This window comes from Erythrolamprus reginae, chromosome 4, assembly GCF_031021105.1.
Source record: "Erythrolamprus reginae isolate rEryReg1 chromosome 4, rEryReg1.hap1, whole genome shotgun sequence".
Taxonomy (NCBI): Eukaryota; Metazoa; Chordata; class Lepidosauria; order Squamata; family Dipsadidae; genus Erythrolamprus; species Erythrolamprus reginae.
The window spans coordinates 41639806-41783984 of record NC_091953.1 but is presented as its reverse complement, the minus strand read 5'-3'; the positions used below and the strand labels follow the sequence as shown (position 1 = coordinate 41783984).

General features: G+C 37.9%; 2 protein-coding genes across 9 annotated transcripts; both read right to left on the bottom strand.

The window, feature by feature from the left end:
• Window positions 1-7226: 7226 nt before the first annotated feature.
• ABHD10 (abhydrolase domain containing 10, depalmitoylase) lies at window positions 7227-18017 on the bottom strand. Its single transcript, XM_070750154.1, has 5 exons — window positions 17841-18017; window positions 15644-15827; window positions 10280-10391; window positions 8767-8904; window positions 7227-7822 (listed from the first exon to the last, which is right to left on the bottom strand). The coding sequence occupies exons 1-5, from the start codon at window positions 17938-17940 to the stop codon at window positions 7487-7489; spliced, it is 870 nt and encodes a 289-aa protein (XP_070606255.1). The 5' UTR covers window positions 17941-18017; the 3' UTR covers window positions 7227-7486.
• Window positions 18018-23736: 5719 nt separating this feature from the next.
• Window positions 23737-93677, bottom strand: PHLDB2 (pleckstrin homology like domain family B member 2). Of its 8 annotated transcripts, none has more exons than XM_070750139.1 (20): window positions 93324-93677; window positions 85083-85195; window positions 81146-82482; window positions 70627-71007; window positions 68076-68219; window positions 66706-66843; window positions 51258-51386; window positions 49627-49782; window positions 47124-47234; window positions 46112-46201; window positions 44757-44900; window positions 44030-44203; window positions 41508-41642; window positions 40694-40793; window positions 34400-34607; window positions 33695-33785; window positions 31941-32087; window positions 31198-31417; window positions 29710-29795; window positions 23737-27719 (listed from the first exon to the last, which is right to left on the bottom strand). In XM_070750139.1, the coding sequence occupies exons 2-20, from the start codon at window positions 85126-85128 to the stop codon at window positions 27579-27581; spliced, it is 3978 nt and encodes a 1325-aa protein (XP_070606240.1). In that variant the 5' UTR covers window positions 85129-85195; window positions 93324-93677; the 3' UTR covers window positions 23737-27578. The 8 variants fall into 8 exon arrangements, with proteins under 8 accessions (XP_070606240.1, XP_070606238.1, XP_070606242.1 ...); XM_070750137.1 differs by lacking the exon at window positions 93324-93677 and adding an exon at window positions 92555-92692; XM_070750141.1 differs by lacking the exons at window positions 44030-44203; window positions 93324-93677 and adding an exon at window positions 92555-92752.
• Between the last annotated feature and the right edge of the window lie 50502 nt (window positions 93678-144179).

Genomic DNA, 144179 nt, shown 5'->3' with positions numbered 1-144179 from the left:
TTCTAAGTATTTTTATTTGGTTATTATATTTATATACCACCTATCTCACCATCCAAAGCAGTAATTTACATAGTAGATTGTGTGTGGGGGGGGGGGTATTCAAGGTAGCAGCTGACATGATGGACAAGCTAATGGACTTTGGTTTCTACCTGCTTTAGTGAACAGTGAATAGATTAGTGCACATGCACTGGGAAAAAATCATAAAATTCATTAGAGAGCAGAAATAAATTGATTCAAAAAATAAATACTTTAACAAAGTAAAATAAGGTTATAATACACAATATAGTAATTAGCAAGCTATATATTAAATCCATGTAAGCTGGATGGCTAATAAATTCAAATACAAAAATACCAACTTATTAAGCGATGTTATGGTATACAGTGTTCCCTCGATTTTCGCGGTTTCGAACTTCGCGAAAAGTCTATACCACGGTTTTTCAAAAATATTAAGATATACTTCGCTGTTTTTTCCCCTATACCACGTTTTTTTCTGCCCAATGATGTCATATGTCATCACCAAACATTCGTCCACCTTTAATAAATATTTTTTTAAATAAACTTTAATAAATAAACATGGTGAGTAATAATCTAAATGGTTGTTAAGGGAATGGGAAATCGCAATTTAGGGGTTTAAAGTGTTAAGGGAAGGTTTGTGATACTGTTCATAGCCAAAAATAGTGTATTTACTTCCGCATCTCTACTTCGCGGAAATTCAACTTTCACGGGCGGTCTCGGAACACATCCCCCGCGAAAAGTGAGGGAACACTGTATTATAATGTAATTCCATGCCAATATATGCAGCATCTTACCATTTTAGAATTCAGCTGTTGAGGAGAAAGTGGTTGTTATATTTTATCCATGATTACCCCTTTCAACTTTAAGGTTGGTAGCTTTTATATGTGAACTTAGAAGATTCTTGTGCTTAAGGAAATCTACTATAAAAATAGTTGTCGTTATTCTTGCAAAGATAATGGTGGAAAAGCTCCTTGAAGCATTATAACAGAAGAATGTTTGAACAGTTGACTTGAGCCTGTTTGATGCTTCCATAGTGTTATAACCGCATCATCTAGCAGTGACATAAACATGGATGAATTCTTTGTTTTCTGATAACCCTTGATGACAGATCAAAAGACCTCCATTTTCCACTGAGCATGTTAGAAAATAGTGTTTGCCTTGATAAATGCAAAATATCATATTCAGAAGTCCAAACAAATTCTCTTTGACGGGATTTTTGTATATCAGTCTTGATTGAATTTGGGCAGCTGATGGTGATTGTGAACTTCACAAAGAAAAAATTGTTTTGAATCAAATTGTTTACCAGTCATATTTGGGGAATTTCTAATCTGCTGGGGAATTCTAGGTATACCTGGTGGATCTCTGTGAGATTAAATAGGCAAAGGTGCTAGTAGAAGCCAGTTTCTTTCTAGCCTCAGATTTAGGATACCCAGAAGAGTTTTGGCAGATAAATCAACATAATAAATACCTATTTATCAATGACTGAATGGGATCACAAGTACAAACTCAGATGTGAATGTACACTGTGATATGGATGGTGAAGCTCAGTAGTTCCCCGTTATTATTAAAACTATGCAATATTGAATTGTGGCACGATTTAAGGTGATCCACTCATTGATGGGGAATGGACAGCAAGTGCATGCAATTTTTATACGAATTTATACTGCATGAGCAAGTTTACAACAGGTTTTGTAGATAAATGTGTTCATATGGATAAATTTGTTCATAGTCACTTAGAACTAGACACACTGTATAAGCAGGCACTAATGGGAAACATGGGCCAACTTCTTGCATATGGGACTGTGAGACTTTCAAATTTGACAAGCGAACAGTAAGCACCTAATAGTAATAATCAGGGGTGGTTCTAGTTTTCTTCACTGCCGGTGTTGTGCGTGAATGCACAGAAACAAAAAAACCAAGATGGCATTGCCTATGGTGCTGTCAAGAGCCAGTTCGGGGCGTGGCAAGCTTGGGTCACTGCCAGTTCCAGCAACCCAGGCTGCCAAGTTACTACCAGTTCCATAGAACTGGTCCGACTTGGGAGGAACCCACTTCTGGTAATATATACAGGGGTGCTGTTCTGCCGGGCTCTCTGGTAGGAGCCTCCCGAAAATTCAAGGGTACAAATTTCAGACACACACGTTTGAAAATTCAAAACAATGTTCTTTATCACAAAATTCAAAATAAACTAAGCACTCTTTTTGTATTGCAAAGAGCACTCGTCCCAAAACAACCGGGTAGTCTGTACAATTTCCCTTAAGCAGTCATTAAGTACTCAGCTAGCAGCTGTGAAGAAACTTCACACCCCTTCTTCTTCCAACAAAGTGAGACACACACACACACATTGCTCTGCTTTGGTTTCAAAGGCGTGAAAAATCAACAAAGTCCAGAAAACAGCAACACATGATTCCTGAAGAACTGCGATCAGATACTCTTTCACAACGGCCAAACCCATACGCTGATATTTATAGCAGCAGCCCTAATTACTGGAGCCCCACCCAACATCTCATTTTCTCTTGTAATAATCCTTCAGTTGTTGTCTCCTATGCATCACTCTATGCATGCGTGGATGTGTCATTAATTCTTGTTCAGAATCCAAGGATGATACAGATGATTGATCTCCTCCTGGGCTGTCTGCCAAACTCCCCTCTTCCCTGTCACTCATGCTTCCTTGGTCAGAGGAGGCTTCATCGGCAGATTCCATCGGGAGCCAAACAGGCCTGTGGCATGTGGATGTCTCCCCCACATCCACCTGCACATTCCTTGGGGCAGGACCTGGGCCAGAGCTAACCACAACAAGTGAGCTCTGCCTTAACTCGCTGCCGGTTTAGCACTCGCATGCATGGTGCTAAGCAACCAACTTCTGCGCATGTGCAAAGTGAAAAACAAGTGGCAACACCTATGATGCTGCAGATAGAGCCAGTTAGGGGGCGTGTCCAGCTAGCCATCGCTGCTGGTTCAGCAAGCGGGGGAAATTCTTGCTACTGGTTCTATAGAACTTGTCTGAATCGACAGTAACCCACCTCTGAATATATAGTATGAGTTCATAATAATATGAGCTCAGTCTCCTAAGGGTTGGGTTCCTCTTCCTCCAGGTTTCTTTCAGCTGCCAATGAGGAGACAATTTTGTGTTCCACTTGAGTTGGAGTTTGAAAATTCCAAAAAATGCAACTGATTCTAAATGCAGCTACTTGCTAATGAGCAAAAATAATTCATCAGAAAACATACTGTATATTGCAGGTGATCCATTTATTGCAGTAAGTTTTAAGTACAATTCAAGGTATCAATAAATCAATCTATTAAATCTTTATAATGTTAATAGACCAGCATAAGAAAAACAAAACACAATTAAGAATTTCAAGTTAAAAAAATATAAAGTACATGTGGTTAAAACTTTTTAAAAGCTAAAAATAAAACAAAACTATAAAAGGAGTTAAAGAAATTATTGACAGGAAAGCACAAAAGTTTGTATATAGCTAATTAACTTATAATGCAAACATTCTTAATAAGTTAAATACTCATTAAGGCTGGTTTGAAGTACAAATCACCATTTGACTGGGATTTTGCATTCCTGTGTAAAGACTGTTCAATCTGGTGAAGACTGAGACTCTACCAGGATTTCAGTGGAAAGATTCTTAAATATGATTGCTATGATTTAAAGTGCAACTTTTTTCATCCTAGAATACCCTTTATTACTGATATAATTCTACATTTTAAAAAGTGTCTTTCAAAGTCTATAATTGGAGAGGTATGAGATTCGTTAAATAAGCAAATACTGTAAATGCCCCTAGCCACTTTTATACATCTTTTATACATCTTAGCATTGAGATGTACAGTGGTCCCTCGATCTCAATCTTCGCGAAACGCTGTACCGCGATTTTTCAAAAAATAATAAATTAAAAATACGTCCGCGGTTTTCTCTCTTCCTTCCACTCTTCTCTCTCTCTCTCTCTTTCCTTCTCCCCCCCCCTCCACTTGCCCACGAGAAGAAAAAAAGCAACCTCTGCCGGGCAGCTCCCCTTGTGTCCTCGCTTTGTGCCTGCCTCTTGTCCCTCTCTTTTGGGGATTTTTTTTTCTTTTCTTTTTTCGCCTTTGGTCTCCCATTACTGTAAACCTGCCGCTTGGCCGCCGCCGAGGAGAATGCGAGGCATGCGAGGTCCCTGCAGAGCAGAGGGGGTGGGTGAGGTGGCGGAGGCGTAGCGGCGGCGGCGGCAGGCGAGCTTGGAGCCTTGCTTCAATGGGGTCAGACGCAGCCTCGGCGAGCCGAAGGTTTCCGCGGCTCTGACCCAGAGCAGGAAGGGCTGGTGGGGGCAGCGAATCCACCTCCCCAGCCACCGGCTCCACCATCTGCGCATGCGCAGCCATGGGGAAAAAAGGGCACGCATGCGCAGATGGTGTTTCCACTATATCGCGAAAAATCGATTATCGCGAGAGGTCTTGGAACGTAACCCTCGCGATAATCGAGAGATCACTGTACACAAAATAATTACAGCCATTTATTCAGTTGTAACTATGAATGCAACAAGATTTCAAAGGCCAACTCTCTGGTTCACTCAGCTGAAAGTAACATCCTTGGCCTTCAGGCATGTTTGCCTTATATGAGTGTGTGCGCTCGTCTATCAAAAAGAAAGACATCACTTGCTCTAGATTCTGCTTTCAAATTTACTGCTCAACAGCCAAGATAGAACCAACGTCAGAATACTGAAGTACAGCGGTACCTCTGCTTAAGAACGCCTCTACTTAAGAACTTTTCTAGATAAGAACCGGGTTTCAAGATTTTTTTTGCCTCTTCTTAAGAACCATTTTCTACTTAAGAACCTCAGCCCGGAAAAATTTCCCAGCATATTTGAGAGCAGCACGAAGGCCCAGCCAGTTTCCTGCCACTCCTTTAATGCTGGCCATCTCAGGCTTTTCTGGGCTGCCGGGGGAGCCTTTCGGCTGCAGCCAAACCGAGGAGTCATCAGAGTGAAAGAAATGCACCAGTTACAAAGCGAGTGAGCAAGAAAAGAGGGGAACCCTTCAGCATGGGAAGGAAGAGGAAGCAGGTAGCAGCAGCCTTTTGATCAAAGGAGCGGGAGGTTCCCCCCTCGCCCGCCTGGGTTTCTCTCTCTGGCGCAATGTATGGGAGGCAGCCTCGCACCGGGTGTATGGGTGTGTATGGGTGTGTGCTCTTCCTTGCCACCTCAGAGTCCCTCTTTTTTTTTTAAGCCTTAAAGTTTTGGATTTTTTTTTATTCCTCTTACCTCACCTTCTTCCTTTGGTAGTGACTGTCCTCCTCTTCTTTCTCCTCCTCCCCCCACCCAAATTCCAAACTCTTATTTCTTTCCTAATGGGTTTGCACGCATTATTTGCTTTTACATTGATTCCTATGGAAAAATTGCTTCTACTTACAAACTTTTCTACTTAAGAATCTGGTCATGGAACAAATTAAGTTCTTAAGTAGAGCTACCACTATAATTAGATCTATATAACATTAGTTTTATATTGCCCTCATTTCCTGCTAATGTTTGATTTCTGGAAAACAGGCTATTGGGACTTTTGTTTTAAGCTAGAAATTTTCTTTTTATAACAAATTTGAGCCTGAAAGCCATCCCAGACCTATTTCTCCTGCAAATACATCATGATGAATTACTCATGATGAATTTAGGCCCACTGCTTTCAAACTAGCGCCTAATTTTGATGATTCAGAACATTTTACAACATGTAAAATACACCCCCATCTGCATTTCATACACTGATCAAAGTCCTTTAAAATATGTGTGCTTAGGTAATTCTATTTGCAATAGGTAGCAACAAGATATCTACAGGCTGCCATGCATTTAGCTACTGAATATTTGAATCTTTAATTTCACGATCCATGTCACCTCAGTTTTGCAGCCAAAATAGATTCAATGTTTATCTTGCAACATACAAAGTCAGCCATTAACAGCAGGATGTTACTAAACTCCTGTTGTTATGATTGACTTTTAATGGTATCTGAATTTATTTTCTGCTCAACTAAGGAAAAACAATCCTACATACACATAGCTTTTGTAAGAAATACAACTTGGATAGCACTGCATCAGCTTGAACAATGTTTCCTAGAGATGATCAGGTAAAGTTAAAGTATTATGTGGGCCAAATGGTTTTATACAAACTAACTTTATTCTGATAGAATGACTGTTTATTGGCAAGCCCAAAGATCCTTAACACTTACAAATAATAGAATTGTAGCTCAATGTATGAAATACTTAACAATTTGTATTACAAACTTTAAAATTACCAGATGAAGTAATCCAAAACAGAGTTTGACCATTTACAAATAAGGCATGTGTAAACATTAGCATTACTCTCTATTCCAGCAGACCCTAACTTGTGCGAGTGGCAGGTCAGCGTCCATGCACATCCTTGCACAAGCTGAGCTATATGTACATGTGCACATTTGCTGATCTGATGCTTTGGCGGCACGGTCCTGAATAGCCCAGAGCCCAGTAATGAGCCACAGCCTGGGGGTTGGTGACCCCTGTTCTATATGACTTAGAATTCAATTTCTTACAAGAAATGCATTCTTGGCAATGACCAATCTCATCCATCAAAGGGCATTCCAGTCCAAATTGGGACCATATCATACAGGAAAGTAAATCTTAAAATCTTCTGTAACCTTAAATAATAGTAAATAACCAACAAATACTAATAGTAAGATCATCAATGTGACCCTTTTCTCTTTTTCTTGTTTATAATAAGCAACAATATGATGTTTTTGCAACTGATTTAGTGCAACATTTCCAACACTATTTAGAAGAAAGCCTCACTGAAATCTATACAAATAATTCTGTTTAGGATGTAATGTTTGCAAAGGAATTTTATGTTATTGAAAGATACTTCTTTAACACAAATTGTAAACAAACTTTCATAAATTTCTATTTCCAGAAAAGAACCAGTATTTCAAAGCAATATGTCCTGAGTACAGGTAGAAATAGGAACATAGAAATAAAAATTAATAACTTATTTAAATAAATTCAGTGGAGAGCATACTTACCCCTAGTTTTTAATATTCCCCAATGCTACAAAATACCCAATTGTATGTGTATACACATAAACACACATAACAAATGATTTTAGCTAAAATTCTAACATGCACAGAGAACTTATATTTTACACATCAGTGGGAAGAATATGCTGATTTGTATTTAAGGTATAAAAAGGAAAATAAGTCATGCTACACCCAAAGATAAAAACCATATTATTTATTGACATTAATATACCAGAGTACAAAATATTAGAAATGCATATTGCATAGTGATGATCTGTAAGTGGTAAATGTGTTTAACAGTAGCATTTTTTCACATTTTATTACTTGTGCAAATGCAGCATAAAGAAATGACTGTATTTACAAGGGGGGGGAGAGAATATTTTAAAGCTCCAGCTTTTGATATTATTTTCTTTTTCTCTTCTAGAACCATATATAAACTTAGATACAACACGATTCATGTTAAGTACTTAGCTGCTCAATTAAATCTTCCACAGTATACACAATAACTTTGATATCATCTTTCTCTATCATCCGATGTTGGCCAGATTTGCGGAGAATAATATCCACATCTCCACTGACAATATTCTCTGCAAGTTTCATAGAAATCTGCCATGGTATATCTTCATCCTTTAAGCCATGGATAAGCCTTACAGGACACTTAATAGGTAGTGGACCACTCAACACACAGTGATTTTCTGCTTCCTGAATGAGTTCATAAGGCACATAGTAAAATCCTTCTTCAGTATGTTTGGTTGGGATTTTCCATTCACCTTTTTCTTCTATTTCTTTTTTTGCCTAAGATGTTAAACATGTTTAAGGTTGATAAATTGGAAAGAAAGGCAAAAAATGTAGAAATGGCACTCTATAAAGGATGGACGGTAACATTTTATAAATTAGTGTTTTGAGACTTAGAAGCCAACTTCCTGAGCAACCATTTTACAAAAGTACCCACAAAATATTCTTAAAATTATTATATCTTGGTTGAAAATATACATTATCATTAGTATATACTGAAGTTCCAAACAATATTTGAAACACACTCATGTACAATGCATGAAAATACTTCAGTCTGAATACTTCTTAGCATGAATAACTGATCAATTTCTAAGTCTGAAAGAAGATTCTGATTCACATAAAAGTATTATTCAACATAAATTCTAGACCTATTGGACCTATCACAAACCTTTCTATAAGCAGTATGATCTCCCAGGAACTAAAGACTTATTTATATATATATATTTGGCTGCTTATTTATTCCTCAATGTTTACAGCAAGAAAAACACAATAAAAATATAACAGCCAATGAAAACACATGCAAAGAAGGAAATAAACCAATAACCGATTATTTCCCAAAGGCCTCCAGAGTAGCTGTTTTTAAAAACATTTTCCGGAAAGCTAACAATGACAGTTCTAATTTAATCTAGAGAGGATGCATGTACAGTACATAAGAGGAAGAATGAATGAAAAAAAATTGCAAAAGTCACCTTCCTTTCACATATTTGCATTAGGTTATACTGTTGGGAACATTAATAACCACCGCCTATGTCTACGCGCCTTAGAGAGAACATTGCTCTCTACCTCCTCCTCGCTGCCGCCAGATGAAAGACTATTATTCTTTCTGATCTTCCAGTAATACCCATGTTTCCAGCTGACATATAATTTATCCCAGATCCTTAACTAGTATTCAACTATATTCAAGAAACACGAGGCTACTTGCATTTGAATATATTGGTACATACCTCTAAAGGAAGTTGTTGAAAAGTTGATACAATATAGTCTGCAGCTACAGATATCCCAACTAGTGCAGCTATTTTTTCTGGACGGGCAATTGCAGCATGAACCATCAACCATCCACCCAAACTGGAACCAACTAAAATCTTAACATAAAAATATTAAAATAACTTTTGTTACATAAATAGCTCACAGACATACCCCGTTTCCTCCAAAATAACACATCTCCTGATAATCTGCCCAATCGGGCTTTTGAGTGCATATGCTCCTTTTAGGGTTCAAAAAAATATAAGACAGGATCGTATTTTCGGGAAAACATGGTACATCAGTATACTTAATAAGATAAACAATAGAACTTCCTATTAAATATGTTATTGAACATGGAACTCTATTGATTCACAGTATTTTACTGTGATCTTATTAAAAACAAGATCTCTTGTTTTTAATGTCAATATACAGTAGGCCTATTCACAGCAACATATAATTTTAAATTATGTTTCAATAACCTTACTTATTTTGATATTGTGAGCTAGTTTAAGAAAATTCTGATTATCAAATCGTTTTTGACTCCTAGTGACATACAAAAGAAATGTAATGGAAAAAAATAAAATTAAACTCAAGATTCCAATATTTCTTCACATAAGCAAAAATTGCATAGTACCATGATATTCATTTATATGTACTTGGCTCATTTGTAGATAAACAATAGCACAGTAGTTAAACTGAAACTTGTATACTCAAGGCTCTTATTTAGCATAGTTTCAAAAATTTCTTACTGTGTTCTTAAAGCAGTTTGATTTAAAAGGCAATTTTGCTGAGACAATAAGCAACAATATTCGGAGAGGGGTGGCATACAAATATTATTATTATTATTATTATTATTATTATTATTATTATTATTAACAACAACAACAACAACACAGTAACCATCATCTATCAAAAGTTAATTTTATCAAAATATATTACAAATCAAGACTAAATATTTGCCAGGATGGTTCAAGGGAAATAGCCAGGTTCAACGGAAATAGCCATTTGGATTGTACAAAAGTACCTACATTCCACTGTCAGCAATTCCTTAAAGAATATGTCTCTCTTCTTAGGCTTATGTAAAAGCATTATTTGATTTGAAGGAATGCCAAAAAGAGCCATGAGTAAGCTTAGGCAAGTTCTGAACCATCTTTTCTCTTTTAAGCATGTATAGTTGAACAGTCTTTATACCAGCTTCTCTAAAACAATAACAATAAAAACAACAACAACAGAGTTGGAAGGGACCTTGGAGGTGTTCAAGTACAAGTCTCTGCTGAAGTAGGAAACCCTACACTACTTCAGACAAATGTTTATCCAAAAACCGTATGAATATATTCATCTATTTTCAAAAGAAAGAGGTTGGCAGGCAGGCGTAGGGAGGGAAGGAGGGAAGGAAGGAGGCAGGGAGGGAAGGAAGAAGGAAGGAGGAAGGAAGGAAGGAAGGAAGGAAGGAAGGAAGGAAGGTAGGTTTTAGTAAACAGTATGCTAGGCAACCTGTGGTCCTTCTGTGAGTTCATCCAGTACTGAAAGCACATCTTTCTTCCACTTTCCTACAGTACACTCTTTTACATTGCCTTCTGAACTCCCACAGCCTCTATAATCAAACCTGTGAATTAAAAAAAAGTCCAAATAAAAGTCAGGGTTTTACAAGCAGCACTCAATGCAGCTACAAAGTTATCAAAATAAAGATGTTATAATTTCTGTTCACACACAGAGTTGTAACAGAAATATTCTTGACAATCCTGATGTTGGTACACACAGTCCTTACAACTGAAATGCATGTCTGATTATTCTTTTACCACTATATCAATACTATCAACCATATTGTCTCTTGGAACGTATGGTTGATACGGTGTATATGTTGTTATGCAAGTCCCAGTCCTAACTGGCCGAATATTTTCTTACAGTGGAAATCGATGGCTTGACCTTTGGGTTGATTTTGTCAGGGCCCTAGTTTGGACCTATGATTTATATTATGTATATTGGAGATGATTTGACATGTAAATGCTGGATTGTTTTAATATGCAAATGGCATCTAAACTTTGCACTTCTTTTACTAATGTTAAAGACGCCATAGAATCCTAAGCCACTGAAGGACTAAATATAGATGAAGGACTAAATGCAGGTAAATGTCAGTTCTGTCAAAACACAAACAGTTCTGACAAGCAGATGAAGATATTTACAAAGAATATAACTCTTGCTCTGGAATAGTGTTTCTGAAATTTCTTGGAATAGTCATAGATCCAGTACTAGAAGATTACATTTCATCAGTGACCAGGAATGCTTTATATAGCTTGTCATATAATAGATCTTTTGGGAGATAATTACAATAATTTATGCCTTTATAATTTTTATTTGGATTACTGTGATGTGCTTCATGTTATATTTTTGCTTTGATACAGGGTGTGTTCCAAAAGTAATGCAATTTAATTTCCCGCGCCGCTCCTATTGGTCGGAATGGGACTGAAGCGAAGCGGCTGGACGTCAGTTATTGTAAACCTCTGCACACCGACCGTGTCACGAAAAGACCAACCAAGCGGAAATTTCAAGTGAACTTTTGCAATGTATAGAAATCCAACCTGATTATTTGGACGTCATGACTAGTGATGAAACCTGGGTTTTTTAATACGACCCAGAAACAAAAGGCCAAAGTTCTGAGTGGCACACCGACCAGTCCCCCAAGCCCCAAAAGGCAAGAATGAGCAAATCAAAAGTGAAAACCATGCTCGTTGTCTTTTTTAACAGTAAAGGAGTGGTCCATAAGGAGTTTGTTCCTCAAGGACAGTTAACGCTGCCTACTAGGTGGATGTGCTGGAAAGACTCCAAAAAAGGGTCATCAGGACAAGAAAAGACATCTCTGCTGCCTGGCAACTCCATCACGACAATGCGCCTTGCCACAACGCCCTACGAGTCCGTGAGTTCCTGGCCAAATACCAGCTGCCCCACCACCACTATAGTCCTGACATTGCCCCAGCAGACTTCTTTTTGTTCCCTCAGATTAAGGGAGCCCTGAAAGGAACCTTTTTTTCATCCATAGAAAAGATCCAATCAGCCATGAGGAAGACGTTGCGAAAGGTCCCCGAAGACGCCTTCCAAGGTGCATACCAGTCATGGCAGAGTTGCTGGAAAAAATGTGTAGAGGCCCAAGGACAGTGCTTTGAAGAATTTGAAGTGTTTGTGCAAATGTTTTCAATAAATTACTTTTTTAAAAAAATTGCATTACTTTTGGAACGCACCCTATATTTTTATTACATTCCATGATTCTATTATTTTTCTTTTCATTAATAATTATAGCTTCTCACATCAACAGACTCTGGGTATCTCATAAAATCTAAAAAATAAGTTACAATAATAAAAGCGGCCAAAACAAAAAATAGCTTGGATTAAGCTCTGCGGTTGGCTACTAGCTGGAACGCTAAATTGCATTAGCCGCCATGTGGGGCCAGTGCGATTTTGCTTCTGCACTTGTGGAGGTAGCAAAATAGCGCACGGAGCCGCAGGTGCGCCCATGTTTCGGAATGTGTGGAAGCAAAAAAAACTTGCCGAAACACGGGTGTACTTGCGGCTCCGTGCATAATTTTGCTACCGTGTTTCCCCGATAGTAAGGCAGTGTCTTACTTTCTTTTTACCCCCAAAAGCCCCCCTATGTCTTACTTTCGGGGTATGTCTTATATTGGAAAAAATAAGACACACCCCGCCAACCCACCTACCCGAACCCGCAACACCCGTGTCCGGTAAAAAGTAGTAGCACCCTCCCCCCCCCCACACAAACACACGGAGACACATCCGCATCCCCGCCTACCCGCCCCGTCCGGAGCTGCCGGAAAGGAGGCGGGCGAAGGAGGGCGCAGCTCCGGCCGCTCGCCTCGCCCACCCACCCGGCGTCTCCGAAGCTTACCGGTCTCTGGCGGGCGCCTTTCGGCAGGAGAAGCCTTCGCCGGGCTGCTTCGCTGCTTGTTGCTGTTCCTGATGCTCCCGCCGTGTTGCCCGTCCCGGCCAGTAAGCTTCGGAGACGCCGGGTGGGCGGGCGAGGTGAGCAGCCGGAGCTGCGCCCTCCTTCGCCCGCCTCCTTTCCGGCAGCTCCCCGCGCGCCCTTCGCCTCGCCGCGGCGAGGCGAAGGGGATGGGCGCGTGGGGAGCTGCCAGAAAGGAGGCGGGCGAAGCGGCGGCCCTGGACGAAGCGGCGGAGCAGTTCGCGGTGCTGGCGAGGGAGCTGCGCGCCCAGGAGAATCTCCCTTACGCAGCCTGGTGCCAGCTGGTGGTGGTGTGCTGCGTAAGGGAGACTCCTGGGCGCTCAGCTCCCTCGCCAGTGCCGCGAACTGCTCCGCCGCTTCAGCCAGGGCCGCCGCTTCGCCCACCTCCTTTCCGGCAGCTCCCCACGCGCCCATCCCCTTTGCCTCGCCGCGGCGAGGCGAAGGGCGCGCGGGGAGCTGCCGGAAAGGAGGCGGGCGAAGGAGGGCGCAACTCCAGCCGAACAAAGTGCAGCCGAGCAAAGTGCAGCAGGTCAAGCAGGCCACCAGGACAGGCCACTGCCAGCCGCTCGGAGCTTTCCACAAGGCTCGGCGTGCGCGCGGCTGCTCCTCCGAAGCCGGCTCGGGGGTTTCCATGAAGAGGCGGCGCCTGCGCCACGGAGGCAGCTGGGCTTGGGCCAAAGAGCCCGAGTGGCCGTCGGCCGCAACGGCTTGAACTGAGGGGAAAAGTCTTGCGGCGGCCGCTGCGGCCCGAGTGGATGAACGCCGTGCGGGGAATGCATGCTGCTGCTGATGGGGACTGCGTGGCTGTTGGCAACGTCTCCGCCCGGCGACCTGCCCTTCAGGCAGCGGCGCCCCCGGGAGGTGCCGTTCGACCTGTTCTAAAGAGCCGCCCCGCCCCGCCATTCTGCCCACCACCCCCGTGGAGCTGGAGACGACCGGGCCGGCCTAGCGGTAGCCCTGCCCCTCTACGCTCAACCCACCCCGCTCCCTCCTGCGCGCATCTCCGACGGAGCTTTCCCTCATTTGCTCCACCGCCAGCTTGGGCCACCCGGCGGGCGAGGCGGCGGCCCTGGCCGAAGCGGCGGAGCAGTTCGCGGTGCTGGCGAGGGAGCTGCACGCCCAGGAGAGTCTCCCTTACGCAGCGCGCCACCGCCAGCTGGCACCAGGCTGCCTAAGGGAGATTCTCCTGGGTGCGCAGCTCCCTCGCCAGCGCCGCGAACTCTTTGCAAAATGAAGGACGGTGCTGGGGCCGCGGGAACCGCCGCCAGGGCTGCTGCCGCGCTGCCTGGGTCTTCCCGAAGTCATCGGGCTCCCCCCCGCAATACCCCCCGTGTTTCCCCGAAAGTAAGACATATGTCTTACTTTCGGGGTATGGCTTATATTAGCCAACCCCCCTGAAAACCCCCATATGTCTTACAATCGGGGGGGGTCTTACTATCGGGGAAACACGGTATCTCCACAGGTGCAGAAGCAAAATCACGCTGGCCCTGCAAGCACTTATGAGCCGCGGCGGTGAGCGCAATTTAGCGTTCCGGCTAATAGTCCACTGCTAATTAAGCTATTGAAATACATTGTGACAGCCCTTCTCTGCTGCCAAACACATCTGACCACAAAGCCAGGTTTTAAGGGCTTTTCAGCACTTCTGAAGAGTGGATGCTATCTATATATCTGTGGAACTCCTATTCCAGAAGATGGGAGCAATAACAAAGAGGGCAAGCTTCCTATGTTCCACAAAATGCAGCAGACAAAGGATTCGGATTTTGCTCATTCTGTCTGAATATATCAAATGACAGAAACAATGGGAGATGATCCCTTGGATAACCAGGTCCTTGTTGATCCTACCTTTATACTTCACTGGCCTCATCTCTAGAGCCTATTATATGCCACACTTTACATAGAGGATAGGTTTGGATAAAAACACACACATAAAAGAAAATAAAAGTTATCAGTTCTACTTTAGAAGGTTGTAATATTCTATATTAGTTTTTGCCAATTTAAGAATGCTTGTGTTTTAGCAGTACAGTGTTCCTTCGATTTTCGTGGGTTCGAACTTGGCGAATAGTCTATACCACGGTTTTAAAAAAAATATTAATTAAAAAATAGTTCGTGTTTTTTTTCCTATACCACGGTTTTTCTCACCTGATGATGTCATACATCATGGCCAAACTAATAATTTTTGCAAATAAATAACAAAAAAATAATAATTATTGTTAATAAATAATTATGTTTATAAATATCAGGACCACTAAGTGTCTTATTCAAAGGTAAGTACCAGTAATAATGGTGAGTAAATGGTTGTTAAGAGAATGGGAAATGATAATTTAGGGGTTTAAAGTGTTAAGGGAAGGCTTGTGATACTGTCCATAGCCAAAAATGGTGTATTTACTTCCGCATCTCTACTTCACGGAAATTAAACTTTCGCGGGCGGTCTCGGAACGTATCCGCCGCAAAAATCGAGAGAACACTGTATTGTTAATTTAGAATAGAATTCTTTATTGGCCAAGTGTGATTGGACACACAAGGAATTTGTCTTGGTGCATATGCTCTCAGTGTACATAAAAGAAAATATACATTTGTCAAGAATCATGAGATGGGACACTTAATGATTGTCATCAGGTTCAAATACGAATGAAGAAGCAATCAATATTAATAAAAATCTTAAGGATACAAGCAACAAGTTACAGTCATACGTGGGAGGAGATGGGTGATAGGAATGATGGGAAAAAACTAGTAGTAATAGTAGTAATTTATGTATAACGTTTAGATACCCGACAAGCAGCAATTGGGATTTATAAATTTAACAAAAAAACAACACTTTAGAAAGTTGTGTATAAACTAGTTAATTATATATCACCAAACAACAGTAAGGTTTTAAAAAAATATACCTTACAAAAGAATGACCAACTGATTTGCAGAAATCTTCTAATGCAAGTGCCTTTACACCATTCATATTTGAAAAAATACCGGGCAGGAAGACAACCCCTGGATTTCTGCCTTTCAACTTATTATAAGCTAGTTTGGGTTGATCAGACCGGTTAAGCAAACTGTGTGATGATTTCTGTTTACAACCTAAACAAACAAACAAACAAAAAAAGCACACCATTCATATTTTGGTGACAATATTAATTTTCATGCAAATAAAATGAAATTGACACTGATTAAATCCATATATTAAGGCTGAAATTCACAACTTTTAGATATGGAGTCACTAACATAAAATTTTGTTTTGGAATCCCAAACACTTTGAAATGACATGGTTTCATGGAATCTAGGAAATTTGAGAAAATGGTTATGATGTATAATCTTTTATTAATTTTATATGGTGTTCAACTCCTAATTTTACAATTTCTTCCTATTTTACTCTTTCACAAATCTCCACATAGTGTATTTTTGGGAAGAAATTCATATGCTAATGTCTGACTTGAAACTATGTATACTTATGTTTATAAATATTTCTTAAGAATCTTTAAAAGGTTTGGACGGAGTTAAAACTACTTAACCAGCACTTCCCACTCATCACAGAAAGACAAAGGTCAGAGCTGTTTTGCTACACAGTCTAACACAGTGTTTTTCAACCAGTGTGCCGTGGCACACTAGTGTGCCGCGAGACATAGTCAGGTGTGCCGCGAAGCTCAGAGAGAGAAAGAAAGCAAGAGAGAGAGAAAAAGAAAGAAAGAGAGAGAGAGAGCAAGAGAGAGAGAGCAAGAGAGAGAGAGAAAGAGAGAGAGAAAGAGAGGGAGGGAAGGAGAGAGAGAGAAAGACATAGAGGGAGGTAAGGAGGAAGAGAAAGAGAGCAAAATCGAGAGGAAGGAAGGAAGAGAAAGAAAGAGGGATAGAGAGAGAGAAAGAAAGAGGAAGGAAGGGAGAGAGAGAGAATATTTTTGTCCAAACTTTTTTTAGCCCTCCCCCCCCGCCTCGCTCAATGTGCCCCAGGGTTTCGTAAATGTAAAAAATGTGCCGCGGCTCAAAAAAGGTTGAAAATCACTGGTCTAACAAGTCACAAAATTAATCAAGTGTAGAATCTACCAAACAACACTACATAATAGATTTGTGAATAATCTTTTGTCATAAAGCTAACCAGCTCACAATAATAAAGAATTCCTTAATATGTGAACCTGAATTACAAATTTACTAGTCTACCTAAAAACAGACATAATTCACACACTTAAAAGTTTATTTATTTCAATGGTTGAGGCAAAAGCAGGGATTTTAAAAAATATTTTTATGAAACCACAATTTAATTTTTTTAACACTTAACATGCAAAGGATGGCATTATACTGTAATTTCAGATGAAAAAATAAATATTTTATAAATTTTACAATGTGCTTGTAAACTATTTTCCAAGGTTGCAGGGTGTTCACAGGGGAAGGGATACAGGGTGACTTATGATAACTCTTGCCAACTTTTTTCTTCCCTTCTGGAAATACAATCATCTTAATCACTTTCAGCAAGCGTGACCATACTATCACTAGCTATTCCGAATATTGCAGCCCTTCATTCAATAAACAATAAAATATTACATCACTCAAATATGTATTGATATTTTTTTTTGTTGTTAACAATAAAAAATAGCCTAGGTAGCGCAGGAAGACTCAGACTTACAATAACTGCACAACGCGATTCAGCATTATACATGTCTCTCGGAAGCATGTCTATATAATACTAATAATATACAATACTTTGCACCCCCAAAAATGGCCCTCTTATTTAATCTTGAATCTCAACATGTTCAATCTTGAAAATTCCACGCAATGAAAGGAGATTTAGACTCGATTGATAGGACTTAGTAAAAACGAAGCTCAATGTTTGGAGGGGGAAAAAATCTGTTTGTGATTTTTTATTTTGGAGAAGCCATTATTGACAGAAGAAAAAGTAGCATATATTCTTTTTCATTGATGTGTTAAAGACACGTGCATTTTCGTTCAGGTGCTACTCTGGCATCCATTGTATCCCGATCTTAATTATACAAATTAGCGCAAGTGGAGGCGTCTCCTCGATCGCTGCCCTTTTCCTCTATTCGGCCAGCGGGACGAAGTAGAGTCTCCAGGACAGGCCACTCGCCTCACCCACTCCGCACTTACCCAGCAACTGAGGGAAGCCTAAGCCTGTCCTATGAGCGAGAGGGGAACCCCATTTCTGCTTCCCCCGCGAAAATACTCTCGTAACGCCCGCCACTGCCATGTCCCTCCTGCCCGACGTCGGAACTGGCACCACGCCTTTTCCTTCGGCTGCTTTGCCAGCGAGAGCATGCGCAGGAGAGAGGTGAAGCATTAATGAGGTACGCGCATGCGCCAATCGGGTACCGCTCTTGCTGTAGAACAACGAAAATTGCTTTTGTCTCTATGATGGAGAATCTCTGAGATACAATAGAGCCGCAGACCTGGTTTCTCTATGGTAGATCTTCCAAGGTTTATACATTTACACTGACAAGTCTGTTCTTTGCGAATTTTACTGATGGATTAGTTGTTTGCTTTAGATTTTTATTTATTTATTTATTTTAAATAAAAGTGACAGCTGAACACCAAGGACTTCCTCATTTATGCATTCATCTGATAAAGCCTGCTTTGAGAACTGGATTTAAAAACTAGTCTGAGACTGTTATCTATCTTAGACTGATGCTTTGAAAACGTAAATAAAGCAACATTATATCAAATGTGTTATTAATACATACATTATTATCTTGCTGTGCTAGTCTATAAGGGAGGAGGATCAGAAGTAGTCTGATAACCCTGTTTCAACCAGCAAATTGTTATAGCATTTTAGTAGTCCAAGACATTCCAATTAGTGACTGGTTTTGAATAAGAGGTTTTGTAAATCACATGCATCCGTTGATTTATGCAATTCCAAAAAAATTCAACAAACAGTGGATTATTTAAAAAAAACACCACTGCAATTTTGGATAAGGTAGTTGTAACATGTCTCACTTGTAATCTGCATACCTATCTTATCAAGCCACTCAATACATTTAATGAACTGCAATTTCATACTAACTTAGTTGGAAAATATGCTATCTGACTCCTGTTACATGGTTATTTATAAGAATAATGTTTATTATATACCTACCTACCTATCTATCTCTAGTTAATCTATCTATCTCCTCAGACTCAGGGCGGCAATACAATATCTAGAAATCTAAAACTAAAAACATCCTAAAAACCCTTTTCTTAAAAACCCAATTTCATTAAAAACCAATCACTCATATTCATCCAGTCATGCATATCAATTCATTCATCGGCCAGGGCTAGATGTTAACATTAATGTCCCCAAGTCTGTCGGCAGAGGTGGGTCTTTAAAGGAGGGAGTTGGTTCCATAGGGCTGGGGACGCCACAGAAAAGGCCCTGCCAGGCGACATTGCCTAGCTGACAGGACCTGGAGATGGCCGACTCTGTGGGACCTAACCAGCCTCTGGGATACATGAAGCAGCAGGCGGTCCTGTAAGTATGTATGTATGTATGTATGTATGTATGTATGTATGTATGTATGTATGTGTTTGCCTGCCTGCCTGCCTGCCTGCCTGCCTGCCTGCCTGCCTGCCTGCCTGCCTGCCTGCCTGCCTGCCTGCCTGCCTGCCTGCCTGCCTGCCTGCCTGCCTGCCTGCCTGCCTGCCTGCCTGCCTGCCTGCCTGCCTGCCTGCCTGCCTGCCTGCCTGCCTGCCTGCCTATCTATCTATCTATCTATCTATCTATCTATCTATCTATCTATCTATCTATCTATCTATCTATCTATCTAGACTCCTATGCCACCCAATCCCGAAGGACTCAGGGTGGTAATCATGTTCAAAGGGCTTTATTAATATTATTATTTATTAGACTTGTATGCCACCCTTCTTCGAAGACTCGGGGCAGCTATAGGTCATAACCAACACTTTGGATTGTGTTCGAAGACCAATCGGCAGCCAATGCAGCTCGCAGAGTTCTTGAGAATCATGGGTGTATCTCAGAAGGCCCATGACTGCTCACGCAGCTGCATTTTGCACCACCTGAAGTCTCCGAATGTCCTTCAAAGGTAGCTCCATGTAGAGAGCATTGCAGTAGTCGAACCTTGAGTTAATAAGGGCATGAGTGACTGTGAGAAGAGACTCCCAGTCCAAATAGGGCTGCAACTGGTGCACCAGGCGAACCTAGGCGAACGTCCCCCTCGCCAAAGCTGAGAGATGGTGTTCTAGGTTCAGCTGTGCATCAAGGACACTCAAGTTGCGGTTATTCAGAACAGTGTTTCTTAAATTGCCAGAGATACAGATGTTACATTATATGATGTCCCTATTTGCCTGGCGTTTAACACCCCATCTTCCTCTGCTTATAGAGGGAATTTCTCTATTTTTACCCACTGCATATCCTATGTGAGAGCCAATAAGGTAGCAAGAAAGAAACTGCAAGAGTGGTTAGAATATAGTACCACAGGGCTCACTGCTCACTCGTTCAATTCTGACTAGCTCAAGGTTGACTCAGCCTTCCATCCTTCCAAGGTCCTTAAAATGAGGATCCAGATTGTTGGCGACAATATGCTGATTCTATAAACCGTTTAGAGAGGGTTGTAAAGCATTATGTATGTTGTGGTTGACTCTGGGCCAGCTCCTACAACAGGGAATTTGGACGTTAGTTTAGGAGAATCCTCAGGTTCCCAGAGACTTGTCTTATTGCCAGTGTCTTCTTATAGTGAAGATTCATTGCCAAGGTCAGACGCTGGGGGAGTGGAATCGGACAGAGGTGGATGCAGCCAGCCCATTAGGTAATGACCCCATTAGTGAGTCATCAGACTCGGAAAAGGATTGGTTGATAGATGCTCGTATGCGCAGGCTCATAGCTAGAAGGGACCAACTGCACAGGTATCATAGAAGATAAGGGAGAACACATATGGCTGAGGCAATTAGGTTAATGGGGTTGCTGATAAATTACAGGCGTTGCGGAGTGCGCATGTGGGCATTTATCCGTTTGGAGAAAGACTATTGTTTTGGTTTGAACTGTTCCAGGACTTTCACAGACTTTTTGGATATTTCACAGTTAACTACATCTTGTTAATCATTGCAGGGGGGTGGCTGTGACGCTTTCACAGCTGCCTTTATCTGCTCTGTTTGTTTTTGCCTCTCGCAGCATTCCAGGATTGTAAACTGCATGGGAGAAATATTGACTCTGTTTAAAGTGCGTGCGTTCAGCACTGTTTTTGGATAAACAGATTTTCTTTTTGCTCTGAAACAGTGTGTGTTTGAATTTACATTCCTAACTCATTAGGGGGGCTCTTAGTGAAGGGTCTGGCATAACAATGTATATACATCTAAGGGCTTCTATTTTGAAAGTGGTGCAGTGGCCTAGTGAGCTATTGCCTTACAATAAGGAGGGTGTGAGTTCGATCCTAGGTTTGATCTCTCTCTGGGCATGAGAATGTATCTGCTGAACAAAACTTTGCATTGGTGACAGGATGGGCATCCATCCAGTAAACACTCGGCTCCATTCAGTTGCCCAGATTCCATCCTGCAAGAGATTATGGGGTTGTTAAAAGAAGAAGAAGAAGATGATGATAAGTTTAACTATTATTGCTTATATATCTCAGGTCCCAGTTGGGTGAAACCTGGACCAGTCACTTTCATCCCTGGGAAGGAAGCAATGGCAAACCACTTCTGAAAAACTTTGCTGAATAAACAGAAGGACTTGTCCGGGTAGACTCTAAGAATTGGACATGATTGAAGGAGGGGAAAAAAATCTGATGTAATGTTGACCAGCAACAGAGTCATTTCATCTATTACTGAGATTTCAGTCACAGTCAGCAAGATTTTATTCTGTGGGCTCAAACATTCTGGCTTGAATTAAACTCATAGACCTCTACAATTTAGACAACATATACAGTACATTAAGTTTCAGAGATTTTTAAATCTTGCTACTCACAAAGGATCGTTTTTTTCCTAATTAGAAAAAAATATTGAATTTAAGGAATGTAATCAAGGTATCAGTTTGTATCTGTAAAGTCTCTATTCTTTAAAAATGAGATGACATATTAGATTGTTAAATAATTCACATTTAATGATAAATTTAACAATTTTCTAGACATTTTTAAATTTATCATGTGGATTTTCATATTTTGTTTTTTTATTGTATTACTGTATACTATTCAATGTATGTATTTTATATTTTATTATTTTAACAGTAAACATTTTTAGGAAGAAGCCTATTCTAATATGGTGCACGGAGTTCTTTAAACAATGTTTTATTAAAGTATGTCCTTTTTTGTAACAATGCGTGCTCTCTGGAATGAGCTTCCTCCAAGATTCAAACAACCTGCACCCTACTGGTATTTAGAGGGGTCCTGAAAGCTGTTTTCAAACCCCTTTTCTTCTTTTCCTTTGTCCCTATTATAAATTTTACGCCATCTTCATTATTTTGTTTTGTGGTTATTGGTTTTTTTCTTGTTGTTTTTAAAGAAATTTGAGTCACTCAGAGTTGGGCAGCATAAAAAATTAATGTTATTACTATATATAATAAAATATAGTCTTCGGAGAGGGACGTCATACAAATCTAATAAATTATTATTATTATTATTTAATAAGTTTAATAACAACTTTGAAATGAAAGTAGATGGCAGCATACCTTTAACTAACCTAGTGATTCAATTGCTTCCATTATCGTAGATATTTAGGACTGACCTGCTCATTATGTACCGTATATACTCGAGTATAAGCCGAGGCACCAGTTTTTGCCACAAAAACTGGGAAAACTTATTGACCCGAATATAAGCCGAGGTTAGAAAATGCAGTGGCTACTGGTAACTTATAAAAATGGAAACCAATAAAATTACATTAATTGAGACATCAGTAGATTAAATGTTTTAGAATATTTATTTTAAAGAAAACCAGTAAATTAGCTTTGTAAATTTAAAAGAGGATAAACAAAAGCAATCTGGTAATAATAATAAATTAAAAAGTAAAAAAGTAGCTCAATCAGCAACCAAGCTAAAACCTATTTCTAAACCTAACCCTGGGGTCTTTAAACTTGACAAGTTTTAAGACTAGTGGACTTCAACTCCCAGAATTCCTGCACCAGCCATGCTACTTCGGGAGTAGGAGTTGAAGTCCACAAGCCTTAATCTTTCCAGGTTTGAAGACTCTTGCATTTTTAACCCTAACCCATGGGTCTTTAAACTTGAGTTTTTAGAAGCCTGGAGAGAGTTAATGCCGTTTCCCCCCCCCCCCCTTTAGCTTGCTGGCTGGCTTGTTGGCTGGATCTCCCACCCCTGATCCCCCCCTCCTCCTCGTCTCCCTTTATTGCCCCATGTGTTGTGCAGGGAAGCAGATTTGCTAAAGAGATCCACTTGGGACAGCAGCAGGGAAAGGAGGAGGAGGAGAGCCAGAATAGCCCACAGCCACGGGGGAGGAGGAGGAAAGAGCTGTCTTCCTCCTCCTTCTCCCCCTGCTGCCGTACCAAGTGGATCTCTTTAACAAATCTGCTTCTCTCTCCGGCTGGAGGCTTCTAAAGCCTGGAGAGAGTTCATGCTTGTCCGGTTCCCCCCCCCCCCCTTTAGCTTGCTGGCTCTCTCCTCCGTCTCCCTTTATTGCCCCATGTGTTGTGCAGGGAAGCAGATTTGCTAAAGAGATCCACTTGGGACGGCAGCAGGGAAATGAGAAGGAGGAGAGCCAGAATAGCCCACAGCCACGGAGGAGGAAAGAGCTGTCCTCCTCCTTCTTTCCCTGCTGCCGTACCAAGTGGATCTCTGTAACAAATCTGCTTCTCTCTCCGGCTGGAGGCTTCTAAAGCCTGGAGAGAGTTCATGCCGTCCCCGTCCCACTTTAGCTTGCTGGCGGGGCGCCATGTTGTGGTGACTCGAGTATAAGCCGAGGTCGGGTTTTTCAGCCCATTTTTGGGGCTGAAAAACTCGGCTTATACTTGAGTATATACGGTAACTACTTTAACAGCTACAGAGAATCTCAAATTTCTAGCACTTTATACCGATTAGGTTTTTAGCAAATTATTGAGAAATCAGACACAGGATTTGAAAAATGGTTTAAACATTTATTTAAATGTTGCCATTACAACATGCAAGATACAAAAAATAGAAAACCTGTAAAATTTATATAGAAGTAAAATTAAAATATTCATTAGAAACAGGGAAACCAGTGGCATTAATTTATGGAATTTAGCTTCTAAAATTGGTGCAGCTAAATGTTCAAACTCTCTTTCCTTCAAAAGACACAAATTAAGTTTTTCATTTTTTAATTTTTTTAAATAGTGGAATGAATCTACATGAATTGTGTCTAGAACAAAATTCTGGAAGTAATCCAAAATTCTGGAAGTAATCCAAGTTTGTAATACAAACTTAATTTTGATAAATTTCAATGGGCTTATTTTAATATGATGAAGTCTGAATTAAACTTAATGCCTTTTCCTCTGGTGAACGAAAACATGAGTAAATACCGGTAAGTTAAATAACATATATTACAGTGTATATACAATTAAAGTTTAATACTTCTTTATCTGTGTTGAATAAAAAGAAAACAACTTTAAGCCCTGATTCAACAATTTAAATGCAAGATTCTGTGTGACTTTTCATATAAATGCATCTGAAGATACGTGGCATCGACCATGGTATCCTTCTGCACCGGCTGGAGGGGTTGGGAGTGGGAGGCACTGTCCTTCAGTGGTTCTCCTCCTACCTCTCTGGCCGGTCGCAGTCGGTGTTAGTGGGGGGTCAGAGGTCGACTCCTAGGTTTCTCCCTTGTGGGGTGCCTCAGGGGTCGGTCCTCTCCCCCCTGCTATTCAACATCTACATGAAACCGCTGGGCGAGATCATCCAAGGACATGGGGTGAGGTATCATCAATATGCGGATGATACCCAGCTTTACATCTCCACCCCATGCCCAGTCAACGAAGCGGTGGAAGTGATGTGCCGGTGCCTGGAGGCTGTTGGGGCCTGGATGGGTGTCAACAGACTCAAGCTCAACCCGGATAAGACGGAGTGGCTGTGGGTTCTGCCTCCCAAGGACAATCCCATCTGTCCGTCCATCACCCTGGGGGGGGAATTATTGACCCCCTCAGAGAGGGTCCGCAACTTGGGCGTCCTCCTCGATCCACAGCTCACATTAGAACAACATCTTTCAGCTGTGGCGAGAGGGGCGTTTGCCCAGGTTCGCCTGGTGCACCAGTTGCGGCCCTATCTGGACCGGGACTCATTGCTCACAGTCACTCATGCCCTCATCACCTCGAGATTCGACTACTGTAATGCTCTCTACATGGGGCTACCTTTGAAAAGTGTTCGGAAACTTCAGATCGTGCAAAATGCAGCTGCGAGAGCAGTCATGGGCCTACCTAGGTATGCCCATGTTTCACCATCACTCCGCAGTCTGCATTGGCTGCCGATCAATTTCCGGTCACAATTCAAAGTGTTGGTTATGACCTTTAAAGCCCTTCATGGCATCGGACCAGAATATCTCCGAGACCGCCTCCTGCCGCACGAATCCCAGCGACCGATTAGGTCCCACAGAGTGGGCCTTCTCCGGGTCCCGTCAACTAAACAATGTCGGTTGGCGGGCCCCAGGGGAAGAGCCTTCTCTGTGGCGGCCCCGGCCCTCTGGAACCAACTCCCCCCGGAGATTAGAACTGCCCCTACCCTTCCTGCCTTCCGTAAACTCCTTAAAACCCACCTTTGTCGGCAGGCATGGGGGAACTGAAACATCTCCCCCGGGCACGTTTAATTTATGCATGGTATGTCTGTGTGTGTGACTGTTAGCATATGGGGTTTTTTAAATATTTAAATATTTTAAATTTGTCTGATTGCTTATGATTTGTTTTTTACATGTTGTGAGCCGCCCCGAGTCTTCGGAGAGGGGCGGCATACAAATCTAAGTAATAAATAAAATAATAAATAAACTACTGTAATCATGCTACTTGGCATCATACACAATACTAAATTCAGTATATTTCAATAATTGTTTCTGAAAGTGGCTTATTTATAATTTCCTTAAGGAGATTTAAGATTTTTAGTTTAGTGCACTGAAAATATGGCATGTATAAGATCAAAATATTAAAAGGCAACATCAAATACAAGCAAGATTGAAAGTCCAAACTTCTTCTGAATACAGTATTTAAAGACCATAAGAACATTTTAAATGAAATGATCTTTAAGAAATATACAATCTTAAGAACATACCATGGTGATCCCTTGAATGTATAATTTTTTTAAAACTTGGTATGGCAAGTGCTAGATATAGGCTCCAGACCATTAATTAACTGACCCATAGTCTGGAATCCGTAAGACTTAGTGATTTAGCCCACTATCTCCTCTGGGAGCAGTTTGGTAAGATCTTAAGATCTTACAGATTATCTTTCTTATAATCAGCACTAAATAGTTTTTTTGAACAGAGGTGCTTGAGTTTGATCCTGGAAATATCTGTATAATGCACATGCTGTTACTGCGTTATGGTTCCCATATCATTTCTTCAGACATAATACGGAATGGAAAGGACTGTACTGCACTTTATTCAAGAGAAATTGCTGTGATAGTTTTATGCTGTGATAGAAATACTGTGATAGTACATTTGTGAAACATTTTTTTCTATTTTAACAACATAGTGATCTATAATATGAAATCTAAAGCATACCATTAAAATGAATGTGTAATGGAATTGTTGCAATTTTGTTTATGATGCAAAATAAGTTTTCATGGCTTCTATGCAAACAACTATCAAACTAGTTGCAAAATATGTTTGCGTGCCAAAAAAGAAATGCTCCATCATCAATGGAAATATAATTCAGAACAGATTTGAAGACTTTTCTTCATGTCTGATCTTAAAGAATAGTAGATCCTAAGAAATTCTTCATTTTGGTTTATAAACCAATTTAGGCTTGGAGAATATTAAACTACATTCAAATGTTTTATTTTATATGGAAAAGTTGTGAATACTTGTTCCAAAGACGTGTAATTTTACACACAAAAACCATGTTATTTGGAGAGGCCCTTTCATGGTTATGACTTTTTAATTATGGTTCTTAATTCTACTACGCTGTAACTGGTGAAAAAATACTCTTGTAAAGAAGTTGCAATTTGCTAAGAAAACAAGGAACAGCCTCAATAGAAATGCAGACATGATTTCTCGTTATAGATTTTTATCTGATTCTATCCTCTAAAAAGAAAGCTAAAATACTTAAAGATATCATTTTTGTTAACATTCAAAATAACATCCAGCATTTCATAGATACATATAGAAAGATTTTAAAACACTAGCATATATAAAAGAATTTAATCTGTTCTATTACATAAAATTAAATCTCAACACATGGGATATGAATCTTTGGTTGTGTTTTAAGACAAAAAACATTGCAAACAGTAGTTTCAAAATTTGCTATAAAATACTTGTAAGGAAAAGAACATAAAATTGTTCATAAACCCTGTACATTAAATATAGAGGAATCGTATCTTTCTTTCAATTTTACAATACAAAAAACTATACTTAAAGGCATAGCAACACTGTTAACTTAATGACATTTTTCCCCATAAGGAAAATTCTGCATGGTAGAATTTGTAAGAAAATGCCATAGAAATTGGCTTATGGCTATCCGGTTATTCATTTTTGGAAGCTGCTTATGTACTTAAGAGGGGATTTTGTCTTTTATATCAACATTTAATGAATCTAATACATAACAAAATAAAGTCAATCCCACCAGAATTTCATGTTGCCTTACATATGATACATTTTTTTTTGACATATAAGGTTAGATCTACTAATAGAATTTTATACATATGACTTGTCAAATATGACCATATATGGCTTTCCACCCTCACAAACACAGCTATTATTGCATTATGCCCCATTGTTGAAACTTTGCACTATATTTAACTACAACATGAAGTGTGTGTAACCTTCTGCTCCTGTAACTATTACATCCATCCATATTCGCATAGCTTCTGGTGATGGGGCTACCATATAATATATTCTGTCATGAGTTTTAACGCTGAAGGTAAGCAAAGGATTAGGACTCTGGAAAGAAAGTAGATATAATTATTGATATTATACATTCTGAAACAGATGGAAATCTAATATTGAATATTTCATTTTTACTATTTTTCCTGCATAGTTGTGAAATAAAGAATGCAGTTGAATTTAAATATACATTGAGTGCATAATTTTATATGCAGTTTTCATAACTAGCTATTGATTTAGTTTAAAAAAACCATTTATTTTAATCATGTCTCTGCCCTCTTAGGAATGTGGCTATTGCCAGTCAACAAACACACTCTCTGTCTCACACACAGATACACACACACAAATAGTTATGATATACAGTGTCTGTCATATAAACATTACCCTACACTATCTGTATAACTTTTCTGTCTGTATACTGTTTATTTTGTGATGAGGGATTGATTTAAAATCAAATTAACATGTCCCAACCTTACTAGTTATATGGGCTGGGAATTGTAGTTCTGCGACACCTAGTGTCTGCACAGATTTTATACATTTTAGGTTCCAAACTAGGATTTTGAACAGATTCCGAAGAAAAACAATACTTTTTCATGAACCTGTGATATGGGTGTCACAGTTGACATGCCATGCCATTTTTGATGACACACAAGGCCTTCTAATCCTCCTGATGTTCTGTGAGAGGTCCTTGCTCTCACACAACCTCTGATGCATCTCTAAATTGTGCCAACAGTGTTCCAGAGAAGAAACATAGAAACATAGAAGACTGACGGCAGAAAAAGACCTCATGGTCCATCTAGTCTGCCCTTATACTATTTCCTGTATTTTATCTTACAATGGATATATGTTTATCCCAGGCATGTTTAAATTCAGTTACTGTGGATTTACCAACCACGTCTGCTGGAAGTTTGTTCCAAGGATCTACTACTCTTTCAGTAAAATAATATTTTCTCATGTTGCCTTTGATCTTTCCCCCAACTAACTTCAGATTGTGTCCCCTTGTTCTTGTGTTCACTTTCCTATTAAAAACATTTCCCTCCTGAACCTTATTTAACCCTTTAACATATTTAAACATTTCAATCATGTCCCCCCTTTTCCTTCTGTCCTCCAGACTATACAGATTGAGTTCATTAAGTCTTCCCTGATACGTTTTATGCTTAAAACCTTCCACCATTCTTGTAGCCCGTCTTTGGACCCGTTCAATTTTGTCAATATCTTTTTGTAGGTGAGGTCTCCAGAACTGAACACAGTACTCCAAATGTGGTCTCACCAGCACTCTATATAAGGGGATCACAATCTCCCTCTTCCTGCTTGTTATACCTCTAGCTATGCAGCCAAGCATCCTACTTGCTTTTCCTACCGCCCGACAGAGAGTATGACAGAAGAGAAGAGAAGACTCTGGGGAGGGGATCCAGAGATGCCCCTTTTATCCAGGATGGGGTGGGAATGGTGTGTTTGTATATAGTTTGTATATAACAGTCAAGTCAAGTTATATATTTTCTAAAGTTATGCCCAAAAATTTTGCCCTCACTGCATATTTTTGTAGTGGAATACTAGTTCTCTATTGTACTGCATTTATTGTGTTAGCTGTAGAATTATACATGTAGGTCGGGAAGCAAAGAAACTAGCACAAAACCACGATCTCTCTAAAACGCCAAAATCAGAATGTGCACAGGATCGTTAAGTTTCTGAACAGAATATTTTTGCCTTGATTTCACTACAGTAAAAAAAATTATAAATGTGGACACAACCTAAGCATAATCATGTGAGCTTGATCCAAATATAACATTTATTTGTAAATCAATTTTAAATAATGGTGAGAAAGTAATGATGTTTAAAATTCCTTAGCATCAGGATAGTACATTTTATTTTAAAGGATTTGTTAATTTCTCTCTATTTTCCTTTATATTTTCATATACTGTTTTTTGAACCCTCAGCTTTTTGCTATTAAGTGGCCTTTTCTATTATCTATATAAGAATTAGTGTCTACTTCATCTAAACATTAAAAATATATTTTAACTAAAGCAAGATATGCATCTTTTCTTACCTTGCAAGCATTCTTTAAATGGTCATAATAAACTTCTTCAATGGCTTGGAAATAAATTACTCCTTTTAATTTAGTTTCATGTTTGTCTAGAGTAAAATAAAAAACTGGGTTGAAACTAACAAGCCATCATAGAGATTACAAATTAACATTAAAACATCTATTTAATTTAAAATAAACTGATGTTTTACTTTGGTATAAGTTTGAATTGACATACATTAACACATCAGAATATCAACAAGGCATACTCCAAATAACATACAGTATTTCTTAACTGGAACACATATTTACTGTGTCCTAAAATCAATCTATCACTCAATTAACGGATCAGCCAGTTCGTCTGTCTGTAGTTGGTTCCCAAAATTATTGGCCATTTGGTACACAGTATTTTTAAATTTCTCTATCTCAAACCTAATAAAAGCTTTTAGCTATGGCCTGAAATACTAGTTACAGACCGATTGCTGATAGTAGAACAAAAAGCGCCATTATTAATCTTTCAAGAGACAAAGCACACGAACAAAAGTCAGTAACACAACTGTATTTATTTAGGCTACAATTTGCATTCCTTGATGTTAAGCCTCCAGTTGCCTCCTTGTCAATCTTATTGGTTTGCTATAATATCAACTAGTGTAAACTGAACAGTGCAGGATAGTCAATTACAGAAAACAAATTCTGAGATTCTTCAGATTGCAAGTTGAACTTGAAATAATCTAATTTTATAGCCAAAAACATGTATATGATTTCAAATACTGATGACTTGTAACAAAAAAAAAAAAAAATCTTAGAAAACAGTAAGTGACCAGGTCCTTAATTTGAAAATGACTGATTCAAAGCTTATGCAATAAGTTCACCAGTTTTGATTCCATCTATGCATTACAGTTATACTGGGTATTTCATTGGTTCTAGAGATCCAGCAAATGAGAAAAGAACATTACCATATTTTTGGTGTATAAGACGCACCCCACCACACCCCAAAGTGGGTGAAAATTTGGGTGCACCTTATACACCGAATGTAGCCCTGCCCAGTCTCTAAAACAGAGGTTTCAGGGACTCGAAAAATTCTCTGAAACGGACATTTCAGGGGCTGTGAAATATCCTCTGAAATGGAAGTTTCAGGGGCTGAGAAAAAGCCTTTGAACTTTAGCAATAGGTTTTGTTGGTTGCGAGCTCTACACCTTGCTTTTCCAGCAGAGCTCACAACCAACAAACCTATTACTAAAGTTCACCTCTGGGAACAGCTGTTTGGGGATATTCCAGGTGGCAGATAACAGCCACCAATCCACTTTTTTCTTATTTTCCTTCCCAAAAACCTATAGTCCAAAAAGTACGGTAATTCTAACCTTTAACTTCATTCCAAGATATAAACATACAAGACTGGTAGGCAATAAGATAAATATTTTTAAGTTACAAAATTAGTAGAATATATATACATTTCATAATTTAGTATAGTAACAGAAAGAATGTGATGTCAAAACTAAGACCATAACTGACCTGCATAATAAGAAAATGTTCTCTTGTTTCTATCAAACACAAACCATCGTTTTTTCCATGTTTTAATTTTTCCTCCCATCTTAACAAGAAATCCTCGGCAAGTCTTCTCAGTGAGTGAGACATGGTAACAAGTCTCTATATTATGACCAGCTGTCTCTATGTGGCCACGCAGATCAAAATCTTCCTTTCTAACTGGCAAATAACGGGTCAGAGGACGAGACTAAAATAAGGATAAAATTAATATTGGTATTAAAATTTTCTGTTCTCATTATTATAATTAATCCAATTTTTTCAATGCATGGCATTCGTTATGTAAAGAACCCATTTCAATTGCATATAGCTGATTTCTCTTCACTTCTCTCCTTCACTTTTCATCTAACAAAATGTGAAGTATGGTCTATGGAGAGCCATCTTAGCTTATTTTAATAAACATACAATCCTCACAACAGACAAAACGTTATCCACTAATTTATTATCTTCATTTGCACATTCATTAAAAAAAATCTACTTTCCCATCTTTTCAGGGTAGAAATAATCTATTTGCCCCATATTTTCATCACTTGTATATAACCTACCATGCTATCTCTACTTTTTAATAAAAATAGCTGTGCTGGTCTTTGATAAGTTTAGACTTGTACCAAGTTCCTTCTAATCTCGGTCCAACAAAATGATCTATTAATATATATGGACTTCTTCTCTTGCTTCAAACCGTTGTATTTTCTCTATTTCAAGAGAATACGTACCTGGCTTCTCTGTTTTTCACGTATCTTAACTTCTTTTTCAATCAGTTTTTGTCGCTGACTAGTTTCTTCTTGTAATCTTTTTTCTAACTGTTCTCTGCGACGCTTTTCTTCTTCTAGTGCCTTTTTTTTAACTTCCATTTCTCGTTCCTAAAAGAATACAAGCAGCCTAATGAACACTCTCCACTTTTTAAAAAAATGCAGAATTTTAACACAACTTGATCTAATTTTAATGTACTGTTTTCTAGTCTATCTCCCAGTTTCTGAGCCCTGGTAAAAGCGGTAGGTAAGAGTTTTGCCATTTTTTCATCCTTCTTAGATTAGGATGATTATTGCCTGTCTCTTTGATATGTGCATGTCTCCTATTTCATTTCTTGGTGTGTGGAGTGGGATTTTCTTGCTTCATCTTGGGGCAAGACACTGACTTGCTTTTTTTAAAAAAAACTTGATAAAAATTAGAACTTTCATAGTTTATCTTTGATACACAATAAAAGCATTTAAAAATATAGAAAATATTAACAAACATCTGAAACAAAAGAATATCACATATGGAGTCCATTCACCCACTCTGCCTTGGGGCCTGGGGTGGTTTTGTTCCATTCATAAAGTTTTATTTTTGTCAACATTTTGGGAAATCACTGGATTTTAATAAGGATTATAAAATCTATTGAGGTGTTTATTTTTAAAAGATATTGGCATTGCAGTTTAAACATAAAGATAAATACTGGATAGATCCATGATACAATTAAGAACATATACCCACATGTATACAAGTTTACAACTACCATTAGCATTACAGATGGCCTAATAACACATAGTTTGCATCCTCCTTGTAATGATAGTCGAATAACACAATGGGACTCAGTAAAAAAAAAGCTCTTAAAGAAGATTTAGATTTAATATGGTCATGTTCAGTATCAATGCTGCATTAAGCCAGATTATTTAAAGACGTCCAAATATAGAGGAAGTTACTATTTCTCTTAAAACATTTTCCAAATGTAGTATCCTGACTATCAGGGGCCATAGGATTTATTCTCTAAAACATGCAGGAGCTGTGTTGGTTCAGAAAAGCAGACTCAATATTTATGTGCTTAATCATATTTCTTATATTTTTATAAGAAGTTTTACAAGATGGAGTTATATGAAAGATTAAAGGAACAAAACATTTTGTAAAACTTCACTTGAATGCAGGCAATTTTCCAGGAATTTTCTTTACTTCCTTTTTGTAACTAACAGGTTGCATAGATTAACAAAAAAACTTCAAAACTCCTCTTCTGAAAAGTTCAAAGCCAGTTAAAGAGCATTGTCTCTCTGTTTTATTCTTAAAATAACTTTATACGGTAGGTTGCACTGACAGAAAATCATAATGACCTGAATATTTCTAGTTCCAAACCAGTATTCCAACCACCATAGCAAACAGAAGATTGATTCCTTTTTTACAATACACAATGTGTTGTTATAGATCTCTCTCTTAGGCCACAAGCGTTATGATTCATATCCTCAAAAAGATTATCTCAAGCAACAACTTAATTTGCTTATTTTACCAGACTACTTTTGGATTCTATTGCATATTTCTTATTAAGTTGTAATAAATAAACCTAGATAACTGTACACTTAAATCTGTGTGGACTGATCATATTGAAATTAATTACAAGGCAGGTCCTGTCAACTTTTATGAAAATATACGAATTTCAAAATCTAATGGACATACAACTTAATCAACGGAGTATCTTTGAAGTTTCTATGTATATCATTACCCTGGATTCAAGCAATCGTGTCTTCTCAGCATGAGCTTGTTTTAAAAGTCTTTCCATCTCTTCTATTCTTGCCACATTTGCAGTACTGGCACTGTATCAAAAACCAGCAATAATTAGTGAAATATTTGAGAAATCATTTCAATCCATTAAAAATATATTTCTAGGCTTTCTATGTATTTCCTTCATAGTAGAATTACTTATCAAAAGGAACGGTTTAGTCAGCTGCTTCTTTTTTCCACAATAATAATTTAAGTTAAATTATTATTTATGTGTTATTTAATTGTATTACTCTTCAGCTAAAAGGATTTCCTACCACTGAAACCCTACACAGGAAAATGTGACACAGAATAAGAAATGGAAGGAAGAAAAAAGAATACTAGTACTTAAAGAGTCAAGACGGAAACATTTCTGGTACTCTGTTGAAATAGCTGTAACTAATAATTGATGAAATGTCAGAATTAACTGGTCATTAAATAGGCAGAAGAGATGTAATATTCCCAATTTCCTATCTGCTCAATTACAATAACTATATATACTTGCATAAAGTATTATCAATTCTGACTGTGTATTTCAAAAAATAAAATGTTTTTTCTTGCACTGGCTACGATCTACAAACTACATTTTAATAAACTCATATTTAATAATCAAATATTCTTCATTATTGTGTTGTATTTTCTGGGAAAATTAAACAGTGCCACAATGTACCTTGAAATATTATCTGGTGAACAGGCAGATATACTTGTCTCCATACTGTCAGAGCTATCTAAACTAAGAGTATCAAATGTGTGGTCTTTCAGATTAGGATTAGGATAATGAAAGGTATTCAAATACACATTTGATTCTGAGGCAGTTCTGCTGTAGAATTCGGGAGACTTCTGACTTTGTTCCTCACGGGGATGCTGATGATTATAACCTAGAAAAAGAAGGAGAGTACTGATTTATGTTTTATAATGGGACTTAATAAAATGAGTTATTATTTATTTATTTATTATTTATTTATTAATCAGATTTGTATGCCGCCCCCCTCCGCAGACTCGGGGCGGCTCACAGCAACAACAATACAATGTAAACAAATCTAATATTTAAGTTAATTTAAAAAAACCCAGTTTAAAACCAAGCATACATACTAGCATACCATGCATAAATTTTATAAGCCTAGGGGGAGGGAAAATGTCAATTCCCCATTGCCTGACGACAGAGGTGGGTTTTAAGGAGCTTACGAAAGGCTAGGAGGGTGGGGGCAACTCTGATATCTGGGGGGAGTTGGTTCCAAAGGGTCGGGGCCGCCACAGAGAAGGCTCTTTCCCTGGGTCCCGCCAAGCGACATTGTTTAGTTGACGGGACCCGGAGAAGGCCAACTCTGTGGGACCTAACTGGTCACTAGGATTCATGCGGCAGAAGGCGGTCCCGGAGATATTCTGGTCCGGTGCCATGAACGGCTTTATAGGTCATAACCAACACTTTGAATTGTGACCGGAAACTGATCGGCAACCAATGCAGATTGCGGAGTGTTGGTGTGACATGGGCATATTTAGGAAAGCCCAATGTCTGGAGCAACGAGTCTATGCAAGCCAAGGCTCTCCCTGGCTATAATAGTTAATTCAGCATTGATAGTAAACACAAATATATTAAACTCAAATCTGTTTTAAGAGCCATTTCTATTTAGTACTTATCTCTGGATTTGAAACAATTATTTTTTTATTATTATTATTATTATTATTATTATTATTATTATTATTTATTAGATTTGTATGCCGCCCCTCTCCGCAGACAATGGTCATTACAAACCAGATACACATTCTATTTTAGTTACTGGAAATTTTGTTAATAATGATTCTCATAAGCATAACTCAGAACGCTATTCTCAAATTGTGTATACCTATAGCGGGATCTTTCTTCTCTCAGCTTCTTTGACTCAGCCCAGGGTATTATTTCATACTATGTAAAATTAGAATAAACTGTTCTACTGTATATCTATACCTACAGCATCCTATCATCCATCCATCTCTACACACACTCATATGTTTATTTTATGTTACATAGCATGCAGTGACGGATAACTTTAAAACTGGGTTAAGTCAAGGAAGCAGAGAGAAAAATAATCTGAACAGTTTTGTAATTTCCATTAATCCAAAACTATAGCATTATAAGGAGGGGGGGGGAATCTAACAGCTCGTTTAAAGAAAGGATCTAGGATTATTGTTTTTGTAAGGTTGCAAATTGTTCTATTGGACATGTAAAATCCAATAGTCAAAAGAATTTGCTTCTCATAAGGGAATTTTCATTTAAATAACTTGGCCAATAAAGATTGAACAGCCTTGTGTCCCTTGAATTTAAGTGATGCTTTAAAAATGTTCTCTGCAAATAGTATTCCACTGTATATTTGAACATTTCTGTACATTATATATTTTAGGAAGTAGTGATATATCTAATACTGATTCAGGAGACTACTAAATTTGTTGGGAGAATATATTTTGATAGGTAAAATAATTTCGGAGTTTGATAAACCAGATGAAGTCCACATTTTTAATTTAAATTTTCTCTACAATTCTAGGTAAAATAAATATTTATATATTAGCTACTACTAAGTATGAGAAGATTTGCTAAAAGAAAAGATAACTTAATATTGACAAGACAATGAAAAATTCAATGTCTCAATTCAACATATCATTAATTCAAGGCACTGCACAAAATTGTTGCAAAAAGAAAGAACAAGCAAGCTGAATTAATTGACAGTAGCATAAATAATAATAAGAGAAAAACAGTTGTCAGAAACATATTGAAATTAAAGTAGAACCCTGTTATATTGTTGTTATTAGTATCACAAAAAAAGAGTTGAAATCACGCAAAAAAGGGCAAACCACACCAAAGAAGGCAGTCAAGAGTCCATTTTTGTTTATGGTGGATCAGAGATGCTTCTAATATGCTAATATAAATAATTTTAAATAGTTTTGCCAATCCAGAAAATTAGTAATTGCACCTCAGCTAGTTCTTCCACATGTTGCCTTAGTCAAATAATAGTTTTCTATTATCATCTCAAGAGTGTTTATAATTTAAAGAAAATATGGGGAAAAGATGAGTCAATTAAAGAAGGAGAAAGCTCACAGTATCCTTATGTGCTATAGTGGTAACAAGTCATTTTTCCTTCTATGCGGCTTTAACAGAAACTCATAACAGAAGTTTCTTCCTTTTATTTACACAGCCAAACATTAATTTGTCTTCTGTAAATAACAGTGATTTTTTTTAAAAAAAGAGTTGGAAGAGAACCAAATTTCTAAATAATTAACAGATACGGATATATACATACGTATATGAACAAACAGCTGACTACAAATTTATAACAATGCTATTTTTATTCTATACCAGGCTAGATTTCTAATTATGTGCATATTCTATACAGTGGTACCTCAAGATATGAACCCCTCGTCTTACGAACAACTCGAGATACGAACCCGGGGTTCAGAAAAAATTTGCCTCTTCTTACGAACTTTTTTCGTGTTACGAACGCCAAACCCGAACTTCTGGGTTCGGCGTTCGGGAGGCTGCTGGGAAGCCCCCCGGCTGTTTTAAAAGGTGACAGCCGGGCGGCGGGGCTTCCCAGCAGCCTCCGAACGCCGAACCCGGAAGTTCGGGTTTGGCGTTCGTAACACGAAAAAAGTTCGTAAGAAGAGGCAATTTTTTTCTGAACCGTTCGGAGGCTGCTGGGAAGCCACGCGGCTGTTTTAAAAGGTGACAGCCGGAATGGGGGGCTTCCCAGCAGCCTCCGAATGCCGAACGCAGAAGTTCGGGTTTGGCGTTCGGCTTCGGGAGACGGCTGGGAAGCCGCCCGGCTGTTTTAAAAGGTGACAGCCAGGCTGGGGGGCTTCCCAACAGCCTCCCGAACCCCAAACTTTTGCCAAATGTCCGGGTTCGGGGTTCGGGAGGTTGCTGGGAAGCCCCCCAGCCCGGCTGTCACCTTTTAAAACAGCCGCGCGGCTTCCCAGCAGCCTCCGAAAGCCGAACGCGGAAGTTCGGGTTTGGCGTTCGGCGGCTGCTGGGAAGCCCCGCCGCCCGGCTGTCACCTTTTAAAACAGCCTGGGGGCTTCTCGGCGGCCTCCCGAACGCCGAACCCGGAAGTTCGGGTTTGGCGTTCGGCGTTCCGGAGGTCGCTGAGAAGCCCCCAGGCTGTTTTAAAAGGTGACAGCCGGGCGGCAGCGTTTTTTTTTGCGGGGGGTTTTTTTGGGTTTCACGGATTAATTGACTTTACATATGGGAAACAATGTTTCATCTTACGAACCTTTCGTCTTATGAACCTCCCCCTGGAACCAATTAGGTTCGTAAGATGAGGTATGACTGTATTTATATCTTCTCTTAAAAATTAAGCAAATGTTGAGTGTATTAATTAGTGTCATCATTTTCATGAAAATAAATATTGTCAATATTTTTTTGACATCAATTGCATGTGCCATGTGACTAAGCCACAATTGTTTAGATTTTTCAACATATTTTGCAAGACCCAGCTGCAGGGGTGGGCTACTGCCCGGATGGGGGGAACGCAGTGGGATAGTGAAAGTGAAGCTCCACCACAGAGCACCCAATTTGCACTGAAAGATGTTGGCAGAAAATGCAGGGCGTCCTAAAAAAGCCACGCCCACAATGTGGTAGTAAAAATTTTGGGTAGCCCTTCATTGCCTAGCTGCAATGTGTGAACCGGAGTTATTCTATTTGCAAATCCAAGCTAGATTAATTGACATAAACCTGGAGAGTTTGCTTGCATGCTGTCTTTAGATTAAGTCCATGTGATTAATAAATATGGGCGGAAAAGAGCAGAATGTTTCAACTGATCTAGCTTCAATATTGGATTCATTATCTTCAAACATCAGGAAAATGAATTTATTGAATAAATACTGTTTTTTGAATCCTGGTGGTATCAATCTCAACAGGATCCCTCACTGCATTATCCCTCTCTGTCTCCATAGATTTAGGGACAAAAACTAGTGGACATAGTTTTATTTTCCATCGGATGCCATTTTTAATTATATGAGAAAGCATGTATGATTTAAACATAAGATTGTTTAAATCCTTTCTTATATTTTGAGTGGAATAGGAAATTTAAAGTTTCCACACACATTGATTCTGAACAACTTGACAGTGTCCCTTCTGCCTTTAGTAAATAAAAATCAAGCATATAACACCACAGGAAAAAAAATGTTTTTCATACCTTTTTTGCTTTTACCTGATTTTTATGACACAAGCAGTGGAAAGGAAGAAAATATAAAATTATTTTAAAATATTAAATTTTTAAAACCAAATATTCTTACTGAGATGCACAAATCAAACAAATGTAGAAAGAAATTATAGAAAAATTGTGAAAAAAGATTGACAATTTCTAGGAAAAACACACAATAAATTAAAAAAAAGGAAAAAAAATCAACTACAACTAGCCCTTGATTTACGATCACAATTGTGAGGCCAAAATTTATATTGCAAAAGGTGATCCTGTGACCCTGCGACATTGCAACCATCATAAAGCCATATAAAGCCCTTCATGGCATTGGACCAGAATATCTCCAGGACCGCCTTCTGCAGCACGAATCCCAGCAACCGGTTAGGTCCCACAGAGTTGCCCTTCTCCGGATCCCGTCGACTAAACAATGTCATTTGGCGGGACCCAGGAGAAGACCCTTCTCTGTGGCGGCCCCAACCCTCTGGAACCAGCTCCCCTTGGAGATTAGAACTGCCCCCACCCTCCTTGCCTTTTGTAAAGTTCTTAAGACCCATCTCTGCCGTCAGGCATGGGGGAACTGAGACATCTCCCCCTGGGCCTATATAGTTTATACATGGTATGTTTGTGTGTATGTTTGCTTTTAATAATGGAGTTTTTAGTGTTTTTTAAATTATTAGATTTGTTCTTACATTGTCTTTGTTATTGCTGTGAGCCGCCCCGAGTCTACGGAGAGGGGCAGCATACAAATCTAATAAATAATAATAATAAAATAATAATAATAATAAATAAGAGCCAGTTGTCAAGCGTCTGAATTTTGATCATGTGACCATGGGAACGCTGCACCCATCGTGTGAAAAACAGTCAGTGCTGTCAGGACTTTGAAAAGTCACCAAATGAACTATTGTAAGTTGAGGACTTATCTGTATTTTAAACAGGCATGGTAAATGCACAAATCCTTTTAAATTTGGTAGATATTACTTTTAATAAAGTAATGTTAGGACTGTACTATCTCATTTTATAATCAGAGAAGGCAGATGAAAATATATTTTTGTCTATTTATTTTCTATTGCTGTTATGAACATTAATAAGCACAAAAGTTAACTGTAATATTTTAAATTAGAGATTTTGTACTTTGTCTAAAATATTAGAAATAGTTTAAAATGACAGTGTATATTATCCCTTCCTATATTTGACTTCTAATCCAGCAGGGTGGTCACAGATTTGGCTAAATACCAAATTCTCATTCAGCAGGCAAAATAAAATTAGGCATGTCTTGGGAAGGAAACTCCTACCTTTTCATCTGATATCTAAAGGTTACAAGTACGTGTGCACACACGCACACACTCACAGAGAGATAATAAGATACAAAGGTGGGAATGTGCCTTTTATTTTCAACAATGCAAATGAGATTTACCACGCTAGTAATTTTCAGGCACTATTCAAATAATAAACAAAGCATCAAAAACAGCTGAAGGACTTCATTTTCAATAAGAGTTCATTTAAAACAGCCAAAACTGAATGAAGTTGAATTAATTTATTGTGTTTATTCAATTAAAGGAAATATGTACTTAATATGAATGTTAATGTGAATAGGATTTATATTACTGTGTTTCCCCCAAAATAAGACCCTGTCTTTTTATTTATTTTTTTGAATCCTAAAATAAGCACTTGGCCTTATTGCCCTGCACTCAAAGGCCTCATTGGGCTTATTATCAGGGGATGTCTTATTTTGGGGAAGACAGGATTGGTTATTATTGCGTGTAAATATATAGAATAATACTAAGTATCTGTACCTTTATAAGTTCTCCTTGTCTCCAAATCTTTGGTCATAGATCCTGAACAATGAGGAAGTATGTTGCCACAGCTACTGCTTTGTCCAAGTGGCAGATGACCCTGCCAAAAAAAAGAGAGCACCATTTAGAACTACTACATATATATGAAAAATTGCTTTTAATTTAAAGTAGCTTAATGCAACCCAGTTTAAAGCATAACCTGCACATGTCCTGGGGTTTGAATCCAGGATAAATACAAAGGAAGTATTTGATGGCATTAACTCTGATTTGTGCTCAGCATACACTCAGGATGTTTCGTTTAAAATTAATTCGCTTATTTATGGAAGATGGGAACCTAAAACAAAATCAGATCCTGCAGGGACTATATGAATATAAAGTATTTTGAATTTCACAATGCAATACATAGTGATTATCTGACTGGTCCTTTAACAAGGAGCTCTAATGTTGAATTTAGTCCAGCCATGAAACAGCTTGGTTGCCTGAAATCAACTAGTGTCTCTCACAGATAGGAAATTACTGGGTATTCTGTCTCATGTTTGCTACTAAAACCTTTTATTTGCACATTAAAGTAATAACATTTTATATTATTGTATTGTGTAAATACTGATAATGTAATTTTAAGCACAATGATTGCAAAGTAGAGAAAATTACTCTGACTAAATTTACAAGGATTTACATTGTAAATCAGCAATGTGAAATGAAATTCTGGGGAAAGGTGTGAAAAGAAAGCCATTATTCAAACTGACCAAAATTCTACTGAAAACAATGGAATGTTAATTCAAGATTGAAAGAAATTCTTTGTACAATTTCTGACCTTAACGCTTCGCCCAAGAGTAGAACTACTGAAATGAGGTGATATGGGAGGAGCTGTTTTCTTGCGAGGCAAAGTGTCACTCATGTACGGGCCTTCTTTGTGCTGCTTCTTTCTCTCCTCCAAATTTCGGAAATGCTAAAGATAAATAATAGTGTGTAAAATTCTAGTGTGATGATATGTTATGAATGTTAATGTTTCTGAAAAGTAATTACAGTGGTACCTCATCTTACGAACGCCTCTTCTAATGAACTTTTCAAGATACGAACCCGGTGTTTAAGATTTTTTTGCCTCTTCTTCCAAACTATTTTCACCTTACGAACCCAAGCAGCTGCTGCTAGGATGAAGGGATTTCTTTATTTCCCCTTTTTTGAAGAAAGAAAAGGGAGGGGCAGCTTGGAGGAGTAAAGATTTTGCATGCTTGCAAAAGCACTGAAACGGTGTCTTTTTAAGAAAGAAAAGGGAGGGGCAGCTTGGAGGAGTAAAGATTTTGCATGCTTGCAAAGGCACTGAAACGGTGTCTTTTTAAGAAAGAAAAGGGAGGGGCAGCTTGGAGGAGTAAAGATTTTGCATGCTTGCAAAAGCACTGAAACGGTGTCTTTTTAAGAAAGAAAAGGGAGGGGCAGCTTGGAGGAGTAAAGATTTTGCATGCTTGCAAAGGCACTGAAACAGTGTCTTTTTAAGAAAGAAAAGGGAGGGGCAGCTTGGAGGAGTAAAGATTTTGCATGCTTGCAAAGGCACTGAAACTGTGTCTTTTGAAGAAAGAAAAGGGAGGGGCGCCCCCCTTGCCTTTCTTCTTTCCCACTCACCCTTTAGCCTAGCCTTGCTTCTTCCACCCGCCCCCTTTAGCTGTTCCTCCTTGCCCTCTGTTCGCCTCCCTTCTAAAGTTTGGGATTTTACTGAAGGATTTGCATGCATTATTTGCTTTTACATTGATACCTATGGGAAACATTGTTTCATCTTACGAACTTTTCACCTTACGAACCTCCTCCTGGAACCAATTAAGTTCGTATAATGAGGTACCACTGTATTTAATTTTAAATCTGAACTGAAAATTGCCGAAGATTGAATTTAATTAAAAAATCAAGACATCTCCAGATTCACAAAAATTAGGATACTAATACGGTAGCTCTTTAAATCATTTACTGTTACATGAATAATTTCCACAAGAAAAGTAATTTTTAATGTAAACATACTGCAATAATATATCCTTATATTAAAGGGATACATTTAAGTGTTTTGTGACTATACGTCATAAATCCTCTGTTCTATTTAATAGCTGAATATAAGCAAAGAGAATATATATTTTCACTGTGATTTTAAAGGCAAAAATATTTTTGAACTAGAACAGTGGCACATATAATTTTGATATACAACATTTAAACAAAAAGACATAAAGGTTACACTGATGTTTTATTGGTAATTTTATTTGCTGTAGCTTGTTTTAAATGCAAAGTATAATAAAAGTGGTCACTTACTAATAACAAAGGAAGATTTCACAGGGTTGGGGTTTCTTAGTTAGTTTAATGTTAATGAAATGTACTATTGCCAACTGCATGCTAAATGACAATCTGTTATTGGATTAATCTAAATCCTGTTAACCTATTTTACAACTTACCCAATCAATGCACCAGTTTGTAATACCCAATTCCTTCCGTATAAAGATAAAACTAATTAGTTATTGTGGAGTTGCTTAACTTATTTTGCCATACTGTAAGGAATAATGGTTCTGAACTGTTCTAGCCAGAAGAAGCTAAAGAATGTAGTCTAGAATTGATTTCTTCCTTAGTAACACACAGGGAGAACAGCAAAGTTTATCACATAATACAAATGTAACTTTTATGGAAGTCAGGTTCTACTCAAAGAAGACAATTTGTGGCTACAGAGGTATATACAGTGTATTTTTCACTGAAATATAATATCAGATTTACAACAGTTTTCAGAGTGCTTTGTTTGTAAATGTGAATGTATCTTCAGAGTTATTTTTGAAATATTCTTTTTTATTTTATTTTATACCAGATATAATTATTTATTATGCTGATATCAGAATGAGACAAGAACCATTCAAAGGGAAGATAAATGTTAAGAGTTATGCTCAATTCATGACTTCAACTCCTATTTGTACAGAAAAAGGGTTGTAATCAGCAATGTATATGTCAGTGTGATATAAAACTGTTAAGTAAAGACACTGGTCCTAATATGTTAGTGTAATAAAACTATTAAGAATAAAGACACTGGTCTTAATAAAGAAATTGTGCATGATTCAGAAGTTAAGTAGGTGATCCTTTAAAAGATGCATATGCAAATGTTCTCAACTAACGCACATAGAACTTTGTGTGCAAAATCCTATTATAACTGTTAGAATTGCATCAGTCAGTTTTAAGGGGAAGAGCATTGGACCATACATTCAGACCTTTAGGGTTCTGAAGAGCTTACTAATGGCTATTTTCCATGCATTTTTTCAAACTGGGGCATGCAATGATAATCATCTCATTACCAAGTCAGCCTGCCTTCTGACATGTTACCTGGGGTTCCCTTCGGTTTTTCTTAGCTGGTAGAGGAGGTGGTGTATCAGGTAAAGGAAAAGACTCTACATTGGCAGCCCTGACCTCAGGCCAGTCGGCTGGTGAGAGTTGTGCAAGAGGGCGAGGAGAGAGAGAGTGAGGAATCACAGATCCATAACAGAAAGGTGTTCTCAGCTTTATAGGGGAAAAAAGAAATGGTATGAGAGTTTCAAAAATACATACAAGATGCAAATACTACAAAGATGTTTATTATGGGAAAAGCTTTTTAAAAGCCAAATCTCACATTAAGATGCATGAAGTGTTATTAACAGTTTACAGGGGGGGGGGGGGGGGGACACACACACACAAAAAAGGTATTTTTCTCCCACTGCATCTAATATATTGATATTAGGTTTGTTATATCCTAGGGGAAAATAGATCTTGCTTTACTGTTTTTCCTGCAAATCCAAATAGAAATGGTATAAACATAAGGTGTTCAATGAGAGTCTAATTAGTTACTTTATTAGCACTCGGGAAAAGAACGTAAGAAGGAAGACACACGATATACCCAAGACAAATAGACATACATACAACATCTGTTGCTCAGAGAGATCCATAGGGGGAAAATTAACTCAGCTCCCTACCCAACTTTTTAATTAATAAAAAGGTTTACTGCAACCTGTGAACACCAAGGGAACAAAATTTGAAAGCATAATGTTTACACACGGGAAATGTCTCTCCAACAAACCTCTTCATTTTGTGACTGGCTTATCAGGCCAACTGTGGATGGTTCAGTGGGAACAGCAGCAGCAGCAGAGGGGGGCTGAGTGGAAGGGGAGATATTCGTGGAATTGCCATGTGGGTCACTAATGTCATTTACATTCACAAAATCCTAAAAGGAGGAATTCAGAAGTTAAACATACAAAAGCAAAAGTGAAAAGGCATGCAAGAATATTAAATTTTGAAGTTCTCTGTGAAAGTTAGTTTAGAGTGATACAGCCAATGCTGTGATATTAGAAAACTATTTTCTTGACATACTTTTTCAATCATCTCTGCTGAATCCTCCATGCTTTAAATTTACTATGGTCTCATGTTTATATAGTAATTGCTTAAAACACTACCATATTCTAAGAAAAACTTGTTTACTCTGTAGCCCTCTGAAATTTTGACTCTTTGAATTTTCAAGCATGATCCCAATAAGAATGGGTATTAAGCTTTTTTAAAAAAAATAAACACCCAAAAGTCTTTTAAAATATGAAGCTCTCTAATCAATGTTGTAATTAGATGAAACAAAAATATGACAGAAACTTACATTTTTAATTCCATCAAAAAAAATCAATGAACCATTAATAATCTAGGGAAGTTTGAAATCAAATGTTATGCACAATACTAATACTTTCTTTTGAATTACATGGATTATAACAGCTGCAATTCTCAGTAAAAATAAGTAAGTTGTTAGAGCAGCAGCAATAGTAGCAGAAAGGTTTTAGGCACAAGCAAGAACTGAAAGGATGCACTCAGAGAATCTGGTTTTCCGTTCCTCCTTTCTAGTATGTCACATTTTGTGTAACTCTACTAACACTGAAATAAATGTCTGCATAATCAATAAAAATGAATGATCGCTGGAGTATGCATGCAAATGGAATAAGATGACAAAAAGAGAACACAAAATCTAAGGAAACTGAAGACCATTTGGGAGGCCAATTATTTCAGCACCACTTTTACAGTCTGATACTATATGCCATGTTAAAATAATATGTGATTCATCTTGATTTTGTTTCATTCAAACCCTAGAATTTGTCCAACCATCCTTGATCCAAAGGGTTAGAGAAAACATCTGAAATGCAATGGTTTGGTTGTGGTTCAAAACAATACATATTTCCTTTCAGCACACATGTCTATGTCACATTTTATTAGAAAATCCTCCTTAGAATAATTGACCACCTTCAAAATATTAGCAATTAAAATTAACAAGCCCTTTTATTAGAAGTAGGGAACTGCAAGTCACTTTTCATTGAACTTTATGAAATGGTTAGAATAATATGAAAAATAAGTCAGTTACCATATTGTTTCAAACCCTTTCTCCCAAATCTCTCACACTACCTCTTTTAGACTGCTGGGACTCAGAGGAAATCCCTTGCCTCCGGATAATGAGGAATATTTCTTTTCTAGATTGCAAAGATTTTCTTTCTCCTGTAGAAAATGAGTTATAATTGAGGCAGATGTTATACACATTTTAAAATTGTATTTCTCTTCTTTCAAAAGAAACTAGATTGTAAAAACGTTTTAAGATGTTTCAACTGAAAATTGTTCATAAATGCATTTTTAAAATTTTTGTTAGACAATAGATACCCTTCACAATTTGTTTGCTGGATTAGTTTTAATACCAAAATTTCCCTCAGCAAACACGTGATGGTAAAGACGTACTTATTCTGATAATCCTGCTAGGGAATAGTTAACAAATCCACTGCATGTTAATGTAAAGTTTCATATACATTCCAGGGGCGCATTGCTCTTACCTGCTGCTACTGGTGCGCTGTGTGTGCAGCATGAGGAGCTGTGTCTGCATGTGTCCCCAGCATGATTTCGCTTCCATGCATGCGCAGGAAGCCAAAACACACCAAAATCTTATGAGAGGACACACGTGCGCATGAGATTTTGGCAATTTTTTTGCTTCTGTGCATCCATGAAGACAAAAACTCGCTGAAATCTCACACATGCGAGCATTCCTTCACAAGATTTTGTATCTGCGTATGGGCAGAAGTTAAATTAAAAATTAAAGAAAAAAATATGGCAATGCCCAAAAGACTGGCACTAGAGCAGTCACATGCAAATTGCGCAATCTAGCAGCCGCTACCGGTGCGCTGTGGCTTATTGCACCAGTAGCAACCCACCCGATACATTCCACTGCTATGGAGAATACAACTGGAGTTTGTTTCACTATATACATTATTTACTTCTTCACTGGACTTTATATATTACAGATACATGTTATATTAACATGTGTTTACATATATTTTTTTCAAAAAAGAGGAAGTTGAGCCACATAATATAATCTGAATTTGTAAATTAACATTTAATTACGTTCCTGGAAAAACAAGGAAGAATTGCTTACCCTCTGCAACATCATTAGCAAATTGTTTTTTTCTTTCACAAAATGATCTTGTTCTCTTTGTGCTTGTTGTACAATGTGATTGGCTTGTTTTTTGAGAGCAGAAACCTTTTCCTATCGTAAAGATAATGTTAATACAACTTAATATTGAGCTTTAGAATATTATTCATACAGTTCCTACACATTTGAAAGTCAAATTTACAGAGAAGGCTACAGAATAAGTACAGTAGTATACCAGCAACATTTCACAAGTTTTTTCTTCTTCTTTGTATACGTAGTGTTGTGATTCAGCCTGAGGCTGCTCAGGGACCAGCTGCGTCTCTGCTGGCTCCATGCCCGGAGGAGCAGGACAGCGAAGAGGAGGGGGCTGAGCAATTGGACGGGGGACAGGAGAGTCAGGAATGGGACGAGGAAGAACAGATTAAGAGCCCCGGGGGGAGGGGGGGCTCTCCCCAGCCAGTAGCTTGGATGACGCACAAGCTGTCATTGACATGCGACAGAGACCTTCAGAGCAACGGAAGGAGCAATTAAAGAAGTATTATCAACATTGAATTGGGAACAGCAGGGCTTGGGTGTGGTCCTCATTAGCAGGGTTTAAAAGGCAGGCAAGCTCTTGAAGCCATGTGGAGTGTTATCAGTTGGAGTTATGGTGACCTGCTTTGTTTCTCGGCGTCTCTGATCTTGGCTTGTGGTCCAGCAGTCTGGAAGACTCATGGGAGGTGTATGTTTGCTATCTACAGCTTCGTCTTGGCAGAAAGAATCCTGTATTGCTTCATGGACTACAGTGATCCCCCGCTCGTTGCGAGGGTTCCGTTCCAGGAGCCCCCGCAACGAGCGGGTTTTCGCGAAGTAGCGATGCGGAAGTAAAAACACCGTCTGCGCATGTGCAGACGGTGTTTTTACTCCCACAGCGCTAGCGAGGAGCCGAAGATTGGGGCGGGGCGGCTGTTTGCCGCCGGCATGGAGGGCTTCCTAGCAGCCCCCCAAACCCGGGTTGGGGGTCCGGTTGGCGCTGGCTCTCGGCGCTTTTGAGCTGAGTCCGGAAGCGAATTCGCTTCCGGACTCAGCTCAAAAGCGCCGATAGCAAGCGGCAAGGAACGGCTTGTCTCGGCGCTTTCGAGCTGACCGGACTCAGCTCGAAAGCGCCGAGACAAGCCGTTCCTTGCCGCTTGCTATCGGCGGTTTTGAGCTGAGTCCGGAAGCGAATTCGCTTCCGGACTCAGCTCAAAACCGGCGATACCAAGCGGCAAGGAACGGCTTGTCTCGGCGCTTTCGAGCTGACAGCTCGAAAGCGCCGAGACAAGCCGTTCCTTGCCGCTTGCTATCGGCGGTTTTGAGCTGAGTCCGGAAGCGAATTCGCTTCCGGACTCAGCTCAAAACCGGCGATACCAAGCGGCAAGGAACGGCTTGTCTCGGCGCTTTCGAGCTGACAGCTCGAAAGCGCCGAGACAAGCCGTTCCTTGCCGCTTGCTATCGGCGGTTTTGAGCTGAGTCCGGAAGCGAATTCGCTTCCGGACTCAGCTCAAAACCGGCGATACCAAGCGGCAAGGAACGGCTTGTCTCGGCGCTTTCGAGCTGACAGCTCGAAAGCGCCGAGACAAGCCGTTCCTTGCCGCTTGCTATCGGCGCTTTTGAGCTGAGTCCGGGAGCGAATTCGCTCCCGGACTCAGCTCAAAAGCGGCGAGAATGAACGGCGTGGGCGGGCGAAGGGCGGGTGGCAGCGAGGAGTTTGCGTGGGCGGTGGGGAAACTCCTCGCTGACGCCAGCAAGAGGGGGAAGACCCAGGGAAGCCGCTGCCATCTACGCATGCGTGCCCGGCACGCATGCGTAGATGGTATTTTTGACTTCCGGGTTGAAAAATAGCAAAGTACCCTGTTCGCAATGGTTGGGGACGCAATAAACGGGGGATCACTGTATTGCCTTTGTGTATATATTTGAAATGCCAGCGTTTTCCTGTTTGTAAGGACATTTTCTGTTACCTGTGTTTTCTTTGAATTCTATAAACTGCCTTTGCCTTTTACTGGTGTGTCTAGCTTATCTTTTTGGGTTGGTCTTAGCTTCCGGAGTGACCCAGACAGAACACGTAGAAGTCCTGTAATTGGACTTCACATGCTTGCATATTCCAGCAGCACTAATAGCTGGCATTATCAATACCTCTACTACTACTGCAAAATAGAAAAGTAAGCAGAAAGAGAAGACTTATGGGAGGATATGACTATATGAAAGTTATGGAACACATGTACAAATACAAATACAAATTTGTGGAAAAGTTATCATCTCTCTTAAATATTAAAAAAAAACCTTTCTGGATAAGAAAAGGAAATATAATACTTCAGATTATTTTTCCTAGGTTAAGTAATTACTAAACCTTAATGAGGCAAATCTAGAAATTAACAACTGAATTGTTAGTAAATTGCACATTGTTGGCTAGATTAACTACTGCAATCAGTTGGCACTGAACTAAACTATTCAAATATAATGAGCTAATTGGTTTTTTAAAAATTACCTTTCTACTGACAATGCTACGCTGATATTCAGCAACATCACGCAGAAGCTGTTGTGTTAAATTTTCCTTTTCTTCATCTAATCTGCTTTCATTTTCAAGCTGCTGAAATTCCAAATCTTCAAAATGTTTGCTTTCTACCTCCAACAAGTCTGCATCCTTCAATGTGGAAAAATAATCGTATCAGTTTTAAAGGCATTCTATTCCTTGCAAAAGGAATAGAACAACACAAAGCATAATCCAAAACAAAAATTAAATCCCAAAGAGTTCAATTGCAGTCTAAGTCTATTTTAGCATGTTTTTTAAAATACCTGTTGACTTAAAATTAAAATTATCATGTACATCCTCAAATTAATCAATGACAACAACAGACCCATTGTTTTATTTTAGCCTAGTCATCATGAACAGAGGTGAATGCTAAATATGCACTACAAAAAAGAAGGAAAACACCTTAAAATTAAATTAAAGTGGGTGCCAATATGAAGATTTGTTGCAGTTTAGAACAGGCATGATTGTGGCTTGGATCATGAATAAACAGTTCTAGGCTGTTTGAATTCACTACCTCTCTCAGATTTCTTTTTTTAAATCAAATTTCATGTTAATTCTTTTCTATTTTCTGAAAGGAAAAAAAATGCTCTCAGAATAATCTGATCTGGAAATGTTTGATGGTTCTATTTCCATATTCCCAAATCTCCCACTAGTTCCTAGTTTTGTTTTTTATTGTTATAAATTTATATTCACAATGGTTGTAAAATTAAAACAAAGCAATCATCAAATTATATGGAATGATAAAAAAGGACAATCTAATAGAAAAGAATAATTTGGGAGAAGGACTTTATTTATACATATTCTTCATTTTCAAAAAATGAAAAGATTTATAATGCTGTAATGAAAGTAATCCTTCATGCCTAATTGAAAATTCTTTCCTCATTAAGACAGATAAATCGTTTACAGTGTTCCCTCGATTTTCGCAGGAGATGCGTTCTGAGACCGCCCGCAAAAGTCGAATTTCCGCGAAGTAGAGATGCGGAAGTAAATACACTATTTTTGGCTATGAACAGTATCACAAGCCTTCCCTTAACACTTTAAACCCCTAAATTGCAATTTCCCATTCCCTTAGCAACCATTTAGATTATTACTCACCCTGTTTATTTATTAAAGTTTATTAAAAAAATATTTATTAAAGGCAAACAAAAGTTTGGCAATGACATATGACGTCATCGGGCAGGAAAAACCATGGTATAGGGAAAAAACCCATGAAGTATTTTTTAATTAATATTTTTGAAAAACCGTGGTATAGACTTTCCGCGAAGTTTGAACCCGCGAAAATCGAGGGAACACTGTAGATTCCTAATCTGATTAAACATCAAAATTCCACTCATACTCAGTCATACACATCTTTAGTGTTCAATGCCACAGTGCTAAGCCTTAGATGACTGATAACTTTTGAAACATGTAGTGCACATCCATTGTTAAGCCAGCTTGGACATTCTGTTTAGTTGTCACCATGCACTTATGTTCTTATCAGCAATATAGAAAATCCACCACTGAAGCCATGAGAAAGAGTTGGTTAGGAATCTTTGGGCTTGATCTGATCACAATCACTAAAGAAACACCACATCAATGCTACTGACCCTGTCAAGCTGCTGCTGTAATTGTTCCCTCATGGACTCGGGGCAATTATCAAGCTGAGTCTTCTGCTCGGAGTAAAGCTCCTGAAGCTTTTCTAGTTTTTCCCTCTCAGCATCAAGCTTTATTTTTTCCTGGAGTTTGAGCCAGAAAAATAAACAACAGAATTACCTTCAAACCCAAGCAGTAGTTAGTGATTCTGAAGGGCAAAGGGCAAAGAGGTGAAACTGAAGGAATGAGCTAAATGCTTCAAAAGAATGCTTTGCATGCTGGTAGGCTGTAGCTATTTTGCATATTAGCGCAATATTCTGAATGTAATTTTAACAACCTGGGAATATCCAAAAGGTGGTTTAGTCAATCTGTTATAGATACTTGTCAATATATATTCTGATATTTAACATCATATATGAAAAAAAATAGATTAACCTCATATAATAATAAAAAATCTTGGGTATTTTCAGAAGATACACATCTTTATGCTAACCAAAGAGAAACTGTCTCGTAGTTTGGAGCATATGGTAATTCTATGTTATAATGTTATATAGAGTTTCCATAAATCATATTATATGTTGTGTGTTGTAAGGCTATCTTCAGCAATCTAGCTCCTTATAGATGTATAGGGGGTCAGCATGGTGAACAGAAATTGTGAAAGGCATAATTACAACATAAAGGAAGAACCTTATGATGGTTCTTTTATTAGTTCCATGTTCTTCAAACTTATCTTAACATTAATGAAGATAAAACATGACTCTACAATGACTTGTATCTTTAACAAAGCCAGATTTGAGAACATATATGTTCCCAGTATAAACTTTATGAATTAATTTCCATTTCCTGTATGTATTCTTAATTAGCAGAAACAAAGTCAATGTTAGATTTGTAATTATACTCCTGGAGCTATCATATTATTTCTGGGGTTTTGTTCCAGATGAAGTGTTACCTTTAATGATTTCAAGTTCAATGATAATTAGCATGGATGAAACAGAAATGGTTACAGGTTAATTTCCTAACGATAGAAGAAAAACAAGGCAAAGGCTTTATAGCAGATGTGTTCAACCTGCGGCCCATTGGCAGCATGTGGCCTCGGACAGCTTGTAATGCAATCCAACAACATAATAAAAATATTTAAAAATAAAAGAAGTTTTTATTTATATACATTAATCATATATTTATATGCAGCCCAAGACAATTTCTCTTCATTCAATGTGGCCCAGGCAAGCCAAAAGGTTGGACAATCAAGCTTTCTAGTGTGAAGAAAACAGGTATTATTGACATAAAGATAACAGACAAAGAGATAAGTAGTCCTTAAGGCAGTATATAAGTGGAGAAAGACAGATCATTCAACAATAAGTGGTTGGGACAGGAAATTCTGTTTCGGTGATCAAACATGCTGGGGAAAAAATCTAGTTTAGCTGAAGGAAGCCTATTTTGATCAGACAACACAAATTCTAAGCCAATTAGTGCCAGTCACAAATATGGCAAAATATTTTTCCATAGTTATGCAGATTTCTTTAACCCCAAATTAAAGCAGAATAAATTTTAAGATTACACTACTTTACAAATTTCTCATAAACAGGTTTGGTTTGGTGGGAAAAAGACTACAAATCCATAAAAACCTGATATTTCTAAACTACATATTCATATAAGTCAGATATTTTGTGTCCACTGTCAACAGACCCTTGCAGGCTTAACTTCTACTGGCAAGTAATATTAATAAAATGAATGCAATGAAGGTACAAAATGACCAATAATATTATGATATGATTTTTGCAATAGGTTTGCTGATGGTGAAACTCTAAGCAGTGGTTCTTAACCTGGGGGTCGGGACCCTTTTGGGGGTCAAATGACCATTTCACAGGGGTCACCTAAGACCATGTTCCTAACATCACATGATGTTAGGAACTAAAGCTTCTATTTTGGCACTTTGGAACATATTTTTACAATCTGACCAATCAGGTGTTTACAATGGCGGTGTCCCTCTGACCTTCCTGCCAATCAGCTTAAATCTCTGTTGGGGGAATTGTTGTTAAAACTTATGATTGGGGGTCACCACAACATGAGGAACTGTATTAAGGGGATGCGGCATTAGAAAGGTTGAGAACCACTGCGTCTAATGGGAAGAATATAGTATTTTTATTTCAATCTGCTAGGTTTCTAAGAAGTGTCTTTCAAAATTTTTCACTGGGCTGCTTTATCTTTTTTTTTAAATTCCCTTTTTGACCCTAAACTTGATTAGGAATCACAGAATTTCCTCATTCATAGCTAAATCTTCATTTAAATCTTTCTTTACTTTCATACGGGTCATAAAGGGAATAGGGGCATCACAAGCATATCTTCATATTCTTCTCTTTGAAAGAAAAAACTTTGAGAGAGCTTAAGTGCAAAGCAGAAGAGGTAAACCATTTTCTATAATGTAAAGCACATTAATTCAATATTTAATTTAAGGAATTCTAGGACTCCATGGGGATGCCATACTGTTAAATTTCAGTTTATATTGTAGCAGTACTGATGAACGTTAAGAGCCAACAGTGCTTTGCTCCTGGATCGGACCGGTTCTTAGAACTGGTACATGGACAGCTCCACCCATCCACCCGGGACACTTCTGTGCATACGCAGTAACATTGCACACACATGCAAACTGATAGTAAAGGGTTTTAGAACTCACTACTGGTAAAATCATATCAATAACCCTGCTGAATTATGCTAAAGCTAACCTTAGCCTACCTAAATGTTATTAAGCAGGTTTACTGGACAGAGTCTATGTTGATTTTAAGGTGTATCTGTCTATATGTTTAATTACATATTCTTTTATTACTATTTCTATCAGTGTGCACATAACAAACTTTAAGCTTGTTGGCTTAATAACTTATTAGATTTTTTAAAAATCCATATTTTTTTACAGCTATAATTTTAAAAAATGTTTTATTCAATTTTTGTTACATGAAAAATAAGTATCTTTATTTGTTCCACTGGCAATGAAAACTGAAATTATAAATCTGTTTTATAAGATAAGACTAAATTCTGTGAGTTGTATAATTTCCAACAAACCCTTCAGAATTAAGCAGTTATTTAATAAGTTTATAAATAAGTTTATAATCTCCCAGAATGTTACTAAGCCTTTAAAAATCCAAAACATCCTATAAACTACCCTTGGTACTTTTATGAATTCCTAGAGCTTCTCATTCAAACATGTTCATTTGCCAGGGTAACAAGGAAGCTAAAGAGAAAAGTTAGCATCTTCTGTTGTTCAGTGATACTAAATACAAGGATGTCATTGAGCTCATCTTACAAGGAAGTCATTAATTTGGAAGGTTAACAGCTGCATGTAATGGATAGACAAGGGAATATAATGCTAAATGGAAGAGCCATTTCCTATTTTTTTCTTAAGACTGGAGACATGTATTTTTGTTAGATCAGAATTAATGTCTTTTATACAACAGAAACACATTTAAAAAGAATAGTTGAACAGAAAATGGCCACCATATCAACACGGATATTGAAGATTTATGCTACTGCCCTATAATACACTTACTGTGTTATGTGCTACAGACAGATATAATGGGACATTTTTTTCTGAATAAAATGTTACAGAGCACAAGACACTGGCAATGAAAACTGAAATTATCTTAATCTCCTAGAATCTGTTTTATAAGATAAGACTAAATTCTATGAGTTGTATAATTTCCAACAAACCCTTTGGAATTAAACAGTTATTTAATAAGTATTAAGTATACATATAAAAATATGCATTGGTCAGAATTGTACTAAGACACAAATATAATTGTATATTGTCCTCTGTTAACAAAGAAAATATCATTAAAAGTCCTCATATGGATATTGGCTTTAAAACAGCAATACCTTTTCAAAGTTTTTTTAAAAATTAGATGTTTTATACAAACTTTGTAATCCACATGTCTATACAATTTGCTTAATTTAATACATTTATTTTTAAATTTCCTATTATAAATCAAATGTCCATAAAACAGAACGAAAGGAAGAAAATGGAATGGACAACTCTTATCCCTAAAAATTAATCAGAATTTCTAGACAGTATATAATCCTGATCAGAACATAATCAACATAATCACATATATCCCTTCCACACATATACAATTATTCTGATTATATTTGCAATATATTTTTCACAAAAGAAAATATTTATATACCATTTTATTCATGTCATTGGTTTCATGCACTTTGTTTTTAAAACAGCAACTTATACCTTCATTATTATATACAAAACCCAAAATGTATTTTATTTATAAAATACTGAAATAATGCATGCAGCTATAAACAAACAACTCAAAAATCTATAACGCATGTATGTATGTATGTGTGTATGTATGTATAAATTTGTAAATATATGAAATCAAATAATTTGTGATGCTAGAAGGGAACTGGGTTATTTTCTCTAATAGTTAGGAAATCCTAGAGATGTTCACATGCATAATCTAAAGAGTGTTATGGAACAGGCCATCTCTCTACATACCCTTTGATACCTCAAAGGAAGCCACAAGTTTAGCCAAGTATTCAACTGGGAACTGGCCCAGAACAAACTCCTGCTTCTTAGTGCTGCTGCTATCATTCTCCATTTCCTTCCCCTCTTCATAGTAGGCCTTTTTCCACCCAGATGAACATGCATGATTGAATGCAGCTATCTGTTTGTCCTTGCCACTGGAACTTTGCTCTTAGAAAGATTTGAGCATCCTGACTAGGAGATAAACAGCAAAAGAGAAATGAAGCCTACTGAAGTCCCTATCCATCCTGAATATATGTCCTTTTCCCTTGGACAGCTGTGACTGTATCAAATATCGCCAACAAAATCCAAATCCTGCTTGGATTCCCAGCTGTGGCAGGAGCCTATATACCCTGTCTGCTTCACATAAACAAAGCAAGAAATCTCTTTCTCTAGAGAAAATTCCACTTAAAACACCTGTTTTATTTGGCTCAAATTATATCAAAGCTTTTTCTACTGTGAAAATAAACTCTAAAAAGTCGTATTTTACATCAGAAACAAAAAAATTGCAAACTGTAAAATTTAATTTTGCAGTTTCTCAAGTATTAACATTCTGAACTGGAAAAGCACTTTTGAAAAATGTAGTCCTTCCTCTCCCAAGTCTTCAAATTTGCTTAAGTTAAGAAATGTTTGTTAAGCCAACAGTATAACTGAAAAAAACATGTATCATCTTACCTTCCAATCCCTCAAAAGTTATACATTCCCATTAGAAAATGATTCCATGTTTTCCATAAAATATTGTACCAGAATTCCAGAACTATATCCGAAATAGATCTCATTTGGACAATCATACAAGGCTTTGTACAACAAGACTTTACAAGCAATGGGCAAATGTATTGATCATAGTCTTGGTCACATCAGGACTTTACAATAAATAGCCAAACTTGCCATAAACCAGAGCTCCAAATTATTCCAAAGTATCAACATAGAACAAAGAAAAATATCCTCACATTAACTTGATTTCCTGATTTTTCATATCATTTCATTATCTCTGTATTAATGTTGTGCCAAGATATTGCACAACAGAATAAAGATAGAGAGTACAAGGGAGGTGTATATCTAGAACTTCACAAGCAATATTTAGGTTTATTGTCTAAAAAGTCATATCAAATTATGGACTATTTTTAAGTAAAAAATAATTCCTAAATCCAGTTGTAAAAAGTTTCCTGGCTTTGATAGTGTACTATGAAGGCTTTAATGTTTTGCAGATAAAGATTCTTATAAATGCAGTCACTTTGAAACTACCATTAATAACAATCATATCAAAGAGGAAGCCAATGCAGCTGCTGATCAATTAAATGGAAATCTGGTTACATTTTCATTCATGGCATTGCTTTTTCAGAATTTCACAAGCCCTATAAACACATGTTTTACAACCGTCATACAAATCCGAACAAGATTTCCTATCAAGCAGGTGTCCAGATCAAGACTTCCTACGGGTTCTTAACCCTTTTCCTGAACACAAGGCTATCAAATGTACAAATACAACTGCTACATTTTAATGAAAGTGTTTTATCTTTCATAAGATCTAATATTTCACTCTTCATGAACATCCAACTGCTAATAAACATCACAACTGTTAAAAAAAGAAGAGCTGTTTCTGAGGGGGGGGGGAGCAGATTGGAGAGTCTCTGTGAAAAAAGATTTTAATTGTTAGAAGATTGTTATAAAAGACAGATATATACAGTTGGTTTATTTGATCAAGGCTACAATAGATGTCTTTTTATTTCTGGCAACCCTTAATGGACTTTGGCTGATATCAAAATTGAAATGACGATGCTTTATGGATTTGTTTATTGGAATAGGATCTGGGAAGAATAGACAATTTGTTGTATTTTAAGAAGAGATAATAAATTACTAATATTTATATTTGTGGTGCATATGGCAAGTCACTTCTTTGTATATTTTCCTTTTTCTATTTGTACTTTTTTTCTTTTCTGCACCTTTTGCCCTTTCCTTTTATTCTTCTATCTTTTTAGTTTCTATTAGTTTTTATTGTTATAAGTACAGTATAATCATTAATAACATTACTATAAAAAAGAAATGGAAAGCAAAACCGTAAAATGGAAATGGGTAGGAACATTATATCAGTTTCAAGATAATATTCAATATAAATTATATAGGTTGTTTTTACTAACAAACACTCCCTGTGAATTCAGTTGTGTTTATTTCAAGGAAGGAAGTGGGTGTTTCCAGTATAAAAGAAAAAAATGTATAATGGAAGATTGAACTATTGTTTAATTACAAAAAATATAAATTACCAAAATATTCTCAGAGATCATTCTCTACAAAACTCCATATAGAAAAAAAAATACTTTTACAATTTAATTAATGAGCATAACATTGAAAACTAACATCTAAAGAGAATAATAAGCTATAGGATATGGCAAAATTGCATTTTATTATTCACATTAAAACTTTAAGTTATCCCTGGAACTGAGATGGAAGCCAATAAAATTAATTCATTACTATGAATATAGTTCATGAGCTGTATTAAGTAACAGGATGGGGGAGTTAGGAGATTCAAACTAGCATATCCCCTGCCTTCACATCTTCCCACCAGTTATATGTGCTATGTAGAATGGCACATGCCTCACTAACTTGAGATTAACAAAGTAAGCCTAACTGAAGCAGGGTTATTTTTTTTCTGTTTCAAAAACAAGCTGTATATTGGATTTGTATATTGGATTGTTTGTTGTGAGCAGCTACGAGTCCTCGGAGAGAGGCGGCATACAAATATAATAAATTATTATTATTATTATTATTATTATTATTATTATTATTATTAACAATTACAAATGTCTCCTAATGATCTTTCTAGAATGATGCAAGGTAATTCAATCTCCTTTTCTATTGGTAATCCAACCTATGAACTTAAACTAATACTATTGGTATAAAATTATATTGTTATTCTCCATGAAATGAATGGGGAAAATTCTGAATGTGACGTAGTTCTGTGTATATGAAATAAAAGCCATATCAAATAAGGAACTACTAGATTACTATGTAGAGGACACGGTGGCTCAGTGGCTAAGAAATTGAGCTTGTCGATCAGAAAGTTGACGGTTCAGTGGTTTGAATCCCTAGCACCGCATAACAGAGTGAGCTCCCGTTACTTGTCCCAGCTTCTGCCAACCTAGCAGTTCGAAAGCAGGTAAAAATGCAAGTACAAAAATAGGAACCATTTTGGTGGAAAGGTAACAGTGCTCCATGCGCCTTCGGCGTTTAGTCACGCTAGCCACATGACCACAGAGATATTTGGGGACAGCGCTGGCTCTTCAGCTTAGAAACGGAGATGAGCACCGCCTCTAGAGCTGGAAATAACTAGCACGCATGTGCGAGGGAACCTTTATATTTGCAGGAAGAGAAAAGCATACCCTCATATTCTCTGAGTTTCCCTTTAGATCAGTGTTTCTCAACTTTGGTCATCTTGAAGATGGGTGGACTTCAACTTCCAGAATTCCCCAGCCAACCAGCCAGCCAGCAACACTGGCTGGGGAATTCTGGGAATTGAAGTCCACCCATCATCAAGATGCCAAGATTGAGAAACAATGCTTTAAAGGACCGTTGAACTTACCTGAACGGTCTTCTCGATGCACTGCAAGGAGAGTCCAGGATGGGTAATTCTTCAGTCTGATTGGTAGGGACTGAGTTTAATTTAAATATTAGGCAGATGCCGCCCCCTTAGCCCTCCAGTCTCATTAAAACGAAGGAGCAGTAAAGTCCAACACATTTATTGAACCATATGAAAAAACACAACAACTTCAAAGAAAGGAACCTTAAACCATAACATGGCCCCTGGTCCAGAACTGGGTGGGTCTGGACTCTCCTTGCAGTGCATCGAGAAGACCGTTCAGGTAAGTTCAACGGTCCTTCTCCAATGCACTTGCAAGGAGAGTCCAGGATGGGATATGCCCAAGAAAAACTTAGAGGGAGGGAGAAGGCTGGACCAGTGGCTCGGCAAAGGAACAAACCTCCTGTAGGACCCTCCTCCCAAAAGCTGCCTCTGATGAAGCATAAGAGTCTATACGATAGTGCTTTATAAAGCTTGAGGGAGCAGCCCAAGTGGCCGCCCGGCAAATGTCCTCTAAAGACGCCTGTGTCCTCCATGCCGTCGAGGTGGCGGCGCTGCGGGTCGAGTGTCCAGTGATGCCATGTGGCACCGGCGAACCTCTAGCTCTGTACGCCTCCGATATACAGTCACGGAGCCACCGGCTGATGGTCTGGGAGGAAACTCTGGACCCCAGAGAACGTGCTGAAAAGGATACAAACAAGGCCTCTGAAGCTCTGAAGGACTGAGTCCTGCGAATATAGATTTTAAGGGCTCTCCTCACGTCCAGCTTGTGCCACCTCAACTCTAAAGGGTGAGTTCCATGTGTACAAAAATCCGGTAGCACGATGTCTTGTGCCCTGTGAAAAGTGGTATTCACCTTAGGTAAGAAAGCCGGGTCCAGCCTAAGGACCACTCTGTCCGGATGAAAGCGACATAAGTCCGGTCTTGTAGACCAGGGGTCCCCAACCACCGGGCCGCGGACCAGTACCGGGCCGCGGGGCATGTTGCACCGGTCCGTGGAGTCAGCAGCTGCCGGCCCTCATGCCGCCACCCCCTCCCTCCAGCGCTTTGCCTCCCGCCGGGCAAGAGGCCTCAGGAGGCAGGTTCTGCCGGCCACAGGACGATGGACGGGACAGAGGGGCGGGAAGGACCGAGAGGCTCAAGCCTCTTTTGGCTTCTGCCGCGGGGCGCTTTTGCGTTTTTGGCTGGGGGGAGGCAGGAGGGCCAGCCTGACCCCCTGTCTCCAGCGCTTAGCCCCCGCTGGGCAAGAGGGCTTGGGAGGCAGGTTCTGCCGGCCACAGGGCGATGGCAGGAAAGAGGGGCGGGGAGGACCAGCACCCCCATGCTTAATCCCGCCCCCAACCACACCCCTTTCCGCCCCCACCGGGCCATAGAAAAATTGTCTTGCTGAAACTGGTCCCTGGTGGAAAAAACGTTGGGGACCACTGTTGTAGACAAAGCCGAAATCTCTGAGACCCTCCTGGCAGACGTAATGGCTACCAGGAAGGCAGTCTTAAGAGTCAACAGCCGTATAGGAACCTGCCGTAGAGGCTCAAATGGAGGTGCTGTGATGGAGTGAAGCACCAAGGACAGGTCCCATGACGGGAAGCGATGAATGACTGGCGGTTTAAGATTAGCCGCCCCTCTCAGGAAGTCTCGTATCCATGGATGTTTGCTCAAGGGGCGATGACTGTCCAATGTAATGATACTGGATAAAGCAGCCACATGCTGACGAAGAGTATTCGGGGCGAGGCCCTTGTCCAGACCTGCCTGCAGGTATGTCAGTACCATAGGAGGAGAAGCTACCTGAGGCTCCACCTGTCGTAGTGCACAGAACTTAGAAAAGGCCTCCCAAGTGGCCTGGTAGATCCTCCTGGTAGAAGGCCTACGGGCAGCCTGTATAGTATCGATAACCGTGTCTGGCAGAGCGTGACTCCTCAGATGTTCCCGCTCAAGCGCCACACGGTTAGCTGCCACCACTGAGGCTCCGGGTGTGACATGGTCCCCTGGAAGAGGGAGATTCGGTGGTCCGGAATCCGCCATGACGGAGCAATTGAGAGTTGCATCAGGTCTGCGAACCAGATCCGACGGGGCCAAAAGGGGGCCAACAACAGCACCTCTGCCTGCTCCTGCAATATTTTCCGAATTACTCTGGGAATGATGGAAACCGGTGGAAACGCATATAAAAGACCCGGAGGCCATCTGAGGCGCAGAGCATCCACTCCTTCCGCTCCCTGGGATGGAAATCGGGAGAAGAAGCGGGGAAGCTGGGAGTTGAGACACGTTGCAAACAAGTCCAGAACTGGCACCCCAAACCTCCTGGTGATCTCTAGGAAGATCCCGGGTTCCAGTTGCCATTCCCCTGGATCTAGTGTCTCCCTGCTGAGCCAGTCTGCACAAACGTTCTCCACCCCAGAGATGTGTTCCGCTGAAAGCGATGCCAGATTGGTCTCTGCCCACCTGAAAAGAGACTCCGACTCTGCCATCAGCCTCCCTGACCGAGTTCCCCCCTGTCGGTTGATGTGGGAACGCGTGGCTACGTTGTCGGTCATAATTAATACGTGCTGATCCTTCACCAGGTGAGCAAAGCTGTGGAGGGCCAGTGACACTGCCTTCAGCTCCAAGAAGTTTATGTTGACGTTGTAAAGGTCCTGCTGCGACCACAGGCCCTGGGCTATTTGTGAGGAAAGATGTGCTCCCCACCCCCGCAGACTCGCATCGGTCGTCACCATGAGGAATTCCTTGTCCAGAAAGGAGGAACCGCTGCTCAAGGCTGGAGACACCCACCACCGGAGAGATCTGCGAACCCTGGCATTGAGGAAAACCTTCCTGCGAGAATGGCTCGATTTCTGCTTCTGAAAGGGGAGAAGGAACCACTGTAATGGTCGAAGGTGGAACCTTGCCCACGGCAGTACGCCAATGCATGACACTAGCGTCCCTAGGAGCTGGGACAGGAATAGCAGACTTGGGTACTGCTGGAGGCGCAGCTCTCTCACCAACCTCCTGATTGTAGATTGCCTGTCCCGTGACAGAAAGACCTCGCCCAGTTCGGAATCTATCGTCGTCCCCAAATGGGCCAGGCGAGTCGTGGGCGTCAGGTGGCTTTTGTCCCAGTTTATGGAAAAACCATGGTCTTCCAGGGTCTGTATGGTTAAGTGTAGGTCCTTTAGTGCCCGATCCGGTGTTCTGGACAAAATCACGATGTCGTCCAAATACGCCATGAGGCGTACCGACTGACATCTGAGGTGCGCCGTAAGGACATCCAGCAACTTTGTAAATGCTCTTGGGGCTGATGATAGGCCAAAGGGCATCGCCCTGTACTGGAAATGTGCTCCGGCAATGCAGAATCTGAGAAATTGTCTGTGAGGAGGAAATATTGGGACATGGAGATATGCCTCCTTCAGGTCTATGGAGGACATGAGGTCTCTGTGGCGGATGGCTGCCAGTATTGATCTGAGAGAGTGCATCTTGAACCTCCTGTATTTTACATAGAGGTTCAAGCGCCTCAGGTTCAGAATCAGCCGCACTCCCCCCGACGACTTGGGAATGAGAAAGATCGCCGAGTAGAAGCCCCTGCCTTGCTGTGTCAAGGGAACCTCCTCTATAGCTCCAATGTCCAGTAAGTGCTCGACTTCTTTGAATAGGAGTCTTCTTCTCTCCCCATCTGATGGAACTCGACACGGGAGAAACCTGTGAGGTGGAGGGCAGAAGAATTCTATTCTCAGGCCCTGGCCAACTGTAGATACCGCCCAAGGGTCTGAGGACGTCGCCGCCCATGCTGCATGGAAGGACATCAGTCTTCCGCCCAGACAGCCTCTGAGCTCGGAGTCACTTCGACTTCTTGAAGCCTCTGCTTCCTCCTCTAAAGGGGCGGCGGCCTTGATAAGATCTATTCCTGTCCGCTTGGAAAGACCTATCCGCCCGAAAGGACCCCTGGCCAAATGAGCTCTGAAAATACGGCCTCGACGCCTGGGTGCCCATCGAGGAGGGTTCAGACCGAAAGGACTGCCTTCTCTGATAGGGAGTGAATCTCCTATCCTGCTTCCTGTTTGCCCTAGGCATGACCTTTTTCTTGTCTTTATCCTCCACGAGGACGTCGTCCAGGACCTCCCCAAACAGTTTCTTGCCTTTGAATGGGGCAGATGCCAGGCTCCATTTGGACTTAACGTCCGCCTGCCAGCTCCGGAGCCAAATGAGCCGACGGGAGGCCACAGAGGAGGCCATTGCACGGGAAGCAAATTTGGCGGCGTTGACCGTAGCGTCCGCCGAAAACTCCGTGGCCGCCAGGAGTTTGTTGAGGTCCTGGCGGAGTCTAGTATCTTCCGGATTAACCCTGGATTGCAGTTCTTGGATCCAGAGCATCGTGGCCCTATTGAAGAACGATGCCGCCGAAGCGGCTCGCAGAGCCCAGGCCGCCATCTGGTGAGTCCTGCGCACCACATTTTCCGCTCTCTTGTCCTCTGCTCTGAGACCCTCCTGAGATTCTGAGGGAACCAGGGCATTGGACACCAGGCTCGTCACCGGTTTATCCACCACTGGAAACTCCAGCAGGTCCTCCATCGCCTGGTCAAATGTATAGAATCTGCGATCCAGGTTAGATGGCCCCTGTGCGGCGGCTGGGTTCTCCCACGGGCGTTGGATAGTTTCTCTGAACAGGTGGGAAGACGGAATGTGGACCGTCTCCTGCTTGGGGAAGACAAATAGGCCCCCTGCCGGTTGGGCCGTCTCAGAAGCCGCTGCCTGGTCCCCCTCACCTGCTTGCTCGATGGTCATCTTGGCTTTATTCAAAAGAACCCTGAAAAGGGATGACTTAAAGAGTCCAGGAAAACTGGGTGGTTCAGGGGGCTGCTCATCACCAGAAAGTTCATCCTCAGCCCCACTGAAATCGTCTCTAGATGACCGCTCCTCATCCATTGAGCCTTCCATGGAGAGGGTGACAGGGGCAGTCCAGGGGTCTCTAGACCTCATTGGAGGGAGTCCCACTGGAGACTGCTGATGTTGTTGAGTCCCCACCGCCACACCCTGGGTATAAGCTGTGGCAATGAGGTCTTGCAAGGACTGAGGCATGCTCTGCCAGGCATCATTGGAGCTGCGCAGGCCTGCAGCTGTAGGTGTAAAAGTGGCTGCCTGGCCAGACTGGGGTGCTGGAAAGGCTGGATATGCAGACAGTCCTGCAGCACATTGTCTCTCAGCCCTGGGTGCTGGCAGCCTCACTCTCTCTGGAGACCAATCTCTCTCCGTGGCTGAGCCTACAACCCCTGGCAGGAACGTGGGGGAGGCCATCAAAGGACCGGGTTGACTGGCAGAAGGAACAGGGCCCATTACCTTCTGAGAAGCCTCCAATTGCTTCTCCAGGGCCCGGATGCGCTTTTCTGCTTCCCTCAGCGAGGCCCCCTGAGATACCTTGGCCTTCTGGGGCTTTTCCTTTGGAGTGCTAGGCCCTGCAGAGGGCTCCTCCACCAACTGGCCCGCCTGATCTGCCATATTGCCACGAAAACAAGGAGATTGCCTGAGACAGAAAGAAATCAAGGCCAAAACTCCTCAACTGCTCTGACCAGAAAATGGCAGAATGACAGGCAACTGCTCCACTGCGCCTGCGTGTAGCTAGGGCAGATTCCAGTTGTAACATTAGCGCGCCCAAACAGGCCGGCTAAGCCCCGCCTCGCTTTCAACTTTCCTTGAAGAAAATGGCCGCCGGCCGGTTGCCCTGGCAACCGCAAACACTTTGGGCGCGAAACCTCCGACATCGGCCTCCAACAAACATGGCCGTCGGAACTGACAGGCAAACGGCCAGAAGGCTCCCTGCTGTGCCACGGGCAGCGAAATCAGCCCGATTTCATAAGCGTTGTGAGCGGGGCGATCGGGGGGGCGGGGGGGGGGCGCGGATGTCCTCCGAGGCCTGTTCTGCGCCCCCTCCCCTTGGTTTATTCGCCACGGGGGAGGGCGGACCCCCCCGCGGCGTCAACCGGCTCCTCTCCTCCGGAGTCTACCTCGGAGGTAGTTTCCCCGGGCGCTCACTCCTGAACCCACAAGCCAGGCCCTTGTGTGGGTTCACAGACAAGGAGGAGCTGCAGTCAACTGGATTAGACCCACTGGAGGTCTGAAACCAGAGCTGCCTGAGGAGAAACCCCCAGCTGCACCTAAGAGAAAAAGGGGAAAGAAAAAGACAGATTTAATAATAATCAATACATCAAAAAACATCAAATAACATTTAAAGCCTAAACCTCTCAAACCAATACTATTGGTAGAGCAAAAACTCAAAGTCCCTTTACTGCGACTGAGTTTTTAAGACTGGAGGGCTAAGGGGGCGGCACCTGCCTAATATTTAAATTAAACTCAGTCCCTACCAATCAGACTGAAGAATTACCCATCCTGGACTCTCCTTGCAAGTGCATTGGAGAATACTCTTTATACAGCAGTAACATTCTAACTGCATATCTATTTAACTCTTAGGTAATTTAAAATGTCATGAATATCCTATATTCTTTCCCTTCCAAGATACTGTAGGTAGTATAATTAATGGCCATATATGATATTATGAGCCTATGAGATATATTCAGTGTTTTGACAGTTTTGCTCTTCTTCAAATTTACCAATAAACAGTTGATGCTCATTTATCATTTAGATTGTAGGAGTTTTTCCTGTTTACATACTTCAACTAGCATTGCATTATTTCCAAAATTATGGCTTCAAGAATATAGCAAACATGTAACTAATGTGCATCACTTAGAAATAGAAATAAGTTGGAGGAGATAGCTATTCAGACATTGAGTCAAATCCTATTGCTTAGTGCAGGAATTCCATCTCATCGTCTGGATCAGATGGTTCTGTCTGAAATGTTAAATGGTTATGACAAGTATATCAGCAAAAAACCCAAATGTATGAAAACAGGCGTAGATCTGTGTTATAATATTATGAGGTTTAAAATTGGGGAAAAAATAAATTAAAAAATGGTTATGACAAAGTCTTCTAAAGTGTAAATAATTGTATAGCTATATAATGCAAAGTGAACTATTTAATTCATTAGAAGAGAAAGACAGAATTATACATATACAAAATGTATATATTTTAAGATGTAATACAGATTTTATTTCATTCTATATAATTATAAAATTATAGAATTTTCCAAATCATAAAGTTTTTTATAATTCAACATGCTATTTATTTTATTTATTATCTAATATGATAAGTATCAATGTCAGTATCAATTTATACCTTTTTATTTTCCACAAGCTTGGAAAATCAGCAATTGTCTTTTAATTAGTTGCAACGTTTTTCTGCCTTTAATTTTAAACAATGTATCATGAGACTAGGAAAAAACCCTCCCTTCTCTCTACAATTCCAGCCCTATGGGAAAAAAATGTGATATCATCCACTTATTTACCTTGGCCTTTTCACCAATGACATTTCTCTCCAACTCTGCTATCTTCCTGTTCAAATGATCTACTATTTCCTTCTCCTTTAGCAGTTCAGCTGTTTCAGATTTCTGCTCTGCTTCCAACAGAGCACATTCCATATCCATCTAAGAACATTAAAAAAAATTCTCTGACTCAATCTTCTTCTTAAAGTAATTCCAAACATACAGTATATCTTGAAAATTTAAGTGTGATGTGTGCATTTGAATGCAAACAATGTCCTTAGAAGGAAACACAATGACTTAAATAGATAAGCATACCTAAACAAACAGAAAATGCTACAAAATATTGAATGCTTAAATCAAACTTCATCAAGTTTATTTTCATAGAATGTCTAACTGTTGCAGTTTAAGAACTTCCTTGTAACAAATATTGCACATTGGAGCAAAAGTAAGATTGCAATAAAATAAAATTAATGGAAACTATATAACTGGGCCAAAATTAGTAGGAATGGATTGGAGAGGATGCTTTACAATTAGCATTTATATACCGCTTCACGGTGCTTTACAGCACTCTCTATGCTGTTTATAGAGTCAGCATATTGCCCCTAACAATTTTGGTCCTCATTTTACCAACCTTGGAAGGCTGAGTCAACCTTGAGATGATGAGGATCGACTCCTGGAAGTGAGCTGAATTAGCCTGCACTACTGCATTCTAACCACTGCTTCATCACGGCTCATGCCTTTGGATGCTCTGCGCTTTCAGAAGTACAATTTACTGAACATCATATAGTATCCAAAGCAATTGCTATATTAGCTATCACTGCCAGGAGTAGTCAATTCAAATTGGTATCTATCTGCAATGTTCTTATATTTACAAAATGTAAGTACAACATATAATATTCTGCCAGACCGGTCCAATTCTTTAAAGATGTACTACAGAAAAAATCCCAACATATGGGAGAATTTAATTCTGAACTAATATGTATAATTTCCTTGGTAGGATGAAAAGCAAGAGTGTAGCCCAAAATTATCTATTTATTAAATTAATTAAATTTATATTCTGCTTATCTCTACACCAAACAACTCTGGGATGCTTAAATTAAGACTTAATTTACCAGTATTCAATTTACAATCTAGATTATAACTACTAAATCTAATTATCCTACGCTACCTTAGTTTTACATCTGAATTATATTAATATCTAGGACTAATTCCATGTAAGAAAGTGCTAAAGGATTTAGTTAATATTGTGTGCAAATTAACTGGTATAATTATTTCTTTGTATATTCACTTTATTTGTGCTCATGAAATGTTCCTTATGAGAAATGACATTTTAATTATCTATAACTGTCTTGAAAATAGGAATGGATTCTAGAAATAAACAAGAGATTTTATACCTCTCTGGAGGATTCATCCATCTGATCATTTAAGTCCTTGATCTTTTGTTCAAGTTCTTCCAGGTTATTTAGTATTATAATGCGCTGTTCTTCCATTTGATTAAGTTCTAATGTCACTTGTTCATTGCTTATACATTCTGGTGACTGTAACAAATCAATAATTGTCTTTTTTTAAAGAAGAGCTTTTAAAGGATGAACATGAAATTATCGTATTATTTATTTCTCTAAAAAACAACCAACTTAAAATTAAATAATAATAACCTAAAACACATTAAGTAATATTGTTCTGTTACAGTACATTCTAGAATATTCATTCATTTTCATATTTTTTCTATAAACAAAATAAATCCAAACACAAAAGCATACAGAAAGCATGATTATTGTTAAATCATTTCAAAGCTTGGCGTGAAAGTTGTTAAAAATGTAATTCTATAAATCCTATTTAGCATGTTTCCTTCAATGCTGTAGTTAAAAGGAATCCGGCTAGCTCCACCTTACACAATTGTGCAACCTTGATTACACAATCACATTCTCTCAGCCTAGTGAATACGGCTACTTCAAAAAATCTTGCCCACCCGCCAAAAAATCTACAACATGGACTTAAACAAGAAAAGAAGATGCGTTCCAGGGTGCATTCCAAAAGTAATGTAATTTTTAAAAAAGTAATTTATTGAACAGATTTTGCACAAACACTTAAAATTCTTCAAAGTACTGTCCTTGGGCCTCTACACATTTTTTCCAGCGACTCTGCCATGACCGGTACACACCCTGGAAGGCGTCTTCAGGGACCTCTCACAAGGTTTCCGTCACGGCTGATTGGATCTCTTCTATGGATGAAAAACGGGTTCTTTTCAGGGATGCCTTAATCCGAGGGAACAAAAAGAAGTCTGCTGGGGCAATGTCAGGACTATGAGGGGGGGGGGCAGCGTTGGCATCTGGTTTTTGGCCAGGAACTCGCGGACTCATAGTGCGTTTTGGCAAGGCGCATCATCGTGATGGAGTTGCCAGGTAGCGGAGATATCTTTCCTCGTCCTGATGACCCTTTTTCTGAGTCTTTCTAGCACATCCACCTAGTAGGCAGCGCTAACTGTCTGTCCTTGAGAAACAAACTCCTTATGGACCACTCCTTTACTGTCGAAAAAGACAATGAGCATTGTTTTCACTTTTGATTTGCTCATTTTTGCCTTTTGGGGCTTGGAGGACTGGTTGGTGTACCACTCAGAGCTTTGGCATTTTGTTTATGGGTCGTATTCAAAAACCCAGGTTTCATCACCAGTGATGACGTTGTCCAAATAATCAGGTTCAATTTCTATACGTTGCAAAAGTTCACTTGAAATTTCCGATTTCATTTTTTTCGTGACATGGTCAGCGCGCAGGTTTACAATAACTGACGTCCTGCCATTTCCACAGCTTGGAGAGCACTGAGACTGGTTTCGCGGCAAAGCTTAGCATCCCCCCACCTACTCCAAGTGCTCTGGTCCCACTTTGACCAATAGGAGCGGTATGGGAAGTTCAATTGCATTACTTTTGGAACGCACCCTGTACATGCTCCCTTTCAGATACGTTGTTTCCCTTATGAAAAACATATTTTTATCATTTTCTCTAGAAATTTTGGACATAATCTGTTTGAACTAGATGTGAACATATAAAATTAAAATGCTGCTCTCTTTAATTTTGACTATTGATATAACTGCAATCTGTGTGATGATGCTTATGATTCTTCCCTGTCATATCAAAGGAAGATACATTTTCTGGAAAGCACAGTTTGCTGAAAAGAAGTGGCATCTAAAAATTACACAGCTTTTTTTGTGTGTATTGATAATTATAATCAATCACAAACTGTGATTGCAATCTGTGTTTGCCTCCAGAAAAAAAATGTCTTTCCCTCTCCCACTCATCCTTCCAAAAAACTCTTTAGAACAGCCCTAACAAGAAAAAAACTAAGTATGTCTGTAATGTGGCAATTTTGCTGTTGGCAAAATATGCCAAGAGTATAGTGTTCCCCCGATTTTCACAGGTTCGAACTTCGCAAAAAGTCTATACCATGGTTTTTCAAAAATATTAATTAAAAAATACTTCACGTTTTCCCCCCCTATACCATGGTTTTTCCTGCCCGATGACATCATATGTCATCGCCAAACTTTCGTCCGCCTTTAATAAATATTTTTTAATAAACTTTAATAAATAAACATGGTGAGTAATAATCTAAATGGTTGCTAAGGGAATGGAAAATTGTAAATTTAGGGGTTTAAAGTGTTAAGGGAAGGCTTGTGATACTGTTCATAGCCCAAAATAGTGTATTTACTTCCGCATCTCTACTTTGCGGAAATTCGACTTTCGCGGGCGGTCTCGGAATGCATCCCCCGCAAAAATCGAGGGAACACTGTATAGAAATGTATCTTCTTTCATTTACGCTGAGAGCATATGCACCAAAGGCAAATTCCTTGTGTCCAATCACACTTGGCCAATAAAGAATTCTATTCTAATTCTATTCTATTATTTGATTTAAAATGTATTTATGATCCTTCCACCAGAAAAGTATTCTATTTACCTTTGACATAATGCTTAGATAGGGAGATTCAGAGACATCCTTCAGGAAAGCAGAAGATAACGGTGAACTTGTCCTGTTGCCATTTAAATGTTTATTCGTTCTGATTCCCCTTGAGGAAAAGAAACCCATAGAATTTTGTCCAAGATCACTGAATTCAGAGAAATCAGAATCTTCAGCTGGAAGCTGCAAATGATCTCTGAATCTTGAGTCTGCTATTATTTGACAATCTTCAAAGACAGAATCTTCATCAGACAACTGGAGTTTTTCAAGTTCTTTATTAATTTTCTGAACATCAGCTACAGTAGTGACTGTGGCAGGTTCATTGTCAGGCTTGGAATATTCTGCACACAAATTAAGAATGGTCTCTAATCTCTGGCGCTCCTAATATTGAAACAAATAATAAAAATTAGAATATATACCACATTCACATATTTTGTGGGCATCGTAAAAAAATTTTAGGCATGCTGAAAACAACTACCAATGTCAACCAAACTTTATTCTAGACTATCAATATTTACATTTAATATACAGATTAAAGGAGATAATCAGAATCCAATGATCAGAATGGCACCATCAGTAAAAATTGGCTAACATTTTACCATTCAACTACAGGACCTTAAGAAAGGCAGTTTCAAACCCACAACCCACCGTTTATTTTAGAATGCATTACTAAACTCATAAAATAAGAGACTAAATATAGTTTGTGGTTCAAGGCACTCAGAGCAATCTTGAACTTGATAGACAGAGATGGATAGATATTCAATTGTACAAAATGACACCTTTCATTTTCTTCCATTCTGTAAGAAATTTCTTAACATAAAAAAGAAGTACAAATCTATTGATTTTGCTTTAAACTTCAGTGTATGTTTTTGACTTCCCTTGCTTTCCCCCATATTCCTCTTTTTCCAGTGAGATCTTATGAAGTACCACATCTCCCCAGACCAACAAAGCAGGAAGGAAATGGTATGTTGTAGGCCCATCCATTATAGAGGCAAAACTTGTAGGATCAAGGGAAAGACCTTCTCTATGGTGCCTGCCACCATATGAAATATCATACTCCCAATCACTGAATTACTTAACAGAATAAAACATTGTTATTTTTCTGGAAGACCTTGAATATGTGATTTTGTCAGGAGATTTTGTACCCTTCATTGATATGGAGTCAATCAAGTGGCTGGGGCAAGTGAGGAAGGGACATTTATGGGGTTTTTATACTTTTATATTTTAATGTTGTAAATTACCCAGAGTCAATGTGTGTGAATTGGATGTCCTATAAATTTGTTTAAATTTCTATAGCTTCAGCTTCATTGCTTTAATATGGGAATTCCTATTTAGATAATACTTTAGTGAGTATTATCAAATGCAAGCTTGGACAGTTACACTTTCATATTTCAGGCCTGCAGCAAATGTTGTTCTATATTTCTACTAGTGAATACCTATTAATAGAGAAACTTTCAAAAATTATATCTTTCACAAGTCTTATGCATGTAAGACATATTTTTAAAAGAAAAAGTATAGATAATTAAAACAAATCAATATCCTTATACTCTACCCCTTTATAATTTCTTCTTGTGTTTCCATAATTGGTCTGAAAGCAATTAAGGTTATAATTTTTAAAAAATCAACATAAAAAACATAAACAAGAAATTGTATGAATGTCACTTTAGTAACATCTAACTGCTATTGCTGAATCATACCTATTGGGAAAGTGTAGTCATTTGACAACATACATTATTACAAAATCTATTTCTAACTCAAGAGCTTTCAAACTTTAAGTGAAATATGTCACAATTTTAAGAGAACCATGTTTTTCAATCTGCGAGCTAGGGCACCATAGAACACTACTCTGCATTAAAAAGCAGTTGACAATGAACACATAACTGAGAAGCTTCATCTTAAGATGCATATTCTTTATAGTATTTCAAAGTGATGCTCAGTTCCCAAGATAACCCGAAACGATGAATTCAAATTCTGCTTTTCCTTAAATGCAAAAAGGTAAGACAAAGCGAAGATATACCGGTAGATCTTAGATGTAATCAAAGCCTTGCTTAATTACTTAGAAAATCCTGTTGAGTTCAAAGTGTATAATCCTAAACAAGTGCACACTGCAAGTACTGAACTCCGCTTAACCCTTTGTTTTAGCAGGAATTGGAGGAGGGTGTCAAGTTCAATAATCAAATGCTTGCATATCAGTGAAATTAATTCAGAAACTTCTTTACTAAAAGAAAAAATAGCCTCTTATCTATTCAAGTCACAGTTGATTTTTAAAATCTGCCTAACCTATGTAGAAAAGCTCAAATGTGGTATTGAAAATTAAGTTTATACTTTTAAATTATCCCTTAATTTAAATTCCCTTTATCCCTCTTTTCAAACAAAACATTAAATTAGAAAGATAAAATGACAATGAAATCCTTGCACCTTAAAACTCCTTTCTTCCCTCCAAGCATTTTCACCATAAGCCTTCTGCTCTCTCTGCTTAAACAGTGTTTCTTCTCTTCCTCTTAAACCCGAGTCCTTGGAGTACCCAACCCATTTCTGAAAGCTCCGTCTGACTGCTGGCCAGGAACACCAACATTCAGCCATTATTTGTCGATTTTAATGCTACCTTCTCTGCAGTAATTAAGAACTGAAATAAATAATGCTTGTACTCTGAGACCACCCCCACATATAGTGGCAGGATATGTTCGTTTGGGACTTTTTCCCCACTCACCCTTCAGAATGCAGGATGTATCAAATAGTAGCCCACACACAAATATTTTCCCCTGCCCAGTTCCAAATGAACACAGCCGAGGTGTATTTTGACAATGATATGTACCAAACTCTTCCTTTCGGACAGAATGCAATCTTGGCATTTTATTCTTCGAGAGGAAAAAATAATCTACCATTACAGCAGTTAAAAACCCAAATTGGTAAAGGGAAGTTTCTCTTGCTGTCTCTTGCAGACACACACAAACACACACACACACACACAGAAAGAGAGAGAGACAGGGAGGGAGGGGGCTGAAAATAGTAGAAACAACAAATTCTTGCTCCTTACCGTATTTTTATAAAAATGCTTCTATCTTTAAGCAAGAAATATACTTCCCTTGGCTTTAGCCACTAGTACAGTGGTAATTGGGTAACATGTTACATTACATCATTTCTATTTCAAAGTGGACAACATGATATGACAGAACTTATGTGCAGGAAATTCTTTGGGCTCCTGTTCTATGGTATCTATTTTCATCACAGGACTCCAGCTATTCCTTATTTCACTGCACCTTCATTCAACAGATTTACAGTAAACTGTGTTTTTAAAGCCAATTCAAGTATGTATAGTATATATAAATACATAGCCAACAGTTTATCTTTATGTGGAATATTGTATTTTAAAATACAGGTAGCTGAACTGAGTGGTTGGTCAGTTAATACGTTTCTTGTTTTCAGTGAAAGTGATAGGAAAATAACTTTCAAATAATAGTGTTAAATGTGAGAGATACATTTCAACAGAATTTTAACTCCTTTTTTCTTCTTTATTAATAGAATCATAACATATTGGAAGAGACCATTGGGAAAAATCGTAACAGTAAAAGCTATAAAAAATTATCTTGGGGCCTTGCATCAACTAATTCAATCCTGTTTCAGTGAAATCCACTTCTTTAATTTTCTGTTAAATGGTCATCTTGTCTATTTAAATAACCTCAAGATATTTTTTCATTGTTAAATAGCTATAACTGATATGATTTTTCCCAATATTCAATCAAAACTTATTTTATGAATTATTCTAATTATTAGTAAACTATTTTTTGTCTTATGGAACAAGTCTTAATATTTCTGCAATTTCTTATATTGAAGATAGTTATTATCTCCTCAAAATCTTATTTGCCAGCCAAAATAAATTCCAAATCTGCAATTATTACTTTATTATTATTATTATTCCATGCCACTTACCATCCTGGTTGCTATCTGGCATGATCCAATCTGTTAAAATTATTATTCATAAAGTATGCTGTCCAGAGTTGGACACAGTAATCCAGAAGCAGTCTGGATTATTACAGTAATGTAATTCACAATAAAATTACATCGCTGCCATCACACGGTAGCTATTTAAAAATCACAACTGCCCTGCATATACCTATCTAGATAACTTCTCTGATTATATATTAGCAAATATCACTGGTTTCTAGTCAGTTATAAAAACTAGGTAACAATTATATTTCCATAAACTCTGCATATATATATATATATAGTTAAAGCTATTGTGCAATAACATTTTGTTAAAAATTGTTTAATAGTCACCTTTCTTACTTAGAAATATACAAAACATTAGCAGTAGCATTTAGACTTATATACCACTTCATAGTGCTTTTACAGCTCTCTCTAAGCAGCTTACAGAATCAGCATATTTCCCTCAACAATCTGGGTCCTCATTTTACCCACTTCGGAGGGATGGAAGGCTGAGTCAACCTTGAGCCGGTGGTGAGATTTGAACTGCTGAACTACAGCTAGCAGTTAGCTGAAGTTGCCTACAGGGCTGCACTCTGCATTTCAATTCCGGTTTTCCTATATGGTGCTGGAGGGTTGAAGAATTTCACATTTTTTACCTCTAGATGGTAGTTGTGGTTATATTTCTATAAGGTTTTGTAATGAATATGTAACTACTGTATACTAATGAAAAGAAATAGGTTTTTCCATTAAAAAAGCATTTAAAAAAATATGGAATCCATACATATAGATCCATACATCCCACACATATGTACACATTGACATTCCCAGAGAGTATTAAAGGATCACTGGACTAAAATGTAAGGCTATTGACCCATCCAGTTTATTCATTGCTTTGATATGAAACAACTGAAACCAAATATCTATGCAACTATATGAATGAAAATCAATTGTTTTTAATTTAAGACTACCATCTAGAGGTAAAAGTGTGAATTTCTTTTAAAAACTGAGTACTATTAAATTCTCAGCTGGCAGTAGAGGCAAAATTATCAAACTCTCCTTATTATTGTCCTCTCTCTTTTTCCAGGAACCAAAAATTACTGCTTTTTTGTAGAAACACTTGTTTTTAATTTCAACCCTCCAGCACCAGATAGAAAACCAGAATTGAAGTGGTAATTCAGTGACAAATTTTTAAAAGGTTATTGTTATACTGAAAAATATATTATTTATTCAAAGTTTTTACATACAGAAACTGAATCACCTTTGCCATATAACTAGTTATTTACCTGCCTTACTAGAAATGGTCTTTGTAGTTTAGTTCAGAGAAAAGAGAACAAGAAAAATAATTCAGCACTCAAGTGTTTGTTTTTGCATTAATATTTATTTCTTTTTCTCTCTTTATTTCTCATCCTAACAAAATTTGACTCAGAATTTTCACGCATTTCAAACATTTAAAAAATATATATAATACTGCCTATCTCCAGGGTATTGAAAGTTGAGTCAGTTCTAGGATTACCAGATCTACATGGTAAGTCTGGGAAAACATTAAATGTCACATGCAAAAAACCTCTTAAATACTTATCCTTTCCAGTGGTCTGGATTTTTACAGCACAAATATAAAGCCATTGAATGGATATGGGTGATTGTGAGTCTGTCTGTCTGTCCTTCCAACTATCTTTCATTTGCCCCAGATGCCTCTTATAAAGTCAGATCACAGTGAGTTAATGAGTTATATTCCCAGATAAATTATTACTCCAACACTCCGCAGTCTGCATTGGTTGCCGATCAGTTTCCGGTCACAATTCAAAGTGTTGGTTATGACCTATAAAGCCCTTCATGGCACCGGACCAGAATATCTCCAGGACCGCCTTCTGCCGCACGAATCCCAGCGACTGGTTAGGTCCCACAGAGTCGGCCTTCTTCGGGTCCTGTCGACTAAACAATGCCGTCTGGCGGGACCCAGGAGAAGAGCCTTCTCTGTGGGGGCCCCGACCCTCTGGAACCAGCTTCCCCCTGAGATTAGGATTGTCCCCACCCTCCCTGCCTTTCATAAACTCCTTAAGACCCACCTCTGCGGTCAGGCATAGGGGAACTAAAACATCTCCCCCTTGCCCATGTTGTTTTTGCCATTTGACTGATTGACTGTGTGCCTGTTTTTTACATATATTGGGACTGTTTTATGAACTTATTAATTTTAAAATTGTAATTAGATTGGTGGGCATTGGATTTGTTATTATGTACTGTTTTTTATTATTGTTGTGAGCCGCCCCGAGTTTGCGGAGAGGGGCGGCATATAAATCCAATAAATCTAATCTAATCTAAATCTTACTACCTTGCATATCTATTTTTTAAAATGCTCATTTTTCCCTTCTAAAACTATTGTTTTCCATTCAACTTCTTGTCTATTTGGATATTTGCCACTGTTAATTCTAAATTTAGAATTTTAAAATCGGAATTCTGGAATATTGAAAATATATATTCTTTTTCAAAGGAATAAAACTTCAAATTGACTTCAATTCAATGGAATTTGGGTTTGCCTTTGTTCTGATTACCCCTCTCCAAGCACAGCTGAATCAAAAAGTGGTTGTAGCAGTGCAACCAACAGTTTTAACTAAATCACAACCTCAAGAAGCTTCTGGAAAGGACAAACGTCCTTCAAAATATTTATCAAATTGATGCATCATTCTTGTGAATGCCTCCACAATGTTTGCATATTCAAATCCAGGGTCTTTCATAATGATAATCATCACAGGATACTAAAAGAGAAAACCAATCAAGTGGGAGGAAATTCCTTCATATATAAACATGCACTTACTTAAACTTTTTAACATGTTCCAAAGCAAAGGACCTACATCCTGTTCAGAAAAACAAAACTACAGTATTTGTACAAAGGAAACAGCTGTCAAATAAATTGGGGGGGAAAAAACCTTTGCCCTGTCTCTAAACAGAAAATGGTTTCTTTCAGCCTTTATAAAGGTATAATTGAAGAAGTCATCAAAATAATCCATTGCATAATTTCCTCCTTAATTTTTACACTAATATAAAGAGCTTTTAACAATATACACTGCTCAAAAAGATAAAGGGAACACTTACACAACACAATATACAGTGGTACCTCTACCTAAGAACGCCTCTACTTAAGAACTTTTCTAGATAAGAACCGGGTGTTCAAGATTTTTTTGCCTCTTCTTAAGAACCATTTTCTAGTTAAGAACCCAAGCCTGGAAAAGTTTCCCAGAAAATTTAAGAACGACACGAAGGCCCAGCCAGTTCCCTGCCATTCCCCCTGGGTTTTTCTCTCTCTGGCACAATGTATGGGAGGCAGCCTCGCGCCAGGTGTAGGGAGGTGCGTGCTCCTCCTCGCCGCCTCAGAGTCCCTCTACAGTAGTCCCTCGCTATACTGCGCTTCACCTACTGCGGCTTCACTTCATCGCAGGTTTCTGATCGGCAGATTTAAACAGCCCGCCAAAGTCAATCGGCAGGTTTTTCAAAAAATATATATATCTAAAATTGTAAATACTGTATTTAAATACTGTATCTAAAATAAATACTGTGTGGGAAGGGTTTATAAACACTTAAAACAATGAAAACGTACCAAACAATTACAATATAAATACTTAAATAAGTACTATCAGTCAATAAATTCCCCATCGCGGATTTCACCTATTGCAGCCAGGTCTGGAACGTAACACCAGCGATAGGTGAGGGACTACTGTATTTTTTTTTAAGCCTTAAAGTTTTGGGGTTTTTTTAATTCTCCTCACCTCACCTTCTTCCTTCGGCAGCAACTTTCCTCCTCCTCTTCTTCCTTCTCCTCCTCCCACCCAAATTCTGAGCTTTTATTTCTTTCCTAATGGGTTTGCACGCATTATTTGCTTTTACATAGATTCCTATGGGAAAAATTGCTTCTACTTACAAACTTTTCTACTTAAGAACCTGGTCACGGAACAAATTAAGTTCTTAAGTAGAGGTACCACTGTAACTCCAAGTAAATCCAACTTCTGTGAAATCAAACTGTCCACTTAGGAAGCAACACTGATTGACAGTCAATTTCACATGCTGTTGGGCACATTCAACTTTGTACAGAACAAAGTATTCAATGAGAATATTTCATTCATTCAGATCTAGGATGTGTTATTTGAGTGTTCCCTTTATTTTTTTGAGCAGTATATTTCAGATTACTTTTAGGGTTTTAGGACAACTTTCGCAGAAGTTATATTTTGCTTCTGAAACATATTCTTTAATTCACTTTCTAAATATTAAATGCAGACATTCTATAGGTAGACCCTTATTGTATCCGGTTTATCAGACTTAAAAGTTTGGAATGTACAGTTCCAACCTAACTGCAGCAGAAGACTAAACTAGATTCTGCCTCTGATTAACAGTGTGGTTTTCTTTCTCCAATTTTCTCTTTTCTTTCTTCTGACACTAATTAGTTATTTTTCAATGAAATGTGCACTTTATCTGTTTAATTAGACGAGGTTAAAAATACAATTTCTTCAAAACAAATAAACTGCTACTATATTTGGCACATGCACTCAACTTTTGTTTAGCTGACTACCTTTTTTCCCCCCACAAACAAAAGACAATGGAAAAGATTCCAAACAAAGAAATCCTGGTCTGCAAGTCTCACTCAGTTACTGATAAATGGGAATAAGTCAAAATGAAGTACAGTAATACCCCGGTTATTGCGTCCCCAACCATTGCGAACAGGGTAATTTGCGATTTTTGAACCCGGAAGTCAAAACACCATCTGCGCATGCGTGCCTTTTTTCTATGGGCACGCATGCGTAGATGGCGCCGGGCAGATCAGCTGCTGGGCGGCTTCCCTGGGTCTTCCCCCTCTTGCTGGCGGGAGGGCGAAGCCCCCCCCCAGCACCCGCTCGCCCGCCCTTCGCCCTTCGCCCGGGAAGTTCGCCAGGAGTCAGCGGAGAACGGCGCGCCTGTTTTAAAATGATCGGAGCCGGCCGGCTCCGATCGTTTTAAAACAGGCACGCCGTTCTCCGCTGACTCCTAAAGCGGGGAAGTTCGCCAGGAGTCAGCGGAGAACGGCGCGCCTGTTTTAAAACGATCGGAGCCGACCTGGGGGGCTCGCTAGCACCCCCCCAAACCCGGGTTTGGGGGGGTGCTAGCGAGCCCCCCATGTCGGCGGGGACGTTTTAAAACACCCGCGCCGCTTTCCAATGAGTCCCGAAGACAAACGTCAAACTTCCGCGTTTGTCTTCGGGACTCATTGGAAAGCGGCGCGGGTGTTTTAAAACGTCCCCGCCGACATGGGGGGCTCGCTAGCACCCCCCCCGAACCCCCAACCTGGGTTTGGGGGGGTGCTAGCGAGCCCCCCATGTCGGCAGGGACGTTTTAAAACACCCGCGCCGCTTTCCAATGAGTCCCGAAGACAAACTCGGAAGTTTGACGTTTGTCTTCGGGACTCATTGGAAAGCCGCGCGGGTGTTTTAAAACGTCGCCGCCGACATGGGGGGCTCGCTAGCACCCCCCCGAACCCCCAACCCGGGTTAGGGGGGGTGCTAGCGAGCCCCCCATGTCAGCAGGGACGTTTTAAAACACCCGCGCCGCCCCCAATCTTCGGCTCCTCGCTAGCGCTGCGGAAGTAAAAACACCATCTGCACATGCGCAGATGGTGTTTTTACTTCCGCAGCGCTACTTCGCGAAAACCCGCTCGTTGCGGGGGGTCCTGGAACGGAACCCTCGCAACGAGCGGGGGATCACTGTATTCACGTATTACACCCACAAATGAAATGAATAGTGAATTTCCATTATCAAAATTTCATTTTTAAGATATATTTAATTTCTGATATATTCTTGAAATTATGCCTACCCAATGTAAAATATTTCACAGATTGGAAAAAAATACCACAGTTGTCTTAAGGTTTTTCTCTAAGATATGGGAACTATTCAATGTGCTCAAATTAATAGGTTTTTCCATTTTTTTAAAAAAAGAATATTTAATAAAGAGAATAAATAATAAATATCAGGAAAAAATAAAATAGTTAACAATATTGTGCATATTAATATTAGATAATTAAAAAGCAAACTGGTGACAATAATGGCATAGAGAAAATGCACATGCAATTACCAACTGTATAGAACTGGCCAATTTTATCTTAAACTGATTTTGAAAATAAATACTGTACCATTTAAGCCAAAACAGAAATATTATCTGTTGAAGTAATACCTATGATTATAATTTATAGAACTTAGGTGGGTGACATGTTTTACAAATCTTACCACTGCAAACAACAGTGTCATCAACATTTTTTTTCTGATATAGTGGAAAGCTGCAGGATATAATTTGTGGCTCATAAGTACCTGATCATTTTGTCAGAACACACATGTCGAAGCACCATAAATTTCTTTCAATTTCCTACCCTGGCTTCATTGCACTGCTTAGATTTTAAAACAGGATGTGATTTGGCCAGTTTTTGCGTGATGGCAAACACTGACACACATGAAAAATCAAACAACTGAATTGTAAACTACTACAACAGCTGCACACATAATAAGTAACTTTAAGGGCAATATTTGATACAGCAATAGAAAAACATTGTTAAAAATTAACTGGGAAAAAATGTATTACCAGTCTCTCCATTTCCTGTTCTTTCAGCCTTTCTTCCCTTTGCCTCCTGTGATAGTCCATTAGGTCTTCTCTTCCAGAAACAGAACTAATGCTGTTCTTTCTCTCGCGAATAGTAGGAGTCTGCCTATGGCTTTCCAAGTCTGTTTCATCAAACTCCATGGAGCTATTGGAAATTCTTCTTCTTGCAGGAAACCCTCTCTCAGTGTCAAAGGGAATAAATGAATTACTAGGGCTGGTTCCTGACAATCCAACCCTATCAAAGTCATCAGAGGCATAAGAGGAAGTAGATGCCAGAAGCATTTTCCTAGCCATCCGGGGGCTTGTAGGAACACTGAGAGTTGAATTTACATAGGAATTAACTTCAGGTGGAAAGTTTGAGTATGGCAATACTCCTGAAGTGCAAGAAGAAAAATGAAGGTAATTGTCAGCATCCAGTATATTTTGAGGTAGAAGGTCTTTTTCAATAGTCTTCTTTCTTTTGGAATTCCCAAAAGAGTTTCTGGGTGGTAAACTCAGTGGTGTGAGTTGGCTTTCTGTTGATTTATAAAGCCTAGGCAGTGACCGACTATAAGCTCCCATGTGGCTCAAAGACCCACTCGGATATTTTCTGGCTCTAGGCCCCTGAGCTTCCATGGCTGAATCCTTTTGTTTAGTTGACCTAGCCTGCACGGACATAATGTCATGTATATTCATTTTCCTGCTTTGTTTTGGACTAGAGGGCATACTGGCAGCTCCAGAGCTGCCAAATGGTGAAATAATGATATCATTTCCTGAATTCCCATTCAACATTGTAAGAAGAGATCCAGAATTTTTCCACCCATCCAGCGCTCCTGGGAAATAGACACTATCATGAGATTTATTCTTCTGACTGTACTTTGAATAGGGAAATTTACTCAGCTGTCCAAACTGTTTTTCATTTTCCCTGATAGCATAAACATCAAAGTCTTTTTTTCCAAGACTGCACCCACTTAATGATGAGAATGTGCCTGAAATGGGGCCCATATGCTTTAGAGAAGCATTTCTGTCTGAAAGATAAGAGTCCTCATAAGCCAAAGGTTTGATTCCCTGAATTTTGGAAACAGATGGCATACTTTTAACACTGGATGCAGGGCTCCCTTTAGGTGCCAGAGGCTGGGAGAGAGTTAAATAAGAACCAGAGTAGTCTTCATTTGTTTTTAATTTCAGACTTGTTGAGTATTTTTTCTGACTGAGTTTGTCCATTATATGCTGGAGATCAGTTTCAAGAGAATTCATAGCTACTTCTTTTCCCAAACTGGTGTTTTGTAATTCCACTTGGTTTTGCATATGGCCATATTCATCCAACATCTTGTTGGAATCTGTAAAAAGAAAAAAAGAGAGAAGAACAGGAAAGTGAATTATTCACTCTTTTCGTAGCTTGTGTTACTTTTAAAATTCATACTTCATACAATTCAACAAGAAATTCATAGAAACATTGTTTACAGTGAATATAAAGATGAGTAATTTTAGAAACTATTTTCAAATCACAGGATTAAAAAATATTACTGTTTTAGAACCCTGATATACAAAAAGAATCAAGATAGACCTGTGCAAGATGAAACACCACCAAATCAGTGATGTTAGTGGTAGACCAGAAACAAATTTCCTGTATATGCTATTTATCTTAGCTGCCTGCAAGGAAAGAAAGAAAATGAATGGATGGGGGAAGGGTCAGGATTCTTACTTACAAGTAGGTAAAAGATTGTATTGGATAAAAGGCAGAAACAGCCTGATAAAGCTGCCTCAGAATAATTTATTTATGCATTAAGTTAAGTGAATTCGTGCCACTTAAATTTGTTCTTATGATGGTCTCTCTCATTTTGCCTCCCAACAAGCAGTGGGTGGACATTAATTTAATTATAATATTCAGAGTCACATAGTCACAAACACTTCCCTTTTAGGGGAAAACCTTGTCCTAATTTGTATATATTTTAACCTTTTCAACAACTACCCATATTTTTATTGTACAAAACCCAGAAAAATAAGAGTTCAAAACTATAGATGTAACTTTACACTCCAATTTATACAGGGATGTAACTGAAGAGAAAGGGAGAGAGAGATATTTATGCAACTAGGAGGAGAGGATTCCTGAATAAATTGAGTATTGCTTTTCAAACTCTTTCCCTGTTCCAAAGCTCTCTGGATTTGTTGGGAAATTTGGTTACCAAGTAGAAACCTATTTTAAAACAATACATAACATGGAAAGGAATTTTATTGCTCATCAATCTACAAGGGCGCATTATTCAACTGGATCATTTTCATCATAATTACCAGATTGATAAACATTATTTCTAATACATGATCCAACATAATTTCTTTATTGAGGATGTCAGAAACTGATTTAAGAAAAATAATAAAATTTAACAGTACTCTGATGTAAAAAGCCCAGATAACAGGTGGTATATAAGATCCTAGGTTCATTTCCTTTAATCCCCACCACCAATTAAAATAAGTAAAATTCAACTGAAAACTTCTTAAAATCTGGATGAAATCTATGACAGCATACATAAAAATAAAGGTGCAAATATGTTAATTTTGCAATCTTATATGTATATCCCATTGGGTCCAACAAATTAATTATTAAGTAAGTGTATTGAAGACTATAGTCTTAAGGTTTATTGCATGATCATCTCACAATATCAAAACTGTTTTTACTACTGCAATCAAATTATCACATATCAATAACCTCCTTCCCATATAATATATATACTGTATCACATATATAATTTTAAATATACACACATATATACACACATACATATATGTAGGCAAGAGGGAGGGAACAAAGCATGGAAAATATTGTGTATTAGCAAGAACTTTGTTTTATTCTATCCAGCACATACAAGAATTATTTCATTAAGTGCTAACACGTACAATATTCTAAACTGCTCATTATTGTTTCTATATTCACAGAATATTTCTATATTCAAAGTTAAATTAAGATGTTGAAAGAAGATTTTGAGCATCTGCAAATCTGATTCTGTTTAAATATATGGAATCTTAAAAAGAGTTTAGAGCGGGAAGCAATAATCCTGCTCACTATTGTCTATTTTGATTAGCAGCAGCTCTCTAAATCATCTGGGAAATTCCAGAGATTGAAATATTTGCATGTGTTTCAAATGTAATTCCGAGAGTTATTTTCAGCATTTTGTACTTGTATGCAATACTTAAAATCCATTGACTTCAATGGCGATAAAGGAATAGGGAAAATCATTTATTTATACCACTTGTATACTGATGAATCAATACAATAGTTTACAACAGTCCAATAAAAATATGCACCCATCCATAATAATTAAAAAAATATCCATAGTACACCATCATAACCAAAATACAAGAGAAAAATGGAACCTAATTGACTCTTTACTTTTTATCTAAAAAAATAGCAAACATAGAAGCAAAATACTGTATGAATAGTGCTAATTTAACTCACCACAATATTTTTTTAAAATGATGTCTTATTTATGATATTATCATAAATATGATTTCTGTTATGTCTTAATTGGCACTTCCAGGTTAATATAAACATAACAGCTTGTTTTGGAAAAAAGATCTCTATAGGTCAATTAGAGTTGAAATTGATTATCTTTCACTCACAGTAGGTATTTCATGTTAGTAAACAAGTACTTGCTAATTAAAGTTATAAGGAAACAATGTATTTGCTGTCTTGTTAGAAACTTTAAAAACATTATTTAGGAGGATAGGAACCAAAGTTTATCTTGGGTGGATATATATTCAAACCATGACTCCTGTACCTATTACACTTCTGAACATTTTACAGGTGAATATGTTTTTTTTATCATTAATGAGGAGATGGCATGCACACAGCTTGGTCTAACTTGGACTGTATCATAATTAATCAATAGTTCTAGGTCATTAAATGCTAAAGAAGCATTACCGTAAGAAATGAATTGCATACCTGTTCTATGACTGTGGTAAACAAGATTATTTCTATTTGACATCATGTTGCTGCTTGCCAAAAGAGATGGATTATTACAGCCAAATTAGATGAAAACAGATAAATTCTGACACCTGTAAACAACATAAGAGCAGTAAGTTTATAACAAACAATATCTTTTGAAATATCTTTAAAAACTAAGTATATATTTAAATATTACAGTTCACTTTCTAAACTAAAAACTTCTCTAGTTTATATACAATATGTTTAAAATCCAAGTCATCAAAAAAGAAAAAAAAGCAAATAAATCTCTTATGAAACAAATAGTAAGTGAGACTGGAAACAGCCAACAATTTAAGCAGGGAACGTGACGAAGACAGAAGAGATGCATAATAGAATAAATATATTTTCAGTGTTTTTAAAATCTAAAAGGCAACTTAAAATGTTATCTACAATATTTGTGTCCATGTGATCATCTGTTTTAATAAAAGTCAAATTTGCTTGATCACTTCTTTGCATTTTGTCTTGTTATTTATTAGTCTTTGTTTATTAATAAACAGCTCTTCCTTCAATTAAACAGCAGGGAAGCCTTCAAATTGGATGGTCACTAGTTATAATGGAGTACAACTTGGAGGGGGGGGATGTAACAGGATTCAGCTGGACAGTTGAAGTGGCTTTAAGACCTGAGATTTATCATCCTTAGTGCTGGATGGGGTTGTGCTATCCCCAACAGATCCAGTGCAAAATCTGGGGCTTCTAGATTCACAATTCCTGCTCCAAGAGTAGGTGGCAGTATGTCTAGGAAAGTTTTTTTTGCCACTGCAATGTTGTAAGCCAGCTGTGCCCTTTCCTAGATCGTGAGCACCTGCATACATTTCAGTCATGCCCTAGTCATCTGCCAACTGTATTACTATAACATGCTCTACATCAGTGTTTCCCAACCGTGGCAACTTGAAGATATCTGGACTTCAACTCCCAGAATTCCCCAGCCAGCATTTGCTGGCTGGGGAATTCTGGGAGTTGAAGTCCAAATATCTTCAAGTTGCCAAGGTTGGGAAACACTGCTCTACATTGATTTATTCTTGAAGAGTGTTTGAAAGCTACGATTTGTATAGAATGTAGCAGTACAGTGTGCACCTCAGTGACACCACTGTTATGTGAGTTGTATAGACTGGTTATGGGTCTAATTCAAGTTGTTGCTCATTGTTTTTAAAGTTCTTTATGACATATCCATAAAGTTACTCATTCCAGTGGAAAAGGCTACTTCATACCCTGTCAGCCAAAGAAATTTGACTGGCAGGATCCAGGAGAAGAACCTTTTCTGTGTGGCCTCCCATCCTCTGGAATATTCTGCCATTAGAGGTGAAGTTTTCCCCACACATCCCTGGCCTCCTGGAAGAGCTACAGCTGTGATGTTTGGCCTGAGGCCCCGAACAGGAACCTGTTACATTGAGAGTGGCTGACAGGCTATAAAGAAGATTCTCAACACCACCCACCCCTACCCCCAAATGTCCATCATCTTAATTTTTAACATCTATTCAATTTTTCCAATTTTAATTGTTTTAACACTTTTTAATTTTATTTTATTGTTAAGTGGACCAAAGTTGTAGTATCAGTGAGATAAATGGCATACATACAATAGACATATGCGCATACATACAAGCAAATGTGTTCTATCTGCAATAACATGTTAAATGACTCTGGATGAAAACAAAAGCAAAAAAAAATTGCTACTGAATCATCTGAAAGGACCACAGGGAAGATCACAGGAACATATTATTAACCTGTGGTTGCAACCTCATATTCATTTAATTAGGACCAAAGCCAAATGAATTCTGTGGGGCCTCCTTGAGAGAAGACCTACACATGTCTACACCTCCATCTTCTTCATGTTATTATGCAGTGTTGAAGTGTGCTCTCACCATAGATTATTAAATGACTCCCCTTTTTGTCTGCTTCACTGAAAATATATGTCATAGATGAGTGATCTAAAACAGGCATAAATAATTGAAAGTATAACTAATGCTAAAAGGTTTATTCATGTTCCCCTTAAATAGGCTCATGAGTTCATAGAGCAGTTAAGCTAAACGTATTTCTGCTCCCAAATATTAGAATATTTAGTAGAAATCCAGACAGTTTAACTCCCATAGTTTATATATATTTATCAAAATAATTCTATTAGGCAAGTTTCTCTGAAAGATACTAAGATAACCATTTGCATTTGAACTTTCTAAAGAAAATAAAATGCATTTGAACTTTCTAAAGAAAATAAAATGCAAAGGAATAAAAAGTGCTAACCAAGCATATTATTTTATTGCCTTAAAGGGAGAAAAAATGAACTTCTACCAATATGTATGCAAGTAAATCAACCAAAAGTGAAAAAGTGGCATTCGCTCAATAGGATTATACACATATTTATAAATGATGGATTCTTGTTTCAGATCAAACAAGGAACTAGACCAGCATGCTATGAGGTTAGATGGCACCAATAAAAGATATACAAATAGGCCCTGTCAATCTTCTCAAACTCATACCATATTCACTTTCATGCACAGAAACGTTCACTTAATTCGCAATAGCTGAAGTGATTATTCAAGACCAGCAGAACACTTTAAAGTGGAAGGTGAACCATTTCCTCCCAAACAGTGAACCATCCCAGCCCCACTTGCAAATTATACTTCCATTTGGCAAAGAGTTTTAGAAAAATCTTCCAGTGACAGCCAACACTCTTTTCAGGATTTAAGATTGAGGAAAAGTTACTATCTCAGTTTAGTTAGTAAATACACATTTTCAGAGGATGGAACGATGCAAATATGAAGAGAATCATGTGGGCTGCAAACGTTTTCTGCCTGTTGTATGGTACAATGAAGCAAGGGAAAGAAAACAGAACAACCAAAGCCTATATAATTTCTCATACAAGTCCAAAACTAATTTTCTCTTCCTTTCCAGGTAATAGCAGATTGCAAGAGTTTCATCTGAACAGTAAATTGTGATTAATTTTAACTATAGTTAGGCAGATGTAGCAACAATTGCTAATTGGTTTGCTAGTGTTTCCATTATCCAGAATTTAGTTTAACAAGTTTAGCAGGAATTAGGCAACACAGCAAGTTATGTTTAATTCAATAGTATTAATATTGAATATTCAATAAAATATTCCAACCTTAAAGTCTGACGGTTTATGTCAGAGGTGTCAAACTCGCGGTGTCACGTTGCCATGTGCCGTTTCACGATTTTTCCCCTCACTAAACCAGGAGTGGCTGTGGCCACGCATGAGGCATCCAGGCCGCGGGCCGTGAATCTGACATCCCTGATTATGTAGACAATTCTACAGGGCTGTGATAGGTTGGCTCCCTTCCCATCCTATGTATTTCTATGAAGGCAGTTTGAATAGCAATACAGTGGTACCTCTACCTACAAACACCTCTACTTACGAACTTTTCTAGATAAGAACCGGGTGTTCAAGATTTTTTTGCCTCTTCTCAAGAAGCATTTTTCACTTACAAACCCGAACCTCCAAAACTGTAATTGGAAAAGACAGGTAGAAGCCCCCGTGGTGCCTCTCTGGGAGGAAACAGGGCCGAAAAAAGCAGGGAGAAGCCTCTGTGGGGCCTCTCTAGGAATCTCCTGGGAGGAAACATGGCCTCCACCCTCCCTGTGGTTTCCCCAATCGCATGCATTATTTTCTTTTACATTGATTCCTATGAGAAAAATTGCTTCTTCTTACAAATTTTTCTACTTAAGAACCTGGTCACGGAATGAATTAAGTTTGTAAGTAGAGGTACCACTGTATATCAGAAATAAGTCCCTTTGAGATCAGTAGGACTTACTGAAATGGTTGGGTTTTTTTGCATAGTATCTACCAACCTACCCACACTAAAACTGTTTATCTGTTTATTTGTGTTTGTCCCCTTAAGTTACCCCAAATGGTGCATTACACCACTTTTGAATCCAGGCTGCAAAATTAAATAAGACCCAAATTAATGGCCTTCATTTTTCTTATGGAATTGACATTTCCATGTTCAGACTAGTTTAATTTACAAAGTTATGGCTATTGCAGCATTTCAGTCATGCCAATATAATTGTTCTATCTTTCCATAAGCAAAGTGAACAGGAAAGCCGTTAGAAAGCGGAGATCACTAATATTCCCATTACTTTTTTGCCCATGCATAATCATTTTGTTTATCTATAAGTAACTTACTCTAAGTTTGTTTGCCATTATAATTATGTTATATTTATGATATATTCAGTACTTTTCTTAGATGATCATGGGATCTTGCAGCATTGGAGTAAAAAAATGTGGTTGGCTTAAAAGTTAATATTCATGCTGATCTTATCAGGCTACACTACATACCTTTGTCTCAAAGAATAACCCAATGAGTCATAGGGTTTTCTAGTCATGAATAATTCTTTACAATCCATTAGATCTTAAACATATATTTAGTAAAACAAGTTGTGGACACATATTAATTAGATACTCCTTGACTTAGGAGCAGAATTTCTGTTGCTCATGTAAGACAGACGTTGTGAGTTTTGTCCCATTTTACATTCTTGCCAGTGTTAAGTGAATCACTGCAGCTGTTTATATACAGTTAAGTGAATCCAGTTTCCCTATTGACTTTTCTTATCAGAAGGTTGCAAAAGATGATTATATGACCCCAGGACATTGCAACTGTCATAATTATATGCCAGCTGCCATGGGGCTGAATTTTGACCATGTGACCGAAGGGAAGCTGGTTGTAAGCATGAAAAATGGTCATAAGACACTTTTTCAGTAGTTGTAGCTTTCTAGTTTCATTGTCATCTGAAAGGTTGATAAGAAAGACACAGATGTACTATAAAAGATACTGATGGCAGGAATACACTAATTTCTAGTTGCAAATGTGTGGTCCTTGAAATGTGTGAAATTCTGAGAGCATTTTAAATATGTTGCTGAAATATCTGTAACTTTTATTTCTTTTATCAGTAGGGCAATTATATGTAAAATAGGCTAGCAGTGCCTCAGGCACAGGCTACAGAACAAGATATGCTTCTCAAACAATCTTGAGTCAACTTACTATCATCTTCTAAAGGCCAGGCTCAAGAAACCTTTCCCTTGATTCACAATATTTAAATCCATCTCCCCCTACCTACCCACTTTTTGAAGGAATGGGTGCTAAAGTTTTGATTTTAGAAAATTTAAAAAATGTATTCAAGAAAGAGGCCCTTCTCAACCTCCCATTTAGTTGTGTCAAAGTAGGAACAAGAATTAAGCTGACATCAAAGCTCAGTAACTAGCTTCCCATGGCAGTTAACATCCTTCTGCAAGGCAGTTAATTATTATGTGTATATTTAACGCTCTGCTCAGTACATGTGACCAGCATTACCAAATCAGTCACCTACAAAACACTGGTAGAGTGGAACAATAGGTAAGAGAATCTAACAGTGACAAATAACAGCTTTCATACATAACTGCTATTCTGTCCACTCTTTGCAAAATGCAGAATGTTTTACCATGTTTACACATAATTGTTTAGATGTTACTAAAACAACTGTGGATAACATCAATAGTAACTGTTTGAAATGCCTCACACTTCTCTGTACTTCTTCCATAGGAAATGAAGTTATTTCAGCATTTCTCCTGCACAAATTCCTGTTTATAAAATGCAATAGTATAAAAACACCAATAAACAGTTCTTATGAATTCAATTAGAAAGAGTATCCTGCAGTTGTAGACAGTCATAAGATTTAAAGGTCTGCCTCCTAGATCTTAGAATCCATCTATTAGACTAGATGCAGACCCCCATTTCTACACCACATGCTTAATTTCATCTACAGCACCTTAAAGAATAACAGATTTATTACTTTCTAAAGATTTATAATTTAACTGAATGCTTTCAACAAATGACATATTGGTCTTAGAAGAAATATAGGAAGATTTTTTAAAGTCTCCATGGTATAAGCAGAGGGGTGGAACGGTACTCGCCCCCATGGCTCTGAGTACTAGTGGAGTCCAGCGCAATTCTACTACTGCACCTGGTCAGGTAGCAAAATCGTGCACAGGCACGCTACCTGCCCAGGTGCAGTAGCAGAATTGTGCTGGACTCCACTAGCAATCAGAGCCATGGGGGCGAGCACACATCACCATCCACCTTAGCAGCCCGCTTCTGGGTATAAATCAGCATGTAAGACTGGGTTAGGCCAATGGACTAAAACGTTTCCCATTCATAAAGCACCACAAAGATGTGATTGGTCATTTTGTTCACTCAAATTATCTTTCTCCCACTTGGCAAAGTGGAGAAATTATGATGGACTTGCAGAAGGATATTACTGTACTGGAAAAAGTCAAAAAGCTTCCTTCCAACCTCATTAATTCTAAAAGAACACCAAAACCTATTTTGGCTTAGAGCAGACTGAGCCTGAAACTGCTGTCCTTTTAGCTCTTAGACAATGTGAAAGATGTGCTTCTACCTCCTCTCTCTTATCATTCATATGTAAGTGGTTGTATAGAATGTTTTGATTGTTGGCTTTATTGTACACCATACAGAGTCACTTTAAGTGAGATGGGTAGTCCCATAAATTTAACAAACAAATAAACCAATGCACACGTTTGCCTACAAACAGTAAAATATACATCTTCATTTGCTAGTTTCTTGTAGAGCAATTCCCACTGATCTTTTTTAATTTCCACTATTGGAAGACCTACTATTAAAAGTTTCCCCAGGGAGAGGTAATAAAGTATTTTTTAAAAAACTTTGTTTGTTCAAGCACAACTAATAGAACACATAGCAACTAAGGCATCCCTGAGGGAAGAAGGACTTAAGCATCCAATGCTACCTGAGTAGAAGGAAATTGCTTAGTTCTATATTTTCATAAAATCTGTCTCAAGGCAAGCGCTAATCTCCTCAGTTCCAGGGGGATCCAGCCAAATCTTTTGCTTAGCACATTATTCCCAGTGAAGGGGAACAATTACACCAAGTCAGCAGTACTTCGGTTTTCAAAAAAAAAAAAAAGCAAAACATTGGCTGTCCCATTTTAACCCGAAAGCCTGGAAGCCTAAAAAATCTAAGCAATCCGGGCAGCAGACATGTGAGGAACTGGGAAAGTGTTGGCGGTGGAGGAGGGGGGGGGGCATCCCGGATTGCTAAAAAAAAAGGACAGAAAGATCATTTTTTAAAAAAAAAAATCCATGGAAAACACCACCCAGCTAAACGTTCCCCTCGACTCAGACTGAGAATAAAAGCAAAGGGGGGAAAGAAGTGCGAAAAGCCTGAGTTTTAAAATAGCAATGCCAGAGGGGAAAATAGAGGGAGGGGGAGGGGTGGAGAAACAAGGGACCAGTGTTAAACGTTTCCTCCGGCACTGCTTGCTCGATTTCCGGACTCCGCGGATTCAAAGCGAGGGAATCCTCCCTCAAGCGATGCCCCTTTTTTCCCCCTGAGAAGCTGCCAGTCAGATTCCCCCCGCTGGCTTCCCGCGCTCAGGACAAAAGCTGCCTTTGGGTCCCACACACTCACCTCTTCCTCCTCGAGCTCGCCGTACATCCTTCTCCCCCTGAGCCCCTCCAAGAAAGTCGGGTTCCGTCACTTGCTTCCAAGCGGAGCCTTTCCTTCTGAGCTGGACGGGATCCGGCCCCTTCCTTCTCCTCCTCCCCCAAGCTTTAACCGAAGCAACAATCAGGCCCGCCCATTCGGGTACCCCCACCTCCGTCTTCCAACAGAAGAAGGAGAAGCAAGCCGCCACCCCTCCCGCTCTTAGAATGGTTCGTTCCCTTCGGGAAAAGAGTTGGAAGGCTGGACCGAAAGAACATATTAAAAGGGGTGGGTGGGGGGAACTGTAATCTTGTGCATCATATTCTCGTGGATGGCAGGAGGCGTTTGGAAAGCTTTTTTTTACCATCCGTTTTATTTGGCCCGAATAGTGACATTGGAGTAGCGAGAGGTAATATCTTGGGAGTGTTTTACGCTAACTTCAAATCCCATCCATACACACTTACAAAGCATTCCAGAAAACAGAACTGCGCTTTAATGCCCGGGAGCTAAGTTTGGCTAAAGTTTTTAATTTTTTCCCCTCACTGGCAAAGAAAGACCATTGTTCTTCGGGTTCGGCTCTTGTCATGGAAAGGCTCGTTTGGTCCGGTGAGCAGCAGCCTTTCCTTCAGACCTCCTGGAAGTGACTTTAAAGGTGCACTGCCTCCTATGCCACACGCTTCGTGTTGGCCACCGCTTGGACCTTCCGTTTACCCGAGCGCTGGGGGGCGCGTTGCAAATAAGAGAGTTGACTTACTGTAAAGGCGCAGCTCCCAGTTGGTGATTTAAGAAAAAAATTCCCCGCCAGAATTACTCTCCGGTGACATCATGCAAACACAAATCTCTCGAAAAAGAAATGCACCCGGAGCGGGGTGAAGGGTGTTGCTTTCAGCTTGACAAATGTATCCCGTAAACTTTGGACCGATTTTCTGCAAAGCGCAGGCTAGGAAAACAGCAAACAGTTTTTCACCCTGAGTCAGCTTCCTATCGCTCTGACATCAGCAGAAAAATAGTCCTGGGTTTTAAGAAAGGCGAGCCAGAAAGCGAGTGGGGGGAGGAGAGAGAAAATGGTTGGCTTCCCCCCCTCCCTTTCCCTCCTTCTTCTCCTCCCGTCCAGAAGTTGGACGGCGCTCAGACTGACAGGAAAAGGATGTCTGCTGGAGCCCCACTCCCACATGAATCCAGCTGTGTTTTTTCGGCCGTCTTCACAGAGGCTGCAAGAATGTAGACAGAGGCTCAGTTAACGTTGCTACTCTCTTTGGGTTCCTCTAGGTCAACGCTCCTAAAATTATTATGTCGGGCATTCTGGAAAATTCTGTTCCAGACAATTGTAATCAATAATTTGGCAGGACCCAGGGGAAGAGCCTTCTCTGTGGCGGCCCCGACCTTCTGGAACCAACTCCCCCCAGATATCAGAGTTGCCCCCACCCTCCTTGCCTTTCATAAACTCCTTAAAACCCACCTCTGTCGTCAGGCATGGGGGAACTGAGATATTCTCTTCCCCCTAGGCTTATAAAATTTATGCATGGTATGTCTGTATGTATGATTGGTTTCTTAAATTGGGGTTTTTTACATTACTTTTAATATTAGATTTGTTCATACTGTCTTTTTACTGTTGTTAGCCGCCCCGAGTCTACGGAGAGGGGTGGCATACAAATCTAATAAATAAATAAATAAAATAAATAAATAAAATGCCTCGTGAACCCAACAAAATAATCATGTCATCTGAACGGTTTGCCAAATTTAGGCTCAATGTTTTATATAGTACAACATATTTCTGCCTTGTACTGCTACAATTTGGGCATTGTAAGATAAATCTGCAAGACCTGCCAAGATATTCACAGAGCAAGAAAGAAAAGATAAAATATTTGTTTGTTTATAAAATGTATATGACCACCCATCCCACAGAAAGTAACTGGGTGATGTACAACAAAACAATAAAGTAGTAAAAAAAAAATTTAATTTAAAAAATAGCAAGTCTAAGAGAATAGCAGTATTAACAACAATGGAGCCACCTCAAGATCTCACATCCCCAGGGCACCCAAGTCTGATGACATAATCATAACAGAGATGGAGCCAACCTCACTGGGAGGCATATTCCATTAGGCCCCACAGACAGTGGTCACTACTCGCAGATAGGACCCATAGCATGCTTTTTCTGCTGGAAATGATGTTACAAGTTCATATAATCAAGAAGAAGCGGTCCCTCAGATAATGTGCCATGAAGGATTTTAAAGATCAAAACTATTATAGAAAAATAGGGCAGAGGCAGCATGAAGTTACAGTTTTAAAATGTCATGCAGAAGTTTGTCCTGTGGATGTTCAAATTAATGTTACAATTGCTAAGCAAGTTCTTTTACCAAAGATATTACAGGGAATTCAGTTTTTTGATATCTTTATTCTAGTTGTTTCTTTTTTATACAAATTAATACACTGTACAAAATTATTTAAGACAATTATAACTGTCTGTTCAGTCTACCCTTGCACTAGTGAATGTAGTAGTAGTTCCCATTGCTCTAGAATGCTTCCAGTTACTGCTTGTCCTTGGGTGGATTTATCAAGAAATGTGTATTACTTAGTGAAGACATGCCAGAACTTGCCATGGACTCTTTATTTTTCCCCCTTAGATTGTCAGATTTTAGCCCTGCCTCTTGGTTCCTATAGTTTTATACTGCAACCTACGGTATTTTGATATATTATCTTCAACATGATGTAATCTGAAGTTTTAGCTACAAATATCTGCAACACAGCAATTTTAATCAGAACCATATCATGCTGCACTTAATGTAAAGTTAATGTAAAAGTCTATTTAGATATTTATTGAAAACATGATTTTATGTTTAAATCAATGTTTTGTAATATATTCCTAATTTGTAAGTGAATTACAACTAAACCAGTATTTAATTTGGACAGGAGCAATGTATAGTATAACACATTAATATCTAAACCTATAATATATGAGTTATAATTCATATAATTCTTGATGTCTAGATTATTCCAAAGACAAAAGAACTACAACCATCCTATTTAGTAATATAATATCTTGTTTAGTACTAACATGGTAGTAATTCCATATCAATTCAAGAAGAAACATTATCATCCTTTTTTAGATGGCTGTTTTCCATAAGGTTTGATGAGCTAGTTAGGTTTTTGAATTCTAAGAAATGTTTTGATGTTGTGCATGTACATATATTGTTCATTTTGTTAACTGTGAGAATTCTATAGCATAGCTCTTACAAATTCTGTCTACAGAGGAAGAAACCTGGATTTCATAAGAATGCATTATCCAGTTTTGCTTTGCATAAATGCCATATTTACAGTAGCATATATATTATAAATTCCCTTAAACAGGAAACAGTGTTCTGGCAGAACTAGCTTTTAAATAGCTGGTCCATTAAATCCATATGCATGCTAAGAGTAATTACCTTGGATGTCAGATTATCATATGGAAGCAAATGACAACAATTCTGATGAAGCCAATATACTTGTGCTTTAGCTGTATTGCTTATGTTGAAAATTATATGGGGATTCTATGCATGTGCCCTAGGGTTCTATAATAGAAACATAGAAGACTGACGGCAGAAAAAGACTCCATGGTCCATCTAGTCTGCCCTTTTACTATTTCCTGTATTTTATCTTACAATGGATATATGTTTATCCCAGGCATGTTTAAATTCGGTTACTGTGGATTTACCAACCACGTCTGCTGGAAGTTTGTTCCAAGGATCTACTACTCTTTCAGTAAAATAATACTTTCTCATGTTGCCTTTGATCTTTCCCCCAACTAACTTCAGATTGTGTCCCCTTGTTCTTGTGTTCACTTTCCTGTTAAAAACACTTCCCTCCTGAACCCTATTTAACCCTTTAACATATTTAAATGTTTCGATCATGTCCCCCCTTTTCCTTCTGTCTTCCAGACTATACAGATTGAGTTCATTAAGTCTTTCCTGATACGTTTTATACTTCAGACCTTCCACCATTCTTGTAGCCCGTCTTTGGACCCGTTCAATTTTGTCAATATCTTTTTGTAGGTGAGGTCTCCAGAACTGAACACAGTACTCCAAATGTGGTCTCACCAGCGCTCTATATAAGGGGATCACAATCTCCCTCTTCCTGCTTGTTATACCTCTAGCTATGCAGCCAAGCATCCTACTTGCCTTTCCTACTGCCCGACCACACTGCTCACCCATTTTGAGACTGTCAGAAATCACTACCCCTAAATCCTTCTCTTCTGAAGTTTTTGCTAACACAGAACTGCCAATGCAATACTCAGATTTAGGATTCCTTTTCCCCAAGTGCATTATTTTACATTTGGAAACATTAAACTGCAGTTTCCATTGCTTTGACCATTTATCTAGTAACGCTAAATCATTTACCATATTACAGACCCCTCCAGGAATATCAACCCTATTGCACACTTTAGAGTCATCGACAAATAGGCAAACCTTCCCTACCAAACCTTCCCCTATGTCACTCACAAACATATTAAAAAGAATAGGACCCAGAACAGACCCTTGTGGCACACCGCTTGTAACCTGTCTCTGCTCAGAATACTCGCCATTAACAATAACTCTCTGATGTCTATGCTTCAGCCAGCTTGAAATCCACTGAACTATCCAGGGATTAAGTCCAATCTTCACTAATTTATCTATCAGCTCTTTATGTGGAACCGTATCAAAGGCTTTGCTGAAGTCCAGATAGGCAATATCCACGGCACCACCTTGATCCAACACCTTTGTGACATAGTCAAAGAACTCAATGAGATTAGTCTGACACGATTTGCCTTCAGTAAAGCCATGCTGATTTGGGTCCAATAAGTTATTGTTTTTTAGATGCTGATTTATCCTCTTTTTGAGTAGAGTCTCCATCATTTTAACTACAACTGATGTCAAGCTAACTGGCCTGTAGTTTCCAGCTTCTTCTGTACTGCCCTTCTTGTGGATAGGCACAACACTGGCCATTCTCCAATCCTCAGGAACATCTCCTGTTAACAGGGATTGGTTAAACAAATCAGTCAGGGGGGTAGCAATGACAGATCTGAGTTCTTTAAGAACTCTGGGATGGATGCCATCTGGACCCATTGCCTTATTTATCTTTAATCTTTCAAGTTCTTCTAAGACACCGGCTTCTAAGATCACTGGAGCTGAATCCGTACAGCTGGAAGCAATGCTATATCCCTCTATAGTATTATTTTGTAAGGTGTCCTTTGAGAAAACTGAACAGAAGTAGCTATTGAAATGGTCAGCGATCTCCTTATTCCCATTAATGCATGTGTTATTCCCGGTACTAAGCTTTGTGATGCTGCAGTTTTTCTTCTTCCTATCACTAATATATCTGAAGAAGGTTTTATCCCCCTTCTTTACAGATTTTGCTATTTCTTCCTCTTTTGAGGCTTTAGCAGCATATATTATCTGTTTCGCCTCCTTCTGTCTCATTTTATACACCTCTCTATCAGCTATACTTCCAGACTCTTTATACCTCCTATAGGCAGCCTTCTTTTCATTGACTATAGCCCTTACATCATTGCTAAACCATAGCGGTTTCTTCTTCCTTTTACCTTTAGTTACTTGCTTTACATAAAGTCTTGTGGCTTTTAAGATGGCCTTTTTTAATACAGTCCACTGGGTGCTCGCTCCTGCCATTTTATCCCTCCCCTTTAATTCATTATTTAAATATTCCCCCATTGCATTAAAATTTGTTTTTCTGAAATCCAATACTTTGGTTGCAGTATAGGATTGCTCACAATCAGTTTTTACATCAAATCACAAACATAGATGGTCGCTGCAACCTAAATTTTCTCCCACCTTGACCTCTGAAACCCGATTCCCATTTGTAAAAACTAAATCTAGAATATTCTCCCCTCTAGTTGGTGTCTTAACTAGCTGTGCCATAGCTGCTCCTGTAAAGGCCTCTACTATATTCTTACTTTTGCATGTAAGGGCACTGGGGATATTCCAGTCAACATCAGGCATGTTGAAATCACCCATAACCACAATATCTCCCTTTACTGCCATTAGGGTAATCTCATCCACCATCTTGTTGTCATGTTCCTCAGATTGCCCTGGAGGCCTATAGATCACCCCAATTCTAATGACAGAACCGTCTTTATTTTGCATGCAAATCCAGAGGGTCTCCAGATCTTTACATGTATTTTGAATTAGTATTGTTTTCAGACTTTCTTTAACATAAATGGCTACTCCACCTCCCCTTCTCTCTATTCTATCCTTCCTATACAGTGTATATCCTGGTATGGATATTTCCCATTCATTGGAATCCTTAAACCATGTCTCAGTTATGGCAACCAGATCCAAATTATCTCTAGATATTATAGAGTATATCTAGAGTATATAGAATAAAAAATGTAAGTCATAAACATTAATGATATCAGTATAATAAAGTTGGAACCACAGCAAAATAATTTCAATATGGAGTGCTCTTATTAGGATTCCAGGCAGGCAACTGAACTAAGAGAAGGATATTTCATTCACTTGTTTTCATGAACAAGTCACTCAGTTTCGATGTGGCCTATGCTTGTTTTCTAATTGTTGTGACTGGGGATGATACCCCTTTGTTTAAGGCAGCCAACACCACCAACGAAAGGGATGATGAAGATCAGTAGGCAGTTTGCTACCCAGCACATGGCCATAATATATTTACATTGATGATTGATTTATATAATATGTCATCCAGAAGTATCTATTCTTTAGCCCTGGGTGGGATGGTCAGTCCAGTGACCATCCATGTAGCCAGTGAAAGGCTACCAAAAATTTTACTACCACACTGTGGGCGTGGCTTATGCAGGACGCCCTGCATTTTCTTTCAACATCTTTCAGTGCAATTTGGGTGCTCTGGGGTGGAGCCATCATGGTTCTAAGGGGAGTGAAGACCTGGCTCTTCACCTAGGCCTTTGGTGGAAATGACTGAAGCTTCCATTTAATGCAGGTGGTTTTCTTTTGTTTCATCCAGTTTGTGATTCTGGAATCGACAATTTTTTGTTCATTTTCTGGCTGTTTTTACTATCTTATTTTAAAGTTTTAAATAATTTGTAAGCAGTCTAAAGTCACTGAAAGTTGGTGGCATACTGCATACATTTAGTACATTCTTCTTTCTCCTCCTCCTTCCCCCCTCCTTCTTTCTCCTCCTCTTCCTATCCTCCACCTCCTGTCCTTCTCTTTACTTTTCATATTACAGTATTTCACAACCAAATGTAGAAGATAATATCACATTGTTACCTGTGAATAAAATGGCACATTGTTCCTCCTTGACTTTTTGGGGTGTGGGGGGAGTCAGGGAGAAAAGAGAATTCTCAGTTCCTGTAATCTTTAGGCAACTGCTCAGAACTCAAGAACATTATATTTTTCCTTTAAGTTTTACTTCAACCCAAAGCAAAATTTGGGGGGGGGGTTCTTTAGCTTTAACCACAACAATACACACAACGGGCACACAACAGATACAAACTCAAAGTAAACGGATGCAAACTCGACTGTAGGAAATACAACTTTAGCAATCGAGTAGTTAATGCATGGAACTCACTTCCAGACTCTGTAGTATCATCATCAATCTCTCAAAACTTAACCCTGACTATCCATTGTTGACCTCACCTGATTCCTAAGAGATCAGTAAGGGGTGGAAATAAGTGCACTGCATGCCTACTGTCCCTGTCCTAATATTTCTCTATTATTAGTACCGATATACAATATATATAAATATTGTATTATTATATCTTTGTTTACTACCAATAACGTACGTACTTGACAAAATAAATGAAGCAATTTATTTATTTATTTATTTTATTTATTAATCAGATTTGTATGCCGCCCCTCTCGGGGCAGCTAACAACAACAATAATACAATGTAAACAAATCTAATATTTAAGTTAATTTAAAAAACCCCAATTTAAGAAACCAATCATGCATACTGACATACCATGCATTAATTGAACATGTGTAGTTTCAGTTTCATTTTGAAACATAATGCATTCCTGGATGGAAAACTACCATGGATGTTCATCACACTAGAAATTGTACTTATATGTATGGTATACCAAAATCCAGGACCTACAAACAATTTATTATATAAATAATAACTAAGGGGCTTGGCTTCTGATACACCCTAGATATCTCTGAGATGAAGGCAATGGTGAAAGGTTTCCATACTGTTGCAATTAAAATTACCCTGACATGTCCACGAAGTCTGTAGTGCTCAAGATTAGCTCAAAGGATATTTTAATTTATTTGCTGTTTCAGGTGATTTATATTCCACCTTCTCACTGGGTTCTTGCCAGTACATGTTTGGGCACTTATAAAAGATGACATGTCACTAAAACAGCCAGAGCTAATTTGGGGCCTAAGGCATAAATAGATGAGTTATTCTATTTCCAAATACTTTGCTTATGATTGTCGAGAAACTTTGCTACCATGTTTTCTCCCTGTGATCTTCCAGTTTAGGTGAATATAGAAAGGTACTACATTATTAGCTTTGTATTGCCTGACTATGTTTCCTTTTTCAGGATCAGCCAAAGTCAACATTAGCATTCTCTGAAAGAGCAGTGGAGGACCCAGAAAAGACACTGGATGAGGCCAGGATTCATTCTCTGTTCATGATAACAGGTTTAAATGATACATTTAAACATTACAGTGTTCCCTCGATTTATGCGGGTTCGAACTTAGCAAAAAGCCTATACCACGGTTTTTCAAAAATATTAATTAAAAAATACTTTGTGGTTTTTCCCCCTATACCATTGTTTTTCCTGCCCGATGACGTCATATGTCATCGCCAAACTTTCGTCCGCCTTTAATTAAAAAAAATTAAAATAAACTTTAAACAGACTTTCATGGGCGGTCTCGGAACGCATCCCCGCGAAAATCGAGGGAACATTGTATATGGAAAAACACATTTTGAGTTTTTATATAAGAGAATAGAGAGATACTATGTTATAGAAGAAATTTATCAAATTAAATCATGTAAGTTGCTGCCCCTGGATTCTGCATACATTTAACTTAACCATTAACCTAAGCTGATTATGTTGCAGCTTTGCAGAACAACACTGCAGCCCCATCAGACCAGACTTATTCTGCTACAGCACTTTTTTTTTGTTGCTTGCATTTCGCAGCTTCCTGAAAATACAATCTTCACAGTCTTCAGACAGACGCCCGATTAATTCAAATAATTGACTGGCTAGTTCTAACATGTTTAGTCAGAATAAAATCATACTAACTTAGTTGAATCTTCCTTTCTAATAAATATGGGTAGCACTTGTACTTACCTCTTCTCTAGAATCAAGCTGAGATTTAATATCACAGGTTGGATGCCTGTCTGTTTTTTAAACTTTGTAATTTTATGTTCGTGTTAGTTAAGATTAATTTTGTAGCATTAAACATTTAAACACTTAAGATTGGTTTACTTTTACATACATGTTCAAGAAAGTCAGCTAGTGTATATTGGGGCACTCATGCTTGTAATTTTAAATATAGAAGGAGTTTTACAGCCTCCTCCTTTCTAGCCTGGTAAGTTAACCAAACTGACTCTAAGAGTTATTATCCATTGCTAGAGAGTAATTAAATCTCCCTGGCAAATTACTTCATCTAAGGGTTACCAGTAAAATATACTTTAAAATATTGCTACTAGTCAAGTTGAACCATTTTTGATAACACAAGAAATTCTTAGGCCTTTCACTATTTTTCAGCCATCTATTAAAAAAAAGAGAGAAGAAAATGCTTTAGTTTTTACTAACCAAAATCCATACAAGATGGGAATTAAGAATCATGCATGCTTTATTTAAACCAGTGTTTCCCAATCTTGGCAACTTGAAGATAACTGGACCTCAACTCCTCGAATTCCCCTGAGCGTTCTGGCTGGGGAATTTTGGGAGTTGTAATTCAGACATCTCCAAGTTGCCAAGGTTGGTTTAAACAGAATATTTAACTTTCATTTTTCTCCTTAGTTTTACCATCACCATAAAAATTCAGTCTAACTTTTTCTAGAACAACCCGAATATGTCCTGCCTCAGTGGAATTTTTCTTATTTCAGTTTGTTTCTCCACCCTATTTGTACTATTTACTCTTTATCACAGTTTGAGATAAGTGTACTTGGAAGCCTGGGGATAGGTGGCATCTAGAATTTAGTGTTGGCAGACAGTAGAAAAGTTGTTCCCAATTTCTTATCTCAAAATCTCAACTCCCCAGGATGACTTGTGTGTGTTAAAAGTGATGCAGTATTTGCATGTGACACATTGTTAATTCTATCCATCAAGTGAAAAACTTTTTCTTCATTACTTCTATGCAAGCTTGCCTAAGCGTTCCTTACACTTTACATTCTGCCTGTTTTTAAAATGGTAATTTAAAAAAATAATTAATTTTTTAATTTTTAATTTTAATAGAAACATAGAAACATAGAAGACTGACGGCAGAAAAAGACCTCATGGTCCATCTAGTCTGCCCTTATACTATTTCCTGTATTTTATCTTACAATGGATATATGTTTATCCCAGGCATGTTTAAATTCAGTTACTGTGGATTTACCAACCACGTCTGCTGGAAGTTTGTTCCAAGGATCTACTACTCTTTCAGTGAAATAATATTTTCTCATGTTGCTTTTGATCCTTCCCCCAACTAACTTCAGATTGTGTCCCCTTGTTCTTGTGTTCACTTTCCTATGAAAAACACTTCCCTCCTGAACCTTATTTAACCCTTTGACATATTTAAATGTTTCGATCTTGTCCCCCCTTTTCCTTCTGTCCTCCAGACTATACAGATTGTGTTCATTAAGTCTTTCCTGATACGTTTTATGCTTAAAACCTTCCACCATTCTTGTAGCCCGTCTTAAATAATATAATAAGCTAATAATAATAATGCTTATTTGCAGTTTTGCATTGTCCCTTCTACAGATAGAGGCTCCTCCGTCCCTCCCCCCACCCCAATTTTTGAGCATAGCAGTAGAGAATTTAATCACCAAACATAGTAATGTAAGGCCATTATATTGTAAGAAAGAAGATAGATCTGTGGGAAGAAATTAAATTGGTGGCTTTTGTTTCTAACTTTCAGGAAATTACTTCTATTTGTGCCAGGGTGTGGAGGAATTTTAAAAAATGAAACCTGCTTTGGAATCTGACCTTGTTATGAAAGGAAATATTGTCAGCAGCAGATACATTAAAATAATGCTGCTGCAAGTATTAGTTATAATCCCATGAATAGATGAATAGAGATGAATATTAAAGTCTCACTGAAATATTTGATGAAATGGGCTAAGAATGTTGGATATTACATAGTAAAACTCACTAAAATGCAGGAAATGTTTGCACAGTTGACGTATATTTTAATTGCACCTGGCCATAAGACACACCTAACTTCAGAGGAGGAAAACAATGCAAAAAACTTTCGAGCAGATGAGAAGACCACAGATAGGTGTCCTCTCATGTGCAATCTCTGCATACTTGGACTAACTTGGATAATATTGATATATAGAGAAAAAAATAAAGTTTAAACTTTATATTATGAGTCCAAGTAGGTAGAGACTGTGATCTTCTCATCTGCTAGAAAAATTTTTGTCTTGTTTTCCTCCTCTGAAGTTAGGTGTGTCTTATGGTCAGGTGCAATTAAAAAAATACGGTAACTATGCAAACATTTTCTGCATTTTAGTGAGTTTTAGGTTTTTAGGTTTACATAAGTAGAACATTAATGAATGTTATTCCTTTTCATTTGAAGGAGATTAGGAGTCTTTCCAGATAATCAGTTTTATAGTACTTTGAGCGCACATTTGTTTTCATTTATTGGGTAGACACTTCACGTTTTTTTCAATGCTCAATGGCATGATATTACAAAATTCATGTTAGATAGTTTGATCTAAATTGGCCAAAAGACCTTTGCATCTACAAGAAGCAGCATCTGTAGCTTTTCCATTTTGCAGCTTTCTTTATTCCGAGAAAGCATCGTAGGCTCTTTCTAGTAAAACCAACAATTAAAGTTGTTTGTGTTCTGAATGTTATTTTCTGTATATTTCATACTTCCATTTTGTGGTTGTTTCATAATTATGCATCTGAATCATCCATTTGAGTATAGATAGTTGTTTGGATATGTCCTCTCCTAGATCTTTACATTTAATCAGCACTAATAAGTTAAATTTGCTATATGATAATTTTCTAACTGGCACCGGGCAGATGATTCCATTCATTGTTATATTTCTTGAAGTATTTCACAGTGATGCTAATTTATAGAATTTGTCAGAAATTAAACTAGCATTTCAGTCCTGTTGCTTGGTACTTCTTTTACTCCTAGAGGAAATAATTAATGGATACTGTTGCTGACATCACTGGCTGGGTTTGCCATGGTGCTTGGCCTTTAGCAGATGCCAAACAAGGTCACTACTGAGACATTCACAGAACTTACACTTTATTTCATCTTATAATCTTTTCCCATTTCTAGTTATATGAACAGTATAATTACTGTTACTATTTTTATATTGATTTTGGACACTAATTAGGATGAATACAGAGCAATGAGCAATGTGAATTCAACTGTTTATTTTGTATATCCTAGTATTTATAGGTCATAGCAGAGAGCTCTGACAAAACATGATCCACTGGAGAAGGAAATGGCAACCCACTCCAATATCGTTGCCATGAAAACTCCCTGGACAGTACCAAAAGGCAAAAAGATATGACGCTGGAAGATGAGACCCTCAAATTGGAAGATCTCCAATATGCTAGTGGGTAAGAGCAGAGGGCTAGTAGTAATAGCGTCAGAAAGAGAGAAGCAACTGGCCCAAAGCTGAAAGGACACTCAGCTATGGATTTATTTGGTGGGGAAAGAAAAGTACGATGCTGTAAAGATCTTTTCTCCATAGGAACCTGGAATGTAAGATCCATGAATCAAGGCAAGCTAGACATGGTCAAACAAGAGATGACAAGACTGAACATCGACATCTTAGGAATCAGTGAACTAAAATGGACAGTAATGTGTGAATTTAATTCAGATGACCATCAGGTATACTACTGTGGACAAGAATTGGTTCTATGAAGTCCTACAGTCCCTTATAGAATTAACACCAAAAAATGATGTCCTTATCATCATGGGGGATTGGAATGATAAATTAGGAAGCCAAAAGCTAACCAGAATAACAGGAAAGTTTGGCCTTGGAGTACAAAATGAAGCAGGGCATAGGCTGATAGAATTTTCTCAAGAGAATACGATGGTCATAGCAAACACTCTTTTCCAACAACTCAAGGAGCAACTCTACACATGGACATCACCAGACGATCAACACAGAAATCAGATTGATTATGTGCTCTGCAGCCAAAGATGGAGCAGCACGGTATGCCAGGCTGATTCAACAGAAAAAAACATATAGCACTTCCCTGGTACAAAGCTGAAAGGATAAAATCCTGTAGCCTAGAGGTTAATTCTCTGCCAGAGGATACAGGTTCAAATCCCAGTGAGGGCATGGCTAGCTGATGAGGCCATAACAAGGTCAAAATAGATCTATACTAGTTTCCCTTCATTTTCAAATTCAGCAAAAATATGTTACACACACACACACACACACACTGAATGTGTGCGTGCGTGCGTGTGTATAGATAGAGATGATTATTATTATTATTTATTAGATTTGTATGCCGCCCCTCTCCGTAGACTCGGGGCGGCTCACAACAATAACAAAGACAATGTAATAACAAATCTAATTATTTAAAAAACACTAAAAACCCCATTATTAAAAGCAAACATACACACAAACATACCATGTATAAACTGTATAGGCCCGGGGGAGATGTCTCAGTTCCCCCATGCCTGACGGCAGAGATGGGTCTTAAGAACTTTACGAAAGGCAAGGAGGGTGGGGGCAGTTCTGATCTCCAGAGGGAGCTGGTTCCAGAGGGTCGGGGCCGCCACAGAGAAGGCTCTTCTCCTGGGTCCCACCAAACGACATTGTTTAGTTGACGGGACCCGGAGAAGGCCAACTCTGTGGGACCTAACCGGTCGCTGGGATTCGTGCGGCAGAAGGCAGTCCCGGAGATATTCTGGTCCGATGCCATGAAGGGCTTTATAGGTCATAACTAACACTTTGAATTGTGACTGGAAATTGATCGGCAACCAATGCAGACTGCGGAGTGTTGGTGTAACATGGGCATACCTTGGGAAGCCCATGATTGCTCTCGCAGCTACATTCTGCACGATCTGAAGTTTCCAAACACTTTTCAAAGGTAGCCCCATGTAGAGAGCATTACAGTAGATAGAGATAGAGAGGGAAGGAGTGTAAGTGGGGTAGGCATGCTTCAGATAAATTAAAGGAAATATGTATCATAAAATGATCTGAACATTGCCACTCTGTTTAGAAAAATGGATGTGAAGATAAATAATACATTTTACCTATAGCATGCTTTAAATACAACTGTGTTAAATAACAGCCAGCTTTGTTGTGATTTGGTTGCTGCCCTTAGTACAGAGATTGATAAAATAGAAAATAATTGCAGTGATTTCTCCTGCAGATCGTATTTAATGTATTTTTTAAAAAAAAATAAAAGTAAGATGTTGGCATATGTATGAATTGTATGTGTGTATGTGTGTAAATTTTCCAAGCTGATAAATATTTAGTTTTATAGGGATGGACAACATATGGATAGACACATACTATTATTGACTATTTTACAGTTTTGCAAGCAACAGCAATAAAAAAGAGACTTGGTGCAATCCAACATCACAGTCTCAGTAGCCTTTCAATGACCAGGCTGGCATAACAAACTTTATGGACTTTATGGAATTGAATTGAATTGATTTGAACTATATTTGGCTGATGCTTGGAATACATATTTGAAAGGCATTTTGGAAATTTTGTTCCAATCAAAATAAGGCTGAAATTTCTTGAGATAACTGTGGACAATACATTTTGTCCCAACGAGTAGCCATTTATCATGCCGTAAAGAAGTGTTTCTCTGGAAATCATTGTAATTAACATTTGAGGCCATCTCCACTTATCTGTGTATACTCTTGATTGAACTCAGTGTGATGCATTTTAAGTAGGACAGTATGAATAGGTTTATGTCCTGCTTGTTGGCTTCCATAATATCTGGCCCTCCCTCAGTATGGAATGTTCTGCTAAAGAAGCTCTTTGCTTAATCAAATACATCTTTTCTTAAATTTGTTCTTTTAAGATTTACAAATATGTCTACTGTAAATATTTCTCTTTGACAAACCATTAGAACTAATATTTTTTTCATCTTTCCCCCCACTTCATTGCATTTTATAGCAACATAAAACACAATAATTACACTGCTCAAAAAAATAAAGGGAACGCTTAAAGAACACAAAATTTATTTATTTATTTATTTATTTATTCAATTTTTATGCCGCCCTTCTCCTTAGACTCAGGGCGGCTTACAACATGTTAGCAATAGCATTTTTTAACAGAGCCAGCATATAGCCCCCACAATCCGGGTCCTCATTTTACCCACCTCGGAAGGATGGACGGCTGAATCAACCTTGAGCCGGTGATGAGATTTGAACCGCTGACCTTCAGATCTACAGTCAGCTTCAGTGGCCTGCAGTACAGCACTCTACTATTAACTCTCAGTAAATCAAACTTCTTTGAAATCAAACTGTCCACTTAGGAAGCAACACTGAATCAATTTCACATGTTGTTGTGCATATTCAACTTTGTACAGAACAAAGCATTCAATGAGAACATTTCATTCATTCAGATTTAGGATGTGTTATTTGAGTGTTCCCTTTATTTTTTTTGAGCAGTATATAATACAAAAGTACGCAAGAGATAGTCATGGAGTCCTTGGTGCTCAGAGCTCTCTCTTTGGTAGTTCCTTGATTAGGATATTGTTTGTCTAGTGTTAATTCCTGTTTATCTGGGTATTGGCTTGACAGGATGTGATCTGGTCTTTTTGTTTCCTTCTTAGTTTTTTATTGTCTTATTTGAATGTTGTGTAAATGTAGCCTATTTGTCTACTGATGGTTGATTTGTCCACCTGCTGTGCTTTCAGGAATTCCCTAGCATTTTGGGATTTTAATTGGTCTAGGTCAGGGGTAGGTAAAGTTGACGCTTCTATGACTTGTGGACTTCAACTCCCAGAATTCCTGAGCCAATCATGCTAGTTCATGAATTCTGGGAATTGAAGTCAACAAGTCATAGAAGAGCCAACTTTGCCTACCCCCTGGTCTAGGTTGCTAGATTTAAATTGGTCTACGTTGGTCAGTTAAAACTATGGTTGAGCCTGTCCATGTGTTGTGTAATTAATGAATTTTCACTGTGTTTCTGATTGCTAATTGGTGTTTATGGTGTGCTCTGCTAGTCTTCTACATCTTAGTCCTACAAAGTAGTTCTTACATAGTATGTTGTAGATTACTCCAAGAAAGCATTTTTCTATGCCTCTCCTATATATCAGTTCTCTTACTAAAAAGCTTTTCTCATCAGTGTTTTAATTAGCTGTAAACAGGACTGCTGGGGGGCGGTCTATTAATGTAAAAAGCTATAAAAGAAATGCAGTCTATGACTTTCTTCAGTTTTCAGCATTTGTTGCTTGATTACTTTGAGAAAACAAATACATGAGAGTAGTTTTTGTCTGTCCCTTGAGGGAAGGAAGCCTCTGGAAGTAACAGAGGACCTTGCTGTTAGAATGCTCTTTGATATACAGTACAAGTACAGGCGAGTACAAGTGCACTAGAGTGCCTTCCGTCCCCTGTCCTATTGCTCTCCTATATCTCCTATACCTTTCTTCTATTCCTATATCTCTTCTTCTATTCTTTCATTGATATGTTCTATTACTTTATCTTCTTTTCCATTATTTCTTAGATATATTTTACTATGAGTATCTCCTCTATAACCTTCATCATGTATTTTACTATGTGTATATAGACTAAAACCCTCATTGTGTATTGGACAAAATAAATAAATCAATAAAATTAAATAAATAAATATGCACTGCCCAACAACCTAGCTGAAAACTGCAATTATATGGTGATACAATATGTAGAGATCATAATTCCAATACTGCTTCTCAACCGTAATAAGAGCAGGACTGCTAATAAAAAGGGAGACAGATTTAATCTCTCAGCTTCATAAAGTAAAGAAGGAAGATATGTGACCTGTCTCAGGCTGTCATCCTTTTGTTCTTGAATTATTTTTCCATCCAGTGCTTGAAATAGATATAATTAAGTCTTGCTGAATTTTAAAGGAAATCTTAATCTCTTTCTCCTTCCTTTCACTCTAGCTGCTGTCTCTGTCATAACAATAGCAATTTACATTATTTATTGTAGGTACTCCCATTAATTCCTGAGAAATGTGTTTCTGCTCTCTCTGGGCCTTGTAGTGGGATAGTGGACATAATGGAATTTCAAGCCAGCCAGCCTGCTTTATTACTTATTGTTGTCCCACAGGATGATAAAGACAGGAAAAAGAAATAAAATGAAACAAGGAAAACATGATTAAAAACAATGTCAAAACGTTACTTGAAAACATGCCTCCGTCTTTTTTAAAGGTAGAGAAACAAGCGTTCTCTTCCACTTCATCTGATAGTTAGAAACAACAAATCATTCACAACTGGATAACTACATAAGCAGCAGCAGCAAAAAAATTTCTCCACAGTTGTTCTCCTCATTATCATGTTGGTACAGGGTTTCCATTCGGCTTGCATTTTACTGTGAATAAAGCCAGACCTGTAGGCACGCTCTGCAACAAAAGGCTTTGACTAATGTGGTCTGTGTACCTTGGATATTAAAAAATAATGTTTGCCTTTACTGATGCGTTTTGGAAGCAACACAGTTCTATGTTGCAATGTACTACTCTTGCTTTTGGCTTTCTAGTTTTGACTCTAATGTTGTAAATATTTAATACTTATGTTTTTAATTATAAGGCACCCAGAATTGCTTTGTAGAGTGAGTCGGGAGGCATATAAATGTAACAAACAAATAATCCTAGTGTTTTAAAGTAAGCAGAAGTAAAAAAAATACATTGCAGATCAGCTTCAGCTTAGTTGGGGGGGGATTTGGGGAATGGTCAATGCAGAAGTGGCCTCAGATTGAATTACAATATACTTTTGTTTCCAGATTCTTTGGAAACAAAGATGGAAATTTATATATAACATATAAATGGAATCCAGATTTTGCAATTGCAAAAGCCTTGTAATATTTTTAATGCATGCAATTGTTCAGTTAAGCAAATTGCTGAAAAGCTGTTTGAGGCTCTTTGACTGCACCTACAGGAAACAGAATCTATGAAAGGAAGAGTTCTAATTGTACTCCCAATAATGAAACATAACTCCTGAGTTTCAAAGTTTGATTCCGGTTGCCAGGTAGGGTTCCATATTTATTATATGTATTTTTAGTTCAGTAGGCTCCCTGTTTTATTAATAGGAGCCATTCCCTTGGTAAAGTGCTATTTATAAAGTATGTGCAATAAGAAAGGAAATCCGGCTCATGTAGTAAAGAAAAGTTTCACTAAGGTATGAGCATCTATAATTAACATATCCCACACCTGGATGTTTGGTGCACCTTCAGGAAGCACATTTTAACCTAGGATCACGTAAAAGCATGGAGAAAATAGACAACACTGGGTTATTTGAGGTTATTTTCCTGCCTCCAACTGTCAGCTATTTCCTAGATACAGATGAGGTAAATGATACGTTAAATAATGGTTATGTGTTCTTATGTGCAGTTATAACTGTTATTTTAACACCCACAATGTGTACATATTCAAGAGAGCTATGAGAAAGCAAACTTCTACACTGTATGGATTTGAGTATTCAAGCATGGTCAAGTCTTGGCTGCATCTTCAGCAAATGTAAGAATTTTTCTAGATTCTTTAAAGGACCCTACCTCTTTTTGTTTATTTAAATCCAAATGTTTTAAAATACTGTGCATTTCAGACTATAAGATGCATCAATATATAAGACACACCAAAATTTCAAAGAGGTAAAGGAAAAATAATTGTTGTCCTCTCTCGGGATCCCAGAAGTACTCTGCAAGCCACCCAAAACCTCTGTGTGCCCCATTTTTACAAAAATGGGTATTTTTGTCTTCCCCAGCCCCCAGGAGCACTCTGCAGGCCTTCCAAACCTTCTGTGCAACCTGTTTGTTTGCAAAAATGGACCTGTTTGCAAAAAATGGGACATGCAGAGGGTCTGAGAAGTCTATAGAGTGCTCCCAGGGGCTGGGGGACGGCAAAAATGACCCCATTTTTGCAAAAAAACTGGCCCATTTTCACCCCCCCTTTTTTTTTGCAAAAATGGGATGTGAGGGTGCTGCAAAGTCCCTGAGGGGAACGATGTCTTCAGAGGGACTTAGAGCAACCCCAGCCATGTGGGGTCACTCACGAACGCGAATCCTAGAAAGAAGACTTGGACACATCTCTCTCTGGGTGAAATGACACAGTATTGAGCTGTGCACCTTCTTTTATTGGGGGAATATGCAAATGGGAATGATTACACATACATGTCAAGTGATATACAAACATCCAATAACGTAACTCTAAGAGATGACACAACTTCCGAGTCCTTCCCATCTCCATATGGCACGTAACTAGTTTCTACTAAGCAAATGTCTCTCATGGCCAATTTCCTGGGACCTTTTGTTGTTTAACACAGCTATCTCCTGTTTACCATAAAGCAAGGTCTTTTATCATAGCCTTCGTCCTGTTTACCCCAGGCAATGTAAATTGCGTCTTTTGATCACACAGTTCTTTTCCTGTTGACATATTCTTGTTATTCGAGGGGAGTTGCTTGAACCGTTTTATGGCCAGTCACTTCCTTAAGCAGATTTCACCAGAATTGCAGACTCACTTTATGTGACCTACGTGCAGTCCTGTCCTGGCTAACGGAATCGGAGTGTATAAGGCATTTGTTGTTAGAAGTCCAGATATAGTGTAATCCTATCCTAACATGCTATGGCAGCTACAGGGATGCAGAGGCAGGGCTTCAGGAGGCTGAAAATGGATGGTTTTGGTATATAAGACACACCGACATTTCCACCCTCTTTGGGGGGGGGGGAGAAGGTGCATCTTGTACTCTGAAAAATATGGTAAATCAAAATAATTTTAACACGAAGCAGTTTTAGCCTTAAATTCTTAAGAGCTTCTTTCCCATCATCCAAAAGTCAGCTAGAAAGTTTGATCATCTGGATTCTGGAATATCACAAGGAACAGGTGAAACAAGGAAGCAGAAAAAAATTGCTCTTACAGCAGGTCTTAGCATTCAGTCAGAGGCCTTTAATAGGAATGACAATAGCCTAAGATGCATTTTTGTAAATGCTGAAAAATAATTCATAAAGACACAATATATAGTAGAAAGCCTTGTTCTGTTCAGCCTAAAAAGCTTGTGAATTACGCATAAGGCAACCCAGGTTACTTTCATATTCTGAATGACAGATCAAGGTTTGAAGAAAGCTTCTATTCAGTTGTTTGAATGAACATCTCCATAAGACCAGAAAGGCAGATTTGCATTCTTGGAATTTCCACTAGCACAACACTACTGCTATATTCAAGAAAATATGGATAAGATTATCTTGAAACTTTGCTACTCAGACTGACAAGTTCAAAGAAAAGAATAGTTAAGAACTCTGGATATGCTTAACGGCTTACTATGAATACAGTTACTTGAAAATTTGGCCCCTACCCTGTATAATTGAATTTGTGTTACAGCATTAAACTAAGAGCCCACATAAATGGATATTTCTTTTTTCAATTTTTTTATTAAAGATTCTTTTACAAAGTAAAAACAATACCAATTTAGAGAAAAAAGACAGTAATGAAAAATGGTGAGTAAATAAAAAAGACAGAGAAAAAAAAAGAAAGGGAAGGAAGGAAGGAAAAGAAATAAGTGGCGTCTAATATTCCTTATAGCAGCTTTAAACACCTTCATATTTTGTCCTCTGTAAAATTACATCATAGGTCCCTTCTTTCCATATTCTCCCTTTTTAAATAATCAAATCCATAAATAATCAAATCCATAAACCACAAGTTTTCACCAAAAACTTGTTTCCATTCCCTAACAAATCAAATAAATCAATGATGCCATCTTCTCAATTCAATTATCTTCATTATAGATATTTCCATTTTTGTCCATATAATAATTTATCTGCATTTACCATATTCAAAAACAATTATCCACAATTATTTTCTAATTGTCTATTAATTTCAGCAGGAAAAAACATTTTCAGTTGAATTTTATTTTATAAAATTCTTGACATCTAGCCTTTTTATAAATCCACCAAGCATGATAAAATGCTTAATGTTTTCCACATTTCCAACATAATTTACAAATTCTGGAACGTTTTTTATGGTTTTATGTACCAACAGTACATTGTTTTGTGGAAATTGTCTTTTGAATTATAAGATTAATGTAAATTCCAGTCCTTTTACCCACATATTTTCCCAATAATCTCATTGATTATTGCAAAAGTTCTTAGCTAATGGTATCATACACTTTTTAATCCATTCTTCTTCTGGTTCAAATATCAATAAAACTATAGTCCTTGACTTCTTCTAGAAAGCAAAAAGTCAAATAATTTGCTAATTTTATAAACTAAGTATATGCATGCACAAATTATCCCATGTACTATAAATATTCTACAATTTAGTGCATATCTTTGAATTTTTCCTTGTGTCTGATTTCTTTTTATTTAATACCTTAGGCTTTATTTTAGTAATAGGTAAATATGATAATAATATGGCATCTCCAGAAATCTCATTGTGAAAGTAGTCCTGGGCCTTTTATGATTGCAAGAATTCATTAATGCTTGGAAGCCAATTGATTTATTTACACATCAGTTGGGATATGTTTGAAATAGCAGTGAAATAACATTTTTGTGGAATTCTTTAAATGTTAAGGTAAAGAGTTCCCATTGGTGGGAGCTCTTTATCTTGCCTCTTGATCCAAAGTCAAACCAACTTTTACAGATGAAAACAACCTTTGGTTACAAAAATATTGGTTTCTATCCCTTCAGAAATTTCTATGGACTTTAAGTAAAATAAAAGGAAAGGTACTTTAGCAACTGGGTAGGTTCCACTTGTATCTACTTATTGTTATAGCTGACAAATTAACAGAACTTGTACCGAAAATATGGTAATTTATTTCATTGCCTGTATGAGTTTTACGGGGAAGTGCTGTTATTACAGGAGCTATGGGAGTCTAGAGGGTGGAAAACTGATTAGGATGCTACTTTTGCATTCCTGTGTCAATCAACTGGAGGGGAAACTGATTGGATTATAGTTATCTCTGTCCCTCTTACCCTTCTCAGTATTTCAAGATTAGTAGAAGTGACTGATATATTTGGAGGGGGTGGAAAGAAAGTCAGCTCCAAGTTGCTTTTGTGGAACTAAAGAATAAAAATGGCATGTTGTAGAAATTATAGGTTATAATTTTCAACAGGATGTCACTTTAAATGTATTTATTGTTTTTAAATTTATTAAAGCTGGATTCATGTTCCTTCACTTATATACTATACTGGATTCTTTAACATTTCTCCCTGCTAACAAAATTCCATCAAATCCCATATCCTGGTATGTGCTTATTGCTAAATGCTGTTTAGAGAAAGAAAAAAAGATTGCAGAATGTTTCATATTTGTAAACATATTAATTTGGAAATAATACACATATCATTTAATTTAATCATGGTGTGTATGTATCTCCCTATACTTATTTTTCTTGGATCAACTTCACATGAAAAGGATTGCCAGCCTTTCAAGGATATTCAGCAAATTGGACAAAGATGATGTAAATTTAGAAAAAGAGCTAAAATCATAGAATTATTTAAAAGGCACCGTTTGTTTATGTTCCAGTTGACATATAATCAATAGATATGTGTCATACTTAGAAAAAAAATCACATGACAAAATCTAGATCAGCTAAATCTAAATCTTACATCAGCTGACAATTCTTATATTACAATCTAATTAGGGAATAGCCCATAAAATGAATAATTAATAACAATAGGATACATACTTATATAAACTATATTCCCATTTCAAGATTATTAATAGAGTTTAAATATTGCATTGGTGTCATAAATCTTTTAATTCTTCACTTTTAATTAATAAAGACTAATAAATCAATAGACCTTTCCTCAATAAGCAACTGTTGTACACTGTATTTTTGTGATTACCTATAACAGCTAATGGATACTACTTATATCTTTTATATTTATTTAAGTCAGATTGTTGAATGTTCCTCTTTACTTCCAGTGTTCTCCAGGATCAGCATTTGCAGAAAAGGCCAAACACAGCAATAAACTATCCAGATGTCGTGTGGTTTTTAATAACCACAACAAGAATTAGAGAACCCCTGCAGGCTGCAAAATGTTTCATTTTGTACTATTACCTCAAGAGCTTTTCCTGACTTTTTCATTTTTTATAGGAGGGTAGGGCAGGACAGAATCACTTCAAATGATAAACTATCTATGTACATATAATCTTCCTTAAGCACATAAAATAAGCACTTCTAACATATTTGAAATTATTAGACCAAATTAAGAGATATACTGTAGAACAAAGACCCTATAAAATGCTGTAGAAAATGTGTGAGATTGGTTTTAAAAGAGAAGCTTTTGAGCCAAGAATCATATATTTGCTGGAAAATATAACCATGCAATATTATAAGCTTCTTTGTCTTTTGATTGTTCGCTATGACCCTTTCCCCTCTTGATTCTCCTTTAAAAAAATATTGCATGCTAGGTGTATTTAATCATAACTGAGCTTTTTAACTGTTACCATGGACTTTAAGTTTATTGTACACATTCCTGCTTTCATCCTCTGTAATCCATCTTATATGAAATTGAGGGACTAAAGCAAATACAAAAGAAATTTACAAAAAGAAAGGACATAATTTAACTGGGAATTAAATTAGTGTCAACAAAACAAGACAAAACAAAACAATTGAAGTAATTATATTGGATTATGGATATTTTTCTTTGCCCTATGTTATAATCCTTAACTTGTTAATTTGACAGCTTCTTCTCATAATATTGTAGACTGTTATTGGCCAGCAAATAATCACTGACCAGCTGACAATCATCCATACTATTAGTTAAAATGAACTAACACTGGCTGGTTTAACAGCTATTAGTTAACAGCATAAGTGCACTGGAGTGACTTCCGTCCCCTGTCCTATTGCTCTCCTATATCTCCTATACCTTTCTTCTATTCCTATATCTCTTCTTCTATTCTTCCATTGATACGATATATTCCCATATCTTCTCTTCTATTCTTTCTTAGATATATTTTACTATGAGTCTATCCTCTATAACCTTCATTATGTATTTTAATATGTGTATACCCACTAAAACCCTCATTGTGTATTGGACAAAATCAATCAATCAATAAATGATATTTGGCTGATCTCCATAATGGTACCTGTGTGTAAATGTAAATTTTCTCTATTAAGTGTCATGTTGGCCCTAGTGCTATATATGCCCTTAATTTCACAACATTATACTGCAAAGTTCTGATAACTCATTTGAATCTTTGCTTGTTAAGTTTTCGTGATTGAGCTGTTATGAGGAACAAGGGAAGCTGGAGTGGTGTAAAAATGATGGACTCAGAAAGGTAATAAACAGAGCAAAAGTGCTTGCTTTTTAACACTTAAAAAACAAATAGGCAAAAATAATCTCTTCTGATTGATAATGCCTACTTACCTAACCATTATCTACCTATATCCTGTATCTATCTACAAACAAATAAAACCCTCTACAGTCTTCATATTTAGATCCAAATATAAAGAAGCTTTAAAATACTGAAGCTTCTATTAAACATAATCCAGTGTTCTTTCATCCAGAAGGAACCAAGACTTCTTTTGCCAAAGATACTAGTGCTGAAGCATAAATTGAAAGGTTAAACAAAAACATTATTTAGAAATTTTCTCTCATCTACCACATTTTCATTTAAAAATAGAAATAAGGGGGAATAGATAATTACAGTTGGATGGAGAGATTAAATACAGTTATTCTACAAATTCAAGGTTCCCTGCTTGACCATCAATATCACAAGCAGCAGCACGGCAAACTCCTCTGGACATTCAGAAAAAAGATGGAGCCATGTATTTTATAATAATAATCCTTGATTCAGAATGTAATTTATTAGGATACCAATCTTTGATATACAATGAAAAAGATCCTTCTGGTCCTGAAATGGAAAACAAGCATCAGAACATAATTGCATGGTGTTTGGAGGGAGGGGGGGAATGTAAAGAAATGGTCTTTGAAATTAATTTATTTATGTGTTCCTTAAACTAAATTACAAAAAGATAATAAAATATCCTAAATATTTGCAGTAAATAAAAACAAGACATGTAAAACCAATAAAACAAGATAAGAGAAACATAAATGAAATTCAAAAAAAAGAATCAATAATTAATATATGACTCCTTTTTAAATTATAATTTTACCCATGACCACATAGAATCTTGCTTTTCAGCATTTGCTTTATAGAAATGAAGATTTAATATATTTTATCCAAATACATCTCAAATACTTTTTCTGATTGTGTTGCAATTCAGCTGTTTTCAGCAAATTTTATTCTTCAAACATTTCATAAGTTTTAAAGTATTTATAATTCGCTAGTTAGGAATAAGTATCCCATTTTCAGGCCATTAAAAAGATTTATTCCAAGGGGTTAGTATCTCCTGAAAATTATTAAAATTGATTGATTGGAAAAAGAATAAAACAAGGAACAAGAGATATTTCAAGAGTTATTAAGAGGAAGAGACATGGATAGGTTTGTTAATGTCTATTCAAAAAAAGATTTAAAAAGTCTTCTTTAGTTTTTCTCCTTTTTGTGCACTTTATCTTTGGTCTTATCTTTTTCTATATTAGATTTACTTACAAAAACAGTACAAAATAATATAAAAATACGATAAAATGTAAATTCAGTCTTTGTCAATCTTTCACCAACTACACATTTAAAAGTGTTTATAGCTGTTTGAATGAAGGTTACAGAAGAATCAGTGGAACTTGGCTGATAAGTTCAGGATAATTTGGAATAAACCAAATCTTATATTTTGTACATATATTTTGTAGTTGATTAAAAATAGATTGCCAGAGGGAAACAAGGGGATTATTATACACAAGAAAAATATTTGAATACTCCCAAATTCTTGATTTGTGAGGAAGTCTTTATAAGTAGGCTTTTTAAATCCAAAAATCTGTATTGGTCAAACCTGATGTAGACTTACAGTCAATCTTTTTAAAACACTGGCAACTTTTGGGGGATAACTCTATTTAATATGAGCACTCCTCTATAACATTGTATAGCCCTTATGGAATAGCATGGAATTAGCAGTTCCACTATCCTTTTAACTTGGCTAGCTTGACATCTATTTAAGGAAAAACAGAAACTACATGTAGACGGAAATAACAAATTCCTTCCTAGTACATTTCCAGGGCAGTTTCATGCAAGTCACAGACACAATCCTAGTATGTCCGGAAAGAAGAATGCATAACCTCTGCCTGAAATTGTAGAGATTGATTTACTTTCACTAAACTTGCAGTTTTTAGGCTTGTTGGGATTATAGCTCCTATTATTTCTTTCCATTTGGGATTATTGGAATTCTAATTCTAATGCATGTGGTGTATACACACAGAAGGTGGATGTTTAGATGTTCAAAGCAGAGAGATCCAGCTGGATTCTAGTTAGTTCATTAATTGCTGCAGCTGAGAATTTTACCAGAAAAAAATTACTTGGAAATTTCTGATTTGCAAACTTGATCAGAATTAAGCCTTGTATAATTCCTCAGCCTGAAGCTGAATGTGACATTAAAATGTGGCAATGAAGAATTGCCCCATTATTAAACAAGCTTCTCTTTGCTGATTCCACCCAATGGTCCCACAAACACAACAGCATTGTTCCTTCCCAAAATGCATATTAAATTCAGATGCCACATAGAAACATCATTCTGTTCTGAATAATTGTGTTCCAATGCTGTTTTGAATGAAATACAAGAATTTATTTTTAAAAAATGCCCATCAAAACTGCAAAATTCATGGTTGGGTATGGCAGATTGAAGGTCTCTGTTGGGGACAGTGAGTTAAGCTGCAGAAAGTTGCCTGTGTAGTGTGAGATGGGAGGAAAGAAAGCTTCCTATTTATTAGCAAAGGATAGCCTTGCAAGCACAGCAGATTGTGCGTGGTGTGTGGCAACTGTAGTGTATCTGCCTAGTAATACGTTGCTGTCACCTCATTGGTTGTTTCTATCTCGAAGGAGAGTAGCCTGGATTTGGCGGGAGTAACTCTGTAATGCTATTGGCTGTTAAAGATGTTATGCCGAGTATAAATCCCTGTCAGTTACCTTGGTTGTTGTTCTGTCTTCTGACTATGCAATAAACATCAGTTCTTCTACCTCAGCTCCTACTTAATAGCAACATCTAGTGTACTAGTAGGCTTGCACTTATAACCATCTGCTTCTAACAATAATACCTAGATAATGAAATGTATGTTATATGCAGTGAAGAGCTACCAAAGGTTTTACTACCCTACTATGGGCATGGCTTATGCAGGACACCCTGCAATTTTTTTTCAACATCTTTCAGTGCTCTGGGGTGGAGCTCCATTTTTACTACCCCACCGCGTTCCCCCCATCCGTGCAATAGCCCACCCCTGCAGCTAGGTCTTGCAAAATATGTTGACAAATCTAAACAATTTTGGATTAGTCACATGGCACATGCAATTGATGTCAAAAAAATATTGACAATATTTATTTTCATGAAAATGCCGAGACTAATTAATATATTCAACATTTGCTTAATTTTTAAGAGAAGATATAAATATAGAATATGCACAATTATAAATCTAGCCTGGTTATATGATCTATTGCAAACCTTTATTTGTTTGCCTTACAACAAATACATGGACATTTCATCCTTTAATTTCTCTCTGCATATGCCTATGCCTTTGTCGTTACTTTTAAAGCCTAGTGTTTGGTGCAAAGTCCTGCTTTGAGTGTACTAAACAGTTTAAGCAAGGAATATATAGTATGCATCAATATACAGTCCACCTATAAAGAGAACAAAAGATTTATTGCTTTCCTCTGCTACAAAAAAGGAATCTTTTTCCCCAATGGAAAGGTATTTCTCTCCTGAAAGAAGATATGTTTCATCAGATGATAGCTTCCAAAGAAGCTTTAACAATAACTTGATATCAGCCAGGTTTCTTTTTTATCTTAAGATGCATGGGCCGAGGATTCATTAGTCCTCATGATTCATACACATCTCCATAATCAGAAACAGTACACACAATACACAGATTTACCATCTCAGGAAGTATTAAAAGTACGGCATAAACATAACTTCTGATTTGTAGCTTTAGGACATTGTAGATCACAATACATACCGAAAATGCATTGTTGATATGCTTATAAGAGGAGAAACCAAAGAATTCAAAAATGAACCCACATACCATCATTGGAAGTGATATATCCCCCAAACTCAGCTGGAGAGGATGAGTCATCTGCCACAAAGAATGGAAACCATTTAATTATTTCCTAGTAAATATATATATTTATATAACAGAAGAGGAGAGTAGGCTAAAAGCAAACAAATGGATCTTTTGGAATGTAGAATGGGCTAATTCAAGATGAAAGAATTCAAGGAGACTTAGATATTTAACACTGATTACTGTAATTTATGTTTCCAGACTTTTAATCCTCTTCTGCAGGCCTATGTTTCTGGAACTTGCCATGAAGTCCACAGAAAATTAAAAACTACTTTTTTTTAGAAACTTTTAGTTGATTAAACGTGTAACCATATTTTCTGATTCATAAATGATGGTTTATTTTTACTTCTCATACTATTACTGCATAAATGCTCAGAACATCGAGGACAATTCTATAGGTCACTACTTCTTTCAGATAACAACTCATCTACAACATATAAAATTTCCATCTACAACATATAAAAACATCATTGGATGATTACCAGTGCCATAAACTAGACTTAATGCGCATCTTGTTTGCTATATTATATGTGTGCTTAATAATTGGACAGACTTCCACATACCAATATTCATTACACCAATCTATAGGTATTCCTTGACTTATGATTGGCTGCTGATTTACTGTTAGAATTTATGGTGGATCTCCCAAAAGTTACTTACAACACAGTTCTGAAGCTATGGCTGTTGAGCACTTCACATTCAATTGCCTTACAACCAGCCACAGAGACACTGCCATTTGGGAGATTCACCTATGGCTTGAGATATAAAGGAGGTATGACTTAATGCTCTTATGCATTAATGTATTTTGTATATGTGTCACAGACCATCCTCAACTTCTGTAACTTAAGAATTCTAACAATATCCCAAATACCTTTTTAAAAACCAATTAATTATAGAGGTGGACATACTAATCTCCTTTTTATAAAGGTATATACCCTGCTCAAAAAATAAAGGAAACACTTAAACAACACAATATAGCTTCAAGTAAATCAGACTTCTGTAAAATCAAACTGTCCACTTAGGAAGCAACACTGACAATCAATTTCACATGCTGTTGTGCACATTCAACTTTGTACAGAACAAAGTATTCAATGAGAATCTTTCAGTCATTCAGATCTAGGATGTGTTATTTGAGTGTTCCCTTTATTTTTTTTAGCAGCATATTTAGAGTACAATAGTACCTCTACTTACAAACTTAATTCATTCCGTGACCAGGTTCTTAAGTAGAAAAGTTTGTAAGAAGAAGCAATTTTTCCCATAGGAATCAATGTAAAAGCAAATAATGTGTGTGATTGGGGAAACCAAGGTCCTGTTTCCTCCCAGGAGATTCCTAGAGAGGCCCCACAGAGGCTTCTTCCTGCATTTTCCGGCGCTGTTTCCTCCCAGGAGGTTCCTACGAGAGGCCCCATGGAGGCTTCTCGTTCTCTCGTTCTCTATTTCTTCCTGCCTTTTCTGGTTACAGTTTCGTAGGCTCGGGTTTGTAAGTGGAAAATGGTTCCTGAGAAGAGGCAAAGAAATCTTCAACACCGGTTCTTATCTAGAAAGGTTCGTAAGTAGAGACATTCTTAAGTAGTGGTACCACTGTATGTGTAATTCAAGTTATATCAATATTGAATATTATGTCTTTAAAAGCATCTTGTTTAGTGGCAAAATTTATTGACTGAAATCTAGTGACTCTAATGTCCACAAATGCTGTTTAGGAGATTTTGGTTAATGTGCAAACATAGAAAGCTATTTTCCCTGTTAGCTGTTCCTGTTCAAACCACAGCTGTCCTTTTGTACACAGTGTATTATTAAACCTTCTGGGATGGTTGAAGTTAATAACCAGTTGCTCTAAAAGAACTTTTTCCCCTCTTCCCCATTCAAACAGATGTGTTATCTGAAGTTAGGCAGACACAGATTTGCAACTAAAAGATAAACAGTCAAATTGTCACCAGTCAAATTGGTATGATGCCTAAATGAGAGATTTATCACTGGCGCTGTGATAAAGTGAAGGTACTGCAAGGTCATACACATACAGTCCTAAGGGTCTACTCATACCAACAATTGATTCAAAAAGATTGACTAGAAATAGTATTGTGGATGTGTTCTTGCCACTATATCGCTAATTTGTCAGTTTGTAACTATAACAGAAATCTTCTGATTCAGGTGTTCAATCATTGTAATTCTTAATCCAAAGTAGAATCCAAAACTGTTGCCTATGGTTTCATTTTCATTAAGTCAACAGGTTTGGTACTAAAAATGCATGGTAGGGCATTTGAGGTTTTATGGCTAACAATATGTACCATGTATCAGTAATGGGTCTCACTTACCTTTGCTACAGGTTCAGCAAACCGATATCAACCTACCACTGTCATATATCCTCTCACTGTAAAGCAATTCTGTAGACTTTGATAAAAGTTCTGAAGCTTCAGGTTTTTTTTTAAATCAAACCATTAAGTTCTACTGTAAAGTTTTAGTTTGAAACTAACCAAACCTGATAAATCACCTATTAGTTATCCAAATAAACTTGATTCTTGTTCAGCTCTGAAAATAAGTTTTCCTATACTGTAGATGATTTGTTAAACATGAGACTGGTAATCTATGGTCCCTGCCCTATTATATAGTTTAGTGGATCACAAGTTGTACAAAGAGACCAAAAATCAGTGATATTTGTTTCTAAAAGTAGCTAATCTACAATTTATTATTAATTGTACAATCATAATAAACGTATGTCTTAGATAAACAATGTACAATCTATCTAAGTAGATTTATTAAGTGAACATGGATAACCCTTCATTTGACGGGAGACATGAGCTTGAATAAAATATTCAAGGAAATATCCAAATGAATCCACTTTTGTTTCTACAGAAAAAAATGGGTCATATTTCCTCAAAACATAAGCATAAATCACTGATTTTTTTTTAAAGCTAAGCAGTACTTCAACTTCCTAAAATGGCAAATGATTGGTTGTGATTCCCTATGAATCAAACACATGATCTCATTGATGTTAGGGTTGGGCAAGAACTAAATATAGCACATTTAGTAATTAAATATAAATTAATAAATGTGCAGAATTCCCCTAACTTTGCAATACAGCAATTGCCCTTTCAAGCTTATGTAGGAAAAAATACCCTAACCTTTTGAGCAAGGTTTGATAATACTCTAATTTCCGGTACAAGCCTGTTCAGTTCTTTTTTAAAAAAAATATGACCAACCCCCTTACATTGCTTTCTTTCTCTTTGTCTCTGTCTCATACACCAAAGAGGTGGTGAACCCATTGTATGAGAAAGCTTGGCACAGATGTTAAAATTGGACTAATTAAGCATGAAACTTTCAGCCTGCCATCTGTCTTAACAGAGCAGGGCTTTTTGTTTTGTCTACTTTGACCAGCAGTGGCTTTTTCCAGTCTGTTTCCATCACCTGCTGTCTCATCTTTTTAATTGCAGGGGCCAGAAATTAAATCTGGAATTAGTTATATGCAAATCATGTGCTACAACCCTATCTCTATTACTAATATCTGTATTATTTGGCTGGTGAAAGGAATATATAGCAGTCTTTCAGTGCCTATAATCATCACATTAAATTATAATATGGAGTGTTTGTAATTTTTATATCATATTTTTTTATTCTGCTGTTTCTCTTTGCTTTGTTCAGTTTTTTGCTTGGACAGTTGATTACTGTACTACTGTTTACTATGAACTGATGTGTAATAAATCCAACACTAAGTGTCAAGTTAGCTTTTGCCAGTTTACAAAATCAATTGCATTGCATCTGGTTCTGTTTTCTTATTTTCAGAAAAAAATGCTATTTTCATGGCTAAGTTTGAATGTATTCAAATCTACTGTATGAGTGTCATAGAGATGAATGTTTTAGAGTAATAGAGGAGTAATAGAAAGAATTAATTAGCAGAAGTTGTAGCCAAGGACTGAGCTAAAGCAAACCATTTTCCTAATTAAAAAAAAAGGAGCTATAGCCAGAAATCTACAAAATAGGTACCTGAAGAAGGTAACCGTTAGCTCTTGCACTAATCATTTTACCAAATTGGATAATCTTGGTAAAGGATCACACTCAGAAACCTTATTCCATCATACTTGAAATACTGGGATTAGACAATTTACAACTACATCACCTCCGATCTGATCTAAATGTAGTTCCTAAAATCATATATCAAAATGTCCTTCCTGTTAATGACCACTTCACCTTAAACTGCAGCAATACACGAACACATAATAGATTCAAATTAAATCAACTGCAGAAAATATGACTTCAACAATAGAGTGATCAATAGAGAGTTCTGTAAGGAGTGTGTATAAGTGCACCACTGTGCCTATCGTCTCTGATCTACTGTCCTATTGTCCTCTTTTATTGTCACTTTTTACTTATGTTTATACAAACTACTACTATCCTATACATGTTTGACAAATAAATAAAATAATAAATAAATAAAAATGAAAGATGAATGGTGAGTAATCAGATTATTAAGTGTTTCATGATAATACAGGATATTGTGAAATTAATGTGAACTAACTACTTAATGTGCATTGCTTAATTGAGGCAGATTTCCATGTACAAGGAGGAAGAAAAGCAGAGCAAGCAACTGTGGAAAGAGCAAGCAGTAAGCAAAATAAAAATAAGAAACTTTAAGTTGTGAGAAAGTCCAATAGGAATGTAAGTTACTAGGGAAGTTTTGTGATGCCTCATTGAAATTATAATATCTGTTTCCTGTTTCTTCTTTCCTAGCCTTTCCCTCATTCTAGTTTAAATTATGATTCTAATGATCCACCCGCTTTAGTTCTAGCCTTGAATAACAGTAATTGTGTTTCATGCTTCATGGTATAACTAGATCACCGTAACTGGAACAAAAATTGATATACAATAATGGGATGGCCTTCCTGTTTCATACAAAAGGTTAGTTGCTGTTGGAGACAGAAGATTAGCATAGGTGAACTCATGAACTATACTATTTAACATTATAAAAGGAACCAAAAAAAAGGTCTGTCTTCATTTTTCAAAAGGGCATGTTGACACACAGTGAACACATTGGAACACAGTGTTCCGTGATAGCCTAGCTTTCAGTAGATGATTCAGAGCATGAATACATGTAAAAATATTATAATCTGAAGAATGACAATATGCTTATCACAATTGTACAATCACCTGGAGATTAAATAGAAAATACTGAAGCATCACCATGCCTATCATATGGGTCCATGAAGAATGAAGGAATATGTGTCACAACATGTACCTGTTTCAGAGGTCAGGATACAAGTGCCTCTGGGCAGGAGTTGTCCAATGATGCTGCTGCATATGTATTGCTATTTAAATTGTCATGTCGCTGCAGGTGCCACTGAAGCCTGCTATTACAATGTAATTCTGGTTTTCTGATATGTATTTTATTAAGTGAGTGAGTTTTTTGTCTTAAGAAAAAGATGAGTGAACGATTCAACGTGAATGGAGAGAATGAATACAAATATGAGTGTTTAATCTTTTAGAGGTAATCCTGAAAGTATGACAAGCCACTTAGCAACCATTCAAACTTACAATGGACTGCTCCCCCAAAACTAGTTACAATCCAATTTAGATGTTATAAAAGCTGTACCCTATAACTATTTTTGAAATATCATATTTAATGGTATTAATGAAATACCATTAAAAAAGGTGAAAATAAACAAGGGAAAAGGGATATGCTTAAAGATCCATCTGTTTAACCACTATGATGTTCACTTAACAACTACTCTAAAATTTGGGTCCGGTCGCATGATGGCCTGACTTACAAACATAATTATGGGCTCAGTTATGGGTGTAATGAAGGATTACCTGTATCTTAAATCTTTTTGATCCTGTGACATATTCTACTATTTCTACTGTTAATAATTTAGGCTACACTCTATACTAACAGTTTTGTACATTACTTCCTAGTCAACCTGAAAGAAGGGCTGTAGAATCACTTAAGTGCTGGGAAATACTGCAACATTTACAGTCAGCCAGATTCAGTATTGACAATTCTTACTTCTATTATCATTTGAGCCTGGCTTTGCATTCTCACACTTGTTTCTTGTAGCTTCTTGGACCTGAGATTTTTCAGAGTTGATGTTGGCTAAGATTCTGGACTTCTTGCCTAAATACCAGTTATGCTATGTAGCCTGCTTTCAAGGGTCTGCATCTTAGGTATCTAGTCCTGTATTTTTCAGCAAATTTAGCACAATGGCTGGGGAATTCTCGAAGTTGAAGTTGAACATCTTTAAATTGCTAAGTTGAGAAACACTGGTCTAGAGCTAAGCTTTTTGGTGCTGAGTGCCAAAGTGCATCTTTGTGAAACCCAAATGCAATACAAGCGCGCCCCCCCCATGTACGCAGCCCATCCCCTCATCCATTTTTTGTTTTCCAAGTTGCTGCAGGACTTCCAGGCCTAAAATGGGTGCGAGGGGCACACACATGTGCGTGAACCTTTCAATATGCAATATGAACACATGGGCATCACGCACATGTGCACATGTGCACCCTGCATATGCGCACATTTTCTGCATATGCTTCATGCATGAGCAGCAGAGAATCAAAGACCACTTGGCTGGCAGGAGACCTGTCTGCAGATGTGGTGGAGCTAGTTTGGGGTGGTGGCTGCTGTGCCCTCAGAGAGGACTCTGCATGCCACCTGTCACATCTGTGCCATAGGTTTACCATTACAGGTCTAAATCATTTGATAAGATTTCATACCTTGTTTCTCCAAAAATAAGTCACACCTGAAAGTAAGACAGAGGAGAGATTTCGTAGAATTGTCTAATATAAGGCAGTGTTTCCCAACCTTGGCAAGTTGAAGATATTTGGACTTCAACTCCCAGAATTCCCCAGCCAGCGAATGCTGGCTGGGGAATTCTGGGAGTTGAAGTCCAGGTATCTTCAACTTTCCAAGGTTGGGAAACACTTATATAAGGCATCCCCCAAAAGTAAGACATAGGAGACGTTTCTTTTCACAGCATTCCTGAATAGAACATATATTACACTGCTGTCCATAAATTGCATCCCAAAATGCTGCATTAATCAGATTTAAAACACATCCAACACGGTAGTAGTACATAATGTTACGGTAGTAGTAAGAAACTCTTGATAGGATTCACAGTTTGTCTGGTTATGCTGGTTTGTGATGACAACTATTGTACAGTATATAATAAATGTTCTTTTTTTTGTTTAGCAATAAATGTGAATTTTTCTTCATTGAAAAAAATAAGACATCCCCTGAAAATAAGACATAGCACATCTTGGGGAGCAAAAATTAATGTAAGACGCTGTCTTATTTTCAGGAAAACAGGGATGCTCCATTGCCATTGGAGCATCTTTGCCATTGAAAGCACCCTGTTTCATCAGAGCATATCTGCTAAATCTTCTTAGAGTTTTCTTTTTGAAATAGCTGACTCGTGATCCTGAATTATGGAGCCCTTAAAAGTAAAAAAAAAGGAGGGACATGGAAAATAATTTGCCATGTGTCTTTTCTTTCATGCTTCCTGAAAAAAGATATTTTAAAATACATTACAAAAGTGTTCTCTTAAAAAACAAAAGAATTATCTATGTCTTTGTATTAAATCACACACGAGACTGTTTGGGAGAAGATGGAAAAACTGTACAACTGGCCAAAAACTGTACAATATTTCCATCAGATGAAAAAGTGTTATGGTCAGATGCTAAGCAGCAGCAGAGAGGAACGGACAATTGGAGGTCATTTTTAAGTGAAATCTGTTAATCCTATTTCAAGGGCTCAAACACTGTTGTTTTCATGCATTGCTACAAATGGCAGAGGACTATGCTTTTGATTTTTTTTGGCAGCTGTGTCTCCAAAATAATGTGACATGATTAGAGTGATTTTTGAGGTAGATGCAAAAAAAGAAAAAGAAAGAAAGAAAAGAAATTATAGGTTGCTAAAACCCTGGGCAGCCCACTTCCAGCTTAAATTGTGTTTATCCAATTTTCTCTGGAATGTGCACAGAAAGATTTAAGTTCACACAGTGCAACTTTTGATGTGTTTCTCTTGAAAGTGACTCTTGTATCTCTGACATAGGCCAATAGACACTAACTTAGCAAAGAATCTTTCTATTGGTACAGAATCTGTTTTACACTTGTGAAATGTATTATCTTCTACATTTTTCAATTGAGATAATACATTTTATTTATTATATTTCTATGCTGCCCATTTATCCAAAGGCAGCTTATAGATATTGAATGAAAAGCATTATAAAACATTAAAACAATAAATAATCTTAAATTTTAAAATTCAATTAAAATAAAACTAAGCAGATTGGAGATGGAGACAAAGTATGCAGAGGGAGAGATGTAGTGCTATCTATTCCATTAGTCAGCTCCGAAAGGCCCCACTGCCATTGAGGCTACAGGCTAGTTGGCAAAGCCATGTTTTCAAGGTCATTAAGAAAACCAAAAGTTGAGAGAAGATCTCACCCAAGGGGGATGAGAATATACTGACGGATTCAGCTATAATTTAAAATCAGCTTTGGGGTTTTGTGGAAAATGCATCTGCTCTACATTGTTCTGTCTGCTAGGATTTTAGTCTCACCCCATTTTAGGCTCTTGGATGTAAGCTATTCTACAAGGTCTTTCAAAAGAAAAGGTTGCTTTGCACTTTTGCATTATCTGCCTTTACAGAGGAAATACTGCTTTGGTTTGGCAGTATTCATGGCATCGGACCAGAATACCTCCGGGACCGCCTTCTGCCGCACGAATCCCAGCGACCGGTTAGGTCCCACAGAGTTGGCCTTCTCCGGGTCCCGTCGACTAAACAATGTCGTTTAGCGGGACCCAGGAGAAGAGCCTTCTCTGTGGCAGCCCCGACCCTCTGGAACCAGCTCCCCCCGGAGATTAGAACTGCCCCCACCCCCCTTGCCTTTCGTAAAGTTCTTAAGACCCATCTCTGCCATCAGGCATGGGGGAATTGACACATCTCCCCCGGGCCTATACAGTTTATACATGGAATGTTTGTGTGTGTGTTTGCTTTTAATAATGGGGTTTTTAGTGTTTTTTAAATTATTAGATTTGTTTTTTACATTGGTCTTGTTATTGTTGTGAGCCGCCCCGAGTCTACGGAGAGGGGCGGCATACAAATCTAATAAATAAATGAATGAATGAATGAATGAATGAATGAATGAATGAATGAATGATTTGGCTTTGAATATGATCAGAAAATTTCCAATGGTAGAACTATAGTGAAGGCAATAGAAAAACTATTATTAGATCCCAAGCTTTTGCCAAGTTGGCTTTTCCTTGCCCCAAGGTTCCCACAAACCTGGTAAGGCATGATAGGGCTACCATATGTGAAATATGGTGCCTCTGATCATCTGGATTTTTTAATCCTAAACACAAATCCCAGTAAGAGATTTCATGAAAGACTGCTGTAGAAGGGAACTGCTATTCCTATTCTGTCTTCTTTGTTGCTTTTCCTAGATCAGCTGTTGCTCAGTAGCATCTGAGGGTCACCCAGAAAGTAATGCACCACATTTTTTTCTTCAACAATTATTTATTCAACACAATGAAACTTACACACAAGAAAGAACAATGTTTCTTCTACATTCCCTATTTTTCCACGTAATTTCCATCCCGTTCTATGGCCTTTTTCCAGCGAGACACAAAGGCGTGTATACCCTGTCCGTACCACTCCTTGTTCTGGTCACTAAGCCATTTCTGCACTGTGCAAATCACCTCTAATGGTCTCATCTTATGTGCCCTGCAACTAACTGTACTTCTGTCGACTGCAGATTCTCCATAAACTGTACACAAACATTTGTGAATGTTTCCAACAGTTTCATTCTCCACAGTGAGAAATTCAATGACGACACGCTGCTTGTAACGTACATCACTTACAGATGCCATTTCAAAACACTGCTGCAACTACACTGTCTGAACAAATGCAAAATTTACACACGCACTCCTGACAATTCAAATAATGTATATCTAAAGTTTTGCATTCGTACCATTACTGAAGGCTGAAAAAAAATGTTGTGCATGGGCGATCCTTGATCTTATATATATTATAATTTTTATTCTATTCTATTCCATTCCATTCCATTCCATTCTATTCTCCCCAAACCCCAGAAACTTTAACCTCAGACTGTCAACTGTCAACCTGACCCCATTCCTAAGAGGTCTGTAAGGTGCATGTATAAGTGCACCACCATGTCTACCATTCCTGTCTTACTATCTTCATTTATCTGTATTTACTTTGTGTTGTGGTTCAGCCTGAGCCAGATCAAAGACCAGTTGCGTCTCTGCTGGCTCCATGCTCGGGGGAGTCTGAGAGCGGAGGGGAGAGTTCTTTGCAGCCGGATAGTGGAGACAGCAGTCAAGAAAGTGAAGATGAAAAAAGTCCTGGGAGCCCTGGGGAAGGGCTATCTCAAGCAAGTAGCTTGGATTCTCTGGATTCCCTGGAGTCCCTGGATGACGAAGCACAAGCTATCATTAGTATGCAGCAGAGACACATAGCTCAAAGGAGAACTCAACTGCGTAGATATTATCAGCGCTGAAGGAGGAGCACCTGGGGGTTAGGTGTGGTCCTTATTAGCAGGGAAGGGTTTATAAGGCATGAGAACCAGTTTGGCAGCATGGAATGTTATCAAAGAGGAGTTGGTGTTATCTGCATTTTCTCTCAGCATTTTTGTTCCTGGCTCGTGGCCCAGCAGTCTTGAAGACCGGTGGGAGGTTTGTGTCTGTTAGCTCAACAGCCTCATTTTGGCATTAAGGATCCTGTTTTTCTGTATGAACAATTGCTTTCATGTTTCTTTTGGAGTTCCAGTGCTTTCCTGACCTGTAAGGACATTTCCTGTTGGCTTCTTTTCTCTTTACCATTATAAAACTGTGTTTGGATTCAACCGGTGTATATAGCTTTTCTTTTTGGGTTGGTCATAGCTTCTGGAGTGACCCAGACAGAACACTTTGTATATGTTTATGTTTATTCATATACCTGCTTTCTTGTACATGTTTGACATACAAATAAATAAATAAAAATAACAATATAGGTCAAGTAAAGCCCTTGTTGCTCCTAATAGCATTCTCTACAGTATAGTGGTTGTTGGATGTTCTTTCTGCATATGAAGAAATTGGGTGAAAGAGAAGACACATACCATGTCTGGGCTGCAAACATCTGGATAATTCTTAGATGGGAACCAAGAGATACACAGGTTTCTAATTTTTTGTCCCATTTAAGAGGTTTGTCTTAGAGCCCAAAGATTTTCACATATGTTGTCCTGTTAATAGTCTTAGCTTTTCCAAGGCTATTCCTCTTCAGTTCTGTTTAAAACAAAGTAAACTACAGTAATGCTTTAAATCTTCATGCCCAAAGTAAAAAAACTAAAAAACTTTTTAAAATATCTTATGAACATTCTGAAATCACAAAACGTAATTGTGAAGTGTGTCATCTTTCACATGTGAGAGTGTCTCCATTTCAAATTTATGAAGCCAAATAATGGAAAATTTCCTTTTTAAAGCCAATGAAACTAAATCTCTAACTTCACAAAAAAAAGGGGTGGGGGGGGGAGAGGAGAATGGAAACACAAGGTAGCAAAAAAAGAATCACCCAGAATAGCAACTGAAATTAATGAATTTGTCCTAACTTAATTCTGTATTTCCTGTTTTGAACAAGACTTTGGGCTTCAAAATTTGTAGCGCTTATTGGACAGTGGAAAATTAGATAGAGAACACTTGCTTGGAACAATTCATCCCCCCTCCCCTATACATTATTTTCAGTTGACAGAATATAGAAATACAAAGTCAGACAGGAGTTTTTTGAGACTAACCATTGCTTTTTTTCCACTAAAGCAAAATGTTTCATCTCTCATGTCAACAGATCAGAAAATTATCTAATGTCTGAGTCCAGTTTCTTAACATGGTGTGCCAAGCTCATATAATTGGCAAACCTCAAAAGCAAGAACCACAAAGGTTTTAGAAAAGCATCTTTAATCCTAGTCAAAGTAAAAACAAAATCGGTAAGGGTAAATTTCCAGACCGGCTTGGCCCAGCCAATTAAGGTGGAATGTCTTTGAAACGTTTCCTTCCCACAGCTTCTACATCTGGACTGGTCTGTCTCTTCTGATACCAACTGAACTTCTGTTCCCCCCAGCTGGTTCCCACAGTTTTCATGCCCTAGAACTGAATAATAAATGTGGTGAGTAGTTTTCACTAACTATGCCAGTATATAAAACACATTGAATAGACTGGGGGAGTGGATAGGGAGAGATTGTCTTCATTAGCTCACATGGCATTGCTCAGAAGTCATTTTACCAATAGCAGCTTTGAAAGCCTACATTCCGTGATTAAAAATATGAATCCTATTTAATCCAGTGTTCCAAAATGGGTTAAAGTTACATGCTTAGGATGTGTGCCATATACGAAAACCAAGGAAAGGCATGGGAAGATGAGCTTTTTATAAATCTAGATTCATGGGACACTCACTTATTGAATGGTATTATTTGCTGCTTTTCATTTTATTTCATTACTATTCTAAAGTAGTAAGCAGTAAAAATAGTGCACATTATCTTCCAACTACTTTTGAAGGATTACCAGTTTAGAAAATACCTAGCATTACTTGCTGCTGTTGAAAGTACTTAGTACAGTTTCAAAAGCAGTAGACTATGTCTATAGAGGTTTGCTTTTATTATTTTTTGCTTACAGGAAAAAAAAGAAAGGAAAAGGAGGTATGAATGGTATGCTTTTCTTGAATCAAAGCCCAGGTCTGGAAGGAAAAAAAAAGAAATGAAAATATGAATAGAAGCTTAAAACCTCTGTGTTTTGCTTAGGAAATGAAATAATATATTTCATATAGAGTGATACCTTGTCTTACAAACTTAATTGGTTCTGGGATGAGGTTCTTAAGGCGAAAAGTTTGTAAGATGAAACAATGTTTCCCATAGGAATCAATGGAAAAGCGATTAATGCGTGCAAGCCCAAAATTCACCCCTTTTGCCAGCTGAAGCGCCCACTTTTGCGCTGCTGGGATTCCCCTGAGGTTCCCCTCCATGGGAAACCCCACCTCTGGACTTCTGTGTTTTTGTGATGCTGCAGGGGAATCCCAGCATGGGAATCCCAGCATCGCAAAAACGAGCGCTTCGCTGTCAACGGAAGGCCGGAGGTGGGGTTTCCCAGCAAAGGGAGCATCAGTGAAATCACAGCATCGCAAAAACACTGAAGTCCTCGAAAGCCCACCTCTGGACCTGTGTTTTTGCGATGCTGCGATTTCACTGAGGCTCCCCTGGCTGGGAAACCCCACCTCTGGACTTCCATTGCAGCATCACAAAAACACGGAACACAGAAGTGCGGAGGTGGGGTTTCCCATGGAGGGGAGACTCAGAGGAATCCCAGCAGCGCAAAAACAGGTGCTTCACTGGCAACGGAAGTCCCGAGGTGGGGCATCCCAGCAGCAGCGGTGGGTTTGTAAGGTAAAAATAGTTTGTAAGAAGAGGCAAAAAGTCTTAAACCCCAGGTTTGTATCTCAAAAAGTTTGTATGATGAGGCGTTTATAAGGCGTTTATCACTGTATTATATTAACAATTCATCTTAACATATGAACAACTGAATAAGGGGCATTCTTATGCACTTTACCTCTATGCATACTCAAGGTTATCCTTTTTTGGCTTCACCAAAAAAGAATGTAACTGAGCAATTATCAAAAAAAAATTGGCCTCTAGAAAAAAAGAAACTCCTGTTATATCTTTTCCAAGGAAATAAAGAATTCTGTCTTCAGAAATGCTTCTAATCATATCAAAGTTCACAGTGCATTTTTCCCTTGAGGAAAAATAATGTTTCTTTGCATGTGAACCATGCAAGGCATTCAGATATCTGAGGACTGGCACTGAAACATTTGGTACACAAATTGAGATTACACAGGGATCTCCTGAACAATATGCCTTTTCTCAAGTCTGAGAAGTTTAATTCAGTCTACCAGCCTGTTCCAAGACAGTTATTATGGTTCTGGGATTTCTGTCGACTTCAGCATCAACCAAGAAATAACTGCAGCAATTTAATCCTTTGGTTCAAGGGAGAAATTCCCAATGCCATTACTTGCTGTTTGTATTTCATATTTAGGAATGGATGGGATTATAGACATTATACTATTCAATTGTTTCCCTGGTGCTTTTAAGGCAAGAAGTTCTTCAATATTAGATTGCTAAGCATGGTGGGTTTTTTTTTACCAAGTTAAAGGCCAAATAATTTGCTTCCACTCAGGCATCTGTGAGATTGCAACTTAAAAGAAAGCAAAGACCGTCATTCAACATACATTTCAAATGATATACTGTATTTACATTTCTGGTTTCCAGGCTACAGCTAAATGAATTATCACAAAGATTAATTATAGAAAAAACATTCAAAATTTGCTAAGTTTAAAAAAAAAATAAGGAAAAATGTGGTGAGACCACATTTGGAGTACTGTGTTCAGTTCTGGAGACCTCACCTACAAAAAGATATTGACAAAATTGAACGGGTCCAAAGACGGGCTACAAGAATGGTGGAAGGTCTGAAGTATAAAACGTATCAGGAAAGACTTAATGAACTCAATCTGTATAGTCTGGAAGAAAGAAGGAAAAGGGGGGACATGATCGAAACATTTAAATATGTTAAAGGGTTAAATAGGGTTCAGGAGGGAAGTGTTTTTAACAGGAAAGTGAACACAAGAACAAGGGGACACAATCTGAAGTTAGTTGGGGGAAAGATCAAAGGCAACATGAGAAAGTATTATTTTACTGAAAGAGTAGTAGATCCTTGGAACAAACTTCCAGCAGACGTGGTTGGTAAATCCACAGTAACCGAATTTAAACATGCCTGGGATAAACATATATCCATTGTAAGATAAAATACAGGAAATAGTAAAAGGGCAGACTAGATGGACCATGGGGTCTTTTTCTGCCGTCAGTCTTCTATGTTTCTATGTTTCTAAAAGCATTGGTTAACATGCAATAAGCAAGTGGTCTATCTCTGAAACAAAGTAGACATTAAAAAAATCAGATATTGATTAGATTGATAGATATTTGATAGATCATTACACATCTATAACTCTGGAATGCAGAATTTTCTATCCTGTTTTCCCCCCACAACTTTCAAGTTTGGCTAGTTTTGCTGTTGGAAACCTCAGCTTCCATCATTTTGTGCAAAATAGTAATCTTCCATTCTCAGATTTATTGCTAGCAATATTAAAAGTCTTTGATTCTACTGTTTAATGTTCAATTTATATTAGGATTTTTCTTCCCTGTTTTTCATATTGTATTTTAACTAAAAGTATTGGAATTTTTCTCTTGTGCCCTATTTAGGTTTGCAGTCTTAAATATATAGTGACTAAATGTGACTGGTTTTTTTATTTTTAGATTTTTTTAAAAAAAATCCCAAACCTTCTCTTAGATCTTAAAATGACATTCTTGTGTTTCACATTTACTCCTTTCTCCACAACAGGTCTCTGAAATATAATTAGAAAAGGAGACTGGTCTAAAATCAACAGTTGTTTTTTTATGACTGAAAGATTTAAAGCTTGGATTCCCTAGTCTAAGACCCCTCCCTTTTTTTGTCTTTTAATGACCCCATAATCTCTTGCATCAGGGTGGAGTTGGGGCAACTGAAGTGAGGTGAGTGTTTACTGACCGGATGCCTTTCCTGTTGCCAATGCAGAGTTTGCAGCAGACATTTACTCATTGTGTCCAGAGAGAGAAATATCTGCCGCTACCTAGGATCTAACTCACAGCCTCCTGATTGTGAGGTGAGAGCTCCACTTTGGGCCACTGCATCACTCAGTCCAAGACCCAAATATAGAGAGAAATTAGGTTATAATTCATTTCTATCAATACAGATTGATCCATTCATGCAGAACTCTTTCACAGTATGAGTGGTTTGGCTGGTTTGGATTTTACGATTATCTTGAAAACCTCTTTGTTTTAGTTCTTTTTAAGTGAAACATATAAACTATGTTTAAATTACACAATGATTTATTCAAGGAGCACAGAAAACTATTCTGTGCTAAAGGCCTTATTGTGTGCTAAAGGTCTAAACTTTATTTTGAGAATGGTTTTAACATTCTTTCTTCTGAATTGTTTAGAAGACTCTTGTACTGGAGAAATTTGTATGGTTTAATTTTTTAAAAAAAATATATTTATTTATTTTCCATAGCTAAAATAGATAGGTTAAAATAGTAAACCAGAGTGAGAATAGACTGAAAATTATTTGCAGAAGTATGTTGTGGCTTGAAACAAAATTACCCTTTTACTGCTTGTTGAATAGCATCTCTTTTTCACGTTTTAGAACTGGAGAGATTTAAAAAAAGAATCCAACTGTTAAATTCAATTCTTAAAGTAGCTGCACCACATGCTTATTATCATGATGAAAAAATCTCAGATGAAGAGACTGTGTTAATAAAAGAATTGTAGAATCTTTGTTTAAGGTCAACACCACTTTGAAATCATTTTTCAAGTGTGCACAAGGCTAAAAAAAACAAATAGGGATTCAGAATAGATATAAGTAAGAATTATCCATTATAATAATCCATTATAATAATGATCCATTATATAATCCATTATAATATTGCATGAATCATTTGATAAAAGCATAATTCCTGATTGGAAGAAAGAATCAATACTATGTTGAAAGATCATTCTGCTAATTTAACAATGGCGTAGGTTGTATATTGTACATATGTAGAAGATAGATAGATAGATAGATAGATAGATAGATAGATAGATAGATAGGTAGGTAGGTAGGTAGGTAGATAGAAAGATAGAAAGATAGATAGATAGATAGATAGATAGAAAGATAGAAAGATAGATAGATAGATAGATAGATAGATAGATAGATAGATAGATAGATAGATAGATAGGTAGGTAGGTAGGTAGGTAGATAGATAGAAAGATAGAAAGAAAGATAGAAAGATAGATAGATAGATAGATAGAAAGATAGATAGATAGATAGATAGATAGATAGATAGATAGATAGATAGATAGATAGATCAATCAGGGGTGTCAAACTGGATTTCTTTGAGGGCTGGATCAGCATTATAGTTGTCCTCCATGGGCCAGGGGAGCAGTGAGGAGTGGACATGGACGCCTCTTGCAGCGCCTTACAGCCAAAATGGGACATGTGGAAGTCATGTGTCTCCCAGCATCTCATTTTCCTTCTGCAGCACTCTGCCAGCCAAAGCAGGTTGAAAACAGGCCTTATAAGGCCCCCACACAGCTTGTTTTCAGTCAGCTGAAGGCCATGGAGGCAGGAAAAAAGGCCACACTGGGCCCCTTTACCCTTGGTTTTGCCAGCAGAGGCACTGTGGGCCTGTTCTTTGATATTTCCTGGCCAGCCCCATGGACCGGATTTAAGCATTCCGTGGACACTTCTGAGATAAAGGCATAGGCACCGTGCTTTGTAATTTAGCACAGAAACTTTTAATTACATTACACATTTGTGTCCTTTTGCATGTACACAAGGATTTGTTTTTTGTTTCCATTAGCATCAGATTGAAATGCCAGTACAAGTGATCCTCGACTATTACAACCATTTGAAGTTACAACAGCACTGAAAAAAATGACTTATGACCATTTTTCAGGATTATGACCATTGCAGCATCCCCATGGTCACATGATTCATATTTGGATGCTTGAAAACTGACTCACATTTATGATGGTCGCAGTGTCCAGGGGTAACGTGATCACCTTTTGCAGCAAAGTCAATGGGGAAACCAGGTTCATTTAACTAATTCATGTGTTACTAATTTAACAACTGAAATTATTCAATTAACAAACTTGGCAAAAAAAACCCCTCATGATTGAGTTATGGGTTTTTAACTGGGTTTATAGTTTTAGATTTTCCATATTTGACTTCTTTTTTTACTGTACAGTAGTACTTCTACCTAAGAACCCCTCTACTTAAGAACTTTTGTAGCTTAGAACTGGGTGTTCAATATTTTTTCCCCTCTTCTTAAGAACCATTTTCTACTTAAGAACCCAAGCCCGGAAAAATTTCCTAGGAAATTTGAGAGCGGCACGAAGGCCTGGCCAGTTTCCTGCCATTTCCCCTTTAACCCCGGCCATCTCGGGCTTTTCTGGGCTGCCAGAAGAACCTTTCGGTGGTGCTTAAGGAGGCTTTGGCAGTCCAGAGTGAACAGAGCATTTTCCTTTCTCTGGGTGCTTGGAGAGAGACTAAACCACTCTGCTGTGGTGACTCCCTCGCACTGTCTCACCTACACCCGGTGCGAGGTCGCCTCCCAGAGCATCTGGGCGCAGAAAGGCAAAAGGGGACGCTAAGCCCCAGCTGCATCAACTCGGTTTGAGCCAAACCAAGGAGTCACCACAGTGAAGGAAAGACGCCGGCTACAAAGTGAGTGAGCGAGAAGAGAGAGGAGCCCTTCAGCATGGGAAGGAAGAGGAAGCAGGTAGCAGTAGCAGTAGCAGTCGCCTTTCAGTCAAAGGAGTGGGAGGTTTCCCCTTCTCGCCTGCCTGGGTTTCTCTTTCTGGTGCAGTTTATGGGAGGCAGCTTCGTGCTGGTGTATGGGAGGTGCATGCTCCCCCTCGCCACCTCAGAGTCCTTTTTTAAAAAAAGCCTTAACGTTTTGATTTTTTTGTATTCCCCCCACCTCACTTTCTTCCTTCGGCAGCAACTGTCCTCCTCCTCCTCCTTCCACCCAAATTCCGAGCTTTTATTTCTTTCCTAATGGTTTTGCACACATTATTTGCTTTTACATTGATTCCTGTGGGAAAAAATGCTTCTTCTAACAAACTTTTCTATTTAAGAACCAGGTCACGGAACGAATTAAGTTTTATGTAGAGGTACCACTGTTTTTGTACTTTTAGATTGTTGTAAGCTGCCTTGAGTCCTTCAGGATTGGGAAGCATAGAAGTCAAATAAAGTAGAGTAGAGTAGAGTAGAGTAGAGTAGAGTAGAGTAGAGTAGAGTAAAGTAAAGTAAAGTAAAGTAAAGTAAAGTAAAGTAAAGTAAAGTAAAGTAATAATAAAATGGAAGAAAACTCACTTAGCAAATTTCTCACTTAGCAACATAAATTTTGGCTTCAATTGTGATCATAAGTCAAGGAATTCAAGTCTGGGGTATTTGACATGCAGGACTTGTGGTCTGTCATGAGTGATGGTTCCTTTATCATTTTAAATTGGATCATGGAGATTTCTGCACAATATTCAAATAGGAAATTAAACTGGCCATTATGCCACTTATTTACTCTATTGTATTCACCACACATGAACTTTGTGTGGAACTTCCTGGACTGTCAAATAAGATCAAAACTTTGTTTGCTACTACCATCTCTAGACTAACACCAATATATCAGTTATAATCTCCACTAAACAGGTCTAAAATTGTCACTCTTTTAACAAAGGAAAAATATATATAAGACTGTTGCGTTTAGACTCCTCTAAATAAAGAATTGCAATCTAAAAGTGTTGAATCTCCACTCAGCAAAATATCCAAGAGAGGTAAATAAAAGTATTCATGTCAGGTCTTTTGCACACCAGATCCAATATTCAGTTAATAAATATTTAAAAGTCTCTTCAGTGTTACTATAAAGGAACACTGAATTGGACCTCTGTAATATCCGCTGGGATATGCACAGGCATGCAATAGTATTCCACCCCAACACAATTCATTCTTTTGTTTCTCTCATCATAGATCAGATTTGAAAGGAAAGGTGCATTCCATCCCATAAATATTTTAGATAGAAACTATTAGCCCTCATGCTTATCGGAGGGAGGGAATGGCTCTTTAATCTACATGAGTGTTCTCCAAACAAGCATAGAGTAGGAGTGGATTAGATGGTATGTTTCAACATTCCTGATATGAAGTCAGGCATTGTCTCACAGAATCTCAATGTGTGGGCATATTGAGTTTGACAGAAGAAGTCTGGATAAAATTCTCAGACACCAAGAATGCCAATGGTGCCCACCCAAAAATTCATAGATAATTTCAATCTTTTTATCAAAGATTTTCAAACAATTTTCATTATGGGTCTGCCGAAGTTGCAGGCCTCAACTTCCATAAACCCAGAAATGTCAGGAAATTGTACTTTGCAGATGTGGACAATGGTTAAGGCAAATCATGGAAATTTAATGTTATCTTTTTCGTATTATATAAGCAGGCTGCCAATGAAATAATTGTAAAATTTTATGCAATGTGGTCAAACAATTGTCCAATCAAATTTCAAACTATGAATTAGCAACATAAGAGTTTGGATATATTTGGCAGATTGCATGCATGAGACAATGGGATAGTTTTGTTCATATATCCATAATGTATCAATACACTGATAATTCATTGGATATAAAAGTATAGAGTTCAGTATAAGTATCTTTATTAAAAAATCACGGTTGCAGGATTATTTTTTTTTATTATGCTCTCATAGAAAGCCCATTTAGAAACTTAAATTTGACCTGCTTGTAATAATAAGCAAAAATAAACACTATCACCATAATTAAAAGAACTGGCAGGGTTAGAAGCAATTCAATCAAATCAGAAACAGATTAACAAAAGAAATACCCAAAGAAACTATATTCCATAAGTATACAAAATCTAATATCTGATATCACAAACATTTATAGAGAAGAAAGAGCCTAATTAAACAAATGCTTCACAAATACCTAAGCAAATTCCAAAATGGATTTCCAATGAAATCATACAGCTATCAGACACACACAACTCTTCTACAGAAACATGCTCCGCATGTGCAGGTACACATATACTCTTTCCTATCTTGGACCTCAGGTTAAGAAGTTTGTAGTCTAACTTTTTGGAAGCCAGCCTCTGTGCTGTGCTCTCGAAAGTAAAGGAATCTTCTTTTGAAGCAGTGGTCTTCATTTCCAGTTCATTTACAGTTAAAGTGAAATAGTTAAAGTGATCATAATGTTAATATTTATTATGATTTTTATGTCTTCAAAGATTTTAAAAATATTTTCATGCACTTCCAACTTTTCTACAGTCTAGTTCCCATAGGCGGTTCAATGGCTGGAACTTTCCAAGAAAACTGAAGTAGAGAAGCTTGGACAAGAAGTGAAAGATCCCCAAGAAAAAACAAAGTCTAGTTCCCTTTTGAAAAAGTACTTTTAGGACAACCATGACCTGGATGACTGTGAAGCTTCCACAGATATGTCCAAGAAAAGTTGTACACCAGTAATTCAGTTTGTTTGCACAAAATTCCCAACTATATAATCTTTGGAGACTTGGCCTCTTTGTTAACACTTCCAACCTTTATAGGTCCTTTAAAAAAAAAATATTTAAAACAAAACACATAACATAAAAGAAAAACACACATATCCGGGACGATTTACATCCCAATTTTCATCAGAAGTACATAAGGAGCTGTATACATTTTTACATTAATTGAGAACATTTTTCTCTATATTTACTGTATATACTGTACATTTCATAAGAAAAGAAAAATTCAAAAAAGGAAAAAAGAAAAAGACACAGAAAAAAAAATCTAATTTCAATTAAAAAGATAAACATATCAATTATTGATCTTTTGAACCTTACATTTTATTTCACTTAATTAGCTATTTCTTTGTTTTAACCAATTGTAGAATTTATCCCAAACTCTATAATAATCCGTTTCCTCTTTCCCTTCTAATTTTTTGGTTAACATATCCATCTCGGCACATTCCATAACTTTTAAAATTATCATTTCTTCTCTTGGTAACTCCTCGCTTTTCCATAGTTGGGCATTCATTTTATTTATTTATTTGTAAAACTAGCTGCTGTTAGAATATGGGTAATCAAGTATTTATCTTCTTTTTTATATGCTTTGTTAAAAATCCCTAATAGAAAAAATTCTGGCTTTTTCTCTATTTTCTCCTTTAGAATTTCTGTTAACCATTTCCCTATCGTATTCCAATAGGTTCTTTTTCACCATATGTGAAAAAAAAGATCCTTTTTATTTTTTATATTTCCAACACAACGGTGATACATTTGGAAACATTTTTGAAATTCTCTCGGGTGCTAAATGCCAACGGTAAAACATCTTGCATTGATTTATAGGTCCTTATTGTCCAGAAAATCCTATCATGCATTTGAGTTGTTTCATTCCATATTAATGGGACAAAGGTAACTATGATAGCAATGCAGATTCTATGCCACAGGACATGGGCACTTGAAAGAAACATTCGTGCAGAAATCAGTGGCAAACCACCTCTATATTCTTGCCAAAAGAGCACACCCTATTGACTTAAAAGTTAATGGAACTCATCAGAAATCTTTCAGCAAAAAAATGTGTTAAACAAACAAGAATATTGGAAGGGGGTGCCAGCACATAATAAAGAATGAGCGAAATATTGGCAACATAATATAAAAATAATTCCAGTGTTACAAAGAGGCATTTCACCACTTGAAACTAACTGATCTCTCTTATTTGGATTGAAACTAAATACTTTGAGATTTAAGTTATATTTGGATGAAAGCTCATAGAATATTTTAAGAGAATAGGCTTATTCTTTTAAAATGGGCAAATGCAAAATTACCTTCCTTTTTTTTAGTGGAAAACAAATGTTTGTATTCTATGATGAACTAAATGAGTATATCCACAAAGTTATCAGAAATAAGTTCATTTAAAAGGAGATGAACTTTACCACTTTAGATTATGCTTTTTAGTTTGGTGGAAAACCATGGACTATAATTAACACTGGATAGAAGCTGATGCATTCTGAGCAAAGGCTTATATTTATTTTTGATCTTCATAACTTTTTACTCAGCGGGAATAAATCAATAGAACCTAAAAGTAAACCTATGAACTATGTGTCAATTTATCAAAGTAAACTACACAACAAAAGTACATAAGTATATAATTCATTTGTGTCTTTCTGCATGCCTTATGAACCTAAAGCTAAATAAGCCTTGATGTTTTCCTCCGTCAGTTAATACATATTTGGAAACCTGGTATCAGAATATATTATGATATTTCCTCCCCATTAGGATGTGCTTATCTTTTAGAGGATTAAGGACAAGACAGTAATTGCAGCATAGAATTTTCAGTGCAAAAGGTTTTACTAACCAATTGAGCTGAGAGGATATTGCAATCCACACATAACCTATCTGTCACTTTTGACAGTATGCTATATTTTCTCAAAACGAGTACAAGGAAAATCCTGAAGCAATCCAATCTGATAAACAGAGAACAGCTTCTTTTATCATAGAAATGTATTTATTTATTTTATAACCCAGGGGTGAAAATGTAGCTCAGGGTAATAGCAATAAAAAGAAGGCTAATACTCCAA

Bases quoted from the DNA above. Each gene is read 5' to 3' on its own strand.
- ABHD10 (XM_070750154.1), bottom strand. From the start codon at position 17,940: ATGGCAGTGGCGGGCGTTACGAGAGTATTTTCGCGGGGGAAGCAGAAA. The intron at 10,392-15,643 runs GTATATTTTTTT...TTTAATTCACAG, and splicing joins GTTGGTCATTCTTTTGTAAG to GTTTGATTATAGAGGCTGTG. The intron at 7,823-8,766 runs GTATGTACCAAT...TTAACATCTTAG, and splicing joins TTCAACAACTTCCTTTAGAG to GCAAAAAAAGAAATAGAAGA.
- PHLDB2 (XM_070750139.1), bottom strand. From the start codon at position 85,128: ATGATGTCAAATAGAAATAATCTTGTTTACCACAGTCATAGAACAG. The intron at 44,204-44,756 runs GTTTGTTGGAGA...TCCCCTATAAAG, and splicing joins GCCAGTCACAAAATGAAGAG to CTGAGAACACCTTTCTGTTA. The intron at 34,608-40,693 runs GTACAGATACTT...TTCTTTTTCTAG, and splicing joins GACAAGGAGAACTTATAAAG to GTTATAATCATCAGCATCCC.